Source organism: Toxotes jaculatrix, chromosome 1 (genome assembly GCF_017976425.1).
Source record: "Toxotes jaculatrix isolate fToxJac2 chromosome 1, fToxJac2.pri, whole genome shotgun sequence".
Classification (NCBI taxonomy): Eukaryota; Metazoa; Chordata; class Actinopteri; family Toxotidae; genus Toxotes; species Toxotes jaculatrix.
This window is the reverse complement of record NC_054394.1, coordinates 5,166,940-5,311,118: the sequence shown is the minus strand read 5'-3', so window position 1 is coordinate 5,311,118 and position 144,179 is coordinate 5,166,940. Positions and strand designations below refer to the sequence as shown.

The 144,179-nt window shown below is 38.2% G+C and overlaps 1 protein-coding gene across 1 annotated transcript; it reads right to left on the bottom strand.

The window, feature by feature from the left end:
- Positions 1–36,172: 36,172 nt before the first annotated feature.
- On the bottom strand, positions 36,173–123,671 carry cdh8 (cadherin 8). The gene is made up of 11 exons (XM_041041065.1): positions 123,395–123,671; positions 90,857–91,151; positions 67,138–67,257; positions 60,448–60,615; positions 59,992–60,179; positions 54,102–54,349; positions 46,201–46,337; positions 43,375–43,496; positions 42,548–42,665; positions 38,386–38,637; positions 36,173–38,205 (listed from the first exon to the last, which is right to left on the bottom strand). The coding sequence occupies exons 1-11, from the start codon at positions 123,650–123,652 to the stop codon at positions 37,712–37,714; spliced, it is 2,400 nt and encodes a 799-aa protein (XP_040896999.1). The 5' UTR covers positions 123,653–123,671; the 3' UTR covers positions 36,173–37,711.
- Positions 123,672–144,179: the final 20,508 nt, after the last annotated feature.

Genomic DNA, 144,179 nt, shown 5'->3' with positions numbered 1-144,179 from the left:
AGTAAGGCGTTTTTTTCGGCCAAAAAAAGTCAAAATTTTTTTTGACATCAAAATGTCATAAAAAATGTCATAGTGTAGTAAGGCTTTTTTTTTTCCGGCCAAAAAAAGTCATACTTTAGTATGACCTCAAAATGTCATAAAAACGTCATAGTATAGTAAGGCGTTTTTTTCGGCAAAAAAAAGTCAAAAATTTTTTTGACCTCAAAATGTCATAAAAAACGTCATAGTATAGTAAGGCGTCAAAATCGGCCAAAAACAATCAAAATTTTTTTTGACCTCAAAATGTCATAAAAAACGTCATACTATAGTAAGGCTTTTTTTTCGGCCAAAAAAAGTCAAATTTTTTTTTGACCTCAAAATGTCATAAGAAACGTCATAGTATAGTAAGACTTTTTTTCGGCCAAAAAAAGTCATACTTTAGTATGACCTCAAAATGTCATAAAAAACGTCATAGTATAGTAAAGCGTCAAAATCGGCCAAAAAAAGTCATACTTTAGTATGACCTCAAAATGTCATAAAAAACGTAATAGTATAGTAAGGCGTTTTTTTCGGCCAAAAAAAGTCATACTTTAGTAAGACCTCAAAATGTCATAAAAAACGTCATAGTATAGTAAGGCGTTTTTTTCGGCCAAAAAAAGTCAAAAATTTTTTTGACCTCAAAATGTCATAAGAAACGTCATAGTATAGTAAGGCGTTTTTTTCGGCCAAAAAAAGTCATACTTTAGTATGACCTCAAAATGTCATAAAAAACGTCATAGTATAGTAAAGCGTCAAAATCGGCCAAAAAAAGTCATACTTTAGTATGACCTCAACATGTCATAAAAAACGTCATAGTATAGTAAGGCGTTTTTTTCGGCCAAAAAAAGTCATACTTTAGTAAGACTTCAAAATGTCATAAAAAACGTCATAGTATAGTAAGGCGTTTTTTTCGGCCAAAAAAAGTCAAAAATTTTTTTGACCTCAAAATGTCATAAAAAACGTCATAGTATAGTAAGGCGTTTTTTTCGGCCAAAAAAAGTCAAAATTTTTTTTGACCTCAAAATGTCATAAAAAACGTCATAGTATAGTAAGGCTTTTTTTTCGGCCAAAAAAAGTCATACTTTAGTATGACCTCAAAATGTCATAAAAAACGTCATAGTATAGTAAGGCTTTTTTTTCGGCCAAAAAAAGTCATACTTTAGTATGACCTCAAAATGTCATAAAAAACGTCATAGTATAGTAAGGCGTTTTTTTCGGCCAAAAAAAGTCATACTTTAGTATGACCTCAAAATGTCATAAAAAACGTCATAGTATAGTAAGGCGTCAAAAATCGGCCAAAAAAAGTCATACTTTAGTATGACCTCAAAATGTCATAAAAAACGTCATAGTATAGTAAGGCGTCAAAATCGGCCAAAAAAAGTCATACTTTAGTATGACCTCAAAATGTCATAAAAAACGTCAAAGTATAGTAAGGCGTCAAAAATCGGCCAAAAAAGTCATACCTTAGTATGACCTCAAAATGTCATAAAAAACGTCATAGTATAGTAAGGCGTTTTTTTTCGGCCAAAAAAAGTCAAAATTTTTTTTGACCTCAAAATGTCATAAAAAACGTCATAGTATAGTAAGGCGTTTTTTTTCGGCCAAAAAAAGTCAAAATTTTTTTTGATCTCAAAATGTCATAAAAAACGTCATAGTATAGTAAGGCGTTTTTTTCGGCCAAAAAAAGTCAAAATTTTTTTGACCTCAAAATGTCATAAAAAACGTCATAGTATAGTAAGGCGTTTTTTTCGGCCAAAAAAAGTCATAATTTTTTTTGACCTCAAAATGTCATAAAAAACGTCATAGTATAGTAAGGCTTTTTTTTCGGCCAAAAAAAGTCATACTTTAGTATGACCTCAAAATGTCATAAAAAACGTCATAGTATAGTAAGGCGTCAAAATCGGCCAAAAAAAGTCATACTTTAGTATGACCTCAAAATGTCATAAAAAACGTCATAGTATAGTAAGGCGTTTTTTTCGGCCAAAAAAATTCATACTTTAGTATGACCTCAAAATGTCATAAAAAACGTCATAGTATAGTAAGGCGTTTTTTTCGGCCAAAAAAAGTCATACTTTAGTATGACCTCAAAATGTCATAAAAAACGTCATAGTATAGTAAGGCGTTTTTTTCGGCCAAAAAAAGTCCAAATTTTTTTTGACCTCAAAATGTCATAAAAAATGTCATAGTATAGTAAGGCGTCAAAATCGGCCAAAAAAAGTCAAAATTTTTTTTGATCTCAAAATGTCATAAAAAACGTCATAGTATAGTAAGGCGTCAAAATCGGCCAAAAAAAGTCAAAATTTTTTTTGACCTCAAAATGTCATAAAAAACGTCATAGTATAGTAAGGCTTTTTTTTCGGCCAAAAAAAGTCATACTTTAGTATGACCTCAAAATGTCATAAAAAACGTCATAGTATAGTAAGGCGTTTTTTTCGGCCAAAAAAAGTCAAAAATTTTTTTGACCTCAAAATGTCATAAAAAACGTCATAGTATAGTAAGGCGTTTTTTTCGGCCAAAAACAATCAAAATTTTTTTTGACCTCAAAATGTCATAAAAAACGTCATAGTATAGTAAGGCGTCAAAATCGGCCAAAAAAAGTCATACTTTAGTATGACCTCAAAATGTCATAAAAAACGTCATAGTATAGTAAGGCTTTTTTTTCGGACAAAAAAAGTCATACTTTAGTATGACCTCAAAACGTCATAAAAAACGTCATAGTATAGTAAGGCTTTTTTTTCGGCCAAAAAAAGTCATACTTTAGTATGACCTCAAAATGTCATAAAAAACGTCATAGTATAGTAAGGCGTTTTTTTCGACCAAAAAAAGTCATACTTTAGTATGACCTCAAAATGTCATAAAAAACGTCATAGTATAGTAAGGCGTTTTTTTCGGACAAAAAAAGTCAAAATTTTTTTTGACCTCAAAATGTCATAAAAAACGTCATAGTATAGTAAGGCTTCAAAATCGGCCAAAAAAAGTCATACTTTAGTATGACCTCAAAATGTCATAAAAAACGTCATAGTATAGTAAGGCTTTGTTTTCGGCCAAAAAAAGTCATACTTTAGTATGACCTCAAAATGTCATAAAAAACGTCATAGTATAGTAAGGCGTCAAAATCGGCCAAAAAAAGTCATACTTTAGTATGACCTCAAAATGTCATAAAAAACGTCATAGTATAGTAAGGCGTTTTTTTCGGCCAAAAAAAGTCAAAATTTTTTTTGACCTCAAAATGTCATAAAAAACGTCATAGTATAGTAAGGCTTTTTTTTTTTCGGCCAAAAAAAGTCATACTATAGTATGACCTCAAAATGTCATAAAAAACGTCATAGTATAGTAAGGCTTTTTTTTTCGGCCAAAAAAAGTCATACTTTAGTATGACCTCAAAATGTCATAAAAAACGTCATAGTATAGTAAGGCGTCAAAATCGGCTAAAAAAAGTCAAAATTTTTTTTGACCTCAAAATGTCATAAAAAACGTCATAGTATAGTAAGGCGTTTTTTTCGGCCAAAAAAAGTCAAAAAAATTTTTGACCTCAAAATGTCATAAAAAACGTCATAGTATAGTAAGGCGTCAAAATCGGCCAAAAAAAGTCATACTTTAGTATGACCTCAAAATGTCATAAAAAACGTCATAGTATAGTAAGGCGTCAAAAATCGGCCAAAAAAGTCATACCTTAGTATGACCTCAAAATGTCATAAAAAACGTCATAGTATAGTAAGGCGTTTTTTTCGGCCAAAAAAAGTCAAAATTTTTTTTGACCTCAAAATGTCATAAAAAACGTCATAGTATAGTAAGGCGTTTTTTTCGGCCAAAAAAAGTCAAAATTTTTTTTGATCTCAAAATGTCATAAAAAACGTCATAGTATAGTAAGGCGTTTTTTTCGGCCAAAAAAAGTCAAAATTTTTTTGACCTCAAAATGTCATAAAAAACGTCATAGTATAGTAAGGCGTTTTTTTCGGCCAAAAAAAGTCATAATTTTTTTTGACCTCAAAATGTCATAAAAAACGTCATAGTATAGTAAGGCTTTTTTTTCGGCCAAAAAAAGTCATACTTTAGTATGACCTCAAAATGTCATAAAAAACGTCATAGTATAGTAAGGCTTTTTTTCGGCCAAAAAAAGTCATACTTTAGTATGACCTCAAAATGTCATAAAAAACGTCATAGTATAGTAAGGCGTTTTTTTCGGCCAAAAAAAGTCATACTTTAGTATGACCTCAAAATGTCATAAAAAACGTCATAGTATAGTAAGGCGTTTTTTTCGGCCAAAAAAAGTCAAAAATTTTTTTGACCTCAAAATGTCATAAAAAACGTCATAGTATAGTAAGGCGTTTTTTTCGGCCAAAAACAATCAAAATTTTTTTTGACCTCAAAATGTCATAAAAAACGTCATAGTATAGTAAGGCGTCAAAATCGGCCAAAAAAAGTCATACTTTAGTATGACCTCAAAATGTCATAAAAAACGTCATAGTATAGTAAGGCTTTTTTTTCGGACAAAAAAAGTCATACTTTAGTATGACCTCAAAATGTCATAAAAAACGTCATAGTATAGTAAGGCGTTTTTTTCGGCCAAAAAAAGTCATACTTTAGTATGACCTCAAAATGTCATAAAAAACGTCATAGTATAGTAAGGCGTTTTTTTCGGCCAAAAAAAGTCCAAATTTTTTTTGACCTCAAAATGTCATAAAAAATGTCATAGTATAGTAAGCCGTCAAAATCGGCCAAAAAAAGTCCAAATTTTTTTTGATCTCAAAATGTCATAAAAAACGTCATAGTATAGTAAGGCGTTTTTTTCGGCCAAAAAAAGTCAAAATTTTTTTTGACCTCAAAATGTCATAAAAAACGTCATAGTATAGTAAGGCTTTTTTTTCGGCCAAAAAAAGTCATACTTTAGTATGACCTCAAAATGTCATAAAAAACGTCATAGTATAGTAAGGCGTTTTTTTTCGGCCAAAAAAAGTCAAAAATTTTTTTGACCTCAAAATGTCATAAAAAACGTCATAGTATAGTAAGGCGTTTTTTTCGGCCAAAAACAATCAAAATTTTTTTTGACCTCAAAATGTCATAAAAAACGTCATAGTATAGTAAGGCGTCAAAATCGGCCAAAAAAAGTCATACTTTAGTATGACCTCAAAATGTCATAAAAAACGTCATAGTATAGTAAGGCTTTGTTTTCGGCCAAAAAAAGTCATACTTTAGTATGACCTCAAAATGTCATAGAAAACGTCATAGTATAGTAAGGCTTTTTTTTCGGACAAAAAAAGTCATACTTTAGTATGACCTCAAAATGTCATAAAAAACGTCATAGTATAGTAAGGCTTTTTTTTTTCGGCCAAAAAAAGTCATACTATAGTATGACCTCAAAATGTCATAAAAAACGTCATAGTATAGTAAGGCTTTTTTTTTCGGCCAAAAAAAAGTCATACTTTAGTATGACCTCAAAATGTCATAAAAAACGTCATAGTATAGTAAGGCGTCAAAATCGGCCAAAAAAAGTCAAAATTTTTTTTGACCTCAAAATGTCATAAAAAACGTCATAGTATAGTAAGGCGTTTTTTTCGGCCAAAAAAAGTCAAAATTTTTTTTGACCTCAAAATGTCATAAAAAACGTCATAGTATAGTAAGGCGTCAAAATCGGCCAAAAAAAGTCCAAATTTTTTTTGATCTCAAAATGTCATAAAAAACGTCATAGTATAGTAAGGCGTTTTTTTCGGCCAAAAAAAGTCAAAATTTTTTTTGACCTCAAAATGTCATAAAAAACGTCATAGTATAGTAAGGCGTCAAAATCGGCCAAAAAAAGTCATACTTTAGTATGACCTCAAAATGTCATAAAAAACGTCATAGTATAGTAAGGCTTTTTTTTCGGACAAAAAAAGTCATACTTTAGTATGACCTCAAAATGTCATAAAAAACGTCATAGTATAGTAAGGCGTTTTTTTCGGCAAAAAAAAGTCATACTTTAGTATGACCTCAAAATGTCATAAAAAACGTCATAGTATAGTAAGGCTTTTTTTTTGGCCAAAAAAAGTCAAAAATTTTTTTGACCTCAAAATGTCATAAAAAACGTCATAGTATAGTAAGGCGTTTTTTTCGGACAAAAAAAGTCAAAAAAATTTTTGACCTCAAAATGTCATAAAAAACGTCATAGTATAGTAAGGCGTCAAAATCGGCCAAAAAAAGTCATACTTTAGTATGACCTCAAAATGTCATAAAAAACGTCATAGTATAGTAAGGCGTTTTTTTCGGCCAAAAAAAGTCAAAATTTTTTTTGACCTCAAAATGTCATAAAAAATGTCATAGTATAGTAAGCCGTCAAAATCGGCCAAAAAAAGTCCAAATTTTTTTTGATCTCAAAATGTCATAAAAAACGTCATAGTATAGTAAGGCGTTTTTTTCGGCCAAAAAAAGTCAAAATTTTTTTTGACCTCAAAATGTCATAAAAAATGTCATAGTATAGTAAGGCTTTTTTTTCGGCCAAAAAAAGTCATACTTTAGTATGACCTCAAAATGTCATAAAAAACGTCATAGTATAGTAAGGCGTTTTTTTCGGCCAAAAAAAGTCAAAAATTTTTTTGACCTCAAAATGTCATAAAAAACGTCATAGTATAGTAAGGCGTTTTTTTCGGCCAAAAACAATCAAAATTTTTTTTGACCTCAAAATGTCATAAAAAACGTCATAGTATAGTAAGGCGTCAAAATCGGCCAAAAAAAGTCATACTTTAGTATGACCTCAAAATGTCATAAAAAACGTCATAGTATAGTAAGGCTTTTTTTTCGGACAAAAAAAGTCATACTTTAGTATGACCTCAAAATGTCATAAAAAACGTCATAGTATAGTAAGGCTTTTTTTTCGGCCAAAAAAAGTCATACTTTAGTATGACCTCAAAATGTCATAAAAAACGTCATAGTATAGTAAGGCGTTTTTTTCGGCCAAAAAAAGTCATACTTTAGTATGACCTCAAAATGTCATAAAAAACGTCATAGTATAGTAAGGCGTTTTTTTCGGCCAAAAAAAGTCCAAATTTTTTTTGACCTCAAAATGTCATAAAAAATGTCATAGTATAGTAAGCCGTCAAAATCGGCCAAAAAAAGTCCAAATTTTTTTTGATCTCAAAATGTCATAAAAAACGTCATAGTATAGTAAGGCGTCAAAATCGGCCAAAAAAAGTCAAAATTTTTTTTGACCTCAAAATGTCATAAAAAACGTCATAGTATAGTAAGGCTTTTTTTTCGGCCAAAAAAAGTCATACTTTAGTATGACCTCAAAATGTCATAAAAAACGTCATAGTATAGTAAGGCGTTTTTTTCGGCCAAAAAAAGTCAAAAATTTTTTTGACCTCAAAATGTCATAAAAAACGTCATAGTATAGTAAGGCGTTTTTTTCGGCCAAAAACAATCAAAATTTTTTTTGACCTCAAAATGTCATAAAAAACGTCATAGTATAGTAAGGCGTCAAAATCGGCCAAAAAAAGTCATACTTTAGTATGACCTCAAAATGTCATAAAAAACGTCATAGTATAGTAAGGCTTTTTTTTCGGACAAAAAAAGTCATACTTTAGTATGACCTCAAAATGTCATAAAAAACGTCATAGTATAGTAAGGCTTTTTTTTCGGCCAAAAAAAGTCATACTTTAGTATGACCTCAAAATGTCATAAAAAACGTCATAGTATAGTAAGGCGTTTTTTTCGGCCAAAAAAAGTCAAAATTTTTTTTGACCTCAAAATGTCATAAAAAACGTCATAGTATAGTAAGGCGTTTTTTTCGGCCAAAAAAAGTCAAAATTTTTTTTGATCTCAAAATGTCATAAAAAACGTCATAGTATAGTAAGGCTTTTTTTTCGGCCAAAAAAAGTCATACTTTAGGATGACCTCAAAATGTCATAAAAAACGTCATAGTATAGTAAGGCGTTTTTTTCGGCCAAAAAAAGTCATACTTTAGTATGACCTCAAAATGTCATAAAAAACGTCATAGTATAGTAAGGCGTTTTTTTCGGCCAAAAAAAGTCAAAATTTTTTTTGACCTCAAAATGTCATAAAAAACGTCAAAGTATAGTAAGGCGTCAAAATCGGCAAAAAAAAGTCAAAATTTTTTTTGATCTCAAAATGTCATAAAAAACGTCATAGTATAGTAAGGCGTCAAAATCGGCCAAAAAAAGTCAAAATTTTTTTTGACCTCAAAATGTCATAAAAAACGTCATAGTATAGTAAGGCTTTTTTTTCGGCCAAAAAAAGTCATACTTTAGTATGACCTCAAAATGTCATAAAAAACGTCATAGTATAGTAAGGCGTTTTTTTCGGCCAAAAAAAGTCAAAAATTTTTTTGACCTCAAAATGTCATAAAAAACGTCATAGTATAGTAAGGCGTTTTTTTCGGCCAAAAACAATCAAAATTTTTTTTGACCTCAAAATGTCATAAAAAACGTCATAGTATAGTAAGGCGTCAAAATCGGCCAAAAAAAGTCATACTTTAGTATGACCTCAAAATGTCATAAAAAACGTCATAGTATAGTAAGGCTTTTTTTTCGGACAAAAAAAGTCATACTTTAGTATGACCTCAAAATGTCATAAAAAACGTCATAGTATAGTAAGGCTTTTTTTTCAGCCAAAAAAAGTCATACTTTAGTATGACCTCAAAATGTCATAAAAAACGTCATAGTATAGTAAGGCTTTTTTTTCGGCCAAAAAAAGTCATACTTTAGTATGACCTCAAAATGTCATAAAAAACGTCATAGTATAGTAAGGCGTTTTTTTCGGACAAAAAAAGTCAAAATTTTTTTTGACCTCAAAATGTCATAAAAAACGTCATAGTATAGTAAGGCTTCAAAATCGGCCAAAAAAAGTCATACTTTAGTATGACCTCAAAATGTCATAAAAAACGTCATAGTATAGTAAGGCTTTGTTTTCGGCCAAAAAAAGTCATACTTTAGTATGACCTCAAAATGTCATAGAAAACGTCATAGTATAGTAAGGCTTTTTTTTCGGACAAAAAAAGTCATACTTTAGTATGACCTCAAAATGTCATAAAAAACGTCATAGTATAGTAAGGCGTTTTTTTTCGACCAAAAAAAGTCATACTTTAGTATGACCTCAAAATGTCATAAAAAATGTCATAGTATAGTAAGGCGTCAAAATCGGCCAAAAAAAGTCATACTTTAGTATGACCTCAAAATGTCATAAAAAACGTCATAGTATAGTAAGGCTTTGTTTTCGGCCAAAAAAAGTCATACTTTAGTATGACCTCAAAATGTCATAGAAAACGTCATAGTATAGTAAGGCTTTTTTTTCGGACAAAAAAAGTCATACTTTAGTATGACCTCAAAATGTCATAAAAAACGTCATAGTATAGTAAGGCTTTTTTTTCGGACAAAAAAAGTCATACTTTAGTATGACCTCAAAATGTCATAAAAAACGTCATAGTATAGTAAGGCTTTTTTTTCGGCCAAAAAAAGTCATACTTTAGTATGACCTCAAAATGTCATAAAAAACGTCATAGTATAGTAAGGCGTTTTTTTCGACCAAAAAAAGTCATACTTTAGTATGACCTCAAAATGTCATAAAAAACGTCATAGTATAGTAAGGCGTCAAAATCGGCCAAAAAAAGTCATACTTTAGTATGACCTCAAAATGTCATAAAAAACGTCATAGTATAGTAAGGCGTTTTTTTCGGCCAAAAAAAGTCAAAATTTTTTTTGACCTCAAAATGTCATAAAAAACGTCATAGTATAGTAAGGCTTTTTTTTTTCGGCCAAAAAAAGTCATACTATAGTATGACCTCAAAATGTCATAAAAAACGTCATAGTATAGTAAGGCTTTTTTTTTCGGCCAAAAAAAGTCATACTTTAGTATGACCTCAAAATGTCATAAAAAACGTCATAGTATAGTAAGGCGTCAAAATCGGCCAAAAAAAGTCAAAATTTTTTTTGACCTCAAAATGTCATAAAAAACGTCATAGTATAGTAAGGCGTTTTTTTCGGCCAAAAAAAGTCAAAATTTTTTTTGACCTCAAAATGTCATAAAAAACGTCATAGTATAGTAAGGCGTCAAAATCGGCCAAAAAAAGTCATACTTTAGTATGACCTCAAAATGTCATAAAAAACGTCATAGTATAGTAAGGCGTTTTTTTCGGCAAAAAAAAGTCATACTTTAGTATGACCTCAAAATGTCATAAAAAACGTCATAGTATAGTAAGGCTTTTTTTTTGGCCAAAAAAAGTCAAAAATTTTTTTGACCTCAAAATGTCATAAAAAACGTCATAGTATAGTAAGGCGTTTTTTTCGGACAAAAAAAGTCAAAAAAATTTTTGACCTCAAAATGTCATAAAAAACGTCATAGTATAGTAAGGCGTCAAAATCGGCCAAAAAAAGTCATACTTTAGTATGACCTCAAAATGTCATAAAAAACGTCATAGTATAGTAAGGCGTCAAAAATCGGCCAAAAAAGTCATACCTTAGTATGACCTCAAAATGTCATAAAAAACGTCATAGTGTAGTAAGGCGTTTTTTTCGGCCAAAAAAAGTCAAAATTTTTTTTGACCTCAAAATGTCATAAAAAACGTCATAGTATAGTAAGGCGTTTTTTTCGGCCAAAAAAAGTCAAAATTTTTTTTGATCTCAAAATGTCATAAAAAACGTCATAGTATAGTAAGGCTTTTTTTTCGGCCAAAAAAAGTCATACTTTAGTATGACCTCAAAATGTCATAAAAAACGTCATAGTATAGTAAGGCGTTTTTTTCGGCCAAAAAAAGTCATACTTTAGTATGACCTCAAAATGTCATAAAAAACGTCATAGTATAGTAAGGCGTTTTTTTCGGCCAAAAAAAGTCAAAATTTTTTTTGACCTCAAAATGTCATAAAAAATGTCATAGTATAGTAAGGCGTCAAAATCGGCCAAAAAAAGTCAAAATTTTTTTTGATCTCAAAATGTCATAAAAAACGTCATAGTATAGTAAGGCGTCAAAATCGGCCAAAAAAAGTCAAAATTTTTTTTGACCTCAAAATGTCATAAAAAACGTCATAGTATAGTAAGGCTTTTTTTTCGGCCAAAAAAAGTCATACTTTAGTATGACCTCAAAATGTCATAAAAAACGTCATAGTATATTATAGTAAGGCGTTTTTTTCGGCCAAAAAAAGTCAAAAAATTTTTTGACCTCAAAATGTCATAAAAAACGTCATAGTATAGTAAGGCGTTTTTTTCGGCCAAAAACAATCAAAATTTTTTTTGACCTCAAAATGTCATAAAAAACGTCATAGTATAGTAAGGCGTCAAAATCGGCCAAAAAAAGTCATACTTTAGTATGACCTCAAAATGTCATAAAAAACGTCATAGTATAGTAAGGCTTTTTTTTCGGACAAAAAAAGTCATACTTTAGTATGACCTCAAAACGTCATAAAAAACGTCATAGTATAGTAAGGCTTTTTTTTCGGCCAAAAAAAGTCATACTTTAGTATGACCTCAAAATGTCATAAAAAACGTCATAGTATAGTAAGGCGTCAAAATCGGCCAAAAAAAGTCATACTTTAGTATGACCTCAAAATGTCATAAAAAACGTCATAGTATAGTAAGGCGTCAAAAATCGGCCAAAAAAGTCATACCTTAGTATGACCTCAAAATGTCATAAAAAACGTCATAGTATAGTAAGGCGTTTTTTTCGGCCAAAAAAAGTCAAAATTTTTTTTGACCTCAAAATGTCATAAAAAATGTCATAGTATAGTAAGGCGTCAAAATCGGCCAAAAAAAGTCAAAATTTTTTTTGATCTCAAAATGTCATAAAAAACGTCATAGTATAGTAAGGCGTCAAAATCGGCCAAAAAAAGTCAAAATTTTTTTTGACCTCAAAATGTCATAAAAAACGTCATAGTATAGTAAGGCTTTTTTTTCGGCCAAAAAAAGTCATACTTTAGTATGACCTCAAAATGTCATAAAAAACGTCATAGTATAGTAAGGCGTTTTTTTCGGCCAAAAAAAGTCAAAAATTTTTTTGACCTCAAAATGTCATAAAAAACGTCATAGTATAGTAAGGCGTTTTTTTCGGCCAAAAACAATCAAAATTTTTTTTTACCTCAAAATGTCATAAAAAACGTCATAGTATAGTAAGGCGTCAAAATCGGCCAAAAAAAGTCATACTTTAGTATGACCTCAAAATGTCATAAAAAACGTCATAGTATAGTAAGGCTTTTTTTTCGGACAAAAAAAGTCATACTTTAGTATGACCTCAAAACGTCATAAAAAACGTCATAGTATAGTAAGGCTTTTTTTTCGGCCAAAAAAAGTCATACTTTAGTATGACCTCAAAATGTCATAAAAAACGTCATAGTATAGTAAGGCGTTTTTTTCGGCCAAAAAAAGTCAAAAATTTTTTTGACCTCAAAATGTCATAAAAAACGTCATAGTATAGTAAGGCGTTTTTTTCGGCAAAAAAAAGTCATACTTTAGTATGACCTCAAAATGTCATAAAAAACGTCATAGTATAGTAAGGCTTTTTTTTTGGCCAAAAAAAGTCAAAAATTTTTTTGACCTCAAAATGTCATAAAAAACGTCATAGTATAGTAAGGCGTTTTTTTCGGACAAAAAAAGTCAAAAAAATTTTTGACCTCAAAATGTCATAAAAAACGTCATAGTATAGTAAGGCGTCAAAATCGGCCAAAAAAAGTCATACTTTAGTATGACCTCAAAATGTCATAAAAAACGTCATAGTATAGTAAGGCGTCAAAAATCGGCCAAAAAAGTCATACCTTAGTATGACCTCAAAATGTCATAAAAAACGTCATAGTGTAGTAAGGCGTTTTTTTCGGCCAAAAAAAGTCAAAATTTTTTTTGACCTCAAAATGTCATAAAAAACGTCATAGTATAGTAAGGCTTTTTTTTCGGACAAAAAAAGTCAAAATTTTTTTTGATCTCAAAATGTCATAAAAAACGTCATAGTATAGTAAGGCTTTTTTTTCGGCCAAAAAAAGTCATACTTTAGTATGACCTCAAAATGTCATAAAAAACGTCATAGTATAGTAAGGCGTTTTTTTCGGCCAAAAAAAGTCATACTTTAGTATGACCTCAAAATGTCATAAAAAACGTCATAGTATAGTAAGGCGTTTTTTTCGGCCAAAAAAAGTCAAAATTTTTTTTGACCTCAAAATGTCATAAAAAATGTCATAGTATAGTAAGGCGTCAAAATCGGCCAAAAAAAGTCAAAATTTTTTTTGATCTCAAAATGTCATAAAAAACGTCATAGTATAGTAAGGCGTCAAAATCGGCCAAAAAAAGTCAAAATTTTTTTTGACCTCAAAATGTCATAAAAAACGTCATAGTATAGTAAGGCTTTTTTTTCGGCCAAAAAAAGTCATACTTTAGTATGACCTCAAAATGTCATAAAAAACGTCATAGTATATTATAGTAAGGCGTTTTTTTCGGCCAAAAAAAGTCAAAAAATTTTTTGACCTCAAAATGTCATAAAAAACGTCATAGTATAGTAAGGCGTTTTTTTCGGCCAAAAACAATCAAAATTTTTTTTGACCTCAAAATGTCATAAAAAACGTCATAGTATAGTAAGGCGTCAAAATCGGCCAAAAAAAGTCATACTTTAGTATGACCTCAAAATGTCATAAAAAACGTCATAGTATAGTAAGGCGTCAAAAATCGGCCAAAAAAGTCATACCTTAGTATGACCTCAAAATGTCATAAAAAACGTCATAGTATAGTAAGGCGTTTTTTTCGGCCAAAAAAAGTCAAAATTTTTTTTGACCTCAAAATGTCATAAAAAATGTCATAGTATAGTAAGGCGTCAAAATCGGCCAAAAAAAGTCAAAATTTTTTTTGATCTCAAAATGTCATAAAAAACGTCATAGTATAGTAAGGCGTCAAAATCGGCCAAAAAAAGTCAAAATTTTTTTTGACCTCAAAATGTCATAAAAAACGTCATAGTATAGTAAGGCTTTTTTTTCGGCCAAAAAAAGTCATACTTTAGTATGACCTCAAAATGTCATAAAAAACGTCATAGTATAGTAAGGCGTCAAAATCGGCCAAAAAAAGTCATACTTTAGTATGACCTCAAAATGTCATAAAAAACGTCATAGTATAGTAAGGCGTCAAAAATCGGCCAAAAAAGTCATACCTTAGTATGACCTCAAAATGTCATAAAAAACGTCATAGTATAGTAAGGCGTTTTTTTCGGCCAAAAAAAGTCAAAATTTTTTTTGACCTCAAAATGTCATAAAAAATGTCATAGTATAGTAAGGCGTCAAAATCGGCCAAAAAAAGTCAAAATTTTTTTTGATCTCAAAATGTCATAAAAAACGTCATAGTATAGTAAGGCGTCAAAATCGGCCAAAAAAAGTCAAAATTTTTTTTGACCTCAAAATGTCATAAAAAACGTCATAGTATAGTAAGGCTTTTTTTTCGGCCAAAAAAAGTCATACTTTAGTATGACCTCAAAATGTCATAAAAAACGTCATAGTATAGTAAGGCGTTTTTTTCGGCCAAAAAAAGTCAAAAATTTTTTTGACCTCAAAATGTCATAAAAAACGTCATAGTATAGTAAGGCGTTTTTTTCGGCCAAAAACAATCAAAATTTTTTTTTACCTCAAAATGTCATAAAAAACGTCATAGTATAGTAAGGCGTCAAAATCGGCCAAAAAAAGTCATACTTTAGTATGACCTCAAAATGTCATAAAAAACGTCATAGTATAGTAAGGCTTTTTTTTCGGACAAAAAAAGTCATACTTTAGTATGACCTCAAAACGTCATAAAAAACGTCATAGTATAGTAAGGCTTTTTTTTCGGCCAAAAAAAGTCATACTTTAGTATGACCTCAAAATGTCATAAAAAACGTCATAGTATAGTAAGGCGTTTTTTTCGACCAAAAAAAGTCATACTTTAGTATGACCTCAAAATGTCATAAAAAACGTCATAGTATAGTAAGGCGTTTTTTTCGGACAAAAAAAGTCAAAATTTTTTTTGACCTCAAAATGTCATAAAAAACGTCATAGTATAGTAAGGCGTCAAAATCGGCCAAAAAAAGTCATACTTTAGTATGACCTCAAAATGTCATAAAAAACGTCATAGTATAGTAAGGCGTTTTTTTCGGCAAAAAAAAGTCATACTTTAGTATGACCTCAAAATGTCATAAAAAACGTCATAGTATAGTAAGGCTTTTTTTTTGGCCAAAAAAAGTCAAAAATTTTTTTGACCTCAAAATGTCATAAAAAACGTCATAGTATAGTAAGGCGTTTTTTTTCGGACAAAAAAAGTCAAAAAAATTTTTGACCTCAAAATGTCATAAAAAACGTCATAGTATAGTAAGGCGTCAAAATCGGCCAAAAAAAGTCATACTTTAGTATGACCTCAAAATGTCATAAAAAACGTCATAGTATAGTAAGGCGTCAAAAATCGGCCAAAAAAGTCATACCTTAGTATGACCTCAAAATGTCATAAAAAACGTCATAGTGTAGTAAGGCGTTTTTTTCGGCCAAAAAAAGTCAAAATTTTTTTTGACCTCAAAATGTCATAAAAAACGTCATAGTATAGTAAGGCGTTTTTTTCGGCCAAAAAAAGTCAAAATTTTTTTTGATCTCAAAATGTCATAAAAAACGTCATAGTATAGTAAGGCTTTTTTTTCGGCCAAAAAAAGTCATACTTTAGTATGACCTCAAAATGTCATAAAAAACGTCATAGTATAGTAAGGCGTTTTTTTCGGCCAAAAAAAGTCATACTTTAGTATGACCTCAAAATGTCATAAAAAACGTCATAGTATAGTAAGGCGTTTTTTTCGGCCAAAAAAAGTCAAAATTTTTTTTGACCTCAAAATGTCATAAAAAACGTCATAGTATAGTAAGGCGTCAAAATCGGCCAAAAAAAGTCAAAATTTTTTTTGATCTCAAAATGTCATAAAAAACGTCATAGTATAGTAAGGCGTCAAAATCGGCCAAAAAAAGTCAAAATTTTTTTTGACCTCAAAATGTCATAAAAAACGTCATAGTATAGTAAGGCTTTTTTTTCGGCCAAAAAAAGTCATACTTTAGTATGACCTCAAAATGTCATAAAAAACGTCATAGTATATTATAGTAAGGCGTTTTTTTCGGCCAAAAAAAGTCAAAAAATTTTTTGACCTCAAAATGTCATAAAAAACGTCATAGTATAGTAAGGCGTTTTTTTCGGCCAAAAACAATCAAAATTTTTTTTGACCTCAAAATGTCATAAAAAACGTCATAGTATAGTAAGGCGTCAAAATCGGCCAAAAAAAGTCATACTTTAGTATGACCTCAAAATGTCATAAAAAACGTCATAGTATAGTAAGGCTTTTTTTTCGGACAAAAAAAGTCATACTTTAGTATGACCTCAAAACGTCATAAAAAACGTCATAGTATAGTAAGGCTTTTTTTTCGGCCAAAAAAAGTCATACTTTAGTATGACCTCAAAATGTCATAAAAAACGTCATAGTATAGTAAGGCGTTTTTTTCGACCAAAAAAAGTCATACTTTAGTATGACCTCAAAATGTCATAAAAAACGTTATAGTATAGTAAGGCGTTTTTTTCGGACAAAAAAAGTCAAAATTTTTTTTGACCTCAAAATGTCATAAAAAACGTCATAGTATAGTAAGGCTTCAAAATCGGCCAAAAAAAGTCATACTTTAGTATGACCTCAAAATGTCATAAAAAACGTCATAGTATAGTAAGGCTTTGTTTTCGGCCAAAAAAAGTCATACTTTAGTATGACCTCAAAATGTCATAAAAAACGTCATAGTATAGTAAGGCTTTTTTTTCGGACAAAAAAAGTCATACTTTAGTATGACCTCAAAATGTCATAAAAAACGTCATAGTATAGTAAGGCGTTTTTTTCGACCAAAAAAAGTCATACTTTAGTATGACCTCAAAATGTCATAAAAAACGTCATAGTATAGTAAGGCGTCAAAATCGGCCAAAAAAAGTCATACTTTAGTATGACCTCAAAATGTCATAAAAAACGTCATAGTATAGTAAGGCGTTTTTTTCGGACAAAAAAAGTCAAAATTTTTTTTGACCTCAAAATGTCATAAAAAACGTCATAGTATAGTAAGGCTTTTTTTTTCGGCCAAAAAAAGTCATACTATAGTATGACCTCAAAATGTCATAAAAAACGTCATAGTATAGTAAGGCTTTTTTTTTCGGCCAAAAAAAGTCATACTTTAGTATGACCTCAAAATGTCATAAAAAACGTCATAGTATAGTAAGGCGTCAAAATCGGCTAAAAAAAGTCAAAAATTTTTTTGACCTCAAAATGTCATAAAAAACGTCATAGTATAGTAAGGCGTTTTTTTCGGACAAAAAAAGTCAAAAAAATTTTTGACCTCAAAATGTCATAAAAAACGTCATAGTATAGTAAGGCGTCAAAATCGGCCAAAAAAAGTCATACTTTAGTATGACCTCAAAATGTCATAAAAAACGTCATAGTATAGTAAGGCGTCAAAAATCGGCCAAAAAAGTCATACCTTAGTATGACCTCAAAATGTCATAAAAAACGTCATAGTATAGTAAGGCGTTTTTTTCGGCCAAAAAAAGTCAAAATTTTTTTTGACCTCAAAATGTCATAAAAAACGTCATAGTATAGTAAGGCGTTTTTTTCGGCCAAAAAAAGTCAAAATTTTTTTTGATCTCAAAATGTCATAAAAAACGTCATAGTATAGTAAGGCGTTTTTTTCGGCCAAAAAAAGTCAAAATTTTTTTGACCTCAAAATGTCATAAAAAACGTCATAGTATAGTAAGGCGTTTTTTTCGGCCAAAAAAAGTCATAATTTTTTTTGACCTCAAAATGTCATAAAAAACGTCATAGTATAGTAAGGCTTTTTTTTCGGCCAAAAAAAGTCATACTTTAGTATGACCTCAAAATGTCATAAAAAACGTCATAGTATAGTAAGGCTTTTTTTTCGGCCAAAAAAAGTCATACTTTAGTATGACCTCAAAATGTCATAAAAAACGTCATAGTATAGTAAGGCTTTTTTTTTCGGCCAAAAAAAGTCATACTTTAGTATGACCTCAAAATGTCATAAAAAACGTCATAGTATAGTAAGGCGTTTTTTTCGGCCAAAAAAAGTCCAAATTTTTTTTGACCTCAAAATGTCATAAAAAATGTCATAGTATAGTAAGCCGTCAAAATCGGCCAAAAAAAGTCCAAATTTTTTTTTATCTCAAAATGTCATAAAAAACGTCATAGTATAGTAAGGCGTTTTTTTCGGCCAAAAAAAGTCAAAATTTTTTTTGACCTCAAAATGTCATAAAAAACGTCATAGTATAGTAAGGCTTTTTTTTCGGCCAAAAAAAGTCATACTTTAGTATGACCTCAAAATGTCATAAAAAACGTCATAGTATAGTAAGGCGTTTTTTTCGGCCAAAAAAAGTCAAAAATTTTTTTGACCTCAAAATGTCATAAAAAACGTCATAGTATAGTAAGGCGTCAAAATCGGCCAAAAAAAGTCATACTTTAGTATGACCTCAAAATGTCATAAAAAACGTCATAGTATAGTAAGGCTTTTTTTTCGGACAAAAAAAGTCATACTTTAGTATGACCTCAAAATGTCATAAAAAACGTCATAGTATAGTAAGGCTTTTTTTTCGGCCAAAAAAAGTCATACTTTAGTATGACCTCAAAATGTCATAAAAAACGTCATAGTATAGTAAGGCGTTTTTTTCGGCCAAAAAAAGTCAAAAATTTTTTTGACCTCAAAATGTCATAAAAAACGTCATAGTATAGTAAGGCGTTTTTTTCGGCCAAAAAAAGTCAAAATTTTTTTTGATCTCAAAATGTCATAAAAAACGTCATAGTATAGTAAGGCTTTTTTTTCGGCCAAAAAAAGTCATACTTTAGTATGACCTCAAAATGTCATAAAAAACGTCATAGTATAGTAAGGCGTTTTTTTCGGCCAAAAAAAGTCATACTTTAGTATGACCTCAAAATGTCATAAAAAACGTCATAGTATAGTAAGGCGTTTTTTTCGGCCAAAAAAAGTCAAAATTTTTTTGACCTCAAAATGTCATAAAAAACGTCATAGTATAGTAAGGCGTTTTTTTCGGCCAAAAAAAGTCATAATTTTTTTTGACCTCAAAATGTCATAAAATACGTCATAGTATAGTAAGGCGTTTTTTTCGGCCAAAAAAAGTCATAATTTTTTTTGACCTCAAAATGTCATAAAAAACGTCATAGTATAGTAAGGCTTTTTTTTCGGCCAAAAAAAGTCATACTTTAGTATGACCTCAAAATGTCATAAAAAACGTCATAGTATAGTAAGGCTTTTTTTTCGGCCAAAAAAAGTCATACTTTAGTATGACCTCAAAATGTCATAAAAAACGTCATAGTATAGTAAGGCGTTTTTTTCGGCCAAAAAAAGTCATACTTTAGTATGACCTCAAAATGTCATAAAAAACGTCATAGTATAGTAAGGCGTTTTTTTCGGCCAAAAAAAGTCAAAATTTTTTTTGACCTCAAAATGTCATAAAAAATGTCATAGTATAGTAAGCCGTCAAAATCGGCCAAAAAAAGTCCAAATTTTTTTTGATCTCAAAATGTCATAAAAAACGTCATAGTATAGTAAGGCGTCAAAATCGGCCAAAAAAAGTCAAAATTTTTTTTGACCTCAAAATGTCATAAAAAACGTCATAGTATAGTAAGGCTTTTTTTTTGGCCAAAAAAAGTCATACTTTAGTATGACCTCAAAATGTCATAAAAAACGTCATAGTATAGTAAGGCGTTTTTTTCGGCCAAAAAAAGTCAAAAATTTTTTTGACCTCAAAATGTCATAAAAAACGTCATAGTATAGTAAGGCGTTTTTTTCGGCCAAAAACAATCAAAATTTTTTTTGACCTCAAAATGTCATAAAAAACGTCATAGTATAGTAAGGCGTCAAAATCGGCCAAAAAAAGTCATACTTTAGTATGACCTCAAAATGTCATAAAAAACGTCATAGTATAGTAAGGCTTTTTTTTCGGCCAAAAAAAGTCATACTTTAGTATGACCTCAAAATGTCATAAAAAACGTCATAGTATAGTAAGGCGTTTTTTTCGACCAAAAAAAGTCATACTTTAGTATGACCTCAAAATGTCATAAAAAACGTCATAGTATAGTAAGGCGTTTTTTTCGGACAAAAAAAGTCAAAATTTTTTTTGACCTCAAAATGTCATAAAAAACGTCATAGTATAGTAAGGCTTCAAAATCGGCCAAAAAAAGTCATACTTTAGTATGACCTCAAAATGTCATAAAAAACGTCATAGTATAGTAAGGCTTTGTTTTCGGACAAAAAAAGTCATACTTTAGTATGACCTCAAAATGTCATAAAAAACGTCATAGTATAGTAAGGCGTTTTTTTCGGCCAAAAAAAGTCAAAAATTTTTTTGACCTCAAAATGTCATAAAAAACGTCATAGTATAGTAAGGCGTTTTTTTCGGCCAAAAACAATCAAAATTTTTTTTGACCTCAAAATGTCATAAAAAACGTCATAGTATAGTAAGGCGTCAAAATCGGCCAAAAAAAGTCATACTTTAGTATGACCTCAAAATGTCATAAAAAACGTCATAGTATAGTAAGGCTTTTTTTTCGGCCAAAAAAAGTCATACTTTAGTATGACCTCAAAATGTCATAAAAAACGTCATAGTATAGTAAGGCGTTTTTTTCGGCCAAAAAAAGTCATACTTTAGTATGACCTCAAAATGTCATAAAAAACGTCATAGTATAGTAAGGCGTTTTTTTCGGACAAAAAAAGTCAAAATTTTTTTGACCTCAAAATGTCATAAAAAACGTCATAGTATAGTAAGGCGTTTTTTTCGGCCAAAAAAAGTCATAATTTTTTTTGACCTCAAAATGTCATAAAAAACGTCATAGTATAGTAAGGCTTTTTTTTCGGCCAAAAAAAGTCATACTTTAGTATGACCTCAAAATGTCATAAAAAACGTCATAGTATAGTAAGGCTTTTTTTTCGGCCAAAAAAAGTCATACTTTAGTATGACCTCAAAATGTCATAAAAAACGTCATAGTATAGTAAGGCGTTTTTTTCGGCCAAAAAAAGTCATACTTTAGTATGACCTCAAAATGTCATAAAAAACGTCATAGTATAGTAAGGCGTTTTTTTCGGCCAAAAAAAGTCCAAATTTTTTTTGACCTCAAAATGTCATAAAAAATGTCATAGTATAGTAAGCCGTCAAAATCGGCCAAAAAAAGTCCAAATTTTTTTTGATCTCAAAATGTCATAAAAAACGTCATAGTATAGTAAGGCGTCAAAATCGGCCAAAAAAAGTCAAAATTTTTTTTGACCTCAAAATGTCATAAAAAACGTCATAGTATAGTAAGGCTTTTTTTTTGGCCAAAAAAAGTCATACTTTAGTATGACCTCAAAATGTCATAAAAAACGTCATAGTATAGTAAGGCGTTTTTTTCGGCCAAAAAAAGTCAAAAATTTTTTTGACCTCAAAATGTCATAAAAAACGTCATAGTATAGTAAGGCGTTTTTTTCTGCCAAAAACAATCAAAATTTTTTTTGACCTCAAAATGTCATAAAAAACGTCATAGTATAGTAAGGCGTCAAAATCGGCCAAAAAAAGTCATACTTTAGTATGACCTCAAAATGTCATAAAAAACGTCATAGTATAGTAAGGCTTTTTTTTCGGACAAAAAAAGTCATACTTTAGTATGACCTCAAAATGTCATAAAAAACGTCATAGTATAGTAAGGCTTTTTTTTCGGCCAAAAAAAGTCATACTTTAGTATGACCTCAAAATGTCATAAAAAACGTCATAGTATAGTAAGGCGTTTTTTTCGGCCAAAAAAAGTCATACTTTAGTATGACCTCAAAATGTCATAAAAAACGTCAAAGTATAGTAAGGCGTTTTTTTCGGCCAAAAAAAGTCCAAATTTTTTTTGACCTCAAAATGTCATAAAAAATGTCATAGTATAGTAAGCCGTCAAAATCGGCCAAAAAAAGTCCAAATTTTTTTTGATCTCAAAATGTCATAAAAAACGTCATAGTATAGTAAGGCGTCAAAATCGGCCAAAAAAAGTCAAAATTTTTTTTGACCTCAAAATGTCATAAAAAACGTCATAGTATAGTAAGGCTTTTTTTTTGGCCAAAAAAAGTCATACTTTAGTATGACCTCAAAATGTCATAAAAAACGTCATAGTATAGTAAGGCGTTTTTTTCGGCCAAAAAAAGTCAAAAATTTTTTTGACCTCAAAATGTCATAAAAAACGTCATAGTATAGTAAGGCGTCAAAATCGGCCAAAAAAAGTCATACTTTAGTATGACCTCAAAATGTCATAAAAAACGTCATAGTATAGTAAGGCGTCAAAAATCGGCCAAAAAAGTCATACCTTAGTATGACCTCAAAATGTCATAAAAAACGTCATAGTATAGTAAGGCGTTTTTTTCGGCCAAAAAAAGTCAAAAATTTTTTTGACCTCAAAATGTCATAAAAAACGTCATAGTATAGTAAGGCGTTTTTTTCGGCCAAAAAAAGTCAAAAATTTTTTTGATCTCAAAATGTCATAAAAAATGTCATAGTATAGTAAGGCGTTTTTTTCGGACAAAAAAAGTCAAAATTTTTTTGACCTCAAAATGTCATAAAAAACGTCATAGTATAGTAAGGCGTTTTTTTCGGCCAAAAAAAGTCATAATTTTTTTTGACCTCAAAATGTCATAAAAAACGTCATAGTATAGTAAGGCTTTTTTTTCGGCCAAAAAAAGTCATACTTTAGTATGACCTCAAAATGTCATAAAAAACGTCATAGTATAGTAAGGCTTTTTTTTCGGACAAAAAAAGTCATACTTTAGTATGACCTCAAAATGTCATAAAAAACGTCATAGTATAGTAAGGCGTTTTTTTCGGCCAAAAAAAGTCATACTTTAGTATGACCTCAAAATGTCATAAAAAACGTCATAGTATAGTAAGCCGTCAAAATCGGCCAAAAAAAGTCCAAATTTTTTTTGATCTCAAAATGTCATAAAAAACGTCATAGTATAGTAAGGCGTCAAAATCGGCCAAAAAAAGTCAAAATTTTTTTTGACCTCAAAATGTCATAAAAAACGTCATAGTATAGTAAGGCTTTTTTTTCGGCCAAAAAAAGTCATACTTTAGTATGACCTCAAAATGTCATAAAAAACGCCATAGTATAGTAAGGCGTTTTTTTCGGCCAAAAAAAGTCAAAAATTTTTTTGACCTCAAAATGTCATAAAAAACGTCATAGTATAGTAAGGCGTCAAAATCGGCCAAAAACAATCAAAATTTTTTTTGACCTCAAAATGTCATAAAAAACGTCATAGTATAGTAAGGCGTCAAAATCGGCCAAAAAAAGTCATACTTTAGTATGACCTCAAAATGTCATAAAAAACGTCATAGTATAGTAAGGCTTTTTTTTCGGACAAAAAAAGTCATACTTTAGTATGACCTCAAAATGTCATAAAAAACGTCATAGTATAGTAAGGCTTTTTTTTCGGCCAAAAAAAGTCATACTTTAGTATGACCTCAAAATGTCATAAAAAACGTCATAGTATAGTAAGGCGTTTTTTTCGGCCAAAAAAAGTCATACTTTAGTATGACCTCAAAATGTCATAAAAAACGTCATAGTATAGTAAGGCTTTTTTTTCGGCCAAAAAAAGTCATACTTTAGTATGACCTCAAAATGTCATAAAAAACGTCATAGTATAGTAAGGCGTTTTTTTCGGCCAAAAAAAGTCATACTTTAGTATGACCTCAAAATGTCATAAAAAACGTCATAGTATAGTAAGGCGTTTTTTTCGGCCAAAAAAAGTCAAAATTTTTTTTGACCTCAAAATGTCATAAAAAACGTCATAGTATAGTAAGGCGTCAAAATCGGCAAAAAAAAGTCAAAATTTTTTTTGATCTCAAAATGTCATAAAAAACGTCATAGTATAGTAAGGCGTCAAAATCGGCCAAAAAAAGTCAAAATTTTTTTTGACCTCAAAATGTCATAAAAAACGTCATAGTATAGTAAGGCTTTTTTTTCGGCCAAAAAAAGTCATACTTTAGTATGACCTCAAAATGTCATAAAAAACGTCATAGTATAGTAAGGCTTTGTTTTCGGCCAAAAAAAGTCATACTTTAGTATGACCTCAAAATGTCATAAAAAACGTCATAGTATAGTAAGGCGTTTTTTTCGACCAAAAAAAGTCATACTTTAGTATGACCTCAAAATGTCATAAAAAACGTCATAGTATAGTAAGGCGTTTTTTTCGGACAAAAAAAGTCAAAATTTTTTTTGACCTCAAAATGTCATAAAAAACGTCATAGTATAGTAAGGCTTCAAAATCGGCCAAAAAAAGTCATACTTTAGTATGACCTCAAAATGTCATAAAAAACGTCATAGTATAGTAAGGCTTTGTTTTCGGCCAAAAAAAGTCATACTTTAGTATGACCTCAAAATGTCATAAAAAACGTCATAGTATAGTAAGGCTTTTTTTTCGGACAAAAAAAGTCATACTTTAGTATGACCTCAAAATGTCATAAAAAACGTCATAGTATAGTAAGGCGTTTTTTTCGACCAAAAAAAGTCATACTTTAGTATGACCTCAAAATGTCATAAAAAACGTCATAGTATAGTAAGGCGTCAAAATCGGCCAAAAAAAGTCATACTTTAGTATGACCTCAAAATGTCATAAAAAACGTCATAGTATAGTAAGGCGTTTTTTTCGGCCAAAAAAAGTCAAAAATTTTTTTGACCTCAAAATGTCATAAAAAACGTCATAGTATAGTAAGGCTTTTTTTTTTTCGGCCAAAAAAAGTCATACTATAGTATGACCTCAAAATGTCATAAAAAACGTCATAGTATAGTAAGGCTTTTTTTTTCGGCCAAAAAAAGTCATACTTTAGTATGACCTCAAAATGTCATAAAAAACGTCATAGTATAGTAAGGCGTCAAAATCGGCCAAAAAAAGTCAAAAATTTTTTTGACCTCAAAATGTCATAAAAAACGTCATAGTATAGTAAGGCGTTTTTTTCGGCCAAAAAAAGTCAAATTTTTTTTTGACCTCAAAATGTCATAAAAAACGTCATAGTATAGTAAGGCGTCAAAATCGGCCAAAAAAAGTCATACTTTAGTATGACCTCAAAATGTCATAAAAAACGTCATAGTATAGTAAGGCGTCAAAATCGGCCAAAAAAAGTCATACTTTAGTATGACCTCAAAATGTCATAAAAAACGTCATAGTATAGTAAGGCTTTTTTTTCGGCCAAAAAAAGTCATACTTTAGTATGACCTCAAAATGTCATAAAAAACGTCATAGTATAGTAAGGCGTTTTTTTCGGCAAAAAAAAGTCATACTTTAGTATGACCTCAAAATGTCATAAAAAACGTCATAGTATAGTAAGGCTTTTTTTTTGGCCAAAAAAAGTCAAAAATTTTTTTGACCTCAAAATGTCATAAAAAACGTCATAGTATAGTAAGGCGTTTTTTTCGGCCAAAAAAAGTCAAAAAAATTTTTGACCTCAAAATGTCATAAAAAACGTCATAGTATAGTAAGGCGTCAAAATCGGCCAAAAAAAGTCATACTTTAGTATGACCTCAAAATGTCATAAAAAACGTCATAGTATAGTAAGGCGTCAAAAATCGGCCAAAAAAGTCATACCTTAGTATGACCTCAAAATGTCATAAAAAACGTCATAGTATAGTAAGGCGTTTTTTTCGGCCAAAAAAAGTCAAAATTTTTTTTGACCTCAAAATGTCATAAAAAACGTCATAGTATAGTAAGGCGTTTTTTTCGGCCAAAAAAAGTCAAAATTTTTTTTGATCTCAAAATGTCATAAAAAACGTCATAGTATAGTAAGGCGTCAAAATCGGCCAAAAAAAGTCAAAATTTTTTTTGACCTCAAAATGTCATAAAAAACGTCATAGTATAGTAAGGCGTTTTTTTCGGCCAAAAAAAGTCAAAAATTTTTTTGACCTCAAAATGTCATAAAAAACGTCATAGTATAGTAAGGCGTCAAAATCGGCCAAAAAAAGTCATACTTTAGTATGACCTCAAAATGTCATAAAAAACGTCATAGTATAGTAAGGCTTTTTTTTCGGACAAAAAAAGTCATACTTTAGTATGACCTCAAAATGTCATAAAAAACGTCATAGTATAGTAAGGCGTTTTTTTCGGCAAAAAAAAGTCATACTTTAGTATGACCTCAAAATGTCATAAAAAACGTCATAGTATAGTAAGGCTTTTTTTTTGGCCAAAAAAAGTCAAAAATTTTTTTGACCTCAAAATGTCATAAAAAACGTCATAGTATAGTAAGGCGTTTTTTTCGGACAAAAAAAGTCAAAAAAATTTTTGACCTCAAAATGTCATAAAAAACGTCATAGTATAGTAAGGCGTCAAAATCGGCCAAAAAAAGTCATACTTTAGTATGACCTCAAAATGTCATAAAAAACGTCATAGTATAGTAAGGCGTCAAAAATCGGCCAAAAAAGTCATACCTTAGTATGACCTCAAAATGTCATAAAAAACGTCATAGTATAGTAAGGCGTTTTTTTCGGCCAAAAAAAGTCAAAATTTTTTTTGACCTCAAAATGTCATAAAAAACGTCATAGTATAGTAAGGCGTTTTTTTCGGCCAAAAAAAGTCATACTTTAGTATGACCTCAAAATGTCATAAAAAACGTCATAGTATAGTAAGGCTTTTTTTTCGGCCAAAAAAAGTCATACTTTAGTATGACCTCAAAATGTCATAAAAAACGTCATAGTATAGTAAGGCGTTTTTTTCGGCCAAAAAAAGTCATACTTTAGTATGACCTCAAAATGTCATAAAAAACGTCATAGTATAGTAAGGCGTTTTTTTCGGCCAAAAAAAGTCCAAATTTTTTTTTACCTCAAAATGTCATAAAAAATGTCATAGTATAGTAAGCCGTCAAAATCGGCCAAAAAAAGTCCAAATTTTTTTTGATCTCAAAATGTCATAAAAAACGTCATAGTATAGTAAGGCGTCAAAATCGGCCAAAAAAAGTCAAAATTTTTTTTGACCTCAAAATGTCATAAAAAACGTCATAGTATAGTAAGGCTTTTTTTTCGGCCAAAAAAAGTCATACTTTAGTATGACCTCAAAATGTCATAAAAAACGTCATAGTATAGTAAGGCGTTTTTTTCGGCCAAAAAAAGTCAAAAATTTTTTTGACCTCAAAATGTCATAAAAAACGTCATAGTATAGTAAGGCGTTTTTTTCGGCCAAAAACAATCAAAATTTTTTTTGACCTCAAAATGTCATAAAAAACGTCATAGTATAGTAAGGCGTCAAAATCGGCCAAAAAAAGTCATACTTTAGTATGACCTCAAAACGTCATAAAAAACGTCATAGTATAGTAAGGCTTTTTTTTCGGACAAAAAAAGTCATACTTTAGTATGACCTCAAAATGTCATAAAAAACGTCATAGTATAGTAAGGCTTTTTTTTCGGCCAAAAAAAGTCATACTTTAGTATGACCTCAAAATGTCATAAAAAACGTCATAGTATAGTAAGGCGTTTTTTTCGACCAAAAAAAGTCATACTTTAGTATGACCTCAAAATGTCATAAAAAACGTCATAGTATAGTAAGGCGTTTTTTTCGGACAAAAAAAGTCAAAATTTTTTTTGACCTCAAAATGTCATAAAAAACGTCATAGTATAGTAAGGCTTCAAAATCGGCCAAAAAAAGTCATACTTTAGTATGACCTCAAAATGTCATAAAAAACGTCATAGTATAGTAAGGCGTCAAAAATGGGCCAAAAAAAACTCATACTTTAGTATGACCTCAAAATGTCATAAAAAACGTCATAGTATAGTAAGGCTTTTTTTTCGGACAAAAAAAGTCATACTTTAGTATGACCTCAAAATGTCATAAAAAACGTCATAGTATAGTAAGGCGTTTTTTTCGGCAAAAAAAAGTCATACTTTAGTATGACCTCAAAATGTCATAAAAAACGTCATAGTATAGTAAGGCGTTTTTTTCGGCAAAAAAAAGTCATACTTTAGTATGACCTCAAAATGTCATAAAAAACGTCATAGTATAGTAAGGCTTTCTTTTTGGCCAAAAAAAGTCAAAAATTTTTTTGACCTCAAAATGTCATAAAAAACGTCATAGTATAGTAAGGCGTTTTTTTCGGACAAAAAAAGTCAAAAAAATTTTTGACCTCAAAATGTCATAAAAAACGTCATAGTATAGTAAGGCGTCAAAATCGGCCAAAAAAAGTCATACTTTAGTATGACCTCAAAATGTCATAAAAAACGTCATAGTATAGTAAGGCGTCAAAAATCGGCCAAAAAAGTCATACCTTAGTATGACCTCAAAATGTCATAAAAAACGTCATAGTATAGTAAGGCGTTTTTTTCGGCCAAAAAAAGTCAAAATTTTTTTTGACCTCAAAATGTCATAAAAAACGTCATAGTATAGTAAGGCGTTTTTTTCGGCCAAAAAAAGTCAAAAATTTTTTTGATCTCAAAATGTCATAAAAAACGTCATAGTATAGTAAGGCGTTTTTTTCGGACAAAAAAAGTCAAAATTTTTTTGACCTCAAAATGTCATAAAAAACGTCATAGTATAGTAAGGCGTTTTTTTCGGCCAAAAAAAGTCATAATTTTTTTTGACCTCAAAATGTCATAAAAAACATCATAGTATAGTAAGGCTTTTTTTTCGGCCAAAAAAAGTCATACTTTAGTATGACCTCAAAATGTCATAAAAAACGTCATAGTATAGTAAGGCTTTTTTTTCGGCCAAAAAAAGTCATACTTTAGTATGACCTCAAAATGTCATAAAAAACGTCATAGTATAGTAAGGCGTTTTTTTCGGCCAAAAAAAGTCATACTTTAGTATGACCTCAAAATGTCATAAAAAACGTCATAGTATAGTAAGGCGTTTTTTTCGGCCAAAAAAAGTCAAAATTTTTTTTGACCTCAAAATGTCATAAAAAATGTCATAGTATAGTAAGGCGTCAAAATCGGCCAAAAAAAGTCCAAATTTTTTTTGATCTCAAAATGTCATAAAAAACGTCATAGTATAGTAAGGCGTCAAAATCGGCCAAAAAAAGTCAAAATTTTTTTTGACCTCAAAATGTCATAAAAAACGTCATAGTATAGTAAGGCTTTTTTTTCGGCCAAAAAAAGTCATACTTTAGTATGACCTCAAAATGTCATAAAAAACGTCATAGTATAGTAAGGCGTTTTTTTCGGCCAAAAAAAGTCAAAAATTTTTTTGACCTCAAAATGTCATAAAAAACGTCATAGTATAGTAAGGCGTTTTTTTCGGCCAAAAACAATCAAAATTTTTTTTGACCTCAAAATGTCATAAAAAACGTCATAGTATAGTAAGGCGTCAAAATCGGCCAAAAAAAGTCATACTTTAGTATGACCTCAAAATGTCATAAAAAACGTCATAGTATAGTAAGGCTTTTTTTTCGGACAAAAAAAGTCATACTTTAGTATGACCTCAAAATGTCATAAAAAACGTCATAGTATAGTAAGGCTTTTTTTTCGGCCAAAAAAAGTCATACTTTAGTATGACCTCAAAATGTCATAAAAAACGTCATAGTATAGTAAGGCGTTTTTTTCGACCAAAAAAAGTCATACTTTAGTATGACCTCAAAATGTCATAAAAAACGTCATAGTATAGTAAGGCGTTTTTTTCGGACAAAAAAAGTCAAAATTTTTTTGACCTCAAAATGTCATAAAAAACGTCATAGTATAGTAAGGCGTTTTTTTCGGCCAAAAACAATCAAAATTTTTTTTGACCTCAAAATGTCATAAAAAACGTCATAGTATAGTAAGGCGTCAAAATCGGCCAAAAAAAGTCATACTTTAGTATGACCTCAAAATGTCATAAAAAACGTCATAGTATAGTAAGGCTTTTTTTTCGGACAAAAAAAGTCATACTTTAGTATGACCTCAAAATGTCATAAAAAACGTCATAGTATAGTAAGGCTTTTTTTTCGGCCAAAAAAAGTCATACTTTAGTATGACCTCAAAATGTCATAAAAAACGTCATAGTATAGTAAGGCGTTTTTTTCGACCAAAAAAAGTCATACTTTAGTATGACCTCAAAATGTCATAAAAAACGTCATAGTATAGTAAGGCGTTTTTTTCGGACAAAAAAAGTCAAAATTTTTTTTGACCTCAAAATGTCATAAAAAACGTCATAGTATAGTAAGGCTTCAAAATCGGCCAAAAAAAGTCATACTTTAGTATGACCTCAAAATGTCATAAAAAACGTCATAGTATAGTAAGGCTTTGTTTTCGGCCAAAAAAAGTCATACTTTAGTATGACCTCAAAATGTCATAAAAAACGTCATAGTATAGTAAGGCTTTTTTTTCGGCCAAAAAAAGTCATACTTTAGTATGACCTCAAAATGTCATAAAAAACGTCATAGTATAGTAAGGCGTTTTTTTCGACCAAAAAAAGTCATACTTTAGTATGACCTCAAAATGTCATAAAAAACGTCATAGTATAGTAAGGCGTCAAAATCGGCCAAAAAAAGTCATACTTTAGTATGACCTCAAAATGTCATAAAAAACGTCATAGTATAGTAAGGCGTTTTTTTCGGCCAAAAAAAGTCAAAATTTTTTTTGACCTCAAAATGTCATAAAAAACGTCATAGTATAGTAAGGCGTTTTTTTCGGCCAAAAAAAGTCAAAATTTTTTTTGACCTCAAAATGTCATAAAAAACGTCATAGTATAGTAAGGCGTCAAAATCGGCCAAAAAAAGTCATACTTTAGTATGACCTCAAAATGTCATAAAAAACGTCATAGTATAGTAAGGCTTTTTTTTCGGACAAAAAAAGTCATACTTTAGTATGACCTCAAAATGTCATAAAAAACGTCATAGTATAGTAAGGCGTTTTTTTCGGCAAAAAAAAGTCATACTTTAGTATGACCTCAAAATGTCATAAAAAACGTCATAGTATAGTAAGGCTTTTTTTTTGGCCAAAAAAAGTCAAAAATTTTTTTGACCTCAAAATGTCATAAAAAACGTCATAGTATAGTAAGGCGTTTTTTTCGGACAAAAAAAGTCAAAAAAATTTTTGACCTCAAAATGTCATAAAAAACGTCATAGTATAGTAAGGCGTCAAAATCGGCCAAAAAAAGTCATACTTTAGTATGACCTCAAAATGTCATAAAAAACGTCATAGTATAGTAAGGCGTCAAAAATCGGCCAAAAAAGTCATACCTTAGTATGACCTCAAAATGTCATAAAAAACGTCATAGTATAGTAAGGCGTTTTTTTCGGCCAAAAAAAGTCAAAATTTTTTTTGACCTCAAAATGTCATAAAAAACGTCATAGTATAGTAAGGCGTTTTTTTCGGCCAAAAAAAGTCAAAATTTTTTTTGATCTCAAAATGTCATAAAAAACATCATAGTATAGTAAGGCGTCAAAATCGGCAAAAAAAAGTCAAAATTTTTTTTGACCTCAAAATGTCATAAAAAACGTCATAGTATAGTAAGGCGTTTTTTTCGGCCAAAAAAAGTCAAAATTTTTTTTGACCTCAAAATGTCATAAAAAACGTCATAGTATAGTAAGGCGTCAAAATCGGCCAAAAAAAGTCATACTTTAGTATGACCTCAAAATGTCATAAAAAACGTCATAGTATAGTAAGGCTTTTTTTTCGGACAAAAAAAGTCATACTTTAGTATGACCTCAAAATGTCATAAAAAACGTCATAGTATAGTAAGGCGTTTTTTTCGGCAAAAAAAAGTCATACTTTAGTATGACCTCAAAATGTCATAAAAAACGTCATAGTATAGTAAGGCTTTTTTTTTGGCCAAAAAAAGTCAAAAATTTTTTTGACCTCAAAATGTCATAAAAAACGTCATAGTATAGTAAGGCGTTTTTTTCGGACAAAAAAAGTCAAAAAAATTTTTGACCTCAAAATGTCATAAAAAACGTCATAGTATAGTAAGGCGTCAAAATCGGCCAAAAAAAGTCATACTTTAGTATGACCTCAAAATGTCATAAAAAACGTCATAGTATAGTAAGGCGTCAAAAATCGGCCAAAAAAGTCATACCTTAGTATGACCTCAAAATGTCATAAAAAACGTCATAGTATAGTAAGGCGTTTTTTTCGGACAAAAAAAGTCAAAATTTTTTTTGACCTCAAAATGTCATAAAAAACGTCATAGTATAGTAAGGCGTTTTTTTCGGCCAAAAAAAGTCCAAATTTTTTTTGATCTCAAAATGTCATAAAAAACGTCATAGTATAGTAAGGCGTTTTTTTCGGCCAAAAAAAGTCAACATTTTTTTTGACCTCAAAATGTCATGAAAAACGTCATAGTATAGTAATGCGTCAAAATCGGCCAAAAAAAGTCATACTTTAGTATGACCTCAAAATGTCATAAAAAACGTCATAGTATAGTAAGGCGTCAAAATCGGCCAAAAAAGTCATACCTTAGTATGACCTCAAAATGTCATAAAAAACGTCATAGTATAGCAAGGCGTCAAAATCGGCCAAAAAAAGTCATACTTTAGTATGACCTCAAAATGTCATAAAAAACGTCATAGTATAGTAAGGCGTCAAAATCGGCCAAAAAAAGTCAAAATTTTTTCTGGCTTCAAAATGTCTTAAAAAACATCATAGTATAGTAAGGCGTCAAAATCGGCCAAAAAAAGTCATACTTTAGTATGACCTCAAAATGTCATAAAAACATCATAGTATAGTAAGGCGTCAAAATCAGCCAAAAAAAGTCATACTTTAGTATGGCCTCAAAATGTCATAAAAAACGTCTGGCTGTATGATGTATCATCATACATCATATTATGTATCATATTATGTCCTCTCCTTTCTCCTACTCTTCTCCCCAGAGAAACATCAGTACAGAGCAACAGAAAAGACATGGGCCCGTCCCAACAGGGGGCGATATGAATGTATCATCAAATGAGCACATAAATCCGTTGAGAGTTTGAAGGTCATCCTGACTGTAAAGTTTGTTCAACATTGGATGAAGTATGTGGGAGATACAGGCAGAAATACATCCATTTCCTGTCTGTTGGCGAAGGGTCAATTTCGTGGAGGCGCCACAGCCACACTGTGCAACTTTCATGAAAGGTTTTGATAACTTTTACTTATCAATGTCTTCTGAACCATGAGGCAACATTTAAAATGTATCAGATTATGTCCCTAAGATGACTTCATTAAAATACAATGTGTGGAATGTGGAAAATAGGGCTAAAAATAATGCATACAGCCAGTAGGTAGAGCTATGACTAGCATATCAATCTGTTCAGAATCACATGGTCTGTGTACCGATTTTCAAGTCATAGGTCTTAAGGTGAATATTTTCATACTCTAGGGGGCTCTGCAGAGCCGTTTTGCCTCGCCCAGTTGCATGGACAGTGTCAAACAAAAATTTTTGTCTGGGGACAATTTAGGGCAAAGTTTGGTTACTTTTTGAACACATTCAGGGGTCAACTTAGCCGACAAAGCGGTGGAAGAAAAATAAAAGAGGAGAATAATGATAATCCCTTCAGTTACAACAGGGCTTCGCACAAATCTCATGCCCGGGCCCTAAATATAAAAAAAGATGAAAAAATATTGGGTGGGACATATCAACCCATGATATTCATATCTCAAAATCCAGAACAGAAAGCAGCTCTCTTAATTTGTATGCATCAAAGTTTGTTTATAATTGAGGGCATCTCTGCCAGGCAACAGTAATTACAGTTTCTACGCCACGAGAGCCCTAGCCACAGGCCTGCCTTATAAAATCTGGCACATATCAGCAGGGAACAACAAGTACAAGGTTGTCACCCGAGGGACACTTCCATTACGTGACAAAAGTGAGAAGATAATTTGATTTACTGTTTAGTTAGGCAACCTCTGTCAGACCTGCAGCCATACACAGCAGTGGGGGAGCATGAAGATTGACTACAAATGAGTCTGCTGACCTGCTGGGGTCACACATTCCAGAAAACAATTTGTGCTATCATTTAGCAGGAGATATCAGTGGGTAAAATGTGTTCCATGGCTGATTTTTGACTAATGGATCAGGTGCATAAAGATAGCAGCTTCCAGGTTTGACATAACTTCCAATCCCAGAGGGCAAAGGCATCTGAAATGCAAAAACACCACACTGGCAAGTTTGGAAAAAGGTATATGTGCAGTGCAATGTGGAATCAGATGATAAGATTTATAACATTTCTGATTTCTGACATCAAATCTGTTTAATCTTTTCATCTTAGTGACAAGTAGCCATATTGTTTTCATGACAAGAACATTATTCCTGCCTTCACTGTGCGTGTGTGCACGTATGTTTGTGTGTAATGCAAGCTCTATATATAGGCACAGTTGATTATGTGATTTTGCACCTTTGAGTTCACTGAGGCACAGTCTGTAATTGATACATTCAAAAGCTTTTGTTATTTGTGAGAATCCTCAATATCAGATAAAGTTGAACAACAGCCTAATCTTTAAAGATTAACAAAGAAGGGACAATGCTCTAAAAGGATTTAAAAAAAGGAAATAAGGATAAAAAGGCATGAAAATGTAGGGGTAAATGAGTATTACGGTAGCGGAACATTGCAATTTACATCCCAAACTAAATAATAACAACCTCTCATGCAATATTTGTCTCTGACAAACAACATACATACAGCTGTTTCTGTAAGATTGGAATAACAATCCAGGAGTAATACACAACGATTCCCAAACCTTATTTTTCCCATAGATAAAACACACAACAGATTAAGTTGCATCAAAATATAATACGACTGTATTAAATATTTAAATAATCGTAAAAATGATGAATGAACTGTCTTGAATGGTGACAAATTGACAAGACTACACATTTGTAGTGCTTGTTGTTTTCATCCTTGCTTCCTTCAGATTCATTATGATCACATGACTATGTTTCAATCAGTGTGACAGAGCCACACAACCAGTCCTACAAGTTATTTGAACAGCACTGTTGGCTATATCCTTATAAAAGTTGAATTGTCCCAGCTTCATAATGTCAAACTGATAAAGCACATCCTTAAGGCAATATATTTTCTGAGCAAGCAAAACAGAAACTTTAAGGGATGAAAGGTTGCCTTCAACATCAGAGACATTTTCAAGCCAAGGAAAAGCTGCTGGAAGGGGAAAATGATAAGCATTTGACATTTTTTTCCTCCCTGTTTTTCCTATCTTGTTGCTGTTTTTAGGGTGCAGGTTCAATCTAAAGCTCTAATAATAGAATGTTGAGTCAAGTGGGTTAAAAGTCCATTTTTGCTTTCCACAGCATCAGAAAAGACAGTGAGATTGACTTTTATAGCATTCAAGGGAGTGCAGGGCTAGAATATGCTAGGTGACTAAGTGAAGTGAACAGTATGGGGAATATAATGCTACAGGGCTGCTTTTGTCTTCATCACACTGTTTTATGATGCATAAGCTGGCCAGAAGCATTTTGAGAGATTCAGCACAGCCATCCTGCTGTTTTGAGGATGGGTCCTGCTCTTAGACTCTGTTGTTGTGTATTATTTTGTGATGTTAAAGGCTTTTCAGGAGCTATTTTGTAATGAAATGTTGCAATTTACTTTTTTGGTGAATCCACTTTCAGTGAAACTGCTCTCTTGTCTCTTGAGAAAGGAAAGCCCATCAAACACCAGAGTATACCCAGAAATTTATTGCAGGGTACACTCCCAGTAGTTTTTAAGAGGGGGTACTCCTGGGGCCATTTGCAGTAGAATTGTTCTTCTATAAAGTTGGGGGTGTTACGAGATGACAAATTTAAAAAAAGGAGTGGTTAAAAGCAAAACAGCAGAGGCCGAGGCAGAGGTAGCCTGAAGTCTTGTCCTTAGTGTAGGTCAAGCTCCAAAAGCACTGGATCCTACTTTTCCTATTATGCAACCAATAGGATCTTTTGTTAGACCCTTCAATACCTGGTAAACTCCGGGCTTTCAAACTCTACACACTGGCTTTCTATTATAAATTTGTAGTCTCTATGCCCAAGTGCAGATAACCCTGATGATATCCCTATGACATCATTAAGGTACTTAAGCTCCCTCCAGAGCCACAAAAGACAAATCTGAATGTCTCTAATGTTCTATCCGCAATTTCGTATCGTCAGTGACATCTCAGTTGTATAAGAAAACCACACCCATTCAGCAATATTTATAAAAATATATTTCACAAAGTAGGAAACAATACAGGGTATCTTAGATTACAGTACAGGGAGTAAATAATTGAACATACACATTTATAAGCATTAAAGCACAGTAGAAAATATGATCTGCATGTAGGACTATTCCATATATATTGTTTAGTCTACCGAGAACTGCCATAATACTGTATCAAACTGAGTATGCACGCAGCTGTAGTGCCATTGAGATTCTCATTATGTGCAAGAGCTAACGTGCAGAGACAAAACCTACCACCTCATTGAAAGCTAATGACGTTAGCAGTAACTCTATGTACAGTACAAGTCTTTTTTATTGATATCATACAGTGTAAGCACAATATGCACATGGTCTGGATTGGTGTCTTCATTTTTCTTGGGCTAATGCAATCTTTCCTAAATGAGATTTGATGTTTGGAGGGAGTCACGTACTCAGGTATCAATTGGACTATTGTGCTCAGACGCTCACTGGCTGTACCCCAGAATATATTATGAGATATATTTTACATGGAATTAGCATGTGTCAGAAAGATCCCATTCCTGTAGTCCCAATTAATTAAATCATCTGTATTGTTACAGTAACTTAGAGCTCTTGTTGCCTGCTTACAACTAGTCTATGTCATCAACAGCAGTAAATTCATGATAAGGTTTGGCTGTTATGAAATAGTGTTCAAGTGGTTGAAAAAACAGCTTAATGTGAAATAATCTAAACACACGCACTTTAAATTGTCAGCACAGAAAAAATGATTTAAGAACAGATATACAAAAACTCAGAACAATAATGAAGAATCAACACGTCTCTTGTCAAAAAACAGTAGATTACAATTGTATTTAATGTTGCTTCTGTAAAAAGAAGGCCTCAGATTTTCTACATTTCTCTTTTTTGTCTTCACTTCAGTCTTTTATAGGCTAGTAACACTTGCGACCCACACCTGTAGCATGTAAATACAAAGAGTTGTATAAAGCAAGCCTTTCTGGGCTTTAGTTTATAAATGTGGCCACCAGAGAACATATCAAATGATAACAAATTCACCTTAAAGCCAATACTGGTTTGTCTTTTTGCTTTTTTCAAATCATACATACATTCATCATTGTAATGTAGACCATATATTGCTTTTACTTCGTCATTTTGTTTCAGATCACCGATCAGCTGGGTGGCTTAGGCAGCCATGAAACAAGAGTCCTTCTGCAGCTTCTGTAGCCCAGCTTGCTGTCCATGGAGCATGGAGTATGGTGTCCACTCAAGCTTCAGAGAACCCAGCAATATCCATTATCATTGGGCAACTACCAGCAAACCCAGGGTTTTTCTGCTACTGGCAGTCACAGCAAATGACTAACACCCAAAATACTGCTTGACACTCCACAACGGAATCTAAGTTACACTCCACAAGAATCATAGATCTCCTAATAAAGACATTGTTTGGCTTAACAATTACAATGCGCTTGACGTAGTGGATGACGACTGCTATACCTCACTCTAAGAAGAATACAAAAAGGTGGCCTCCCTTTCTTATTAACTGTTTTTTTTTTTTCTTTTTAAACACCTGTTTCTAAAAGCCAGCAAACCCCCTAGCGTTTAACACACAAGTATGTGGACAGAAAAAAAATCTGAAAGGTCTTTTTTTCTAATAAACCAAAGGTCAGGTCTCGCGGTCGCTCTCACCCACAGAGTAGAGCTCCCCAAGTCTTCTGAAGCGTGGGCCCCACTCTCTGAGATAGTCATAGTTCTGGTCTGAGTCTGATGATGCAGTCTCCAGTGAGCTGAGCGAACCTGCAATGGATCCACGGCCCTCGTATCCATAGATCTGTATGGAGTCATAAGGCGGCGCTGTGGGATCATTGTCTGCCTCATGGAGCCGTACATTGATGAATTCGTCCACGTCCACGCCATTGGGGCCCGAGTGCTGGCCCGCCCGGGGCATAAACTGCAGGTCGGGCTTGATGTCTTTGCGTGGTAAGTAACCGTTGATGCCGTCAGGGTTCTGTAGGGTGGCAATGTCAAATGCCTCCGTGTCCTCCTCGCCACCTCCTTCGTCATCGTAACGGATTATATTCTCTCTAACATCTTCGTCATCCTTGATAATCAGGGGCTCATTCTTGTGTCTCCTCAGGGTAACAAATAGAACTACTATTACTGTCAGAAAGAAAGACAGAGAAAAAGGAAGGAAGACAGAAGGAAACAAAGAAAGAAAAAGTCTAGGTCAAGCTTTGACAAGTAGATTTTCTGTCAGTACAAGTAAATCATTTATCAAGGTCAGATTATGCAACTTTTTAAACCACTTCATAGTAATGTTACGATTCAAAAATACCTCACCTAACAGTAGTATAATGCAGGCCAGGATGGCAATGAGAGCTCCCATACTAAGGCCGATTGGTAAGACGTAGGCCTCCACGTTGCAGGACTGGACAATGCCATCCTTGCTGCACCCGCAGACTCTGATGGTCAGGGTGTTGGTGCTGCTCATCGGTGGATTCCCATTGTCCGTCACAATGATTGGCAGGAAGTACATCTCCTGTTTTTGTCGTCGGAAGGTATCATGCTTGGCTAGAACACTGATTGAATTGTCTATCAGAGAGAGGTAAAGCCAGAGATGAATTTTTTGAGGATGTGTGAAAAAGCCATTATTATTCATGGTGGCGAGTGACTGAAGTTCTATTATTAAACTGTGTGAAGATCAGTGCAGCATGAGGGTAAACTAATTTCACATCAATCGTCACTAGGCTTTGTAGCATTCTCACATTCCAATGCTGTAGATGGATATCAGCCGCCTTCCTTTTTCTCGACAGTCCAATTTGGGAATTCTGAAGGAAGGCGAGCCGAGTTTGCTGTGTCCTTTGAAAGCTGAAGAAATGAAGGGACCACGACAGGCGACACTGACTTAGAAGATGGCACATGTCGACCCAGAAAGGTGCCAGCTGCTCTTTGATGACACTTCTGTGAAGCTGTCTGCTCATTAGCTGGCTCTCCTTACCCTGCTCACATTATCAAACACTTGCATTCCCATAAGAATCTACTCCTGCTGATCTTATGGAAAACGTACAAGATTTCTAATAGTCTAACCTTTGCCTCTCTGCTAGAGGGTGCACTGACGAGAGCGGGAAAATAGATCTGGTGATATGCGCTATAGAAGGGTCATGTTGAAACATCCGCATTGACAGAGCAAACTTAATCAAAAGATGGAATGCTTCGTGATAGAATTATTTGCTGTAATTGATGTGAACATATGCTCAGATTTATTTTCTTACGAGTGCTGCCACAAAGTGATACGCTCTGCTTTGTGAGCACCGACATGTCCTATTTCATTTGGATCACTCAGCAATGCACAGCAAGTGTGCAAGTATCTACTATACTGTAATAACCCATCAGGGCTTGTCCTTGTATACAGGTCATTTACATTCACTTAAAAATAGAATTAAACATTTCCTGCTACTCAAAGAGAAAACAGCTATGTAGATAACCTTCAAACAGACTGAAATCACTGGAATTACAAGAATGTTTTTTTAAATTATCTTTTATATATCAGGGCACATTAACAGTGTTTCATCTATCGACTAAAGGATTCTGATGAAAACACAGTGTACATTCAAATATTAATCGTCTCCATAAGAGAAGCAAACGCTCATTTGAATATTTTTTTTGCTATGAATAACTTAATATGTGGGAGGCTCCACATGACAGTAGTGACAGGAGAAGTGACACTAACAGTCTGCTAACTTTCTGACTTCTAAAGTCTCTTAAGATTATGTGAGCAACTACACACAGTGCATTCATGAATGCCAACCCAGCAGGACTTAAATGCTTTTTTATGGCATAATACCAAAGGATTGGAAGAAGCAAAAGAGGTAATGTTGGTAGGTCTGATTTAGTCTTGACAGAAATATTCACTATTGTTAAAGTGACAGTTTGTATCACGTCTTCCCTACTGGTGGAGGAACACTCCAACCACTTACCATATTATGTGTGTCTGATTTCTCTACAATACTGAATAGATATGTTAATATGTACAGCCTGAAAGTTGCAAAGTATTCCATGTGTATGCATACAAAATGAACATGAAATGACTGGTCTCATACATACTTATTTATAGCACATTCAAATTGCTATAAGGTATATGCTAATACATTAGTCATATATTCAAAGAAAATCATTCCTATTCGCAATCAAAAATAATTATTGGTGAATTGTTATTGTTATTGTTATTATTATTATTTTGCTGTATCGCTAAAAGGGAAAAAACAGTGTTTTGAAATACACAGAAATCCTCCTTTGGCTTCCAAGGCTCTGCCTGGGAGGGCTGGGGTACATGTTTGATTGGCAGCTCTTTATTTTTTCAGGACACCAACACAATAAAAGCAAACTTGTACCAGTAAATCCAGTTTAAAAACTAAGGACAGTTTTACAGAATAAGAGCTACACCAATTAAAATCTGAACTAACTGATGTTGACATTTGCAAGTGAGTCTTTAAGCTGTTCGGCATACTATGGTTGACTAGCTAGCCTACAAAATTAGATTAACAAGCACCTTTTCTTTAGTATGTGTTTGGCCCCAGACTTTTGGTTCAAAGTCTGTGGCTGCTGACTGGCTGACTCAGTGACTGGTTTACAGTGTGCACAGCAAGGTGCCGTCACAAAACCAAGAAATGTAAAACATTAATTTCTCCCTGTTTTGTGAAGTTTTAAATGCTGTAAAAGAAATAAAAATTAACTCCAGGTGGACTTCAAAACTATTCTATTTAGCTTTTACTAAAAAGCAGCAACTGTGGCCACAAATGAAAATTACAGGGTTATGCTGAAGGCTAAAACATGGTACAACATTAGCATAAGTAGAGAGGAGTCATAAATTTGCTAACATTAGCCACCACAATGTACTGGTCATACCAGGACAAGTTAGGCTATAGCTGCAAAACCCTTGAGTATACTGAACCGAGCAAGGGTGCAATTTATTGATAATGAGTTTAACTTTACATTTTGTACAAGGAAGATTTTGTTATTGTTCCTTCAATGCTTAAGCAATTCGGAAATTAGTTTCTAACAGCAGAATTTCATTTTTGGCATTATAGTCAGTATGTTGTCTCAATTACTGAGAACTGAACGCTCTGCTCTGTTGCAGCCCCGCCTCCTGAACACAGACTTGTCAGAGTGCTCAATATCTTATATACAGCTGGTCAGAACCTTAGCCATTTTCCCCACTGCAGGCAACCCCTAACCTCTTCTCTGTGCAATCCCTACAATTAGACTCATCATTGCAAACAAAAGCAGCACACAGAGGCTCACAGGAGCCTGACACTCTTCAATGAAGTGTCTCCCACAGCTGTCGATTCAGATAGAAATAGTCACTGAAGTGCTGGGGGATATGGTGAGATGGGCTTCTTTTCTCTGTTCGGAATTAGCAATACCATAGACAAGTGGTCGGTATGGTATGTAATATATAGAGCTGAAACACAACACATATTTACTTTGGTTTCAGGCAAGCGAGAAAAAGTGCAGACTTTTTTTTTTGCTGTTTGGACTAATGCAGAGCTGTGCTATATGAGTAAAACATTTCTAGTGGGGGTTTTAACTGTTCATCTTAAGAAACCATTAAATCTCCTTTTAACAAAAGAGCAAGGTTCAGGAACCTACATGTATTTTGACGCTGATTCACAGCTAAGACTGAGCATTATGCAGCAAATCTATGCCTGTTAAAACCGCCCCGACAGGGTTTTTGCACATATGTGACAAGAAAATATGTTTTTTTCTGTTTAAATATTGCTTAATGTGTCAGAATGGCTATGACTATGCTTAGCCAAGGTTATTTTTGCATTGCCTGTGATTATTACACTGGCATCTCATCCCTTCCTGCCTGCTAATGTACCTCAAAAGTAAAAGGTTTTTATTTTTGTGAAAAGATGGATAGTCCATTTGATGACCTGATTTTTATGGACTCTTTCCTCCATCAGAGACAGGCTGCTGTAAGTTAGCCTGCAGGCTCTGCATCGAAACAGAAGGCTAGTACCATATGAAGATTTTTTTGCCCCAAGCTGAAAACATTACACAATGTCATCATGAACACAGTTCTGTTCAGAGCCGGGTATGGAGGGAATTGCAGGAGAAGAGAAATTGAATAAAGACGAGAAAAAAAACAGCAAATAAACCAATCAGAGTATTTAGCAAATAAATTTAGTACCATCTGCCATGCTGCAACAGCTCCTAGGAAGTCATCCTACATTGAGCTGCAAGACTACCAGGAAAAGCCATTTGGATCCCATTCATTTAGTTTCCCTCAAAACGCACTGGGGAGTAAAAAGAAGCTGGTGTCCAGACAATTTCACATCTGCTAATTGTGAGCTACACTGATCCACCAGATTTCATCTCCAGTGCGGCTAACATGCCGCGGGTTAGAGATTAGACTGGAAAGCCATTGGAGAAATTCACAGAAACTTCAGTCATTCTGCCACAAAAGAGTTACTGCTTTGTGTTTTCTTTTGTCTATCACCTTGGTTGTTTTTGATGGTAAAATTGGGGTTGTTGAGCATCTCTGGGACTAGGCGATAGTCAAAGTAGTGGCCCTGGATTGGGTCGTCTTTGTCCACTGCGCTGACAGTCTGGATCACCTGTGTTGAAAACAGAGAGACAAGAAGATATACAGAGGAGGGCTGAAAGCCATTAGAGGAGGCAGCCTATTCATTACGCTGTTTTTGCCACCCAAGATTGCCTCAGTGTAATACTGGCTGGATCACACCTGATGAAATATATGCTCTATTCATTCCTGGAGTTTGAGATTATTATCAATGAGGTCCTGTCTAGTCTGGCACACTTTCAGGCTCCTGGCTCTATCTGTTAATCTGTCATCATAGGTCTTATCGTGCTGTATGTCTTTATGATTGATTGGAAATTAGAATTCAGGCCCTGCGGGACAGTTTCCCTTTTTCTCCCCCTTTCAATAAAGCTCCCTATTGTACATACACAGGTCCCCTGAATGAGGTCGATTGATGAGAAGGAGAATGCTAAGTACTTGTCCAGGATTTTTGGCGGGGGGAAGCATTGTGCCATCTGGAGGACATGAAAGACAGTCTTGAATTATGATCCACTCTGATCAATCCTGACTGCTCTCATTTCCCCTTTGCTCTGCGCACACTGTGTCAAGGGAGGACTGTTGCAGGGAAAAAGGACCGTACTCCCACCTCTGTAGTTTCCCCGTGAAATAAATAGGCTATAATTCACTGTGGCCAATCATTAGAGGGGAGGAAAGAGAGGGAAAGAAAGGGAGAGAAAGAAAGTGATAGATCACTGGTTTGATGAATGGGGCACCGCTTTCCTTACCTGTCCGGGTTTTCCATTTTCACACAGAAAAGCCTCGTATTCGGTGGCAAATTCAGGGGCATTGTCGTTTATGTCCATTACTCTGATGGCCACAATTGCCCTTGATATCTGACTGTGATTTCCTAATATACAGACACACAGAAAGACAGAAAGAAAAAAAGAAATAAAGATAGATAGATAGATAGATAGATAGATAGATAGATAGATAGATAGATAGATAGATAGATAGAATGAGGATATCAAAACAGAGGAGACAAAACAAGACAAAGATGAAAAGAGTGAGCAAAATATAAAACTGGGTGACAAACAAAAAAAACAAGGTTACACATGAAATCCCAGGTAAATTCTGTGACCTAGTTTTAATTTCCTTTATTTTCCATCTTTATTTCTCCCTTCATTTCCTGAGCTGATGGGAGGACAGATGATAAGCCACATCAATCTACGTTTCAGCTGGTATCAGCGATGCAAAACAGGATTCTAGGCAACAGAGAAGAAAAAAAATCCTATTCAAAGTGCTTTTGAAAATCCCCTGTACACTGTAATGTTTAAAACATGAGGGTTAAAACATGCATATTAATGAGTCATTGGTAACTGAAGTCTAAAAAGACAATAAAAGGCATTTTAATTAGATTAGATTTTGATTGGAATTATTCATCACTGGTAATTGACAGTCCCTTCCGAGGGTCCACGTAAACTGTTGTATTTATTAATCAGTGGTGCAAATGCCATCTTTTAAAGCAATTATCTGTTAATGTGGCTCCAAGAAGGCCGTGTCACAGTGGCCTGTGACACCGGTGTGTTTTTATTTTTTATTTCATCGATTCATTTATTTATTTGGGGCCGTGCAGCCACTTTATGACAAGAATGATGACTTGTGGATGACAGCAAATGCCCTGTCTTGATGTTTTAGACATAAAACTAATATTTCCTGAACAGTGAGGTTTTCTCTTACAGTGGCCACTGTGGTAATTACAGGATGATGGAAAATTGAATTTGCCCTGATTTCAGTTAATTCTCGAGTCAGCTACGTTAAAGAAATCATGTGCATCTGTGATATCCTAAAATGGAGTGTAAGAGGAGCATCAGCAGAGAAAGAGTCACAGTGTCAGCAAAGGTACTCACTGATGTGAGTTACACAACATCCACCTAAAGTTTGCTAACATTAGTTAATGTGAGCTACCATAAGCTACAGGTTGTACTAGACCAGGTGAGGCTGTGGAAGCCAAAATTCTGTGTGTAATCAAATGAGATAGGTTGGGTTATATTGTTTATGAATTTAACTTTTAATTTTCTTCTTTCATATGTTATAGTGTACATTAACTGGTACATACTGATGGTACAGTATTATTATAAGAGGGAATAGATAAAATTTTATTTGCATGAAAATTTCACTGATTACTGTTTTTTTTTATAAACAAATTTTTATGTTTAAATTTCCTTTTCTTTATTTTCTTCTTCCTTTTAACAGAAACAAAAGATGGAGCCGTGAAAAGGATGCCCCAGAAATTCAAGGCCTCTGGTGTTCTGGGAGACGAGTTGAAAAAGAGGTAAGCAGTGAGGAGAGTGGAAATTGACAGTCTGATAGACAGCATAGATGGATTAGGGCAAAGGGAGAGCGGGAGACAGAGTCCTCCCTCCTATAAAAGTGACTTTCCCCCAGCAGCAGACAGGGAATAGAATCTGATTAGTCAGATGTCAACTGGTGCGAGGCGGCAGAACGCGTCTCCGTTTGGGTGGCAAATGGCATCGGGATAGAACTGGGAACACATCTATTCCTCTTCACGCCAGAGAAGACACTGGCTTCCCCTCCCCATCCGTGAAGAATAGCAAAACTGCCATATTTATTTTGGCAAATTCCTATTAGGTGTTCTCAGAGATGCCACTATCTCCAGCCACAGTTACTTTGCCAAGAGGCATGAAAACGCACTTTAAATGTATGGGTGCAAGACATGACAAGGCAACCAGCTTATCAAATGAGACACATTCAATTCCTCCAACGGGCTGCTACGGTGGTGGGATTTGTCTGTACTGCACAGCCAAAACATTATGACAGTGTTTGGGCTTTCATTTATTCTGACAATTAATGTGTGTTTCCTTTGATTAAGGAAAGAAAGGGACAGATAGAGGATGAGACACAGAGAGAAGGGGAGAGATAGAGTGGAAGAGGACAGGGAAAAAAGTTACAAGCTGTGTAAATTTCTATTCCAATAGCCTTAAGGGGTACATTAAGCTTTATCACAACATACAGCCCCCCTGAAACAATCTGTATGCAAATAAAGCCTTACATATGGTTTGAGCTGTTTGTAGCTCTGCCGGCAAGATTTTCTACGTAGTCAGTGAGTTTCGCGGTTCGCAGATGTTCTTTAATCTGTAATGGATGCTGGCATTGGAGCAATCCACTCTGGAGCATGTCTTTAAAACTGTTTATTTGATACGTCTTAATGTTCTTGCACTTCCACAAATTGACTACTGAGCTGTTTAATTCAATCAAAACTCAGCAAATTAACGTATTTAATGCCTCTGTGGATTCAAATGCTAATTGTTTGTGCCATACTCTCGAAGCGATTAAAAGGGCTGGTTTACAAAGCGCTATACTGTGGAACAGGGGATTGTGCGCAGCAGGTCAGTGACTCCTTTGACTGAGACAAACCATGAATTAACTCAAAGGAAGAAGATGTTGTACATGTGCTCCTGCAGGTCTCCGTTTTTAAAACTTGCGTGCCAATGAATGACTATTAGAACGGTCATTTTGAAAATAGGACATTACAATTCATGAGGATCCATGTGCACAGCAGGGGAGAACAGAGTCAGTCAGAGGTTACTTACTGACTTCCGTGGCAGTTACTGTGATGTTGTGCCACATGTCCGTCTCTCGGTCCAGTGGTTTGGCTAGAGTGATCTTCCCATCGTCTACGTTGATGTTGAACTGCCTCTCCAGATCTGTGTGCCGATCAATGAAGTATCTGCAAAGACAACAACTCATCAGAAATTTGAGACAAAACTCTTAAGCGACTGCACCAACCAAAGCATCCTTAGCAGTCCTTTGGGTGTTGTGGCTAACAGGACCTTATCCATCAAGAGAAACCTGTAGATTAATGCACATTGAAAACAGTAGGAAATCAATAATTATCATCTGAGGAATAATTACAGGCTTTACATGAGCAGCAGGGGGCATTAAGGCCTGACCAAGAAGCCCTCCCCCTGATCATAGTGACGCCCCTCTCCTGCGAAAAAGACCATTACTCTTGTTGTAAGAGATGGGGTGTTGTTAACCCTGTTTGCGTTCTGTCAACATTCAATGGCTCCCAGAGGCTTTGCGTTAATGAGTTAGGACAGCACTGTGTCACACAGGAGCTCAAACTAATGGAAATGAATGAGTGACCGGTCTGTTATGTGTGACCTTGTCTAATCTCAGGTGAAATGATTTTGTTTTCTTTTTAAATCACTAGTGACTTTTTGGTTCTTGTCAATAAAGCAGCTCATGTTAAAATGAATCAAACACTTTTTCAAAGGACACATCTGAACGACTTCGCTTTTCCTTATTCTATTTCTCTGTGACCCTGCCTGTGACACACTGACTTTTTGAGACTTGTGCAGTCTTAAAAATTACAGTGGCAAGACATGAAACTCTCCAGAAAAAAAAAAAAAAAAAAACTCCAGCAGCGGGTATCAAATTGGAATGCACATAAAAGAGAATTTTCCGATGCCACTTGAAGCTGTGAAATCGCTCTTTCATGTTGCAACACGCGCAGCGCCAATTCTTGGGACGAGCCCACACAAAACTGACTAAAAAAGAATCTGTCATTATGGGTCATCTTTGGTTTCACACATTTCATTAGCCATTATGTGTGACTGTCATAAACATCCTACTCACCCAAAACACAAGGCCGCGGTGATTCACGTGAGCTAATTACACCGTGTACCGCACAAGTGTTTCCATACCTCCAGGACAAACTGTCCCTGTTCCTTTCTCTCTCTCTTTCTCTTTCTCTCTCTCCCTGGCTCACTCTCACATCCTCCCTCACAATCTCTTCTCCCTCTTACTCACTAACAGAAAGTTTTTTTTTTCTTCTTCTTTTCCATCCAGCTGGGTCTCAAGCTCTTCCTAATCCAATCCCCCTATCCAATTTTTTTTTTCAGACCTTCTTCCCCACACAGACATCCCTCAGCCACCAGGCGCCCTGCTCACCCTGTCTCCCTTCCTTCCTAACCCTGGGTCTCATACCATCTCGCAGTGGAACCGCTCATCCCTATCAGTGCAGACCTGTTGGCAGGAACCCTGCAGTATTTATATGAGAGAAAGGAGAGAGAGGGAGGAAGAAAGGGATGCAGAGAGATGAAAAGAAAAATAGAGAAAGAGCACCAGAAAAAGCCAAAGACAAAGTCACAACAACAACAATTTATATGAAGGAGAATGCTGCTTATACAAGAATGGGAGGAAATGAAATAAATAAACCACTGGCCCAGATTCCAATTGTTGGGGAGATGTACCGAGCCGTGACATTTCCATTTTTGAGATGAAATGGTGTAAAATCCTCTAGACGCCGGGCTGGGAGAGGTCCATGAGGACTGTTCCCCACCTCCCCCCCCTTCTCTTTCTCTCTTGCCCTGCAGACGCAGAGCACTTTCAAGACAGGCAGACAGCAGCAAACCACCTGGGAGCAGCCTCTCTCCTGCAGACAGAGTGGATCCCAGTCAAACTCTGACAGCCTCACGTGGAAGCGAGGAGACAGACCCTGAAATGTTCTGCCACCTGTCACTCAAACTGACAACGTGATGTGAAAAGAATTAAAAGCAAATAAAAATGATATCCAGCGTTATGAGGATGTGTGCAAATGTGTGCGTGCGTCTGTGTGCGTGCATCGTCTTGTTTCAGCTTTGCTTTACTTTTCACAAGCCTTTAAACGGCATTGGACTGACCTCAGTCTAATAGTTAAACATCACGTAGAGGATGTTTGTGCCAAATATATTACAGCAGAATAGCTCTCTCACAACTGACGCAGCAGACATCCAGAAATATTCATCCTCAGTATAAAACAAACATAAAGTGCTAACTGAAATGCATCTGTGTGACAGAAGCTGTGTTTGGAGCTTTAAAAAGATAAGTATAAGCTGTAATAAGTGAGATTGTTTGTCCTTTTTTCCATTCATTTATGGTTCTTTATGATTTTGCATTGATGTGGCGTCTGTTCGCTCCATTAGTCACAGATCACCTGTCAATCAAACAACATGCCCAGGAAATTTTCTGTTTGAGTTTCTGTGGCAGTCTTTTGTCCCTTTAGCCACGGTGGCTATCATTGCTCGCCACATAATGAGAGTCAAACGATTTTCTCCACGGAAGATGTATAAGACACATTGCAGCAAGTGCAAAAGCGTTTCTGAACTAAATGTACAAGAACTGCAAGAGCACTAGAGCCATTTTGAGGCCAATATTGATATATGAAAGTTTTTAAAGATCCAGACAATGATGTATAAGTGAACATTATTTTTTAAAATAAATTTCCCTCAAATCCCTTAAAGTGAAACTGAGAGATTAACATCAACCACTGTGGCCACAAGTGTTGTCAATAAATGCAAAATGTTGTATACCAGTAACACTCTGTTACAGAAGAGTTAAGTTAAAAAACTGCACACGAAATTGCACAGCAATTTCTATGTAAAGCCAGACCACAACAGCAAAACTCCTGAGCATATTAAATTGATTAATAGTGTGTTTTATAGCTTGTGCATTCAAAATTTAATTTGTTAAAGGAGGAATGCAGTTTTTCTTCTTTTATGTATGTAAGTATTTAAGCTTAAAAAATTAACTAAAATTATTTTAAAAATGTGAAGAAATAACAGTTTTTATATGTGAAAAGCATCTATGCATTGTTGTGCATGCTAGCCAGCTTGCCCCGTCCCTTCTTACAATACCACTGAGTACCTCAAGAGGCAATGGTGAGTTATTGCAGTGTCCAGTCTGCCCTCAGTCTAACATGAGAGGATGAAGAAGTAGTAACTGTGAGTAGGCTATAAACCTGTGTTGCAGTCGTCCCCTCTCTGCAATATTCCTTGACTCTTTCCTCAAGCTCAGCTACTGATAATGCTGCTCTAGCTGCTCTCCCTCACTTTCCTCGACTTCTCGTGGCTCGTCTCCTACTCCCTCCACCACTACATCTTCCCTGTCTGTCTGACTGGATGTGAAATCGTCATTGTCAGTCTAAAAATAACCGAAGAAAACATAATTAGTTACATAATTAGCAAGGTAAACCTGTGTGGAAAACATTATTTTCCAATCCGTGAAGGTTTGGCAACATGTCGACAATTGCCCTATGCTGAGGTTAGATTTATTTAAACTAACGTTAGCTCAACATGAAGGTGAGGGTTGTAACTTGGTGGCCAGTGAGCCCAGCCTCGGAACACGCATGCAGCTAGCTCTCATGCACACTCTGAATGACAGGCACAGAGAGGGCCGGTAAAGAGGCTGACAGGGCCAGTAAAAACTTTATTGACTTTTCATTGGTCCACTGGCCCACAGATGTGGCAGCCAACCAGGATTTGTCCCAGTATTTATGATGGCTCGTCTGACTATGGTAACAAGGGAAAGAGAGGGAAGAGGAGGGACCAAAGAGTGTATTTTCCTGTTTCTTACAATAGGTGTAGACAACCCAACTTTCTGGTAATATGTTTGCTTGGAGTATGAATTCAACAATTCGCCTATTCTTATACATTAAGCTTTTAAAGAACTATCCCCACCTTAGCGAGACATTGTAGAGTCGAGGAATAAACCAGTTAGGGCTCTCTAGTGGCCAAATGATGTAATGACACCATTGCCTCTGAATTGACAAAAATGTTGTGGGTTTTTTTGTCATTTCACTACTTCAGTTTGTTACTTTCTGGTCAGCACCTGCACTCCCAAATATCAGCCATGCTAATGTGTGGGTCAGGCTATAATTAGTACTGTTGCAAAGTATAAAGGTTAAGCTGCTTTGGAAAGGTTTATGTGTGCATTTGTGTTTATGCTTTTTTGCATCTGTGTATGTGTGACAGTGGGTGCTGGGTTTTATCTCTGTTGTAAATGTGTGTGAATGTGTGCATCAGAGTGACTGAGTGCCTGTGCAAGTTTGGGAAAGAAGAGGTGAAAAGATCAAGAACAAATGCTTTTTTTCCCCCGCAGAGAACAAAATGCCTCTGTGACATTCCTGCTTGTTATTAGGTCAGTAATTCCACTGGGAGGATCACAGATGTAGAACTAATTTTCGCCGTCCCCCTGAATGCTGACCAGTTGAGTTTTAACACTACTTTTTATTCAGGTTGGATCTCAGGCCATTCTTTTTTACCAGGATGGTGATTTTCCTCAAGAGTCAGAAGTAAAATATAAATAACAAAATATCAAAAACAAAAAAAATCAGTACAGCAGAATAGATGGCCTTTGCTTTCCTGACACTAAATTTCCTTTCATTTCAAAGCCTTCTCCTTTACATGACTGCATGTTTTACCGTATGCATGTGAGCTGTCAGCTGTGCTACAATAACATAAGAAAGCCTGCAGAAAGAAAGATTTCCACTACATCTATGTAATTACACTCAACCATAAAAAAAGAAAAAAATATAATAAAGACAAAGATGTAAAGCAAACACGTTTAAGATCCAAAGCAGATTCTGGCAATGCTTGTCACAATATCAATATTTTGGAATAAAATACAGTCACAGCTATGCCATGAAATCCAGCAGTTCGTGTCAGACAGCTGTAGTGACTGCCAGATGTCACATCGCTTTTTATTTGTGATCAGTCAGGTAGAAAACGACAGAGCACAGGCTCCAGAGAGAAGCAATACTGAGGGAGTATTTCATGGAGTGCACCTGAAATGTTGTTGGTTGGATGCATTAAGTACAGCTAAGGGGTTGTTTTTCTCCTGAGTGCAGAGGACATGGCAGCCCACCAGAGCACTCGCCCCGAGTGGTTTAGACTCAGACTGGTTTGGTCTGGTCCAGCTGGAGGGGAGATTGAGACGGAGAGTGATTCTAATCAGAGCGGTCGACTTGAGAGCTCTTTCAGAGGGTGATCAGATGAACGTTCACAGTTATGCTGCTATTACTGCTGCCACTCTTCCAATATACGTCCACCTTTCTTTCTGGGAGCCCCGTCTCTTACCAGTTTTTAAAACACTAATTTGGAGAATAAAAGACTCGGAGTGAGAGAAAAACAGACAGAAGGAGGGAGGAGGACAATAGTAGGCTGATAAGTGTAATTTATGACTATTCCAAGTGTAAAGACCAACGAGCTGCATGTGTTGCAACTGCTACATTCACTATTCTTTTCGCAAGAATACTTGTTTTTCACCTTTTTTCAGTTTCCTTGATAAATCTTGAAAAATAGAGAGCTATGAGCTAATAAGTTAACTGTTCAAGAATTTGGTCTCACAGCCAAAAAACAAAGTTTTTATACAATAACAGCTCGTTTGTTTCTTTCACCACTTTTTAGTAGGTCATCTGAATAAATACCAAAACACTATGTTATATGTATATATAAAATATTATGTATTTAGAGCTGCAATGACTGGTAGATTAACTGGTGAGTTGATGGTCAGAAAAATAACATGCATTTATAAATAATTAACCATTTAATTTAATTCATTAAAAAAAGAAAAAAAAATTAATAGCAATATACACTGTATACACTGCAAACAAACTAAATCTGTAAAGTCCAAATATTTTGCTGATCAACTGGTGAAGCTTTTGTCCACATTCTCCTTTACTTAGAACATATTTCTGTTCTTGTAAGATGCATTATTGAAGCTACAGCCTTCTGTCAGCCAGTACTGTGTATGTAGAGGATTAAAACCTTCCAGTCCATAATCATATTATCAGCCAAAAGCTCAGAGTTATAGGCTAAAACAAACCATGGCTAAAAGTAAAATGAAATGGTCTTTGTTAAGGGTGATGCATCATATGAAGCCCTCCATGACAATAGCGTGTTTCATCTCATCCCCTCACAAAGCAAACACTTGACATAGGTGATAGATCACACTCATCTTGAGGATTTGCACATGGGTAAAAATGTTCATTTGGACTTCAGAGAAAATCACAGAGACAAAACAATGTGCTGTGACAAAATTCAAACTGGCAAGTAAATGTGTGGTTGTGTGTGTATTCTTTCAGCAGTTATTTTCCCTGTTGATCAGTGGTTTTACAGGAATTGTCAGATGATTAATGCAGCACTCTATTAGCCAGTTCTCCTTCTTCTTTCTCTTACAGAATAAAATCTGAAAGTTTGAGACTGATCTTTTTTAAGAAAAAAAAAAGAACATTTTTCAAAAGACTCTATTCTGTTTCTCTGACTGCAGTGGATTTTTTTTTTTTTTTTTGGCCTGACAGTCACACAAAGCCCTTGAGCAACAATCCATTCTGAAAATAACAACTTCTCCACAAAATTATAAAATTAAATTAAAAGTATAATGAACACAGTGAGTGTAAGTGAATGACCTTAGGCAAAATAAAAAATATAGATAGAGAGAGAAAGAAATAGACTATAAAAAGGCAAATAACCTGGTTCAGTAAGATGCAGCCAATGGCTCAGTCTTCTCTGCACCATGCTCAAAACATTTAACAAGTGCCAAGACAGGATGTTGATATCTGGACAGTTTCATAGCAGCAAATGTGTGAAGAGATCATGTCAGCAGGGTGCTGCCATCTGCATGCACACTCATTCATTATTTAGTCACTTTTTCTTTCAATAATGATGCACTGGAGGAGGCGAATAACAAGAAAGGCAAACATAACTAGCTGTTAATACTGCACATCATTCAGAGGAAAATGCTATTTTTAGATTATTAAATTTAATGATACACAGGACTTTTATACACTTGATTTCTCACGCTGGCTTCCTTAACTTTGTCTGTCTATCTCCCTCTAAAACACAGGCATGCACCAACAAATGCGGGAGCACTATGACATGAAATAAGGACAGAGAGAGGCAAAAGATGTTATTATACATGAAATATACTTCTCTTTTTACCAGGGGAGGAACATCATGCAACCTCAGGGCTCAATTCCTCCTGGCAATCTCATCACTAAACATGAGGATGCCACCAGAAAAGGAAAGAAAAAAAAAAGAAAACGTAGAATGAACCGGCTCTGCTCTATAGCCTCAGCCAATCTATGAAACCCAGCCTGCTCTCTGCTCGCCATGCAATTACACACAACCTGTTGAGTGTTGTCCCGGGAATGCGGTCAGCAAGTCGCTGGAGAATTAATGAAATGCCAAGATGGAGGGAGAGAAATTGCCTGTATAACCTATCCTCAAGGTGCCCTTGTGGTATTTCCAAGAATAAGTCACACAAGAGGAGAATATAGCAGTGCTGGTAACACAGTGAAAGAAAAAGTTGTGCTGCCTTCAACTCATAATCTCCCTTTATTTTTTATTTTTTTTTGGTACATCTGTGGAAATGAGAGCAATCATTGAGTCGCTTCGTCACTGCCAAAGACACTACCACGGTCTCCAAAGGTCACAGGCTGGCATGAAGAGATTTAATTGCATGCCTCAGTGTCATCCCTTTTATTAAAACAACTTCTTATGTCCTGAAAAGACTCATTTGTTAACCTATTCTCTCCATTGCTTCTTGAAGTTAAACTAAAGAGCTTTTTCTTTTTCAAGTTTTGTATTGCTCTGGTCAGTCAATAGCAAGGTTAAGTAGTGAAGCTGAAGTTTTTTCAGTAGCTCATTGTTAACTGCATTCATTCTCGTACCTGACAAGGCTCCCAGAAGAGTCCGGATCCCTGGCGGTGACTGTCCCTATAACCGTGTTGATGGGGGCATTCTCGTTCACTTCCAGTAAGTACACGGGTTTGGAGAAAACAGGAGGTTCATCTGAGTCTTCAACCACAATCTTCACTGTGGCCGTATCCTTGAAGGGCCCGCTGCTGCTGGGTTCAGGGCGGATGTTGGTGGCCTCGACTTTTAGAGTGTAGGCTCTCTTGCTCTCGTAGTCTAAAGGCTGCAGGAGGGGAAAAAAGAGAAATGATCAAAAACGGCTTCAGCAGGGGTGTCATCCTGCCTTTCTATTCAAATCACACATGTAAAATCCACTGGTGGAAAGTATATCACACACACGTAATGTAACTATGTACGGTTTTGAGAAGCCTTATACACAGTAGTATCACAAAATGTACTTATATTCCACAGCATTTATCCGATAGCTGCACCTTTCCAATAAAAAAATCATATTTTTACAGAAAAACATGATCAGCTCATGAAATATGATCCATTGTTATAGATTAATGGGACACTCCATGAATTTCATGTATTACATTCAGTTTACTAATGACATTATTACTGATTCTGTCATCAAGGTAACCTCGACTTGTGCAAAGACAACAAAAAAAACTTGCTTTACAAACTAGGTGAGAGATCTGGATTTTCACTAGGCAGGAAGGATGTAATGAAGGACACTGTCAGATTTCATTATAGGGAATACAGAATCCAGTGAAGAATAGTAGTAGTACTACTACAGAAGTATGTAAATACTTTTACTTTTGATACTGTTGCTGAAAATGCTTCTCTGTTAAATAAAAGTGCTTTTCCTGTAAATAAGAATTTCTGTGGCATCCAACTATTTTCTTTTTTTTTAAAGTTCTCCACCAAAAAAAAAATCATGCCATCAAAATAATTTAAAGGAGCTATAATCACACACAAAAATAACAATAAAAAAATATATACACACAGGGGACCTTGATCTGAAGAGAGAGAGTTTGTGAAAGACTGTGATCTTGTCTATGGTATCAGCAAACAGAATTTATTTGATCATCATTTTGATTTAAATCAGTCGCAATAATCGTAATTTCCAGAGCTGCACAACCTGAAAAATATTTTCCAGCCTTTATCTGCATGAAAGAACACAAATCTCCCTGCTAGTGCTCTCTGTGACAGCAGATTATTAGAGCTTTCATATTGCTATCACAACCAGCTCACATAAAATAAATGAGAACAGGTGCTTATTCAAGATGATCAAAAAAATGTGTAATTTTTCAAAGAGAAATAAAAACAATTTTGTACAGGACATGCCACTGTGTGACTGACATATCTGTTTAATCCCTGTTTTCAGTTGCTATACAGTATTTCTTTTACAGATGGCTCTTCATTAATATTTAAGAGAAAGAGGAAAGTCACAATTTTACTCTCTTGGCATCTCCGAGGACACCCCAGACTGTCACAATTTCATTCTGAATCACCTCTGGTCGCTCTCATACTACTGGAATAATGGGATCAAGTCACTTCCACGCTCCATAACCAGGATTTATAGGGAAATCAAAACTGGGCCTTGCCGCTTGAGGGGATAGGAGCTGGCTTGGGGAAAGAGGAGGACTAAGAGGAGGGAGATGAACAAAACGAGAAATGTATTCAGTCATAGGAAGAGGGAGGGAGCAAGAGGAATTGTCCCTGAGGTCAGACAGGGCCAGTGCTGAGAGCTCCAGGGACAGAGGGGGCAGGTGGGTGGAGGGGTGTCTAGGGGTCCAGCTGTGAGACAGTAGCAGCAGCCGGGGGGACGGAAGAGGCGACCCAGGGCTTTGACTTCCACCCTCCTACACTCCTGGCATCAGGACACTAGTAGACAGACCTAAGCCCCTGAAGCCTCTCCAAGCCCCACTCCTCCACGGTCGGAGAAGCTATTTGGAACACTTTCATTATTAACCCCCCCCCCCCCCCGCCTCACTCCTGACACCAAGCTCCCCCCCCTCCATTCCTTCCTTTTCTCTCTCTCTCTCTGATCGTGCCGTCTGTGCTGAGAAAGTGCAGAGTGTGGCTGGACCTCGAGCCAATGGATTGCACTATTCAGAGGGTAGTGGAGAGTAAGAGCCTGTAAGGTTGTTGGTGGAAAGTCAAAATGATTATATGGAAATGGAGAGAGGGGAGAGACCTAAGTTCTAATTTAAATTATTATTTATTATATTATAAGTCACTTTTCTTTTTCTTTCTTTCTTTCATTTGCTCTTTCTTTCTTTTCTTGTCAGTAGTTACAAATTTTACTGCTTGTTTGTTTTTTGTTGTTTTTTTTGCAAAAAACACATCAGAGCACAACAGAAATACTCTCATAAAGCTGTTAGCAAACAGTTGGCTATACATTCAGCAGACATGGCACAAAACATTTGGATTTTTGTTGTGGCCACATGATTAATGTTTAGCATTCACTCTCCTTTTAGCTCTGTTTTGTTCTCCACTGAGAATTATTTTATTCTCTTTAGCTAAATCAACAGTTGTGAGCTGTAAAACCAAAACAATGAGCTAATGAACATTGAAACAACCCATAGCTGAACTGGGTGATAAATCCCTGTGGGTTTTGTGCTTTCAATTGACCAATTTCACACTGTACAGAGTAATATGATCTTTTTTTTAAAATATAAAAATATTAGTATTTTCAAATTAACAATTTTATATGAGAATAGTAAGTAGTTTATGTGAGCTGCTTTTCACCTTTAAATAAGTAATATACCAAAGTACTCCACATTAAATTCAGGAAAATAGACTCACATTACTTCACCTCCTCTTATCAAAATATTTCAGTGTTATTCCCTCTTGACAGCATGTAGAAACAACTCATTATATTAGTTCTCAACGTCCTAACAAAGAGCTGAAAGGGAAGGGGGGAGGGCTGTCACTGTTCCTGGCATATTTAATTACACCAAATCCACTTAAATGGTTTGAGGAAAACATAATGGTAAACAGCTTCTTTGATTAGCCTAGTAAAGTTTGATGAAAATGATTTTCAATATCAATTACAAAATCAAATAAAGCATCTATGCAAGCCGCTCTTTTAAACGCTGTATATTATCCAGGCCATGGAATCAGAATGCAAGTTATATTTTGACCCATTCAAATTATTAATTCAATAAATGCACACAGCGCTTTGAATGAGTAATCCAGAGAGAACCTCTTTGATTTTTATTAGTATGCATAGTGCTACTGTTGTACAGCTACTGTTGATTATTAAGAGATTCATAAGTGTAAAAAGAAAATGGCAGAGATATGTACCAGGCATTTTGGAATCAAGGTTGCATAGCCAGTTTACATTCTTGTATGTTCCTGGTAAACAACATGGTTTAACTGAGCTGACTTCTAAACAGGGATAGCATACTTACTCTAAGCAACAAAGAGACATTCTTGTTTCTCCTGTGTTACACCCCCTCGCCGTCGTGTTCCACACCACAACCCTGCTGTGTCATTCTTCGGTCTCTCTCAAGCGTTAGCATCAAATCAGTATGTACACGGACCATTTAGAGACTTCAAAGTTCAGCGCTGGCTGCAGGGGTGAAAGCTCAGCATCCCACTAACATCCCTCGACAGGCCTGGGGGCTGGCAGATAAAAAGCTTAAAACCCAAACAGCAAAGAATCTCTGGCCTGGTTTGTGCTTCTCCAGCCTCAGTTAGATCAATATGTTTTAACCTTGCCGCAAAGGATCTTTAATAATTTGAATTCTGCATTAGATGACACTTTATAGACCTGTACAGCTGTAGACAGGAACAGGGTGTGTTGGAGAAAGAGTTACACTGAATCTTTTCTTCTGTCACCCTGGTTGAAGGATAACACTGGTGAGGATATAGAACAAAAGAGCAAAAGCAAAGCAACTGCTTCTTTTAACTCATCTAAACTTGAGACGCTGCTGTCTGGAGGGATGCAAAAACACTAAGTGTGCATATGCTTTGCTACTTTCCCAACACATTATCATCTATCTTGCATTAGTGATGTAGGCAACCAACTCAGGGCCGCAGAGAGAAAGCTGAGCAGACATGGGAAGAGTGAGGCTCTCTGCGGGACATGGAAGTGGAGGTTGCCTAAAAGACTAACACATTTGACATTTGCTTTGTCAACAGTTTGAGATTTTATGACTTTGTGTCGAGTTCGTTCTCCAACACTGATGTTTTCTTTAGTGGCAGTGAATTGTAGTCCCGGCAGATTGCCTTAGCTCTTATACATTCCACCTCCCACACAGTTCATTGTTCACACTTTGACAAAGTCACACCACATGTCCTTGGGGTAATGTCATTTTACATCACAACACAATGGCATTCTGTATTTGAGTGATGTATGGCTGTTCTCTCCAGACACTGAACCAACCATGACTCAAGACTTGGGAACGCCCATCCATCAATCATGTGTATGATTCAATATATGCAAACATCCTCTACCAAGCAGAGCGTCTATAGACTTAGAATACAGAATACATACATATATAAATAGCATGTGCTTTGGTATCTTTGATACCATGTGTTCAAATCTCAGTTTGATTTTCCACAGATGTCCTTGAGATGCAGCTTTGTCTAAACTAGCTTGCAGGTCACAGTGTTATTAAAATGCATTGCGGTTTTCAAATGTAAATTTCAAATACTTTGGTATTGAGGAACATACAAGATTGCGCGCACTACATGTCTGCAGGCGAGCACTGATATCCAGGCTCAAACTTCTACTTCTGCTTTTATCCTGGAGGAAATATTCATACTGCATTTGAACTGTATATACAGAAACTTATTATATCGTGTGAAATTGTGAGAAAATGACTGAGAGCCTGGCACACATATTCTATCAGCAGCAAATCAGGTGTCTTAGTCTCTGCAATACTTTTATCTGATGAATACAAGGCTACTAATTCCAATACTAGCTTCACCAATATCACATGTATCATGTCATCCTGCGCTAATGTGTTTGCCTTGAGGTAAAACAAAATCAGGTTTTATGACAGGAGTGTTGCTGTGATCATACACCTGGGAATATCATGATGAACAAATTTAATGTGTATTGTCCTTTCTTCCTGTAACAACTACTGCCAGTGCACCCTTGAGCAAGCCAATTTTCCAGCAACTGCTCTGATGAAGTTTCTTTGCGGACACAGTTAAAAATCAGCTTTATTCACATAGAAGAACAACAGTCAGCTTTAGGTTCAGTCCATCTGCTCTTATGGTGACGGTGATGTGGGCATCAGCAAAACAATCCCACAGCCAAAACAAGATTGCAAAACTGTGATGTGAACATAAGAGTGTATTGTAACAGAAAAACTACTTCATACCTCTTATTTTTCACATATTTGCCATATTTGTTTGAATGTCCACACAGAGAAAGTCCAGCAAGAAAATTCACCCAAAAACATGTGAAAGTGATGTTTGAATTTACTGTGACCACTTTTTTTTTCTGTCACAGATTGGAATAGACAAAAAGAGGTTTTAGCAATATATCCAGAAAAGCAAATGCTCCTTTAGCCTCCAAGCTACTCAGGGGGAAAGTGTTTTAATATTTAATGCTATACTTTTGAGTGAAGCCTTCTCCAAAATGCTAAGGCACAGAATTTCACTAGAAGTGGCACTGAACAGGCAGAACACTCTGCCCTTATGCTAGCATGCCATTTAGCATTAAAAACATTATTTTTTCATACAGCATTTGCTTATGTCTTAAAATCATTAGCTGTAGTAGTTTGATGCAGCTGCTGTAGCTATCTAAAGACCTTTCTAGCAGATATTAGTGAATGCACCTTGTAGCTCCTGCACCCTGAAACCCATGGCACTGCTGTGTTTGACAGTCAGTCAGTGACTTTCAAAGACAGAGGGCATAAGGAGGTGACTTTAGCCATTTTCAACTGTTTTAGGCCTTACCTTTTTCAGGCGGAGAATGCCCTCTTGTGTCTGCGTGTCCGTAACAATCTCAAACATGCCTTGGTCGTCTCCCTCGATGATGCTGTATGTTGACTTCGCATTCTCGCCGATGTCTCGATCGTTTGCCTTCACCTTGCCGCCCATTTTCCCTATCGGTAGGTCTTCGGGGATTACAAACTCATACAAACCTGGGGAGGAAGAGACATAGCTCTTTGGTTTCTAGAAATGTTGATGAAATTAAACAAAATTGTGGAAGCATATTACAGTACTGCATCATCATTAGACACTACAGCGGTTAGAGGAGTTAGCTTCTGAGGAGCCTGTTTGATGAAATTTACAAAGTAACATTTATTTTTCCCAATTATGACCAATCAGAGAAATACTCATTTAGAGCAGCAGTAATTTGTTTCTCCTCACAATTCAATTTGGGACGTTTACAGTCATGGAGTTACTTACTTTTAGAGAACTTTGGTGGATTGTCGTTGATGTCCGTTAGCGTGACGGTGACCGTCGTAGTTCCAGACAAGCCCCCCATGTGACCTCCCATGTCCTTAGCCTGAATGACCACCAGGTACTCCTCTCTCATTTCCCGATCCATCCCATGGAGAGCAATTTTTATGGTCGCTGGTGGTGGAAACAGTTCATAACACATTAATGCAATTATAAACATGACTGATATACTCTGCACATCATTTTAATGAGGCTCATGCGATTATGCACAAGCAAGAACACGAAAAAGCAAGACATACACTAACCTTCATGCCACCTTACTCTCTGGGTTATAAGGTGCATTATTTTGGACCACGACTTTACAAAACAAGGACTCCATACCAAGCAGAGGTAAAGAACTCCCTGCAGGTTTACTCTCTGAAAAAGCACAGTGTGTGTGAGCATAGCAAGGCGGTCATGACTGAGCCAGTTCCAGCACTGAGAATCAGCTGTGTTTGTTTTCAAATGCGTTGTTTCGCTGTCTGTAGTCATTTGTATTCTGATTGAGTGTGAATTATGCTGTCTGTCTTGTATAATCTTGAATATTGTATGCAGAATGGACCTTATTGACTCTGTCACAGTGCTGAATATAAAAAGGGCTCAGCACCGGCATATACGGATAATCCACTCAGGAAACAGAGGCCCGCAGGATCATCAAATGAATATAAAACCCCTCATAAAAGCCAAGCTTTGGCATGACACCCTGCCTTGGTCCTGAGCTGCCTCAGACAATGAGAATATGCTTGGGTATGATGAAAAACATGGGAGGGTTTAGGATGTTGTCTGTGCCTCCATTTTCTATTCTTGAGATAGATTTTCCTTAGAGATGTAACACAATTTCAGGGTCAGTTTTCCTTTCGGAGGTCACACACAACTCTGATGATCTAACAACTATGGAACAGAGAAGGAGAAGAGATGGATATTTTAAATAAAATAACTACCTAGCCTCATCAGCAAAGATTGGGGGAGGGAGCAACAGCCTTGTTGTTAAGAAAATTAAAAATAAATAAATAGGTATCTTATCAAATACAACAAACATTTTTACCATTGTTTCACTGGAGTTGGGGCATTTTTTCCTCCACCACAAGCATTACATATTGCTATTACTATCATTCCCTAAGCTCTGTAAATTATTAACGTCTGCCCAGTAATAACCAAACAAGCAATTTTCTTGACAAAAAAATGTTGCATTTTGTGACCATGGGATCAGCTCAACTGAGCAGCTGGTCACACTGGTACCATAGACCACTACGCCCAGACACAAGACCATACGTTTACTTTCACACATTACTTCTCAACCTGTATTTTATGGATGTTTCTGTCCACTGGGTGTGATGTTGGTTTTATTTCTTTGGGGCCACATTGACAGAACACCACACAAAAATAATAGTAATGCTAATTGCAAAATTAAGTTTTTTTCTCCCAAAATACCTGTTTATGCTTAACTTCTGAACTTATGCAAACCCAGTATGAAAGAAGAAAAATGCAGTGGCAACCATTTCAACTTTACTTTAAGATGAAAAACAAACATAGAAGTGACCTGGAAAGCACTGACATTCCAACAAAACATTTGATGTTTTATATGTTATATGGGCTATCCATGAGCAAATGTATATTCTTTTGTTTGCCTATTCATTAACAAAGAAAAATAGTAAGTATGTAATATATAGATGTTCACATTTTGGGTCAGTTAGACCCTATTAGACTTCTTATGAACAAACTCCAACTTTCAACCAGCAACTTACAACACCTGTCACTGTACAACATACACTCAGCAAGCACTTTATTGGGAACATCATACTAAGACTGGGTAGTTCCTCCCTTTGCTCTCATTGATTCCACAAGATGTTGGAAACTTCCCTTTGAGATTCTGCTCCATGTTGACATGATTAACATCATTTCTGAAGATTTGTCAGCTGCACATTCAAGCTGCTTCCCCAATCTCCTGTTCTATCACATCCCAAAGGTGTTCTACTGGATTCAGACCTGGAGACTGGGGAGGACACTGAAGTTCACTGAACTCACTGTTACGTTCTTGAAACCAGTTTGAGACAACGTTAGCTTTCTGACATGTAGCATTATCCTGCTGGAAGCAGCCATTAGAGGATGGTAAACTGTGACCATAAAGGGATGAACATGGTCAGCAACAATACTCAGAGATGGGTTCGTGGATTCATGCTGTTGACGCCAGATTCTGACCCTACCATCTGCAGCCTCAGCAAAAATCCACATCCATCAGACCAGACTATGCTTTTTTCAGTCTTTAACTGTCTGGTTCTGGTGAGCCTGTGTCCACTGCAGCCTCAGATTTGTGTTCTTGGCTGACAGGACTGGAACCTGACGTGGTCTCTGCTGTTGTAGTCCATCCACCTCAAGGTTGGACATGTTGTTCATTCTGAGATGATTTTCTGCTCAGCACAGCTGTAAAGAGTGGTTATCTGAGTTACTGTAGCTTTTCTGTCAGCTCCAACCAGTGTGGTCATTCTCCTTTAACCTCACCCATCAACAAGACATTTCAGTCTGCAGAGCTGCTGCTCACTGGATGTTTTTGTTTTTGGCTCCACTCAGATTAAACTCCAGAGACTGTTGTGTGTGAAAATCTCAGGAGATCAGCAGTTTCAGAAATACTCAGACCAGCCCATCTCACTGAGATCACATTTTTTTCTCATTCTGATGTTTGATGTGAACATTAACTGAAGCTCCTGACCTGTACCTGCAAGACTGCACTGCTGCCACATGATTGGATAATTGCATGACTACGCAGGTGTGCAAGATTTTAGTGCGAGTTCTGACTCGCATCAACAAGGTACCTCCCTTTCACTCTCACAAACAAATGAATCCATAAATAAAAAGAGCAACACAAACAAGTCACTCGTACTCCCTCTTCCGCACACACACACACATAAACATACTTCAGTTATCCTGCTAGAAGCAACACTCTCATCTCTGTTGATCATCGTTAATTATTCAAATTAATTCCTAATCACTGAAAAGGGAGGATAGACAAACACTCATTTCCATAGATATTCGACTCAACATTTTTTTTTTTTTTCACCGACCATTAACCAAGTGATGAATTGGGGCATGGTGTTTATTTATTTATTGAATGCTTTTCATTTCCAATGTAGCGTTGTAAGTGTCAAATGCATTCTAATGGTTGTTTTCCCCTTACCTTTTATTTTTCATTAACATTCATTAAAACATCTGGCTCACTTGAATGAGCCATCTGCATGTGCTCCACAATCACACAAAGCATGAATGCTAATCCTTAAACTGTCCGTTCAGTGCGTTTTTCATAGCCACGTTCCGGTTGCAGATGCTTTGAGATCATGACGCCTATAGCAGTGAGGACGAGCCCAATTTCTATGAGCTGAACTGAGTGTTCATCCTAATTATGTACATACATTTTGAGACTGCCTTTCTTCCTGCTTGTTTATTGTGTGCTGTTTTCCAAATTGTGAGCAGTCGATTTCCATCTCATTTCTTATTAATGTAATTTCACCATTATTTAATCATATTGCTTACAGACACATGTTAAAAAGTCAGCTGAAAAAGCAATTAAAGATTCAATCTGGAATCTGCTTTGAGATAACTTTATGCACGATGACGCTGCTGAAGAGTTTGCCTTCTGAAAAGAAGAACTAATTATGATTATTATTATTATTATTTTGAATTCATAACCCATTGATGTTACACAGCAGCATATGAGTACTGGCCCATTTAGCATTTAGGGCGACCAATCAGCTGATGGAAACACAACTCATGATGCAAAGCTCAGCTTATATGAGTCTTGTAATTTTGCAGTTTTAATAATGAATTTCATGTAGCCCATTGTTGAATCATGGTGATATTGAGTATATCACAATCAGGCTGTGGGATTCAAAGATCAGATGACCAAGGTAAACCAGGACAAACATAATAGAGAAACCATTGTATTTGTCTTGATGTATTCCAGTGATAGAGGCATACTTTTATTCTGTGTAGCCCACGTGTATCGGTCTCACTCAGCACCATCTCGGCTGTTTAAGTATAAATTTTATCATGTAGATTCCAATCACCTGTGAATAATATTGTGTGTATATATAACACTTTTCCATTTGTGGTGCCATTAACTGTTGCCTGATGAAGCCTGACAAAGATCTCTGTGAGATCAAATGTTACCTTATTAAGTTTATTGCAAGCCACTGACACAGCATATGGGTCTTGTTTCTAATTCACTCAGCATATCAGCTGTGTGGGTGCTTTTTTTTTCTTATTTAATACATTAACATTTTTTTCTTACCATGTAGCAGCATTATTTCACATTTTAATTAAAGCTATTCACTCCTCAATTTGGTTATAGTGCCCCAAGTAATACACATTTATGCTCCAGTGTACTGTTTATGTTTTGAAAAATAAGCGAGTGTGTTGCTGTAGAGAGAAGGGGTAGAGAAGGGAGTGAGCCTGATGGGAGTCTGACTTAACAGCAGCCTCATGCAGCGATAATCTACAAGCTTTTCAAAAAACAGATGGGCTGCGTTACCTGCAGTCCTGTTGTTGTCACACAACTTTTTAAGCTATAACCAACATTGTCAGCTCCCTTTTAGTGTACATTTGGTGATGTTGTCCCTTACGGGCTTGCTGAAAAGGGGTGAGGTTACATAATAGCATCGACATATACACAGCGGTTAACAACACTCATTAACAGAGTTGCCGTGTGGTCTCCTGATTAGTGCTTTTGTAACTATAAATCCCTTTTTTGTCCTTTCAGAAAATATATGCATTTCAAACCTAATGCACCGCAACAGAGCGAGATTACTTCAGGTGGGCCAGCAGGTGGGGAAGCTGTTGCGTCTCCACCTGCTGGAACCTGTGCAACTTGTAGCACCTGCAGGCAGAGCACATGCACATTAGAAAGCCACCCTCTCACTCACTGCTGTCACCTCCGTCTTTCTTTTTCATTGAAATTCACAGAATTGGCAGCACAGAGACCTATGCTGCCAAAACTCAGGCAACATTGGGAGTGAATGTAAACTAATGTGAACCCAAACTATGAATATTAATGAAATGTTATTGACTCATAATGAATTTGTTGGTTAAAAGGTACTGTAAGTAGGATGACCCTCCACTCTAAATGCCAGCGTAGACACTTTCTGTTGATACACAGCAGAAGGTTCATGTAATGGTATATTGATGTAATCAGGATTTAGATGTCCTGTTAATGTTTCATCTCATGTTTAGATGTTTAGCAAGTAGCTTAGACGTCTCAGCCAAAAAGCAAAACTGATTTCCTCATTGATCATCCCTCTCTCCTAGAAATCCTGTTTATATAGTACTAAATTGTTTTACCAACTGTGGTTTGGAGGTAACATAATTGTTGCCTTGATTATGTTCAGAGGCAACATCATTTTTGAATGAATGACGCGTTGCATTTTTTACTGGCAACTGAGACACCAGGAGGTGGTTGGGGTGGGTGACAGGCATACAGAGCGCTCCACTGTCACACCAGAGACTGGGCTCACCAGGGAAGGGTGGTTTTAATTAAATGTAAATAAACATGTTGTCTCGCTATAGACTTTTTCTGTGTTAAACCAGACCACAACCTATAATGCTGCCAGTGCCTAAACATAACCAAGTGGATATTTTGCACTGCAAGATCTGCTATTCTGATAGAAAAATGTGTTGCCTGTGAACATTTTACTGATATGTTCAGTATGAAGATATTTGTGACTTCCCAGATATGTTAATTATCAGCTTTTCCTCATGTCAGTCAGCAGTATGTTTCCTTTTAACCATGTTTGCTGTTGCAAATTAGTTGCATAAGCGACTAACAAAAGTTTAGAAGTTGTTTGCACATTGGGCATTTAAAGTGTTACCACCATGCCAATAATATTAAGAGGTTCTTTATTAAGAACAAAGTTACAAATATTTTTGTTATTTATATTGTTGCTGGGGGTCTGGTACACAGTTGAGGTAGGACCTTATACTATAAATTTGCATCTATGTACATGAAGTTAGACCCTTCTGAGGTAAAGTTATTCATAGCTGTCATTTGGACATACTTACCTGGAGACTCAGTCAAACAGTGATAGCCCACTACTTGACCTAAGGCGACTCTGTAAGCTCATTTATCTAAGTTGAAGCAGGTAATGAATAAGGACAATGTTTAAATACTAAAAGGTTGTGGCCTAATGCGCCTGGCCCTGTCTGGAAGAAAAAAGACTATTGAAATAATCCTTAGATGTAATCACTGTCTCACTGTAAAGCCTATTTCTTTCCTTTTTGTCCCATTATGGGCGTGGTGTTCATTCATTACATTTTGTAATACATTATGCTCTCCATTGGTTAGAAACAGACAAAGGATTTGCACACTGTATTAATAGCTCCCATTAAATTTAATGAAGCAACGTTTCGATGTCACAGAGATCTTCTTCAGGCTTTGTCAGGCAAACAATGACTAACAGCACAAAGAGCTCCGTTGGTTAGCCTGCTCCACAGAGGTGTCACCCTTTTGTGTCTCCTCATAGAGATTATATTGGTCCTGTCTGTTATTGTGTGTGTCGCATTTAGCATGCTACGGCTTCTAATTTAATTTTAGTTCAAGGAATGCAACACGCAAAAGTCTAAAATACCCCAAAAAATACCAATACAAGCAGACCAGACAACTACTGTGCTCACCTGAATTAGGGTCCACAGAAAAGTATGGCTGCCCCTCCAATATACTGTAGACCAGTTTAGCGCTGTTCCCATATACTGGATCATCGGCATCTGTAGCTGTTACCCGGGTAACTGGTGTACCTGTAGGGCAGAGAGAAAGAGTTATGAACTGTAATTCTATAGGTTATCATCTCTACATCGCTGTGAATTGAAATTTGGAAGTGCTGAGCCAATCAGGATGAGATTATTTGACCCTGTGTAAGTTTTAATTGTTCAAAAGTCCTGCCTCATATGTGTCAGACTTGTTGATATTTACCCTGCCTTGCCAATTGTGCTTCTCCGAAATGGTGCCAGTTTACGTGAAATGTGAGTTTCTAAGCGCTTTATGTGTATATTGGTAATTTCATAAGTGAGGGACTGTATGCAAATTACTGAGTTCACTTTTAAAAAGCAATACATTGAGCAATTATCCACTGGACCCTCATCCTGATATGCAAAAACCTCAGCACCCTCCGCCATATAATATCAAAATAATATAACAGTGTTAAAATGGTACTGCTCATTGAATTAAAAAAAAATATATATATACATATATACACCTTTCTCTGCTTTCTCAACCTCTTCCCCAATATTTTTGCACAGTCCCTAATCAAAACAAAAGAGAAGGCAATTCAATGTTTCAGTCTTTTTCAGTCTGAACTAAAAACAACATGATATTTGAACCAGCATGTGCACCCATAAACAAACTGAAACTGGTAATGTGCCTCCCCATGCCCTTAATTTGTCTTCCAATCATGTGTGTACAGTTCTGGCGTCAAAGTGTCAATTACTTGTGGCAAATGTGACATGACTTCAGATGAAATATGTTATAATGGGTGTCTGGCCTGACTGAGCAAACCAGTCATGTCAGTGCTGATTAGTCATCTAGCCTCTTGTAATGCTAGCTTCTACTGGATATGTTAGCTACTGTGCAAATCAACATGACAGTGATGGATTTGTCACATACTTATTATAACACAGCAGGGAAAAGGAACCATATCTACTAATGGCCAAATCATACTTTATCATGCTTTTCACAGCTGTTGGCCTTAAACAACTGCAAAACGTGGATATGCACACCAACAGGTGTATTTCGGCCCTGGAAAACACCACTTGAGGTTGTAAGATAATCAAAAATACAGTATGTCATTAAGTCCTATCACTTAAAGCAAACCTCAAGCCTTGGCACAAACAAAACACTTCACCTTCTGTAAATAGTTTGCCCAATTAAAAACTTGGCTACAATATGTTAATGAAAGTGTTGGCACATGTGTTCTTAAAATGTAATATCACTATTAGGTTAATACTAGAGCAATCAGCCATTACCTTCACAGCAACAACACTCAGTGTAGCAAAAATGAGGTTCTTTATTAAACCTACTCTGTGAGGTTTGCAGGAAATGTATGCAGGGACCTTCATCAATATACCAAGTCTGCCAAACCCTCAAGGCAAATCAGAAAATAGATTAGTGACAATTCAATACGCCATTGACAGCTCCATTATAAGGTCTCAGGAAAAAAAAAACGAATATAAAGTGACTATTAACGCAATTAAATGTATCCATTTTAATTCACAGTGACCCAGCTTCACATCGGTCTCAGTGTGAGGGAGTTAGAGGGAGAGGGAAAAAGAAGGAGAAAAAAGATGCTGACATGCTGACAGTGAGCAACACACTAGCAGATGGTATGGTAATTGTTTCTGTGAAAGATGTTTAGAGGTGTTCTGACAACAAAGGGAGATGTCCCTTGTCGCAGACAGCGCAGGTCCTGCCACAGACGCCTAAGTCTGTCCACTGCAGACAAAAAAAAAAAAAGGCTTGTAGTAAAGACCTGTGCCAAATGCAAGTTTTGGCTCTGACTTTGTGATTCAAAGGTTCCAGTCATGAATTAAAACATGAAAAGGTGTGATGAACATGCCAGACGTGATGAAAACACAGTCCTTGAAAAGTTTACAGTGTGTAAACCCACAAATCAGACATCTGTATTCTGCTGGCATATTGGCTTTTGCTGGCCCTACAAGCACTGAAACAACCCCCAGCTGACCTGCTGACCAGTGTGCAGCACAGTGATGACCTAAGATACATCTAACATACAAGGAGTTCAAAACAAATTCCTGGAACATTATCTCAAAGAAAAGAAAGAATACTTCAACACAAACAACCACTGTAAAACAGAAAGGGTCTTTCATAAACAGCACTTCAGTGGAGATGTTTTTCCAGTTCACATGGTAGAGTTTTTGAACTTATCTCCCCCTTTATGCCGTCAGCTACACGTGTCCACCATTGATTAATAGTCACCGCTGTGTCTGTGGTCTTGTAACAGCAAAACAAAGCAAAAGCCACCTTTACACTCTAACTGGAGTAGGAGTTTCACTGTTGCAACCCAATTATTTCACAGTGAAAGAGCCTCAAGTGGTCCTCTGAGACAGAGGCGCTCTAGTAATTCAAAGTCTTATGATGACCTATGCTGTTGTGTTGCCAAAGCTTACCTTGTAAATTTCCTGCTGCTTGTTATACCCCATGCCTTTTGCAGTGTTTAGATCACAGCAGATCAATGATCTCTTTTTGTTTCTGTGTTTCTGCTGTGTTTCAGCAAAAACAGAACATTATAACTTGATGTCAGCTGCTGATAGATTTGGAATTTTCTCTGCTTAAATCCACTGATCTGCCACTTGGATTACTCATGAAATAAACTGTGAGCATGATCTTCCAGTTCATATTTCATAGTAGGTACTAATACTGCACATGATTGCATTGACTGTACTCACCATAAGCTACATGTGTTTTGTTGACAGTCTCACATTACTTTACATCTACACACCATATATATTAATACCTCAATACGAGGTTAACCAAGTCTGCTAATCACAGTTCTATCCAAAAACCTGGCAGTATGGCGAAATTTCCCACAAATGTGTTAGCTAAGTAAATAAAATATCAAATAAACTGGTTGAAAGAATGTAAGGAAACATAATTATATGAATCATATCCCACAGATGTGTTCAATAATCCAAATTGGTGAACTCATGCAGTAATGCTGGGAAGCAAATTATATCCTGTGTGCCATAGGTGTTTGCCAATTGTCAAATGAATAAAATGAGAGACAGCTAAGGAAATTGCACCTCTTTTGTCAGAGATACAGAGCCTTATCTGCCTTAAAGTTAAATTACTACCACTACAGAGGGAGAAGGCAGCCATCTACACATCCCTAATTATGAAAAGTACCTTCGTACTTCTAAAAGGTGTCTGACTATTGCAAACAGGCTTTATAAATTCAGTTACACTATGGATTGAAGCGGGGGTAGTAGAGGGTAGGAAAAAATCTTCATAAAAACAGTGGAACCGGTGAAGCATGAAATAGCTCCCTCTTTCTTTCCCTCCCACAGGGGTAAAATGCTCCTCACCACCCCTGATAAAAAAATGAGGGATTAGGAAAGCCAGTGTTTTGGTCCTGTTTCAAATCACTGCAGATTAGTTCATCCTTCCCCTTGATAATGCACAGAAATTTCAGGGACACTTCAGAAGTGGATGCAGCTGTAGGCCAGGCAATGGGTAGAGAAACTCAATTGTAGGAGGAATATTGTCTCTGGCTTTTATTTGAAGCCTGTAGCATTGTGGCAATTACAATAATAGCAACACAACACCTATAAACTTCCAGGAATGAAAAAGCTGAATGGTTTCTAAAAACAAAAGCCGTGCATGGAGGAATTAGGTTTGTAAAAAGCCTACAATGGAAAGCCTGTGCGCTCTCCTGCTTGGCAAGTTTTCTACCTGAATAGTGTTACTTACACACCATTCTGGGTGAAACCTGTTATAGATGAGGAAGTAGGTGCAATCATGCTATTTCCGGTATAAATGGATTTGTCTCACTTTTCTCCTGCCGTCTAGCAGATGCCCAGACACTGAGAGATTGCATGTAACCTTCTCCTGGGAAAGCAAATCTCCCTCTGTTGGGTTGGGCAGTAACCCACAGGGTGACACACATTAAGCATGTATGAAAATACAGCCTGCATTTGTTGTTGTTGTCGTTGTTTGTTGTTTTCCCACACTGAGAGTAATCTCATTAATCACGTCCTGAAGTACACAGGATTTAATACCATGCCGATAATTTAAACACATCATTTTCGAAGGTGCCATTACTGTATATGAGGCATTTACACCAAATTTACAGCTATTGTTTTTTTGGTTGAAGGGGCTGTGGTTCCTTAACAGGCCTCAGAATAAAGACATGGGGGTCTAGCCTTCTGTTTTATCAACCGACACAAATAATAGGGCACACACTTCCTATTTACCTTGTGCGCTGGCTCTGTGATAGGAAATCAATAGGAATCTCCCTTGAACCAGAGAGGGGATAAATGGGGGGATGCAGCTCGATGTGACACACAATGGCTGTGGAAGGACATTGCAGCTTATTTCTGTAACACATTATCCCGCAACACAGCTTCATTTGCTTATTTCCATTAAAGTATTGCAAGGATGATCAAAGAGTGGAAGGTCATGAAGATGTAGGTTTGAGCCATCCCATGATGCTCATTTGCAGACAGTGTACACTGCAGGGTGGCAGGAGAAGGAAGTCAAGGAAATTAATACAGCTTTATTTACAAATATGTTACATTTGATAAGATATTTTTGGACTTGTCAGGAGTATCAGAAAGATAAAGTAAGATTTCAGCTGACATACAAGAAATATATAAGCATGATTAAGTATCCAAAATGTTAAAAGTACAGACGCTCCTTTGCGGCAGCTACTGGAATCAAAAATGCTGCTGGATGATGAAAGGAAAATGAGGAATACTTTCTTGTCAACATAACATTATTGGACATGATATGGACTCCACCACAATTAAGTGTGTTAAAAAACAGAATGAAATAAAACATCTATCTACTGTATAAAAATGATTCTGCAAAGATGCAACTCACTTCATGAGATATTCTGCAAAAGGCAAAACACTGCATTGCACAAAACTATTACAAAGTCTTCATTACAATATTTACATGCACACAGGTTCTGTTTTCCAGTTGATCTAACAAGAACATGAGCTACTTTTTCCCCCATTGCCCAGAATTCACCCTCAGCATGCTTAGTACAACTCAGCAAACTGCACCATGGGGAAGTACTCTCATCTCAAGTACCATCATACCTATAATCACTCAAAAGAATGTGTCATTACAGTTCATTTACTATTGCTGGAATGCTAGATTCGCCACAATATCCCTACATCCAACAAGCATGGCAGCTGTGTAACATCCCAGCTCTGCTCAGCTCCGACCAGCTCAGAAGCGTGAAGGGTAGAAGACAGGGGGCATTCATATGTATGCAGGCACTGAGCCATAGAGAAGGGATATCACTGAGGCATGGGGAGAGCTGTGGGCTGCATGAGGCGTGGGGCTAACAGTGCCCTGCTGTGAGCCCTACCCGGGTAAAACAATACTGTTTATGTCTGACTGGCTTTACACTGCAGGGGTTGAAAAAGAGAGCGAGAACCACTGGGATAAATAGAGAAAGGGGCAGAGGGGCAGAAGTGTGCATAACAGCACAGAATTGTGGATGGTTTATTTCTACAGTAAGGTATGCACAAAGCAGACATTAGATATTGCAATTGAATAGTTAAAGCTTTTAACATGTTTACATTATTAAAGGGTCAGATGATTTTCTGTTGTGTGAAAGAAGTAACTTATACTGACAAGGCAACTACCTGGCCGGCAGAAAATGTCTGTGAGACATATTTAGCTTCTAGTTAGTGCACACAGTGGAACATTTCTAAGTTGAAAATATTTAATTTAAAGAAATTTTATTCAGGAGATGGTGGAGACCAAAACAGATACACAAAAGAAATTAAAAAATGTATTTATTTTTTTGGAGAGCCATTTTAATAACCCTCATTTGAATGATGTACCAAACAAACCCTATTCACAAAATAATGGGTCAGTAACTTGACTCATTGTGAATGAGTCAAGTTATTGACCCACTCCCACCCCAGTTGTTCATAAAAGGTCAGGCCACGGTCTACATACCACAGCCAAGACAAACTACAAATAGCTTGACACCAAACAAGCATGAGATCTTTGTGAACCTGTTCAGCATGTAAGGGATAAAAACCATGAAATTATGATGCACCATACCTGTGCCAAATATGACGTCAGTGCTGTGGCAATATCAGTATTGTTCACTCCTCTTTCCTCTTGAGTACTCTGTTGTGGTTTTCTAAATGTCTATTTCACTGTGTTGGCCCTACATATCCAGCAATTCCTAAATCTGTTTTAAGTAAGCAGTCTGAAATGCAGAAAGACTGCTGAGCCTCACATTGGCATTATAATGTTTACACTCAGGTAAATTTAACATTGTATTGGAAAAATCTTTCACAGTTGATTACTTTTTCCCTACTTGCTGTCAGCGATAATTTGATTACTAACAACAAAAATAGCCTTCTTGGCTATGGAGTGACATGATTCAATGTGAAGAAGCAGCCTATTATTCAGAACTTGCAAACCTCAGAAAGCATTCCTCGACCAATAATGGACAATTGTTCAATGAAGCCATGTAACAAATATATGTTAAATACATGCTTACTCTGGCTGTTCCCTTGTCATTTAGTATTAGACAGGGGTTAGTCTGTCTGATGGTCAGTAAATATTTTTTTCTCTAGTCTCATAGATATCAGTCTTCTTCCAACAGCACATAGCAAACTAATGTAATGAACCCAAGCATAGTAAAAATGTAATAATGCATCCCATGGCAATGACTGTTTAAATGAGTCCAGCCTTCACTTAGCCACAGTTCACCCTCCCTCCTGCTTTCTAGGTCAGAAAGATGGCGTGCCAAACCCTTTTTCTAAAATGGCTGGTCTGTGGGGCTGGACTGTCCCCTGATAGCGCCATTGCGGTGACAGGAAAGTGATTATGTATTGATCATGATCACATAGACACTGGTGTAGCTCTCTCTCCTGTCTGTGGGCAAAGAGGATAATAGCTCATGATCAGACAGGGAGACTGACAGCCCATCTCTTCAGGCAGTGCCGCCAGCACTATTTTTGGACAGTACCACCTATTTGATTGAAATGCATGTGCACGGATGGGGACTAACGCAAGAATTAAGAGGCGATTAGCACTGTGAGGCAGAGTATTGTCAAATACAAAGTGTAGTTCTGTGCTGTAGTGTGGCAGGCCAAAGCTCTTGATAACACAGAAATGGTTGTAACGAGGTGGAGAAAACAAGCGTGTCGAGGCATCCTTTCATCCATCCATCCATCCCCGTCCGTCTATTCTCTCAGAGGAGAAGATGACATACTTGGAGGACAGCCAGTTGATTTTCCTACAGTAGTCAAAGCCAGTTTTAGATTCCTGGGCTGCAGATGGGCATTTATGGCAACACTGCAGATGGGCATTAAGGGAAACCCTTAAACAAATAAGCGTGCTCATAAACAACTGGCATGTGCAAACTTTTTGTTACTTGCCAGTGTAGCCTTCCCACCCCTTCATTTGTCACCATTTCCACCAAACGCTACTGATCTACATCCCGGGCTGTGACTAAAAGTGGAGACTCTCCTGTGCCATGATGTTTTATATTTATATCAGCAAGACGTAAGTATTGCAGATTACTGAGAGGCACAGTAAATAATTGCAAGGCAGGAAAAAACATGGTCTCCCTTAGCCCATCAGTCTTCATAAGAGGACTAATGCATACTCATGCTAAACTGCGTGTTTCAGCAGGGCCGCGGAATGCAGCTGAGGAACAGGGGAAATGAATGAAGAACACCCTGCGGAGGCTGAAAAGATCAGGATATATGTGTTTATATCAGGCCGTAACACACTTTTCAAAATTAGACTTGGCCAAATACAACATGGGCCAGAGGAGGGCTTACAAAAGGAAAAAAATATCTTGAAGATAAGATATGGTTGTCAGCATCCAAGAAATTGTTCCCCAGAGCCAATGATGGATAAGGGATGCTGCGCTTTTGAAGAGCAAGGGGACCGTCACACTTAAGCACTTACATTGTCATTGTTGTAGTACAATTACTAGTCTTTCATAAGACAGAGAGGGAGCCATCACAGAGAAACAGGGGACGGTGTGTGTGTCTGTGCTTGTGTGCTTGTCTATACATGTGTGTGTGTATAATACGTGTCTGTGCGTGTACATGACATCCTTTTTTCAAGGAGTCGGCTTCTGAATCTGCTGCCTTGACAAGCCATTTACAGGAACGGCAGGAACAAAATAATTAAGAGGGTCCTTTGTTCCCCACTGATGGCCTTGACATATGCCGCCATTTTAAAGGGTTGTGTCATTGATTCACTTTAATTAGTTCATAGGAAATGTGTGCAACATGCAGATAGAGTTCAGGACTGGAAGTCGAGGACGGAAAATTGGGCACTTCACATGTTTAATTGCTCCCAAAGCATTTACAATGGCAAGGTAATAACAAAGAATAAGGCAAAGTATATTTTCTAATGAACAACTTTATCATGGGTAAATGAACAAAATGTTGCTTAATTTGAGAACTCTGCCACAGGGGCAAGGGTGTTTAATGTGAATTATGCTTCCTCAATAAAAAAAAAAAAAAAAAAGAAAAAAAAGAAGTTTCAGCATAATGCAAAACTGTGGTGGGAAATTAACTTGCGGTTAATATTTACTACATCAGCACTAGCTCCTGAGAGTTGAAACCAGAGATCAAAGTTATTATGAATGAATTACTTATGTATACACTGTTGCCAAAACGCCCTTAACGAGGCATGTAGCCCAGTGCTGTTCCAGCTGAGCTGCTCAGTGGCCAACAGTAGACAACCCCCAGTGTGTGTGTTTGTATATTCCTGTGTGTGTTTGTGTGTTGTGTTTGTTTTTTTTTTTGTTAAATGTAGAACAAAATCTGTAAAATTAATCAGACAAAATCATGACAGGAAAAAACACCATGGGATGACACAACTAAACAAAATAATAAAATGCCATAATAAAATGAATGAATAGACTCATATCAGTAAAAACTACTGTCCTGCCCACTTAAACTTCCTATTTGAGGATTCTTGTTTAACCACAAACTGCACAGTTTGCCTGCTGGTCTATCAAGTTCCCACAGCAAGTTAGCAGCAAATGTCCTCAGAAACAAATCCTGCTGCCAAACATTAGCCAACATCAGTAGGAGAAAAAGAACACATGATGTCTCAGCTAGAAACTCCCCTCGAAACCTAGACAAAAAGAAAAATGGACAGCACTGTGCAGACATGGAGGGAGCTTTGCCAGTCTGAGATGGTGAGGAACAATTCCAAATTATCGACTAAGGGGTATTTTTGCCACAGTGAGTTAAGTCAATTATTTTTCAATTACAAAGTTCATCTTTGAATGTTATTATTTTTCAGTAACGAGCTATGGTCCTTGATGAACACAAAATAATCTGGAAAACTTTTGGTTCGCATGACAGATTTTAGAATTTGAGTTTTTGTCTGTCCGCTTCTTGCTGGTTTGAAGTGGGTGTGGTTCTGTTCTGAAAAGGTGATGTTCTCTTCTATGCACAAATAAGAATTATTAGTGATATCGTAATCTGATTCTGATGAATGGTGGATTGTTTGCTTATGTTAAAAGGCCACTGTCAGTCAAATCTGAACAAACTACACTCACACAGTCCCAATGAAGCAGATTAAGCGTTACACTTAACTAAGGATGGTTTTTTTTTCAGACATGAAACATGAATTTAGACATGAGTAATTCATATTACTGAGAAAAACTTAAGTACTCAATAACTAATACACTTAAGAAACATAAGGTAATCTCAGATCTGATTGATCTGAAATAATTGTGGAGGATTTTATATCAGTTATATATATAATAGAAAAAGTCAATTTGCTTTAGATGCAAGCGTGACCGTTCACATTCTTTCAGAGTGTGTTATTTTCACATTCTGGGGGTGGCTGCAGCACTAAGGATGACGTTTCATTAAAAACAACGGACAGCGTTAGAGGGAAGTGTTGCTGTCCCTCCTTCAGTGACGACTCCCCCAGGCTGCTGCAGTGCAAGATGTTCTCAGTCAATTACATGTTTTCTATTCTTGCAGCCTGCAGAAGTAAAATAAAACCTCAAGCCTCTCAATGACAGTGGTAGCACACAGTCTGTGGCCCATAACTCCAGCAATTGGCCCATCTAAAAGCAACGCGTGACAGAGGTCCTTCACCTCCCACACAACTGCATTAAGATACTGAACTCCATTGAATCCAGCCACACTGCGGGTTTTAGCGGCGAGCACCTTCTAAGTAATACACTCTGTCATCTGACAGCCGTCCTGGAGCGAGAAGGGTTAAAGCGTTTTCCCAGAGGAATGCTGAAACGTAGCACGTATACGTGACTGGTGACTTAATGTCTCCGTCAGCCGGTGAGAGCGGTGCTATGCTGCTGTCTGACAAGCAATCCATCACAGGGAACACACAGATAGAAAGCTGCATGCCGCCACATAAAGTGTCCGCTCGACAGACATGCTAAAATACACGCCTGCACCACGCACACATGCACCTATGTGCAAGACGGAGGTAGACACACATTCATGCTCTTGTTAACATGGAAACAGTCACAAAGCACAGGAAGACAGACATGTACAATCACACTCCATATATTGAGCAAACACCGTACACACCCCTAAAGTTTAAAAGTAGGTGGCCAACAGAAAAAAAAAAAGAGGGGGAAAAAAACTGACAGAAGTGGAGAGCCACAGAAATGGTGGAATGTGGATTTACACCCCTAGTAATCCCAAGGTTTGTTTACACCAGAAGTGAAGTGAAATTTTAAAGGGCTATCTCTGTAGCGTGCTGGAGAGCAGATTCACCCAATTACACAGCAGCCCCCAGTGTGACATAGTAAACCTGCTGTAGGATTGACTGTGTTTGTGTTCCCGCGTGTGGCTTTATGTGTGTGAGTAAGTGTGTGTGTGTGTGTGTGCGTGTGTGTGTGTGTGTGTGTGGACACCAGACTGTGACTGTGGTAAAACCACAAACTGACTAAATCCATACTGCAGTGTTGAGAGCAATACAGCTGCCAGTGCTCCAATACACAAACAGTGAGAGCAGAGGAAGTCTGCGTGATGCCACAAATCAGCCGTCTGTATGACAGCAAGACAGGAGGGTAAAACACAGAGCAACCACACCTGAATTAGGTTTCAGTCCACTATAAAAAATAAAAACATAGAACATTTAAAGTAATACCTGAACATGAAATTAAAAAAAAGAGGAAAGGTTAAAAACTAAATTACAAGCAAGGCTATAAATGATGACAAAATAAAAGCAGTAAAAACATGGCAGACGAATCATATTTTTCTCTCTCCCTTTTTCTTCCCTTTAACTTCCCCTTCATTGTATCAGACAACTGAGGCGTGGCAGCAACTGTACAAGCCAGGCGAGGGCTTTAGTTAATGGGGACAGACATCAAGAGGAGGGCCTCGCCCTTACTGGAGATTTGATCCTTTCGTCTTATCAGCTTCTTTTTCAAATGACCTTGCTGTACGGACTTTTATGCCTCTCCCCTTTATTCTCTGCTGGTGATTGGATGGGCTTCTCTAGTCTCAAATCTCTGCCACCTTGATGAATGTGTTCCAACCCCATTTATGTTGCATTGACCAATCCCCTCCACTATCAGCTACAGTATGCCACATGAATCTTGGCTGTAGCCACTTGAAGGTGTACTCACATTCACACAATCACACACACACACAAAAAAGCCCAGCAACTAAAGGTATTGCTAAGCCCCTTTTTAGTTTTATCTTCATGTCATTTTTTTCTTTGTTTCTCTTACTGTTAAATTAAGTCTATACACTTTCTTGTGGGAACAAAATGTAACTTTAAAAAGTGTTATTATCTCTTTCAATGGGATGCAATTGCTGCTTTTAATTTTAGGTACTGAGTGCCAGGTGCCTGCAGGGTCCAAATAGCTATGGCTGGTACCTCAAATAATTAATAATTCAGACATGGAGGGATGAGAGTACAGGGGATCCTGTTCGTGCTGCTCAACGCTCTAAAATCACCTGAAGCATGACAAGGGTGCACAGCCTCCAACACACACCCCCACATTCACGCTGACTTTTGGCTGCAGAGCCACAGAGAAAAAGTTTTTTTTTTTTGAAAGAAAGCAAGAGTAAGTGGGAATGACATTCTGCACAATACAAGATACAGCAGGAAAGAGACGCAAAGGAGCAAAGAGGGATGAATGCAGAGCAGGAAAAGTGTATCAAAAAAAAAAGCCCTGCAACACAACATTAAATATCCACAACTCTCCTCTTGAATAATTAATAGGTGAGCCACGGCTGCGAACTGAAGAATGTGTATGAGAAAGCATCCTGGCATCTTAGCAGATATGAGTAAGCATTTGCCAAGTCGGAGGTGCGAACTGGAGCCCTCCTCATTTTGCCTGCTATAGCGATGATGCAGAGCGGACCTCCCACTCACCAGCATGACTTCAAACCATCCCTTGTCACTTCTGGCTGATATGTAACACAGCTGATAAGGACACACACATACACATACACATGCACATGCACACACACACACACAGAGACTCACACACAGGAAAGTTAGATTACTTCCACAAACCATGGAAAGAGAACTTTTCAAGTGTCATATTTGAGGAATCACAGACAGAATTTCATACAGTCCATAAATTATGTTCCGTCCTAATCATCAGAAATGATTACTTCCTCCCAAAGTTAATAACTAAAGCAAAACAATTGTAGAGATGTGTTGTGTACCCATATGGAAACGAAGGAACACCAACAACAATATTTCTAAAAATGTCCTCTGTCTAACATTGCAAACAAGAACATGTTGTACAGTTCAGCAGCATTGCAGAGAGAAGATGCAGTGAAAGATCCCAGCTCAGTGTGTCATCTGTAGAACAGGGGGCAGGTAGGCAATTAGTGGATAAGTGTATGACTGAGTGAGTGAGAAAATGACTGTTTCAGCTGAGCTGCACCAGATCTATGACCAGGAAGATGTGATATGTGCAGTGAGGACACTTCTCCTTCTGGATTCCACCGAGAGAGAATCTGGTGGGTTTGAACAGACCTCTTCAGGAACTTTCAGGGCCACAAAATATCCGTCATACCTCTCACAGAAAAGGTGTCAGAATTAACATTGGTCAGACAAGGAACCACCCTTCTCAAACCCAGAGAGGCCGATGCTCTGACATGATAACAAAATTAACAGCAGGATGTGAACCCACCTTCTGGGGTCATTCCTATCAGATCCCTGGAGAAGGACAAGACAAGGTAAAAATGCTCCTGGACTGGAACAGAGACTGATGAAATGTACTACACAAAGGAAAATCATCAGAACTTAACACATAATGATTGGCAGTCTCTCTTTCTCTCTCTCTACTATTACATTACAGTTGTGTACAGTTTGTGTTTAGATTCACTGTTGATTGACCACAGTGATGAGTTGACGTGTGTGATCTTTGTGAAAAAAACACCTCAGTTAAATTAATCTCCCTGGAGTAAGAAAAGCTCTAAATCAATTCCTTGTCTCATTCCTTGAAAGAAAGAAGTCGATGCTCATTGGATGCGAGTTGCAATTTGGAGGCGAAAGGCCGGGTTGTCCGCCCACAGTTCATGCCTAGACCTGCCGGTTTATAAAAAAGCTGACTGTTTAAATCAGTTTAACTTTTGGCACTTTATCTGTCCTCTTTTTGTATTCCTCTTTTTTTAAACTCTTCTTCTGACTTTTACTTTTTCAGTTTCTGTCTTTTCAGATTTTTCCTTTGTTGCTTTTTGTCCTTCAACATTTTGTTGTAACTGCTCATCAAGCCTCTTTTCCAGTATTTTCACCTCTTCTAAGACTGGTATTCTGGCAATATAGTTTTTTTTTCTCTTCATTAAGCTATGTGCTATTTTGATATTCAGCTGAAACAAGCCTCGGTTTGTAACTCAGAACCAAGCTGAATGAGCTTTTTCAAAATATTGTTCTGCCTCAGTTAGTCCGGCTTTGATAGTTTTTGGAAATGTTGTCGCCTGGCCAACAAAATTACTTTCAAGATTGTTCAACATGTCTAGTTAGGGATAGTGAACATATCAGAGTTCCAGCCGACTACAACGATGACAGATTAAGAAGCTGGCACCAATAGCCCACCAACTTCTGCTTGCTTGCAAAAGTCCTCATCAGCCTTGAAAATTTGTTCCAACAATCCTGGAGTGAGATCGCCAGATCAGCTGAGAAGCCCCATTATCTGACCATGGTTGCTTGGCAACTGCTGCGTCCTGGGGAGCATCACCTCGCTGGGAGAGTGGTGAGTGAAACCAGTCCTGAAGCCATCACTTTGGATCCAACTGAAAGGGGTTCAGCACCGAGACGACGCTGCAAAAGTAGACAAAACTTCCTTTCTGGTAAGAGCTGATTCTGGATAGTGCTTTGAATTCTTATTTTTAAATCCTAGAGAAATAGATCGTCCCCTTAGCATTTTGCCATTCTCTGGTAACTTTGAACCGTATCAGTTCACTTCATCATTCAAAGATCAGCTTTATTCATCTGTTTAATTCTGACCTCTTTGTCATATGTTCCATCTTAAAGCCTCATTTATTAATTTGCTTATGGACATTTAGTTATAAATAAATCCTCCTTTATTGCCAAGTTGTGGTCTTGCGTTTTCCTTCAAAGCAGAAACAGAGGTTCCTGTATCGAGAGTTTACTATTTCTGATTATAAGACCGATTAATTTGGTTTGTCCATTTTCCTCAAAGGTGGCGTCCCAGTTTTCAATAAGAACAAACTTAAATTCAAATGTAGTAGCCTCGATGTATTTGGCCTACTACATGCAGCCGGTGGCGTTCTCATTCACAGGTAAGGTTGAGTGAGCTCAGCTTCTCAGTCACATAAATACTTGACATACTCATCACAGATACAGCAATGATTTTATAATCAACAGACACAGGTACCAAGTAAGCCACCAGGTAAGCAGGGGTAACAAAAGGCTCTAATTGTAAGATCCAGTGTTAGAACCACAGTTGTTAGAACTGCAGCAAATTAGGGACTAAAAACTGGGATATCTTGGTCTACCCTGCATTGATTTTCACCATTTTTTTTTCTTTTGTCTCTTGCAAGACCTCAGCTTTATGGAAGTGCATCAGTACATCGCAGCAGTAGTCTTTTAAAATGTAACGTATTCATCATAATAAGCTGAAGGTCTCAGTGTGAAATTATTCTTTCATTGTGCACAAGCTTCCTCTAATACTGCCATCAGTGGCTGATCAGAAGTGTGCAGATTCAATTTCAAAGCCAACAGATAACAGAGGCTTTACCTCCCATTTTGTCCCAGTAGAAGACCAGTTAGGACTGTGTTTTAGGATTATTTTAGTTACTGATCAGTCTGCTGTTTATTTGCTCAGATAATCCAATAATGCCTGAATCACTTGGTCAAAATAAAGTTGTGAAAAATGCCTTACAGAATTTATGAAAGAACAAGGTGACATCTTTACACTGGGTTTTGGACTGTATTATATTATGTTTGATATTTTGCTTAAAAATGACTAAAACAATGAGCTGATTATTAGTTGCAAATTAATTTTCTGTCAATTGACAAATCAATTAATCATTTTAGCCTTACAGTACAAGTCCATCCTACATTCAGAGACAACATGAGGCAGTCTCTCCAAAAGACTGCAACACTGTGATTTATTTTCAGAAGACAGTCAAATATTAATTCACTCATTCATTCACTCATTCACTCACAATTAGCTACCTGCCCACCAGTGGCCATTAGAGGACACTGCAGTGTCTTCAGATGACACACTGAAACAGGATCAGTTCCTCTCCTCCTCTGCAGTCCTGCTGAAGTGAGGATGCAGTGTCCTTGTTTTCACTCACAAATTGATTAAGTGACCTTGATACAATGATTAGCAGTGTGTGACAGCATGGCTGCACAAGATGAGACTTACATGCGTTTTAAGGCTGTAAAAACTTTCACGACAGACACTTAATTAAACAGGACAGTGACCTAGGAAGGGACGGGTTATGTGCTTTTGACAAAAGGTCTTTTTCTTGTATTAATTTGAACACTGCAGCTGTTACTATTAAAACATCGCATTCATCCAAACAAATTTCATTTTTAACCTTTGCTTTTTTTCACATTCATTGTACCGCTGCTGACCCTGTTACATGAAATCAATTTAATCACAGCCGCTCAGCACAGCAACACAGAGGGTGGCATCTGTGACAGCCTCAGCTATTCGCATCCTTCTCATCATTGCAAAAACAGGCACACAACAGCTTGTGCACATACTCTAACACACACATACACACACTTTCCCTCATTTACCTTCCCTTTCATGAACTTTGTTTGTTATTTACCTCTTTCCTTTTCATTTCTCTGCTCTTTCTACTTCATGGGCAAAAAAAAAAAGCCAACTTCGTTTGAGGAACGACACTGTGGCTACAGAAAAGGCTGCTTTTTGTCCTTAGTCTCATTGAGAGTCTTTTGCTATTCATCGGGGCAAGGCAGCTAGGCCAGCAAGGGAGGCAATCTTATGCAGATCACATTGAAGGGCTTCATTACCTAGAAGCCAGCTACTTTTTGTTCTCCCTCAAGGGAAGAGTGAGAGAGAGCATTAGCTTAGCAAAAAGAGAGCGATGGCGAGCAAAAGAGAGGGAGAGAAAGGCAGGGAGAAGTATAGAGGAGGAGAAAAAAGTGTGTGCAAGAGAGAAAGAAAGAGAGAGAGAGAGAGGGAGTGAGTTACAAAGAGAGTGCGTCTCTGCGGGCTACGCAGGAGAGCAGGGACAAATTACACCTGAAGAACTGCATCTTTACAACTGCGTGGTGGCTTTATGCTAACACAGAGAAGGTATGTGTTTTAGCACACATGTGTACTTACATGCACTTGTGCATGTGTGACCTGTGTCTATACATGAGATACGCATGCAATCATGTGTACAGTGTGTGCATGTATTTTCTCTGCATGCATTGTCTAGAAAAAAAAATGCCCCAGGAGGCTCTAAAGGGCTTATATTACTGCATCTGGACCAATGACTGATGATGTTACATACATAATTCAGAGGTACATTGGATAATAAATAACATTTGATGAATTAGTAATACAGATTTGTATGTGGTATTGAACAGCTGTGATCGTGCGTGTTGCTAGTTTCGTTTTGTTTTTTTCACTCCTGAACAACATATGTTTTGAGGGAATACCTGACTTGCCCTTTTTTCCTATATAGGCTATGTAATGGCTGAGTGTGGAACAAAGAGATGCTGAATTAGCAATGACTCTCTATCAGGTGCTGGATGCAGCCACAGGCAAGAGCAGTGGAGAAGAATGGATATACACAAAGAAAAGGGAGTAACTGGGTTATTGACAGGTGACAAGTATCACCGACACAAACAGAAGTGGATAAAAACAAGCCCACAAATACACCCACTTGCACAGGATCATGCATGTACGCACAGATACACAAGTGCAGATGCTGTTGCCAAATGAGGTGCGATAGATAGGAGTAGCAGGTTATTTACAGAGAAACTCCAGCATGTCAGTTAAATCCTTTCTGCCTCGGAGGCCTGTCCTATCCCCATTTAGCACGGCCACCGAAAAGGGCAGGCTGGCATGCACGCTGCCTGGCAGTTAGACAGGCCTGAGAGAGTCAGAGCCTTGGCCAGGTTCACTGCTCTGACCCCCTCTCACCCCAGCTCTGCCTGTGAGCCGCCCACCACCATCACCACAGCCCCGGTCTGCAGCGTCCCTGCCCAGCCCAGGAGCCTGCTCGTCAGATGTGCCCCGGCCCGGCACTGGCCCAGCTCTGGCCCAGCTGCCCACTATGTTAAAGGGCCAAGGGCCCCCTGCCACTCAGTCCATCTGCCAAGCTGCAGACCAGAGTCTAGGATCAGAGAACAGAGAGACAGAAACACCAGACACTCTCACTCTTAGCTCTCTGCTCAAAGCTCAACAGAGAAATGCCAGATAAAAGATGCACTATAAATGTGCTTCTTTTACTTATGTGGGTTGCTGTGACCCTGAAATACTGCTAGGGTTTATACAAATTAAACTGCGTTTAATGCATTCAGACTCAGACTTTCTAAGGCCAAGATATGTTCAAGCTTTACCGCAAGATCAGCAAAGTACAATAATATTTTTAGGTATATCTAGGAGGGGGATTTTTATAGAACATCTGGCCCAAGTGGAGCATGAAATGCTCTCAAAATAGCTCAGCTTTCCTTGTATTGATCTGAAAGATGGCAATAGAAACATAAGTGAAGCTAGATAGATAGATAGATAGATAGATAGATAGATAGATAGATAGATAGATAGATAGATAGATCCTTCATGCAGGTTTACGTTTCAGCATATCACTTATAAAACTGCATGGGTATTAAATCATCTGCGTTCACAGTGATCTCTCTGCTGTTGGAATGGTGTAAGCATGAGACGATCAGCTCTGACAAAGGTCTGCATCTTCCTCATTTCCATACGTCTCCCCTTGATCAAGTCTGCTCATTTATCGTCTAAATCTGTGATGACAAGCTTTTACTTATTTTCCCAGCTGCCGGTGGTGATGAGAGCGTAATCAGAAACATCATTAAGGCCCTACATAGACGGCTGTGCCTGTTAGTCCTGTTACCCACACCCATAATAACTCTGAAAATGCAAATCAACTCCAGGTAATCTATTAATGTCACTTCAATTTTATGTCTGCACTCCAATTTAGCGGATCTTGACACATTTGGCGAGGATCTGTGCTTCCATACAGGTATTCATTTTGGTGGGGTTTCAGAGAGCACAGTCCATGCGAAGAGGAGATGGGCCATCTGTCTACGCGCCCGTTTATTAATCGCCCTGATAATGAAGCACACGCTCAGCCCAACACTCCTGGGGCATCACTCGCTTGTGTTCTATCTGGCAACACAACTTTCAGCAAGTTTGTTTTGCAGTGTAGCAATTATTGTCATTTGCACCCCTCTTAGTGCTGGGAGGAGGGTCTAGCGACCTCCTCCTAATTACCTGAAGCGTCACTTCAAGACTTTGTAATTTCCAACTACATCCCAACCCCCTTGTTAGCTGCAGAAGGGTAACAGAGCCTCATAATTCCAGCATATGGTCGACAGACATATGGGGGAGAATTTGTCAGCTTGTACTGGCCTTAAAGTCGAAGACCCCATTAACAGGAAAACAGGATCTACTAATCCTGTGAGATCTGTGCAATCTATGCAAATGAATTAGAATTCTAATCATGGCCAGGCTTGCTCAAATAAGCAACAAACTCACTTTTAATTGAAGTGACAGTGAAACATAATTATCTAATGAATATACTTATGAAATGCAGAACACAGGAGAGATGTGGAGCGGGAGAGTATATCAAATATTCATTTTATTAATTGGATTGATAATGGTTTGAATTTTTATCCTTCAATTAAAAGACAGATCACATGGTCCTCTATTTGTCTCAAGATTAAAATGAGAAGAAATTACACAACCTCTGGATTTGTAAAACACATAAAACATCTAATAGATAATCTAAAAAACTCTGCATATTATTAAATCTGCACTAATTAATATTTTTATATTGAGCGTGTAAAATGTGCAAAGGGCTGCTCACAGTGATGAACCAGCAGAGAGCCAACTCTCTGTGGTTCTCCACAACACTACACAACTCCATTTCCTTGGAATTACATTTATATACTAGTAATTTGCTACAGTAAATGCATTTTGGAGGGAAACTAATGCTGCCTGAATTATGTTTTATATTAACATTTCATTTGTTCTCCACCAAAATATGAGACAATTCACATGTAACAGCTAACCCAGGACCCAGGGAGAAAAAGCCCTGATCTCTGCTGTCAAAGTCCTGCACTTACGCCAACTGCCCTCCCACTTTTGTGTGGTACATAAATGTAGACCCTAATTCATTTGAAAATTATGTTTCAAGGAAACAACTTAGTTGTTATAAGTTATAGATGTAGTTTCTAGGAGACGGGGTTCCACTACAACCAGGGCCTGTAGTACAGCCAGCGTACTTTTTTCCCCAAGGAGCACATGTGCTCCTAAGTTGAAAAATTTAGGAGCGCATTAAGAATTTTAGGGGTGCAATGAAAATGTATCAAATAATGTTTTTCCTTGATAAATGAGACATTTACAAGCAAAATGATTTAATTTATCCGAACAAAAAAATTGCACTCGTTTTTATAATTTCTGCGTCAAACTGTATTAATTTAATAATTATGTAATTAATTATACTTTAAACTGTTTTAAACAGTATGAACAGTATGAACACCATAAACGGTGTGAACATTACATAATAAAATAGTTCTTTTTCATTCTAAACACCTAAAGAAGTCTTCTCAGTCCGTTTAGACACAAAGGATATCACTGGTTCAGCAGCTTTTGTAAGCAGTTCGTCAGGTCAGCTTTGAGCTCAGCCAGTGGTCCACAGCAGGACTGGGATCAAATTGCACTACTGAAGGCGCTCCTCAAGTCTTCAGATGTGGACATTCCAAGTCAGCTTCTTGTTGAATTCTTGATGCAGACAAGAATCCAACAAGAAGAACAAACAGACAACAATGGTTCGGCCCAGATTCTGCACCTAGAAATCTTTTTGTTGAAAAAAAAAAAGTAATATTTGCTCTGTGTCTGCTGAATAAGTAAATATGAAGCTGGTTGTTAACATATTCATCATAATAACTTTATAATCTTAATGTTCAAGCAAAGCGGTCAGAAAATCTCTACTTACAAAAGACTTATCCTGGATCCTTACACTAATGAGCTCAAACTCTGTTCTGACTGGCCGTCTCTCAGCCACCACCTTTGCTCTCCACTTCCTCTCATTGTTGCACTGTACTCTGAGAGACAATCCACTAAACAATTAAAATGGTAGTCACCTCCATTTTCAGCCATTCAGGAAAATGAAAGTCAGAGAAAAGTCACTGAAAGCCACACGTCTTATCCGACTGGCCCCTTTATAGGAAGAACAAAAGGTCTTTCTCCTTCATTTCCCATTAACCTCTCTGCTCCTCCGCACACAGGAAACATGGTGACCTCAGTGGCCCATGTGACATATCTCATCCGACTGTGGGGACCGCTTCCTATGGGGGATGGTGACATTCAATGAGGGGGTTTTCTATCTAGCCGTAGTCCTTGACAGATAAAAGGTGGGTGTTGATATTTGTCCCTGGTCTCACTGATACCGTGCGGATACACTCTTGATAAGCGAGGAGCTGGTAAGACATTGATGAAGTCTGGAGTGGAACTGACAAGCTTTGTAAGTGGATAACATCGTCAGGTGAACCAGCCTGTTACGGTCGGGATTAGATTTTTGATTATTCAATGCAGGTGGGTTCACGCTAAGCAGAAATACATTAGCACACTCAGCACTGTCTGAACTCAACAGCAGATGTAATGCAGCATCTCTTAGCATGTGCCATAATTACATTTTAATGCTTCCCAGTTTCTCATCGCTGTGGAGATTTGCTCATATGCAGCCAACTTCAACAACATCCGTTTATTTTATGCTCCATTTCCTGTGGACTTTATTAGTTATCCATTGCTCAGCACACTCCCAGTAATCCACTGAGTCCTACACAAATTCTCATTTCAGTGCGATAAAGATGAAACACCACTGTAAAGAAACCGGTGATTTATGAATATGAGGCGAGAGAGATGAATGACTTATTGTGGGTTTGTCCACAGCCTCTAATTCTTCCCATAATGCTGCAGCATGTGAAAACTTAACAAGAGCAAAACTAGTTGCTGAAAGAAAAGCCTTTCAAGCAAACAACTGAGCATTCGTGAATGTTTAATTAATCAGTAGTGACAAAAGGGAACAACAGTCAACAAAGAGATGCTGATTTCCATTTCTTATGCATTATTCCCACTGGCAAATCACAGAGTGCTGTCAACTATCACTTTCCTCTCTACCCCATCACTATGGCTGTCCCTGCTCTGCACTGACAAAACCCTTAGAGAGCTATAGTACATTTCAACTGAGATCCAAAACCATGAGCAGCAGGGATCCAGTGACAAAGTTCAGGCAGCAAGAGTTCACTGTTATTCTGTGTTTACATGGATAATTTTGCATTGTGTTTTGTTCCTTTTTGCCTCCGCAGCCGCAGCAGCAGCCGCCGCAGCCGCAGCAGCTAATAAGAATCAGCCACAATGATCATGAGAATCTGAGGCAAAATCACCATTACGTCAAAGAACTGAATCAAAGGCTGCAACCTACAGATGGGATTTACGATTTATGAGATTCCATTACATACCTAACACCACCTGCCCTAGCATGTTATGTCAGCTTCATGACAGGTAACAAGAGGAAGCTCAATGAGAAAACACAATAACAAGTGCATACTGCCCAACAACAGACCTCAGCACCCTCTGTGAACTCCTCCAATGTCAAAACGGCATAAAGACACACTCTGATCTCCTTCCTGCTACTGATGGAAACATCTTCTACAAGACTCCTGCTGCTCTGGGTCAGTAGCAAAGCTCCCCTGAAGAAAAAACACACAGTGTACTGATCCACTTACAGGCCTCTGCCTATACTAGATGAGCTAAACATTTGAATTATGTGATCATCACACAGTGGTCATTTAAATGCATAGATGCAATAAGAATGAGAATATATGAATACATTAGCACACAGTGAAATGGAAAGTGTTTGCTGTGGCTTGTGTACCAGTTTGTGGGGGCTTGTAGAATGGTAGCTCATGGCAATTAGCATCAGTCAGTGCTGTCACGCTAAGTGACAGTGCGGTCCTAACAATTTGTGAGTGTAAATGCAAACCCTTTATGTGCCTATATTTGGCTTTTCCCGCTTCCTCTACGATTAAAGTGAAGTGCTTGAGTCTGGAATTAAAAAAATACCCTTGTTCAGACTTTTCTACCATGAGGTTTGTTAAGCTGTGTTTGGAAGAAAGGTGAAATAGGTTAAATGTCCAATTCGATATGAGGGAGGGTAGTCCACAGTGGTTCCTACTGCTGGTCCCTTGTATACAGTTTTTGTCGTCTATAAAATACTGCAGTCTGAGCCTTCTAATCTTTCCATAAATATTTGATCATATTGGTCACCAGCTTGTATCACATAACTGACTACACATATGGAAATGTTAAAGAATGCAATAAAAATTCCATATATTCCCAAATGGTCCACATCATAAGACAGCATGGCCCTTGACCTATACAAAGTGGAAAATAGCATTTTTATTTTGCTTGCCAGGAGAGCAAATGATTCATCTGCATATGCTGATGTTGCTGTAGCATGTGTGGAATGTGCTAATGGTGCTTTTTCACCTCATGTAGATGGACTACTTATGTAGAACTCAGATTATGAGTTTTAGTATAGTATTTCTTGCTTTCCCAGTGTTATGGATATTTTAATTCTACAACATAAGATTATTCGGTTCGTGTTTTGCATATTGTTAGTTGGACTTCTTTGTGAGTGGGCTGTTTGTAGAAGACGTAACATTCACATTAGGCGCCCTTGCTAAGAGTGTGCTGACATTGACACCAGTTGTTCAGTTGCAGCACTGAGCCATGGGTGAAGTTCTAGTGATTTGATTTGATTTATCATTCTTGTATTTTCATTTGCCGAGATATTCATAGCGGGCAAGCTTGTAAATATGCATACTCATTTCCTCTTGTTCTTATTCACTCATTATTTTTATGCAATAGCCCATTAGAGATCAGCCATCTCAGAAATCTCACACACTGATTAGGCTGCTGTGTACGACGGAGACCAGAAATGAAGTCTGTGTATTGTGACTCACCAACAGCAGACATTTCTGGAACAGAGGCTCGGTACGGGCCTTCAATGAACTGCGGTGGATTGTCGTTTATGTCCTGGACTTTGATGATGAACTCAGACGGTGGCTCCAAGGGCTCGTCTGTATCAGCATTAATGACCTGGGCTGTTAGTGTGTACTCGGCCTTCTCCTCTCGGTCCAGCCTCTTCATGGCATGGATGTCGCCTGTTAACTCGTTGATGGCGAAGATGGTACCTGCCCCCTCACCCGCTAGGACGTACTTGATGTTCTTGTTGCCCACATCCAAGTCTGTGTGTAGCTGCAATCAAAAGGCAAAGAAAGATAATAAAGTTAGAAGGTGCAGCAGAGACCTCAGTTTGATTCCACTGTGTAAACAGAGATGGGGGGGGCTTTAATGAATGCAAGTTGATAAGCTCATTCTTGTAGTTCTCACCATGTAAATGCAGATAAGTGTGCAGTATGACTGGAATGTGTTGTTTTTGCTGCCGTGCTTGGTGGCAACTAGTGTAGCAGGGATACTAAACGTGGTTCAACATAGCCTACACTTTGCTAAATGAGGCCCGCTGGGGACAATAACTTCATAAGTAGCACAGGAAATGGACCTTAGCCTACACTGTTCCTCGTTATATATCGCAAATACATCATATAAACACACGTTGAGGGGGATATTGCTCCCTTCAGTCTGAAGTTCACAGAAAGAAGAAGCTAGAGGGGCTCTGAATGGGCATTCCATAACACTGCAAGACCAGAAAAGTATCAGAATCCATAAAAAATTAAAGAGGGAACTCACTGCACACAATGATTCATGCTCAGAAATAACTGGCCCCAAAGTTACTGGACAATACTGCATGTTCCTCATTATATTTGTAATTACAGTTTCATTAGTTGACTAAAGCTGCATAACATGCTAGGCTGAGTGGTTCGCTCCCACTCGCCACATGGGCTGAATATAACTAATGAGTCTGACAATGCTATAAAAGGCCATTCAAACATCTGTGGACAGAAGAAGACACAAAACCTTCTGCTGTATTAAGTTAAACAGGTAAATTGGAAGAACAGCAGACACAACAGTGTGGAAAGAAAGAGGTCAGAGAAGAAGAGAAACACCAGGGCTTTGACACAAAGGAAGCAGATAACTGTGCTTTCTATTCACATAAACAGAGAGAGCACTTCTTTTACTGTAAGTCACCTTTCATAAAAGAATTTTGATCCCCAAGGTGAGTGACTTTCAGAGGGGAGGAGAGAAGCACCGAGTAGGACATTTACAAATCCAACAGTGTTCACTGTGGATGTGACACAACTCCTCTTTCATGTTGTATTTTTAGTTAATATACATACCTCTCAAAAACACACAAACACACACACATGCATGCCCACAACCTAGGACAGAGGCATTCATCAAAACATCTGTATTCAGCAGCTTTAATTTCATTTTCTGCCACACTGTTTCAACAGAGATTCCTGTGGGAACGTGGTTAGGGTGCAGAATAGCAAGGTAAAAATCTGTCGGTGAAAATCCCGACCTCTAAACCCCCCGCAATGTTTTTATAAGCCGGCTTTTATGCATATACCGTCTCCGAGGTGTTGTTTGCAGACACTGACAAAGCACATTCACTTAAATTGTCACACCTTGCACTTTTGTTTTCCTAATTGTGCCATCATTTCACATGAATGATGTAGCTCATTAACACAAATGCCTCACAACATCCTGCACACTGAGAAACTCTTTAAATGAGCTCAAATTAATGATGGTCTGTCATTGAGTTTTTTTATCCGATGCGTGACTTCCTGTGTGTAGCTGTATGCCTGCAGCTCAGCATATATGACTCCATGTGCGTATGTTTCCCTCGTAAGGTGGCAACTTGACTACTTTAGTTTGCATATTGGTTTTGGTTGTGCCATATATCATACGGTACATATTTTTTTGGTGTGCATGGCACTGACAGTACTTCACTTGGCACTAACATTGTCAGGTGAGGCCACCCTATAATGTCAAAATCTTACAACATGTCAAATTTCTGAATATGTTCATTCTGGATTTTTTTTCCAAGGTCAGAATGAACTGACAAGCTCTTATTTTACATCAGTTGTTGAATGTTTGAACACTTTTGTGTTCCACAGTTCCATGGCAACTGACCACACTAAGTCTGCAAATGAGGACTATGTAACACAATCAAAAGCTCCATAGCAAGTGAGTAAGTGGACTTTGAGTTGAGAATGCTTTATCACCTGTTTCCAAGGTCAAGTGTGAACTGCACATTAGTGCTGATTAAGATGAATAATCACGTAAAGGCGAATGAATAATAGTGCACTTTCTACAATGAATCGCTACCCATATCCGTTGTGCTTGGTCGAGGGATCAAACCAGCGACCCTCTGATCTCAGGCCGGTCCAAAGTCCAAAGCTGCCCCCCGTGGCGCTGTGGTGCCATATATCACAGTTTTTACTGGTTTGTGCAATTTAAAATGCCTAATAGGTAACTCACAATTTGATAATAAAATAATACAAATATAAACTGTAAGCACCCTAACTGAGGACTGAAGACACAAAAGATAAAAATGATAAAAGTGAACTAACGAAAGCAATGAAACATCATATCAACATTTTCAGCTGCTTTTTTGTGCTTGGAGCATTTTTGGGTGCTTCTTCTATGCAAAGTTAGGATGTAAAGTCCTGAAATCATCGATGAAATTGTAAAAAAAAACAAACAAAAGGTCAGGAAGTGCCTTCTGGATCCGACAGTGATGTAACACAAAGCTGCTATCATGATGCCTACAACCTACCAACATGAGGATGCTGCACAAATGGCTCTCACACTATGTTTATTTTTTAAGTATTGATTCCTCTTCTTGAGGACAGTTGTAACATTTAACATTAATTAAGTAACCACATTGTACAGCTGTCTCTGTAGCCAAGGCATAGTGCATTCTGGCTGACAGGTTAACAAAAATTGTAGGTGGCTGAATATATCCTCTACTTTAAAAAAAAAAAAAAAAAGCACACTGTGTGCTTTCTTTTAAAAAAAAAAAAAAGTCATGCATTCAATCATCACTTTGCTTTAAAATGCCACTTTAACTCCACATTCCCTGAAAGTTGAAGAGAGCTGGCTGTAACCAGCTGCAGATCTCAACCCTAATGTCGCCTCAAAATGCCCTGGTCACCCACGTCTTAGACAGCCTTCGCACTGGAGTGCACAAATGGTCATCAAAGAGTACAATTACTGAAGGAGAAAAAATCTCACAGGTCACAGGCTCCTGTCATTAATTGAGTTGCCTGGGCAACTAAAACATCACCAACAATCAGTGACATTGACAGCGGCATTCAGGAAATGGGCAGATAATGGATAGCAACATACTGTAGTTATGATGAGGATGTGCTACAACACAGAATGGAGTCACAAAACACCAATACGGTATTCTGAGCACAGAGTGAAGGCTGTTCAGACACATGGATCGCTGCCCAGCCTGTCTCTATTTTGAATTTGAGTGGTAACAGTGGTAATAGAGTGACGCTTTGAATAATACCAAAATGTACGACCGTTGTCATGTGTAGCTTCATTCTTCTTTTAACCAACGTAAACAGCGCTTGCATTATTGTATGAATGTAAACAGAATCTATCATAAAGAAGTAATAATGCCATCAGTGAGCGGAGCGTGTGTAAACAGGCTGGGGAAGTTATTACGACTCTTGCCTTAGTCGCTGTGCTCTGGCTGTTGAAAAGAAAGACATCCATATATTTTTAGGCTGCAGTTCAGGATGATGAAGAAAGCCTTGGCTGACTGAAGAAATTATCCCATGGCAGTACTTTGCAGTGCTCTCTGCTTTGTGCCAGTAGTTGTGTGTATGGCTACCCTGCGCACATACGCATATACACGTGCACACCTCCATTTGCCAACCACAACTCGCAGTCAGGGGCTGCATGGGACTGCTTATCCTGTCAGCAGAGGAGGAAATATGTCAGTCCCTGCTGAAGATTAGCTTTTACAGCAATCACTTGAACAATCACTGTGTCCTAATGAGGAAGATTGTACATATTCTACTCCCACCACCACCCACCGGCCCCCCACCTCTCCATCAGGTCTGGGTTCCACATGCTTAAGTGTAGCCCTACAGAGGCAACTAATGATTTTGCTCCTTGTCAGGGGCAAATGCTAGATGGAACATGTGCTCCTCCTATGTATGTACCAGTAGGAGTGGAGAAAGAGAGGGAGACTGCAGCGAGGCGCGAGAGGGAGGAGATGCTGTCACTGTGATGCAGCTTGTCAGCGACTGTCTGCTAGAACAGACTGCACACAGTACGTTGGACTTCCTTCTCCAAAATCTGCCTCAGTTAGTCCTTGATAAGGGTCAGGGATGAGTTCTATTTCTAAATGTAATCAGTTTAGAAAATACAGTTACATCTGGATTTGTATACTATGTCAGTGGTAGAAAAAGTACTAACATTCTTTACTTGACTCAACGGGCCAGTACTACAGGGTAAAATACACCATTACAGGTTCTGCATTCAGTTCTGTCAGTACAGAAGTGTCAGCAAAATGTATTTAAACCTTTAAAAGTAAATGTACTCGTTCGGCAGAGAAATGGCCACCGTGACTGATATGTTATTATATATGACAGTGTTAGATTGTTTATACTGACGCAACAGTGTGTAAGCAGGGTTGCATTGTTGTAGCTGGTTGAGCTGTGGCTTGTCAACCTCGAAAGTAACTAGTACTGGTGTGGAGTGAACAATACACAGAAAGTGACCTGCCTGGGTTACTTTCCACCACTGTTATTAATAATAATAATAACACAGTAGGTAACATTTGATGACATTTAATGTAGAAAATGATGTAAATTGGCAAAGACACTGAGCAGCATGAAAATGTGCTGTATAATGCATCACTATGTTGACTCTAAATGTCATGTTTAGTGCAATCCTGATGTGTTAGAGATGACAGGCTTGTTTAACCAAGGTTGTGTGAACAGACCAGGCGATCGTACTTGGGGGAAATGTCATGTTAACCATTAAATATGCAGTAGATTGCATGTTGTTATGTAAAATGTATGGGAAGCCCAAGGCCATGCACTGTGCGGACTAGTTTACATAGCACCTTTTGTAACAGCCAGATGTTGACCTTTTTCTACTCTGTTCAGTCAGTTATTATGGCCCAGTTCTCCTCATCTGGTCCATGTGACCCAGTCTCACTGCGCAAATCCAAAGAATTCATTCAAGAGGGCTTCGTACTGCAATGAAGGATCAAAAGGGGGTAATTCATTGCCAAAACTGGTAAAATTAGAGTCACCATTTTTTTTTCCATCTGTACACCCTCAGACCTAAATACTCTGGATAGATTCTGCTCAAACATGTCTGAAAATGAATTGTAGTTTCCTACCATTTGTTGGATTTCAACTCTGTTAATTACACCTACATGAATAATCTGTAATTCTAAATATTGCAATAACATTTTGAATGTACAGAACAGATGGTACGATGCATGATATATGATACACTTAGCTATTCTTGGGAACATTTTCCCTCCAGTCTGTCTCATGGCACGTAGCTTTTTATCAAATTGGACAGAAAAGTTCCCTTCTGGTGTGAACCACAACACACTTTGCTGGAGAAAACCATATAGTGAACATCCGTGGTGCTGGAATATTGGAAATAAAAAGTTTCAATCAGAAATATCGTAGCCTCAGTTTTTTATAATACAAATAAGGTCATAGTTTCTTTTCAGTAAGAGCAAAAGTTTTTAAATTTGAGGTGATCTATTATAGTTCTCTTGCACTGGTCACAAAGGAATTAAATCCATGGGGGGGCATTTGTGGGCATCTGTTGCAACAGAACACTAATCAATATTGTTCTCCTGAGAGGTCAGACATGGCATTCATGGAGGCCAGAAAGGGGAAAGAGTGTCTCGCATGTTCATTTATTATCACTGCAGACACTGGGAAAGAGATGGTGTCATGACCCAAATACAAGCAAAGGTGATGGTTTGTAATTGAAGCCAAGGCCACTCGGAAAAAAATACAGTAATTACAATCAGCACAGAGACTGCCCGGTGTTGTACCTTCTCTACACCGCATTTTTAGTTATTTATTTATTTATTGCAGAGAACTGAATCATCTGCAAGCTTTCACCTTCTGCTTTCATTCTGTTTTATTTTCCTCTTGGACAATCATAAATTAATGAGACAAAAAACCGAGACAATTTGTACTGGATTTGTGTGCTATCTGTACCAAGGTCAATCAGGGTTAATGTGTTCTATGTCCATCCCTGCACTTTGAGCAATGGCACATGTGTTGCATTCACAGCCACCGGCGCATTATTGCTTCAGGAGAATAAGTCAAAGCAGCTACCTTTAGTACAAGAGGGCAACACAATTAGATTTAGCCACCCATGAAAAGCCTTTTGTTTGTGAGTGTGGATGCATAAGAGGATGCATTTTAATCATAGGAGGGTACAGTGTCACTGCAGAGAGAGAATGGGAAATAGGAAAATAAAACAATTCAGCATAATACATCCAGGCTGTGGGCTACATCAGCTCTCACTTCAAGAATGACCTATTGTATGCAAGCAATCTTCAGTATAGATTTTTTCCGCCTGCTCATTACATCCTGTTGTTAGAACAAGAGAGCATTAGACATTCAGCCTGTTCACTGGTGTGTGCCCAATACAACCCTCAACTCCAAAAAACAAATGTAAATTAAAAAAAAAAAAAAAAAAAGACTTATAACAGAACATATGTTTCCAATTTATGGCAGCTCTGCATGAATCTTCTGCAGAGCTCTGCAGCCAGAATTAAGTCTTTGGTAGAAAAACCTGTGATTTGAGCAAAACAAACAAAACAAAACAAAAAAAACCCCCAAAAAAACAATAAAGAGACAGCCGTGAAAAAGTGTAAATGAGCTCAGCTACAGGGGCTGTGGCGCACATGCTGCGTGTTAAATAGAGGGAGATTTTTTAGCATTAACCTCGACTACTGTCATTACCCTACCTGTGGGCCTGAAACTCATCGGTACACACAGCGTGCCGAAGGTGGGTGGGTGTGGAGGGGCGCAAAACAAAACAAGCTTAATCAAGGAGCACAACAGTTTTCTCTTTCTTCTGTGCGGCTGACCTAATCAAATCAAGGAATGAGATTGATTTCACGAGGTGCAGATGGATCCCGTAGCAAGTCTAATTCAGTGTGCCGGCTTTCCACTATGATGTGTGTTTTCTCGGTCCAGATGGTGCTGCTCGGGTTTGTAATTCATATTTCAACATTTTACTCGCCCCCCCCCTCCTCCACTCCCTCCCTTCCTCCCGCCCTCTTTCTTTCACTCTCTTGCAGGATCTTTTTTCTTTTCCCTTTTTTCTTTCCTTTTTTTTTTTTTTTTGCTCCTAGTTTAACCACCGACTGAATGAGTGTTGATGTGGGTAAGTATCACAAACTCATCTGTCAAACATGTGATCCTGTGATCTTGTTAAATGTCACAAACAACACATGCTGACGGGTGAGTTTCGTGGTCGAGGTGTTGGAGCTCATGTTTGGGAAAGTAAAGCAGAAAGAGAAGAGTCCTAGCTGGTACAGAAAATGATCACTACAATATTTGAAAGTAGTGTTGCTGGAAGCAGTGCCCAGATCCTTTACTTTAGTAATGGAAATGAAAACTTATATTTTATTTGCACTTTGCCAGAGGACAGAGGACACCAGTTCTGTCTCTGTATGAGAGCTTCATTAACGTGTACATTGGTGGTGCACATTAAAAGCCCCATTAAGACATTAAGGTTTAAATTGCGGTAAACGATTAAACAAGTTGCACACCTACAACACTGTCATACAATATTATTATTGTTATATATTATTTCGACATGCTGTGGCCCAACAAATTATTTAATTTTAATAGCAGTTTAATATGAATCATATTTTAAAAGCTAATCATTCATTTTGTGTTTACAATTTGTGTTAACTACTACTCTAATTAATGAGATGGCAATAGGTAGGTACAATTATTATAGAAACGTAATTAGTTACTTTGCACCTTTAAAAACTGTCCCGGCCAAAGAGAAAGAACATGTTTTATGTTAAATCCCGTTCATACTGCGCCGTGTGTAAAAAAAAAGAATTTTAACATCTACTGTGAATCTGTGATAAATTAAACTTGAATAATAATCATTGAAAAAAAATAGTGAACAAACCTGCAGGGGACAAGAATCAATTCTGATTTTTTTTACATTCCAATCAGTATGTTTGAAGAGGTGTTTCATAGTATATATAGACGTGCACCAATTTCCATAATTGGAAGACAAGCAGTGTTGGAGCCATTATTTGGGGCTTATTCCTGTGGAAAAAATGCAGATGTGCTCCACAGTGCCTGTTCGAGCTGTCAAAGTCATTGTTCTCAACCTGAGAAGCCTTGCAAATTAGCCAGTTTCAATGCCAACTGCCACTGCTGGAAAGGCATGCATTGTTGCTGCTGAATATTCCTGCAGGTATACACTAAGTTTTCTGTATGGGGTCTTGAATAATGGGCCCTGACGGCTTTGGCTAAGCACTTTTGTTTGTCTTATAGCAAGCTTCCACTGCAGGTCTTTTCTTAGGGAACTGCAGGTTATAGCACTATTATATTAATTGTTAATGTTCAATACATGCAAGCGATTAGTTAGATGTTTGTAACCTTGAATGCCAGAGTCTGCTCCATCACGTAAAGACGGCTAGAGTCAGACTGTCAGATTTATGAGCAGGTTATGGAGTGAGACCAATGGCTGCCAAAAAAAAGGAAAGGATCATGACCTGTATGTGTAAGACATCTAAGAATAGGAGTACTGATCTCATCTGCAGTAGGATCAATATCCCAGCAACATTATTTTGACTAAGTATCTTTTTTGTACATCAGCAGCTTATGCCAGCATCCGAACTGACAAAGAGAGACACACAAAGACTTTGCGCGTATCTACTGTAGTTTTTTTCCACATTCAAAGCCAACATATCTCTCTATGGGGATACAGCTTTTAATAGGCAGGTATTGGAAAGCAATATTTGCCCAGACCTAAGAACAAAAGGCAGTATAAATGAGGGCTTCATTGACTATATTAATAATCATCTGTGCCTTCTCCTTTGAGGGGCCTGTGATATCGAGTATCATTAGACATGCAAATAACAGCTCCATTTTCCCGTCCCTGGGATTAGGAAGGAAAGAGAGAAAAATGAAGAAGAGGCATGGCTGTGGCAGAAACAATTAAGCCATCCTCTTCGCGGAAGCATTTGGCAGCCGGCTTCAGACGGGTAAGGGGGGACAGGAGGGGTCCTTTGGCTAGGCAGCGACGTCAACACGCTTGTCTGAGTGAATGTGCAATTGCGCAGAGCATCGCTTTAAGATGTCAGATCACCTTGGAGTGGACGGCTGCTACAAGAACAAGCACTCCTTCTGTGTGTCATGATGCCACTATACGTGTTTCACACTCTGTCTGGAACATAGGCCTGGAGACGGAGGGGGGGGGGGGGGGGGCGGCGGCGGGGGGGGGGGGAGAACAAAGGAACAAGTAGCAGAGAAAAAGTAGGAAAGGGAGAGGAAACAGAGTCATCTCTGTTGTTTTACGCGGCGGACAGCGATGACATGCTCCTTTTATCCCTTCCCTCACCCGACACGGACGAGCATCGAGTGCATTACCTCGTTGCTCAGAAACAAAATCCCCCAGTCTTCCTCTGCCATATTAGACAAATAACCAAGGACTCTCTCACTTACATAATCATATCCTTTGGCTAAAAATGGTCAACTTTTACAGCCCGTTGCACCACTCCAATAGTACAAAATGAAGAAACGGCAAGATAAATGATATCAAAGCCCTCATGGACTGCCACACATGAGATGAAGAACAACTAAATATTTTCATACACTAAAGTAAAAGTCATTTACTCTTCCCTTTGGTGCTTGAAAAGGGGGAGTGGGCATGGAAATTGCATCTCATAACCCATTTCCCTGATTCCCTTGTCACCCTCACTTCATTTCCAAGTTATCCTCATCTTTCCACTTCTTGCTATCACATAACAAAGCTACCAGAGCTGGAACAGAAAAATCAATCTTTGTCTGTTAAAAGGTTACCTAAAGAAAAGTAAGAAAACAGGTTAGGTCTAGGGGGTATTAGAACTGTAAGAACCAGCGCCTGAATTAAAGTGTTTTTTTTTTTTTTTTAAACTAACAAAAACAGGTAGTTTCTCTGTGCCGTTTATAAAAGCAGGAGAAAAAAAATCATTAAACATGCCAAATCTCAATGAGAGGCTGGGGATGAAAGCATGCAGCCCACTGTGTTCAGTCCATCAACCTGGAGATAAAGACAAGTGAGTCAAAAAGCGATGGAGTCAAAAGTGACTCCCGTCAAAATGCTCACGTCTCTCTCTCTGTCTTTCGCTCCCTTTCCTTCTTTATCACTCTGTTCCTCCTCTCCTGCTCTCGCTCTGTGTCTTTTTCTGGAATCGCCCGTCGGTAATGTCAACAGAGATTTCACGGCACAGTGCTGGTGCATCGGCCGCGCTCACATTTCCCCTACCTGTGATTTACATCAGAGAAGAGGCTCATGGGGGATTTTCCATGCCAACGAAGGGAGGGGAGCGCTAACGGTGATGGTGGTGGTGGTGGAGGTGATCATGGGTGCATGGGGGGCGGGGGGGTAGGGGTATGGAGCCACTACCCTGGGGCTTGACACAGTGAGGCACTCTAACAATGGTGGCGTAGACCACATGGCTGAGAGATGCTTTTACTGCAAAGAGAACCTGCATGACTGCATTCAGGCCCTGCTCCTTAAATGTCACCATCCGCCTTACACAGCACACAAGCCTGGCTGAGTTATTTCCAGCATAGCTTGGAACAGGAGTGCATGCATTTGTGGAGGCCAGCCTTTATGTTCACATGTATGTAAAATGTGTCAAAGTTGAGACATGGGATGATTTTGAAAGCTTGGATTGCTTTTTTAACCCTGGTGTGCTGTTCATATTTTTATTATTCAGCCAGTGTTCCTGTGTCTGGTGGACCCGCTGCATTTTTGGGTTTTCAAATCAACACAATCAAACAATTCTATGTTAAAATTCTATGTTAAAATACTCAACAGACCCGAACAAGGGTTAAGCTTATATTTTGATCATATATACAGATTTTAGTGTTTTATATTCATTTTGTTATGGTAAAAACTTTCAGAAACACTATCTATACAATCATGTGGCATCAAAAATCAAGGTCACCCAGCCTGGTCTCTATTGCCTAAAATTAACTTGCCAATTTCCTTAAATGATTTCACGTGTTTTCAGTGCTCATTTCTTGCTTTTCACGTGCCATACATACTAACCCCTGACTTACCCCTCCCCACCCCCTGACCCCAACCAAAATGGAGTTAAATAACACGTGAAAAGCATGTGAAATGTTCTGAAGGTGGCCTGCTATTTAACCGCAATCTCATCATGTTAGATCACAAGCTCAGACAATGGTTGCTCATTGCAACAGAAGCTACTTTCCTTTTTCCAGATAAAAATCTGGCAACTCCGCCCCCAAACCACGATGTGATGTCACCCCTTCCTAAAATGAGATGTTAAGAGTTGCTCTTAAAAAATAGTATGCATGCCGCCTTATACGCTGGTATTAAAAGACAAGCTGGGCTTAAATTCAGCTCAGGGTTTTTTTTTTTCTAAATGCCTAAACACAAACAGTGATTCATGGAGCACTATCTCTGAAACTATTAATGTTGCCAATGCATTTACCAAGTGTGCCAAACTGAATGCACGTTCTCTGCTTTACACTCACTTTGTAATTTTATAACACACCTGTAGTAAAACTGTAAACATTGGTCTCTACGTCGCTTTACTGTTTTGCCAACTGCATTTCAACACTGATACAGTTTTAGATAATGAGTTCACCTAACCAATCAGAGGCCAAGCACTATAAATAGGCCACAGGTAAAGATTTGGTTTGCACAACAATGGAAGCCAATATTGGACAGAGAGTAAGAAGGGTGAGATCTCAAGGAAGATAAGGATGAGGATGAGGAGGACAAGGAGATGAAGAAGTAAGATGTGAAGGAGGAGGAGGAGAAAGTAGAGGTGATGTAGGACAGGGAGGTAGAAGAGGAAGGGGAGTCAGGGACATAATAAATGATGAAATCAGAGCAATCGTGATTAACCATGTTGTCAACCACAGGATGAGTACGATAGAGACTTGGTCAAATCTGAGCCACAATACTGTGGCATCGTTACATTTGAAATATTTGAAAGTATAGTATCAGTTTTAGACAATGAACATAGGCTTGGACTGGTCTAAGGAGGTGCTGAGAATACTAACTTATGGCAACCAGTCACAGACAGTGTGAACCCCTCCTGACTGGAGCTAAGTGTGTGTAACAGTGTCATGTCTGTTGTGTTTTTGTCTTGTATTTGTCTGTGTATCTCCGGCTAGATGGATATATACTGATTGTTAAATCTCAAAACCTTAATAAAAACAAGAGACAGATAAAAGATATATTTTGTCATATCTGCAGTCACATTCATCCATGCAGATGGTGTTTGTTTGATTTGTTCAGGTTTGTAGATTCATCTATCTCTGAGATTTGGAAAGAGAATGGAATTTTTTTTTTTTTTTTGTGATGAATACTGTAATGAAAACAATTCCATTTCAAAAAACAGTACTAATAATAACAATTCAGTTGCTTCTGTCCAGAAAAGAATATACCACTTTTTTTTTTTTAATTAATCCACGGAAAATCCTGTCACCAGTTTGGTAAAAAGTTAAACCACTGAGAACTATTGACAAATGAACCACAGTAAAAAGGACACTGTTTCTGTACAGGAATGTTGCTGAGTTGTTTTTTTTTTTTTTTTTGTAATGTGAATTCTCAATGCTGAAAGAGTCACGATTTTTGTGTTGATAAAATCTCAGACACAGATGTGTCAAAATCTGAGGATTCCTGAGGAAATTTCTGGATTAGTGTTAAACATTACATATAAAAACATTAATTAATAAATAGCTTTCTGTAAGAATTGTCATGGATTTTTTTTTCTGATGTACTTATGGTCAGAGATGTCCATCACAGTGACACTAGCTGTTATTTAACTAAAATCCCAGAATCAGCCTCACACGTCCATGATTAAATGCATGTGTGCTCTGAGGGAGTACCACATGTCTAACCAACAGACGAGGACACAGTGAAGTGAAAACGTGCTGCGATGGTTGTCATGTCCGGAGCTAACAACTCGGGACACGGCGTTGGTGGGACATGCCATTTGTCTCCTATAATAAGACATGAGCGCTCGCAGACATTTGAAGGAAGTCAGCATTGCAAAAGGACTCCTTCCTGGAAAGCCACACAGTGAAGCTTGCCAGGAAGGCAGTAAGTATGTGTGTCTCTGTGTGTGTATGTGCCTGAATTAATGTGTGCATACTTGCCTCGCTTGCCGGCTTGTTTGTGTGTGTGTGTGTGTGCGCGTCCTTGTTTGTTAAATGTGTGGAGAACACAGGCTGTAGTGTGCGTACATTTTTGCGTGTTGTGTTCCTCCTTGTGTGTGTGTGCGTGTCCCTGTACAAATGCCACCTCCCTATTACAGCTGACTAGTAGATGGATGCTGGCTGTCACACCTGCCTGACTTTGTTCCTGCCAGATGCGGTGGGGTCACAGGGAAAGCGCCCAAACACTCATCAATCTCAACCATTGTCCAACATTCTTTCGGCTCCAGCAACAGCTTCCAATATCCATTTAGTCGCTCCAGATGCTGGCAAAAATGCTTACATACACAGAAACGGGGTGGCCAAACCTATTGACCTGCACTGTTGGTACGGGTGGGTGAAAAAACAAAGGACCTCACAGGATCAGGAATGATGTGTAAGAGATGGTGACAAATAAAAGTTTAACTTTGCATTTACTCTGTGAGGTCGTCATCGTCATTAGGCTGGCAGTAAAAGAAATTGAATTTGGTGTGTTCCCAAAGGTAGCTGTGGAGTATGATGCTGTGAGCAAATGCCAGTATACTCCCTGCAATCGGAAGACTTTTCATTTAATAACATCAAAGCTAAATGGAGGAGCTTTGGAGTGAGTTTTAAGGATGGAGGGGGGATGGATTTTAAAGGACGCAGGTACAAAACAAAACCATTCACCTGATTGCCGACCACTTGCAGGTGAATTCTGGAAGGTTAAAAGTTTGGTTGCATGTCCAGAAGCAAAATAATGTGCATCATTTTGGTCACGAACACATCATTTTGCCTTTGTGAACGTACCAAACTCAATTACATTTGAAATACACTCCTGGCCTCATACGAGTGCCACACAGAGAAGCCAGAAAAGTAATTTCCATCATTCTGGCTCGTGCAGAGTTTTGCAGTTCCCTTGACAGGAAACAGCACTTGAGTAGCCAATCCGCTAATGGGAGGCAGAGATGAAGATAGAAAGCATAAACCTGACAAATAAATTTTATCCTGCTGGAGGTTTTTGCTTCCTACCCCTCCAAAAAAATGTTTTTGATGAGTTTCTAGTGCTTGAAATATTTATGGCAAAATATGTAATAGCGGAGAAACAGACACAGAGGAAAAGTTTAGTGCCTGAGCAAAGACAAGCTACTGTAATATCTGTGAGCATGGGAAATCATTCAAGCTGTGTTTATAGTTTGGTGGTCAGCTGGTATTGCTGTGGGTCATACTGCGTTTTCCAGAAAGATGTTTTCATGCAGCAGCACATCATTTTTTTTGACGTAGCACAGTTACTCAAGGTGCTAAAACTCTCTAAAACAGTAATAGTGTGAAAATACTGCTCTCCCACACGCTCCCCACTCTGTCTGCCTCTCTCTCTCTCCGTCTTCCTCTCAGCAGCGTTCCTCTTAGTGTCTTTTCTACATTTTCACCCCTCAGCTCTTTCTCTCCCGTTTTTTAATTCTGCCTCCCCTCCTCCGGGCCTCCTAAGGGTTTGGAAATAATGTACACAAACATAACAGGCAAACGGGAGAAGCGCTCATGTTGTTTACGGGAAGAAAGAGGGAAAGGAGAGAGAGAAAATATAGAGAGGAGGAAGAAATTATCACAGCGTGTGTCTCCATTCTCGCACCCATTCTGTGAAGAAATCAGAAAGCTGGGAGAATTCCCCTCAGTATGCAGATGCACTTTGATGCTGTCACTCACACGGTGTGGGGCTTTTGGTTAGGCCTTGTCTGTGCACTGGAGGCTCGTGACCACACTTGGCAACCATGAGCCATTAAAATCCCAGGAACTCTAACCCCCCCCAACCCCACACCCACCCTGAGTCTCTCTGTCTCTCTTTGTCTTTCTCACTCTTCCAACTGGGTCACCCACTGCGAGAGACTTGAATTTGAAGGTAACACCACTGATAACTAGTACTTGTATTGGAGGAAGGGAGGATTAGTGGTGAGGATGGGTGTGAAAAAAATGTACGAATGATTTATCCTCTGAACCCAGCTGATCATTCACACGCATACTGACAGAACCAGCATGGCATACACTTTCCAGTGATAGCAAACGTCTGATTAGGTGGAAAGTAACTACATACACTTACTCAAGAATAGTAATTCAGTATATATTTTTTTATATTGAGCATTTTCAATTTATTCCACTTTATACTTGCACTCCACTACAATTCAGTGCAAAGCAGTAAAGTAGTAAAGTATCATTAGTACTTTTTTTATTCAGCTACATTTATTAGACTTGACCTGACTTTACAAATTAAGATTTGACATCTGAAACATAGGGTCATTTTATAAAATATGGTGCACTACTACAGATTAAACTACCCAAAAGTATATCAAAGTATATCATTCAGTTAAAATGGGCTGCACCTCACCCACATTAAAATGTTGTTGCATTAATAATAATATTACAATAATTTAATATTTATACTAATATCACATTCTGAAAGGGGCCATTCTGCAAAGAGAGTACTTTCACTTTTCAGACTGTCAGTGCATATTACTACCAAAAAAAAAAAAAAAAAGTTATAATCATCCTCAATTCACATAATCAATATTGACATTTTCTTCAGTCTCAGAAGTAACTGATGTCTGTATATCCACAGTTATAATGGAAAACAGATGATGGGAACTGGTTGCAAATTTTCAATGTAATACAAAAAGGAAAGACTTTTTAATTAATTAATTAATTAATTAATTTTTTAACACTATGAATCCACATTATTTGGCAGCACTAATGCTCTGAATGTCAACATGGTTCTTATATCCCTGACACAAGGGCACTTTCACCCATCCATTCACGTACTGTAAATATTTGCCTTGTGCTTAAAACCTGTGGACATAGAGGAAACTCAGCTATTTCAAATTGTGTAATACTTTTTCCACCCATAAACAGTATTCTCTGGGTAGCCTAGCAAATGAGATACATTACACATTACTGCAATATCCCGAGTTCTATTCTGGCCGGGGAGCTATGTTGCATGTCATCGCTCTCTTACTCTTCCAGTGTTCCCCACCTGTGTCGTCCGGCTAAAAAATATGATCTATGAACAAGTCTTTCATTGTACCTCTTCAATAGATGGGTTGGCCTTCATGGGATTGTTTTTATAGTGTTTACTGCTACCCAAGGCCTCACAGCATGGTGGTACACTGTCTTCAAAACATTTACTCTATTACATTAGAAAAACTGTTCTGGTTGTTCACTTTTGCACATACCAGTGCTAGTTTATGCTGGAGATACTGTACTGTTATTAATGTAAGGCAATGTAACAGTGTATGCTGTTGTGAGTCCTTGGTAGGCAGAAATTCCCAATTGCAGTTTTGGACTCGGCACCTAGACAAGACAAATGAATGCGTTTTGCAAACTGAATTTTTAGAAGCATTTTTAGTTTTCACAGCAAAGAAAAAGCAGTGGTGGTGGTGGAAGGTTTGTACCTGCACAAGTAAATCCACACAAGACATATTGATTGTGTGGAACTTTTAGTGTTTAGGCTCTTTTTTTCAGTAGTTTTGATCATTTCATTTGTACTTCTTTCACTTGGAGTGGCCAAAGCTGGAGCCCTCTCTCTCTCTCTCTCTCTCTCTCGCAACAATAGGTGTTAAGGTGTTAAAACAGGTTATAAAAACGTTTGTGTGACCGGACATTTGGAAAACGGCAGCAAGCGCGAAGCGAGGATACAGCGTCCATGTGCGACAGACAGACAAGGAACCAGAGACAGAGTGACACTTACAGAGAGGATGACACTTCCAATCTGCCGCCCACTCCTCTGCACGACCACACTTCCTCTCTGCCTTGCCGAGTCCCGGGGACATCTTCCATGCACGCTGGGTGTCACAGCAGACGGATGACTAGCTTCAGTAGCACCATGCCATTTCCCCTTCTCACACTAAACTGTCACACCCCCCTCCTCCACGCCTTCCTGGCCTGCCGGGCCTTACTGCTTCTTGGCCTGAGATTCATACGCATGCACACACATGCACACACATGCACACACACACACAGACACATACGCAGACATCAAGAACACACACATATTCATACATGCACACTCACACTCACACAAACATCCATGCCTTTCTCTTTCTTTCTGTGATTTACACTCAGCAGGACACTGCACTAGTCACAATCATCCAACTAGCTGTCTCCAGGAGCCTCTTCTCCTGAGCTAAGTGAGTAACTCCACCAGATTGGAATCACACTGTAAAGGTAAAGGTCACTGCACTAGATCTTACCCCACAGCCCATATGGCTCAATAGCAGAGACTTTAGCTGTCACCATTTCTTTGTAAACTTTTTTTTGCTTAAAAATAACAGACTGTTATTTCACATAATGTGGCCAAAAATCTGGAAACACTCTCTAAACTTCCAGTTTGTTCTGCAGACTGAACGCTTTTGACCCCACATGACTGTTACAATAGTCTATGAAATATAAATGACAGGCGATTTGAAAAGCGCTCGCTGAAAAGCGACGAGTTCTGTATGCACTCACACCCTTGAGCTGTGTGCCCGAGCAGCCTTCCACTACCAGTAATTATTGGGACAGTTGCAACCACTGCCAGGAAATTATCATAAGCAGCCTATTGCTGTTTTCTCTGCATTCCAATGATTGGAGAAGAAACTGGAGAAGAAACAAAATCAGGCATAAAACAAATACTACCCCCATGACAACACACAACAAATGGAATATTCAAGAGAGGAAAAGACTGTGGATAGGGATAAAAATGTCTTGTCCAAAGAATACAGGATTTGCCAGTTTGAAAGCAGCACACTTTTACTAATCAAAATTTGCCACCAATTTGCTCTTGTGTAGATTTCTGGAGGGGATGGTGGCTTGTTTGTGCCCCCCCACCGCCCCCACCGAGTCTGGAGGGTTCTGAAATTAAGCCTGTGGCAAAAGATACACAGTTACTGTACTGGAAAGACAGGCTCTGCCAGCACTGCAGAGCACCATTTATTCTTATCAATACTCATGTATTAGAGTTCATTTGCAAAACCGCATTAACGCCTCTGGTAAAATCTACCCCTCCTCTGTCTCCCCCTTAAATCTCTCATAAATCTCAGAGCGTCCCTCCTTCTACCAGTGTCACTGCAGAGAGCCACACTTTTCAATTTCTGGAGTGAGAAAAGGACAGGGGGTAAAAAGCCTCTTCCAGTATTACATCTTTTCTACTTTATTACCAGTCTTCTGGGAAAATGGGGGCAGCTTTGCAGCCTGGCTATCTGTTTACATTTTCTTTACAAGACTATATTGGAATTATAATTGTGTTCTATGGCGCCTTCTTTTGGTGCCTTGCTCTGTTTAAAGGTCCTGTGGACCTGGGGAGATGAAGAAAAATGGACCCCTTTTGAGGGATTCGATTACTGAGGAAGAAAATGCAGCTGCACACTGGCCTTCTTTTCTTTTCCCTTTTCTGCTTTCCTCCAGGTGCCAATCTCTCGGGATGCTCGATATTAGAGCTGGAATGGCGCTGACGCAAACACACCAGCATCAACGTGCTGGGAAATAATTTCCTTCTGCAATTAAGGTGGAAACAGACAAAAAAGGAAACATAACTATGAGATAAATCATTACGAATTAGTTCATTAAAAATGAGTGTGATCTTTCTGCCACTGACCACAGATCCTGCTAGAGTGATATTTTTTTCTTCACTGACTTGAATGGCTAGTTTCATTCATCATTTTTTTTTCCTCAAGGTTACTAGAGGTCAAAGTTTTGAAGTGCTGCATCTTTTTGGTTACTTTGATGTTGCCTTAGAGTTGAAATAGCACGGTGCTCAAAACTGGCCTGAAAAAAAAAAGTAAAATCAAATAAAATAAATGCATTTACACAGTTTTTGAATCCAGCCTTTGATTTATAATTCAACAGAGGGAATCTGGTGTTGAAACAAACGGAGCACGGGTGTACTGTAACTACAACATGATGTCCATCTAAACACACTAGTGTTGAGAGGTCGCCTTCTCACTTGAACACATAGTGCAAGTGCAGGAACTGATGCTGCGCGAACTATTTGAGAAATTAATTTGTTTTGTAAATAATTTCCAACTCTTCAGTTTCGCCATGTTAAGAGTAAAAAAAAAAAAAAAAAAAAGTTTTATCAGTAGTCACAACACAGTGTGACATGCAGGTTACACAAACACAGCATAAATATTCCATCACAATATGGATAATTGCTGATATTCCTACAGCTCAACTACATTGCGTAGTGCAGTGGAGTGAGACAGTGAATTTGTATCCTTAATAATGTTTGGAATTAATTAAAATGCAAAGCCACAGGCCCAGAGTGCAACCACAGGTGGTGGTGAAGAGAGTGCAGTGAGAACAGCCGTGATGAGTGCAAGCCACCATAACTCATGTCCATTTAACTGATGATTTCTAATTTTATTATTGTTATTCATATTATTTTAGCCACCATTTCAATGAGATGAGTTTGCCATTTTGTGCAACAATTTCCTGTGTAATATCATTCTGTCAATAAGTAATTACTTGCTTGGCAAATTGCTGTGCAAAATGTTCATCGGAGGGGAGAAGATCCATATCAATTGTTCATTTGCATAATGCAAATGAATCCACGGAGAGGAAAAAACAACTTTGCTGCCATCGCTGACAGTTGGATACCAGCACTGCTGCTGGATAAGCATGTCTACAGCATTTTGCTGTAAACCTTTGTGCTGCTCTGTGGTAAAGACACTTATTATTTTCCTGCTCCTAACAGGATCAAGAAAATAAACGGAACCCCCAGACTGATCTCACAATTTTTTTGTTTTGTTTTGTTTTTTAGCTGATGGGAGAAAAAAATGCCCCCAATATTTGACAACTGAAGCAGAGGGTTGTGAGCAGTTGTCCATTTGTTGCAGCTCAGGCATTAACAGAGGATGAGCTCCCCGCCACTCCATTAGGCTTTCCCCTGATAGAGTAACACCATTTTAGCCCCCTGTTTACTTAATATGCAGGATCCGGCCCCGTCTATTTGCTTCTAATCAACTGATAAGACGAAAGGCCTTTTCTACGGCCCCTGGAGGATGAAAACCAAACTCCTAATGGTCATTAGTAGCAATTATGTTCCGTAACTGGCACACCCCTCTCTGCTTTTGCTGCGTTGGCTGCTCAGGCGCATGTGGACCCGATGTGGACGCAGGGGACCCTGAATGCAGCTCCAGAGTGTTTCAGGATACACTTTCATATGCTGAGCCTGACAATGGCTTCTATTTGGATAAGTTTAGTTTCCTGTCTGATTGCCTGCTGGGATTGGGATAAGTTGCTATTTGGGCTCACATGTACACAGTATTGAGTGTGTGTGTGTGTGTGTGTGTGTGTGTGTGTGTGTGTGTGTGTTTGCTGGATTGAAAGCATGGTTACAGTGCATCAATTTCTCCATGACTCAAAACCCCCTTCTATTCTCCTCCACTCTGAAAGCATCATTAACACAGCACTCTGACTTTACTGTAATTGCAGCGTTGTCAAAGGCATCTTAAGGACACTATATGAAGCTACAGTGTAAGTCCAAGCATTCGGCAGAACCTCCCAATTAGCTAACTCAGCTTCTTTGCTACAGGATTCAGGAGACTTGTGATTTTTATGCAAAACCACAGAGATCAAACGGCCTCTGCCCTAATCCCTGGAGTCGAACCTGGGGAGTGTGATCCTTATCGACAAACGCTGAGCCTGTGCAGAGCACGATCCAATTACGTATGCACAGAGACCTTTTTGACATGCATTCTCCCTCTGCACCAGTGATGCAACAAAGGCAGGAATCCCGCTCCTATTTTTGCATTGTAAATGTTAGCACACATATTGTTTGCAGAAATCCTGCTCGAGACATCTGATCCGAATTCTGCCTCAATCTGATGTGGTATTTGTTGAAGTAATACAGTGTACTCAGGTATCTGCTCAGCTAAATCCCTCCATCCTAATTTCATCAATGTGTTGGACTGGATATGATCCTTTTATGAATCCCTGGAGATCATTTCTAAGAAGCTGCTGTGGATGAATGACTGGATAAGAAATGGGATATTATGGATATTATAACTATTGTTGAGCTAAAGTGACATATAAATAGAAGCAGCATCACATACTCAATCCATTCTCTTTATCAGATGTGTGTGAGCAGCAGCATGATGACTGTTAGTGTACTATAGGATTCAGCTGTGTAAACAGGACAACAGAAGAGCTTCACACACACCCAAAAAACAAAAAAAACAAAAAGAAAACAGCACACACACACACACACACACCCACAGCACTCAGTGGTGACGAGGAAGGCCATTGTCAGAAAACTAATAAAGAGGTAGCGTGTTGCTTTGGTGCAGTAATTACACATCCCAGGATATCAGCATGGTATTTATAAAAACACCGGGCATCAACAAATAAGAAAAAGGTCATCAAGACAGATATGACATTAGCATTTTTACTGCAAACACAAATGTGCAACACACATGCACTAAAAGAAATGCAATAGTGTCTGTGCACGCACAGGTACACAGACACACCAAAAAGATAATGTCATGTTTTCTTATCTGGCCACTCAATGAGACACATAGACAATGTGTGTTTGTGTTTGCATGTGCATCTGTGTTTATGTGCCTGCGTGTTACTGTGTGCGGAGAGAGGCACTGATAAACATGCCACATCTTGGCAAGTGGTGATTCAAGCGGGCGCCGGCTTCTGTAAACACTGGGAGTGCTGCACAGATTGAGATGGAGGGAAATGAGGACCTGTGTGACTGCTTCCATCCAGATGGAGGCTACAATGGTTCTGGGGTTGGCCCAGGTCGTTTCCCCCCGATGACAAACCATTCAAAGATCTGTGAAGCCATTAAAATATTGCTGCCTCACCACAGCTGCTCCTCGTCGTCATGCGCTAACAGCAACAACGTGGCTTCGTGATTCAGATAAAGCACAGAAAGTAACATAAAAGGGCACTGTGCCATTTGGCAGAGTGTTCCTCTTCTTAGAGGCAAGGAGAGTCATCTCATGAGATTCAGAGGGGGTTTCCCTCCAAGACACAGCTCCTTGTTTTTGTGAAATTTAAAGCGTCTTTACACTTCTTGTTTTCACTGCTCAGTATTTAAAGAGAATTTCCTCAAAGGATAATATTGTTGACAACGTTGTATTTTTGGATTTTCTGTTCAAGGCGCTCCTCAAACGGCATTCTTAATTATATTCACTTAAAAATTACTAACAAATCAAGCTTTTATTTTTATTCTAACTGTTATTTAGCAGCTTCTTTATTTAAAAAAAATATTGCCAAAAAAAAAATACTGACAAAATACTGTGGGGATTTTGCATGAGTTCTCTATGTCTGCTCCGGTTTCCGCCCACAGACATGCAGGTTAGGTGAACTGGAAACTCTAAATTGCCTGTAGGTGTGAATGCGAGTGTGAATGTGTTGTCTGTATGTGTGTGAGCCCTGTGATAGATTGGCAGCCTGTGAGGGTGTACCCTGCCTCTTGCCCAATGCATACTGGGACAGGCTCCAAACCCCCTGTGACCCTGAACAGGATAAGCTTAGAAAATGGATAGCTGTATTTATGATAAAGTCACTAATGCATTCCTACATGTAATTCTTGAAATGCTTTCTAACACTTAAAGCTGAAGTGAACTTAAAGTCATTTTACCTATCAGTATGTCTTCAGTGTTTGCTTTTGACTTATGTAGTTATTTGGAAAACACTGTAACAACCAAAAGGAGGTCTTATTTATTCTTCTGCAGTGACAGTGCCTTTTACACTAGTTCTCTCCAGTAGATGTGAATTTCTGGTTCTGACTGTCAGTTTCATTGGTGCCAGTGACTCAGCAGGCGTTCATGTACCATGACCAGAAAGTACCCTGTAGTGGGAGTGCACGCTAACATTAGTAAAGTAAACTTCCACTTTCTGAGAGGGATCCAAACTTCAGTACAGGCACTTTAAGTTGCAAATGGAACATAAACATAAAAGTGTGCTTGTTGAAAAAATGAAAAAAAAACACAACATGTACATACTATGACGTTCTCTAGTGAGCGTGGTAGGGTCTCCTTGCAATGCTGGCTCTCAGGTATATATATTGCATTGTATATAGTATAACTGCTGCCATAGGAGCTTATGATTTAGGTGCTATTTGAAAAAAATTAATACTGAAATGAAAAACTGATAATAATAATAATAATAATAATAATAACAACAATAATAATAATAGTACATGTGTGTATACACATGTACATATATATGTATATATATGTAAAGCAACACGAACTTCATTTTGACTTTCAGTTTTGCTAAAGATCATTTCCTCGTTTATAATTTTTAATGAAGTACTTCAAAGGGTTTCATCTTCTCTGACGTCATCATCAAGTCTTAAGCAATCAACCTACACAACACTGCTCCAACACAGATAACTAAATGTTCACACTCCTCCAGCATTACACCAGTCCAGCCTTTCATCAAACTCATCTGTGATGATGTTACACTAATTGGATGTTCTATTATTCATAATAGCAGAAGTTTTTCTTGAAACTCTGCATTTCATTAAAACACAATAGAGAAGACCGGGTGTTAGCAAAGATTTGTTAATATTTCATCAGATAGACCATCAGTGCATGTCCAATCCACAAGCAGGACAACAGGCAGTTCGCAGCTAGAATAAAGGCAATTAGCCAGACTTCGATAACAGACGGCCTCTAGCCCCTAAAAGCTTTTCACATGTTTCTGGCATCCTCTATTCAGTGTCCCTGAACACCTCATTTCGCTGCCATCGAGAGAGGAGAGAGCAGCTGAGAGAGGCGACGTAACATGCTGTGTCCCTCGTTGTGCACGCGGCGCTGGCAGACAGCGCACATACACCAGGATTCTTTGAGAACAATTTCAACATCCTGCACGCTTTGCCCTGATTCCCATTAAGCATTCATGATTCATCTGGATTTTATATTATAACGTTTTGAATTTTTCATGCATCTGCCCCCCCCCCACCACCACACTTCCCCGGCTCCTCTCCACATCCCACCCCCTTTTCTGATCCGACAGGGGGAAAAAAAGAAGAATTAATCAAACACTGGAGGAGTAAAGAAAAAAAATCCAAAGTGTCACTTCCACATACACAAAGAAGCACGTGTTTCCATCATCACCACCTGCTTGTTACATTCAGCGGATTTTTCCTTGAAGTCAGTACGTTTATAAGGCTCAAGCTACATGTATCACACACACCTCGGAGACACAAACTCAAAGTTTATTAGCATTGTTAGAGGGATACAGGTGTCTTCACAGGCTGAGTGTAAGTAAGGTTGGAGAATAAAGTATGGGGGGTGTGTGGGTGCTGCCCTTTTACACCCCCTCCCCTTCTCCCCTGGCTATTATTTCAGCTATCTTTTTGTTCTTCCTGCAGAAGGGATCATTAAACCGAAATAATTCATTTGTGAGAAAGGTCAAAGCCACAGTCTGTTGGCACCCAGATACCAGAGTTAGGAGTGGTTGCATTGAGAGAGAGAAGAGAGCATTGGATAGAGCCATCGATTCGTCTTGTGTGTTTTTTTTTTTTTTTTTCATTGTCAACTCAGTGATTGAGGTGAGCAACCCTCTGCCTTCTGCTTGGCAGTGATGATAATCATCATCTTTAATACCTGTTATAGGTGAAGACACTGATCTTCAAGTAAATGTCACATCCACTGTTTACTGAGGCCGCTTTGTTGTTATTATGTTGTACGAGGAGGGTGAGGAAGGTAGAGAGGATGTAGGGAAGGAGAGAGTAGGGAAGTAAAGAGGCGGAGGAAGAGGATTGAGGACTGTCATCTTTTAAGTGCCAGAAATAGGCACTCACCCCCCCCGCCATCCAAACTCCCTCCCCATTGTCTCTCTCGCTCCAGCCCACGTGTGCTCTCAGCTAACCATGAAGCCAAATGCACATCCAGTCGCACAATAACAACATCCATTCTTAACAAGATTACTCCGGCAGTCCCAGTTTGGCTGATGGGACGTGTATGGGAGCAGAGGCGCAGGGATAAGCCGCCTGCAGCCGCCTGCAGCATCTCACATACGCTGGGCTCTATCCATAGGAGAGGAGCTGCCTGGGGAGTTGAGCCAAACATCGAGCCCACAAGAGCACACTGGCAGAGGGAGCAGGAATCTTTAGCTGGTACTGCCGCTGCTGCTGCTGCTGCTGCGGCTTGTGCCCACAACCACTATGTCAGAGGCAAGGGCCAATTAGCAGGTTTCAGATAATCATAATCTTTTGATTTGAATAATCAGATTTGAATAATTGTAACCTCATTTACTGCTACTGATGCTTGGCCAGTGTTTTGACTGGAAAACACAGTCCAGATTCATAAGTAAGCAGAATGTCCAACATCAGGCTCTTTAATTTTGCCTTAATTTAGTCTTCTATGGCTGCCTGTTTAAAATATGATTATACACGGGCCGGTGTTTTGTCTAAGAAATAAACAATCATTTAAATGTCAGCACAACACAAAAGCCAAGATGTTTAAGCCTGTTAAATTGCAAATGCTTCTCTTGATGCTTTGAAAAAGATATAATCCAAACAAAGAAAATTCTCCTATTATGAAAAGAAACTAGACTAATTTAGCCAAAGCAGCGCCCAAGCCAAGCATCTGAGGTGAACTGCTTTAATTCCTATAAATTAGTTAGAGCAAAGTTCAAGGCAGAGTGCCAGATGATTTAGCCTGCTAAGCGCTCCACCTCCGCACAGCCAGCCCAGGCCAAGCCCCGGTGATCCAGGCAGAGGAGATGAGAGGAGAGGGGAGGGAAAGCAGTTAAAAGGGGTGGGTTGGGGCGGGGGCTGGAGTTGGGGGGAGAGTTCGACTTAATGAGAGGAGGGGGCTTTTCTGGATTTCTACTCAAAGAGGCTGACAGCATTGACTGACAAACACCGACATGGGAGAGAACTAATCGTGACGACGCAGTTCAAGGTGAAACCACAAAAGGGCCATTTGCTAAGAATTAGCACTGATGTAGAAGCTGAGGAAAGTGGCCCCCGCGTGAGCTACTCACTGTACAACATGGATTTAATGATTCTGAGCCACAGATGTGAGTGATAGCAGCAAGCTTGTTATTTTGCTCAGGGACTCTGAAGCCGTGTGAATGGATGTGCTTTCCTGTTAAATTATTATTGCAGCTGATGCATGTACACAAGAGAGCTTCCAGGGAGGGATCGCGGACAAGGCGCGTCATGCGCCTCCTTATGATACACTGAACACTGAACTGAAACATGATTTCATCTCCCTTATGAAAATACACAGGGAGGAAATACAGTACGTGATTTAATGCACAGCAGTCGCTCGGCACGTGTGAGAGGAAAGACGGGACATTGTGAGCCGTGTAAGCTCCATGTTTATAGGCGTGGGCGTGTGTTTAGAAAGACATAAAGAGGGAAACAGAATGAGTGATATTTCAAAAATGACACATGTGCCGACGGTAAACTGTGAACGCACACCACAATACTTCTATTAAATGATCACTGACAGGCTGGTAAAAACAAAATTACTTGGCAATAACGTTGAAGATACAAGCAACGCCACTGCGTTTGCTGGAGAAGTGATAATGTCAGTGAGAATGAGGTCACCTGTAAATATGAACTACAAAAGATTTCAGGCTGCAATTTCAGCTTAAAGCACATATAGAGCAGTTTAGTGAGAAATCTTTCATAAATATGGCCACGCTGACACCCCTGCAAATGTTTGCAAAGATACACCAGCTATAAAGCTTCATGGACACACCGTATTTACTGTTGCACGCAAAACGCTCACGTCTAAATATGCTCCATCCAGGCCTGTGTCTGCTCATCTCATTCTGGTCTATAACACTCACAAATGGACTACTGCACCACACACACACAGACACACAAACACACACACGCGCATACACGTACACAGCTTGTTAATGGGAACCAGGATGACAACACACAGCCATAGACAACCTGTCAAGCTCTTCAAGGGCTGCACTCATGTGATCCCACAGCTCTATCAGAGCCACCGCTGGGCCCAGTGTTTTATTACAGACCGGGAGGGACAGACAGAGGGAGAGATTGCAAAGGAAGAGGGAGACTGTGACCATGGCCCATTGATATAATGGTCCTGCCGGCATTAGTGATATACTGTACAGGTGAGCCTTGGGGAAAGAGAGGAGCGCGGTAACAGAGCAGGGAAGGGAGGAAGAAGTGGAGGACAGAGGGATGTTAGCAAGTTTTTTTCTAAATTACACAAGAGGAGGGAATGGAGATCTAAGGGCTGAGAGACAGAGGAGCTGCTGCTAGACTGCAGCTCAATATGGATCTTTGTGGTGCTGCCTGAAGAGAGATTACAGAGCTGTATTCCAGGAGCTGCTGTGGGTGTGAGAAACCAAATGGAATGAAATTAAGTCCGGCAAACATTGATGGGCTTTCCTTTCCTGAATTTAATGATGGCTTTTTTTCAACCCTCTCACTATGGCACTGGGACCTGTGTCTAATTTGGGGTATATTTGAGAATTTATTATATCTGAGCCAATGCTTATAATTTGTGTGTCATAATGGCTATCAATCACTGGCAATAATTCGACTAATATTCTCATTAACTCCCACTCCTCATCCATCAATCAAAGGCCAAGTCTTACATCCGCTCGATTGGTGGAGCCAGAGTGTATGCAGATTAAGGGGGGGGATCCTCGCTAATCAGAGGCTACGTTGGCATGACTCAGTCAAGAAGGGGCGATCAACCTTTGATCTGTCGTAAACCAGCAACAGTAGGGCCTCTGGCAGGACTACGGAGTCTCAGGCTGCTGTGGCAGCTGCATTCGGGACTCAATCTCGCCTTAGCTTTGCCTCGCTGCCTCCCATCGCCAAAGCCAAACACTTGGAGAAATTTTAACAATGTCATTGTACCACACCCCATCGGCCCTGGAGGCAAGCTTACTTGGGCTCAAGAGTAGCTCTCTCCATAATCACCCCATCACAGACAGAGAGAGACAGACAGAGAGAGCCGAGAGAGAGAGAAAGGGAGAGGCGGAGGTGGAGGTAGGGGACAGAGACAGAGAAAGGCAATCCAGCCGAGCAGAAGTAGCTCGCATCAGTATTTATAGACTGATGTCCCACATCTTGTACTAGCAGTCCAAAGTGCAGAAAGCAACAAAAGCAACAAAAAGGTCTGAATTGAATTTGGAAAACTATCTCGGATAAAGATGGTGTACTCAGATCCAGACCAAGGTAGTAAACGGACAGATAAAAAAAAAAGAAAAAGAAAAAACTCCAGTCCCTACTTACATCATAGTGAGCCATGATAATTTCACTGTATCAGATACACCACTCAGTAAATAAATGAATACATACTTGGGGTACTGGCTTTTTTTTTCTGAGAACCACACTGAATTAATGAATCCAAGCCGTGGTCTCTTTCACTTTCACCTGAATACACCTCTAAAGCCTGAAAACAAGAAAGACTGAATGAACCATTTCAGACAAGTCCGTACTAGAAAAAGGTCTTCAATTTTTGGGGGGGAAACATCACCTATATTACAGAAAATCACCTCTGCTTGAAGGAAAACACCCTGCGGACTTACATTACACCACCAATCTGATACTACTGTGGCTCTTCTTGTTGGGAATCCTGTCAAACAGCTTGTTTGGAAGAGGAATGAAGCTTGTGCTTCCTTCCCCCAGCACGTACACGAAGAAAGACTTTTTTTTTTTTATTTCCTGGGACATATCCATTGTCTTTGCTGAATCAATAATCAAAGCCTTTTTTTTTTTCTTTCTGTATCTCTGTCAGTCCTTGCAATTTTGCAGTTCAGCCTGAACTGATGAATATTAATGGTTGATTATCAATTCTCTTTGTGGAAAAACACACATACAATGCTGTGGTGGATAAAAGTGTTGGACAAAGGGATGAAGGATCAGTCAATTTACCACATCTGCACTACAATTCAGCAGATGTCAGTCCATCATTATTAATCCTCACACACCATATGCTAAATGATTGCCAGGAAGGAAAGGAGCCTGGAAAAGTTATGTCCGAAGCTGTGAGATATTCCAGCGCTAACTGCCATCAATCTGCCTCACACTACAAAGAAAACACACTCTGCTTTCTCTTTGGTGCAAACACAGCAATTTGTTCACTGTTTGTCTTTTGTTCTGAGGCAATGTTTTGCCTTTAATGGCTGGATGTAAATGAGTTGCTTCTTTGTATGTTTGAATAATTGAAATAGCTTTGATTTAAGAGGCAAACTTTTGGGGAAACGGGGCTGACAGCGCAGGAGGTTTGGCTAGGCCTCATGCCAAAATGAAGAAGAGTCTTCAGCAAGATCACAACCACCTTATTTAATACAGAACTCATTTTATTTTAAAACCCAGGCTACATTTTCACATTTTGGTTGTGCAATGGTAACTCAAGAGCTGCTTTGCCTAAAATTACCCTCTCCTTCCCTTCCAGTGGTCTACATGAGAGTCTTCACTCGCTCAAGTGGTATCTCCCACTCGTCGTCAACAACGAGCAAACGTGCGTCCCCCTGATTAGTCCGAATGAGCGATATGTTCAAGCCTATCTACCTTCACACTCCATTTGCCTATTTCTATTCTTAATGACAGGTTATTTCTGAACCGTCCCTGGCTCATGATGAGTAATCCTAAAATCCCTTCCAACACCGTGTTCGCTTTAAGCTACAGCCGAGCAACAAGCTTTCACAGCTGTCTCCCCTGCTTCACTTTAACAGGTACTGCATGTCTGCCTCCCCGACGCCAACGGGACTGACGGGGGCTGACGAACGCGCCGCTCAGTGAATCACAATGTCACGAAACGATGCGCTGAAGAAGAACAGCAAAAGGGAAGGGTGCTGTCACGCCTTGTGGCCGTCCTTCTTACTCTTCCACACCTCTGTTTCCCCTCACCCCTCCTCCCCTCCTCGCTTTCCTGCATTTATGCTAATAGTCTCTGCCGAGAGAGAACACAGAGAATGACACACCGTTAAAAATCGATGGCACAATCTCTCTCTGTCCCTCTCACAAACACTATCTCTCACTTTCAGCGCCAGTGCTGGTGTAGTTGAGGGGAGCCCCGTTCACTGGCAAAGATTGGGGATGCAAGTGTAATTAAACCTCAGAGTGCACCAGCAAAAAAAAAAAAAAAAAGAAAAAAAAAAGAAAAACAAAAAACGATGGGATGGAAAGTGTCCAGTCTTGGCCTGGACTTCCTTGACAATCAGCCCACAACCATAGACACAGGCAGCCTCACACACACACAGCGCAGGAAATTGTGCAAAACACACAGAGAGCTGTATGACCCATTTGAATCACACCTCCCACCCATTTGATTCATTTTTTAATTAAGTGTGAGAAACACAGAGAAAGGGGAAGAGAGAGGGAGAGAGATTTATACTCTTTAACCAATACGGTGCCATCTTGGTTTAACATAGGACTTATCTTAGCTCTGCCAGGCATACTCATGAGCACTTAACCTTGCAGTGAATGCAACCCATCATCATCGCCTCACAAAAGGCAAGCCACGTTCCTCTTCGCCCAGAGCTGCCCCCCTACCCTGTGTTCAATCCTTGCACTGTCCTTCAGCAGGAAGATGCTTCTACCTATGACTAACCTATCCTACAGTCAAGTTTGTTGCAGAACATTAGATGAGACCTTGAGAGAAAGCATCCCTCATAACTGGGAACAGCTTGATTTTGTGCCACCAATCCTAACCCTAACCCCTGTTGACAATCTGCAGAACATTTTACACTCAGGCCAGAGGCACACAGCACAGCATTCAACGCAAGAGTGCATGTGAGCTTGGAATTATGAATGGAATCTCTGTTCTGGGACTTGTGTAGTTTCCATTTTTTGTGTAGTTTTCGTTTTTTGGAAACTTAACTATCTGACTTAACTATTGGAAAATATCTAACAGTTTGCCAGGTGATCTGTCAAATCTTTGATGCTCAGTGTCTCACAGCTGCGGTCTAACCTTTAAATTCCAAGCTCACGTATGGTCACTGTGGCCCCGGTGAGTGTTTGTTTGTTTCAGCATTCTGATGAGCAGCCATTGTCAAATCCAGCAGAGGCTGCCTAATTGACTCGCTTGAAAAATTAATGCATCACTTAACAGCATTTTTGTGTTCGTATGGTATTTAGAAACCCCGCATGGTGGCAAATGTTTTATTGATGCAGCCATATGACAATGCTCGAGATAGAAAAAAGAAAAAAGAAAACAAGAGGAAGTGAAATTAAAAATATTTAGAGGGATCACAAGTGACTTTTTTTTTTCTTGTGTAACAAAAACACAACCAGCTTTTCTGCTTTACTACTGTCAGGTGTCATGTCTGAGGGGTTGGAAAAATATATCAGTGTATCACAATGGCAATATGTCATAAACAAGATAGGCACAGCCACCAATTATCAAATATTAGGCACCAAAACACTGTGTGCAAAAGCTATTACTGAACGAGATCAAATATTATGCTTGATGGCCTGCGTTCATGCCCATGCCAGAGTGGCTGGGTGATATTCTGGGGGAGGGAGGTGAACGTGGCTGCCAGGCTGACTCTCCCCAGGTGAGTCCCAGCAATGAGCTGTGAACAAGCTGCTTTGGCCGGGCTGGCCAGAAGCCTTTCGCTCCCCTGAAACCGGCCTGATACCTCCACACAGGCCAGGGAGCAGGTGGCCCTTAGCCGCAGGATTAGCCCACAGTTCTGTTCATTACAGAGGCGCAATGGAAAAACTAACCATAACTAAAATAGCCCTCTCTTATCTATGCCATGCACAAATTTGTAAATCATGCCTTTGCAGGAAAAAAATGGACAAATGGGCAAATATGAAAAAAAAAAGGAAAGGCATTTGTTCTCATGCATCTGTATTTTGTGTGAAAGAGGAAAAAAAACCTAACATAACAATCTGTGTGACTGCTATACAGTATGCTGGATTTCAAGGACATCCAAAACAGCGAACAATGTTTCCACCATTATTTAAAGGGAGTTTAATTATTTCCAAAAGCCTTTTGTGACACCCCCACCCATTACCCCCCTACCCCCACCCCACCCCCTCTTGTCCCCATATCTCTGCTTCCCCTTGACAACCAAAAACCCTCCCACTGCCCATGGGAAGAAAAAAAAAATGGAGGGAGCATTCAAATGGCCGAATTAATGTTTCCACACGATAAGAGAGTTTAATATAATACTGACAATCACAGCACTCACCCTGCCAACTAGAATTGGATCGGGTCCAGAAAATTCCTCCAGCACAAACATTTGATTCCAAACCCATCCTCTCTTGGCGCGGCTCAGTAATCTTTGTCCTTCGCCAAGACCGCTCGCCACTGCTGCAGACCCACCAGTTTGTGTACTTTTGGACTGGCCTATGATTGGAGTCATAGACACGCAGGGAACACAAGTAATCCACACCAGCAGCAAGGACATCCACAGATCCATGAGCATCTCCTCAGACCGCTTTGGCATCCTGTCGCTGTGTGTTTTGTTTGTTTGTTGGTTTGTTTTACGAGACTCTTCTCTCTCTGTGTCTTGTTCCCCCCTTCTCTCTTCAGCTCAACAGCTCCTTAGATAAAAAGAAAAGGTTACTTGTGTCCTCTTTGAACGGCAGAGCTTGCATTCATGGTGTGATAAAGGTCACTTGCATGGTATGCCTCCATAGCAGTTGGCGAGGGGCTGAGGCGCTCAGCACAGCATCCATTTGGCGTTATTCCGAGGGGGAGACCTATAAGGGAGCAATCACAGTTTGTTAGCTGTCTTTTAGTTTTGTGAGGAGTTGTCAGGAGGCGGGGAAGAAAGAGGGAGGCAGGAATAAGAAAGCAGAATCAAATAAAGATTTGAACAAATCAGACGAGACAGCCAGAATAACAGAGGGAAGAAAAATATGTGTTTCTAAGGTAAGCAAAAAGATACACAGGGATTAAAAAAATAATAATAATAAATTTAAAAATAAATAAATAAATAAAACAGGAAGGATATCCTCCTTTTAGGACAACAAGTCAAGATGTTACTTCATCATCACAAATGATCTATCTGTAGCAGCCATGACCCTTTATTCCAATATTGTTTTCATATTATCCTGCTACAGTTGAACAACAAATGGGTATGTCTGTACTCTGAGGCTATTCAGCCCACAACATCAGATTGCCTTGCTTTAATCTGTTGTTCTGGGGATTATCCTGGAAAAGATTGTGAGCAATTACATGTTCCTTATGATTAATGTTGAGACAATACATTTTGGGTGAAATATCCTTTCCTGCTACAGTCAAATTCCTTAGACATCCGCGCGTGCATGCAAGGATGCAGTAGTGTCAGGTTTAAATGGAGAGACCGGTTGCAGGTGAGCTCTACAATGTCAACAGCGCTGCAGCTCACTGATACCATAGTAATCCAGATAATTGCGAAGGCATTAAGACGCATGTTTCATCATTGAATCAAATATGTAATGTTACACTGGAATGGCTGTTTTCTGGTAAGCACGGACAAACTTTTTTCCAACACTGTAATCAATCAAAAATAATCCTATTCAATACTGTAACTGTACTGTAACATAAGATCAAAGGGATGCAACCTGATGGAAATTTGGTCCTTTCAAATCAAAGACAGTTTTAGCTTTAACATCCATTTCACCTGCACAATCGCTTCAGCGTAGAACACACTGATGTGCATCGTTCACCAGAATGCAAAACCAGAGGCAAAAAGCACAGACACAAAGGGTTGGCTTTGACTTGTCCTCAGCTAAAACTGATGCAGGTGGACATGCTATCAGAGCACAGAATGACTTGCTTTCAGCACAGTGTCAGTGTTAGTTCTGATAACTTTTACTACACACAGTATGTCACTGTGGTCATATGCAGTGTGTAGTAATACATGGTTCCAGCAGTGCAGTTCCAAGGACAATAAGCTGTATCGTATTCCACCTGAAGGCAACTGAAACATCATAAACTGTGGAGAGATCCGAGTTAATGTGACATTCTCCAACTATAGACACCGACCTGGGGACTAAAAGGACCAGGTTAATAAAAAAAACGGGAGGACACATAAGGGAAATGATTAAGAGGAGAATATAAACCTGTTAAAATGCAAAAATTATAGCCCGTATAAAATTGAACTATAAATGACTGACATTAAATTCTGATTTTTTCTTTTTTTTTAGTGCATTACCAAGTCACGGTGGTGCGTGACTAAGCAAGCGGTTTCAGCACCACGGGGGTAGGACAGCTCCGCGCCAGAAAGCAGCCGGTCCAGACGGCTCTGCAGAAAACTGAACGCCGGCAGCTCAGGAGCTGTCCAAGGTAGGAGAACCACACACGGGAGCAACTCTTTTTTTTTTTTTTTTTTTTTAATTTATAGTCACCCGATCAGAAATTAAACCACGAATTAATCCATAAAGTTTGAGGCTGCCACTTGCTTTTTACACCTCTGCAATAGTCTGCAGCACATCCCCCGATTACCCAAATTCGCTCTCTCTCTCTGAAGTTTTTACCCTTTGAGGAGACAGTGTTTCCAATCAGTCCGTCAAATGTGGAACTGGAACGCATGTAAAACCGTCTGTAGGCTGACTGTGTGCGGTTTACACCGCGACAGAGGTAAGTGAAATGTGAATAAAGAAGGCAGAAGTTGCAGACCTTTCTATGTACTCTGTCTCTCCGTGCCATCTCGCTCCTGTAAATGCGCCCGGGGAAAAAAAAAATGTACTTTAGCCCCGCGATGGAGCGAGTGGAAGTCCTGTTAAACCTCTCCACAAACCACCAATATACATCAGGAGTACCTGTTAGGTTTATATATCGTGGTGGCGGGCTATACTTACTAATGAGACTTGCATCCTTCTCCGCTGCTGCATCATTTCACCGTCTTCCCCCCCCCCCCCCCCTATACAATACGCAAAAAAAGTCCAATGCGTTTCATTCGAGGCGGTGGGAAAATGGGCAAAATGCGAAGAGGCGAGAGGCTAGAAATCCTTCCTGCAGTTTGTCAAGGCGGAGTGACAGTGTTGGGGTTGTAGTTAAGAGCTCCGACAGGCTTGCTGGCCGACTGGAAAAGTGAGGAGGAGAAGGAGGAGAGATGCACGGTGGCGAAGAGAGCCTCCCCTCCACGGCGCTCATTGGGTTGATGAGGAGCCGGGTCAACAGGCGCACAAATGAATGCATGCCGCTCTGCACAGGCACGGACGCGCAGAGGTTATCGTCTCACATTGCTATAACTGAAGATATTACATAGGTGTGTGCGGGTACGGTCCTCTCATCTGAGTATTTTTTTTTTTCTTCCTCCATATTTGAACACTTCTCTTTGTTGAGGTAACGACGCATGAGTTGGCCCTCACTTCTCTCGGTTATTAGTGAAATGAAATAGGCCAGGCGATCAGTGAAACGAAACCGAGGCTGCTCATGTACGCTGTCATTTGATAGGGTTAAGCATTGAACAGATGGACACACACACTGTGGCCCTGCTGGCACAATGGAAAGTAAAGAAGTCCTCTATCCGTTCAGCCTTACTTCGTGTCCCCAGCACTGACTGTTCTGTGGTTTAGCGGATTTGAATTCTTGACACACGAATGTACACGGGAGGAAATCCTGTGCATAAAATAACTAAAGGCCAGACTATTAAAAGACAAGGAGCAGGGAAAGTGTTACACAGGTCTTATTAAGACAGTAAGTGAAAAGGTCATGCTCATCATTGCATAGCTGAATGTGAGTGTTTGTGTGTGAGCGCAGAGGAGTGTATGAGTGACAGCGGATGGAAGGGGGGAGGGGGGGGGGCCGCGCTGCTGTCCACGGAGAGAGCCCTCTAGTGTTTGTGTGGCTACTTGGCAGCAGACAGGCAGGCCTTTGGGGGGGGCAGCCGTTATTAGTGCATCAGGAGTGGATGGTCAGTGCACTGGCTGACTCACATGACTTTTCCTCAGCTGTGAGAATCTCTGCATGAAACTCCTCTGAGCATTAAACGCTGCCTCAACATTCACAGTCCCACCACCTCGACCGAGTGTACACAGCATGCAAATTCAGTGATGAGAACTCACAGCTGAAGACTGAGAGCACAACATGTTATTGTACCTTACCACCTTATAACACAACAGGACCGTTTCTCTTAGGCTTTGCCTGGTGGAGGCCTTTTGACCCAAGCGCCAGAGGTCCCAATTAAGCAAGACATCAAGTCTACAATTATTTATTTCTGTACCATTTAATTTTCCTCCCGCTCCTGCTTTGATGTTGCAGCTGCGGTTCAGATGGGAATTCTCCAATCATCTTTTGTAAAAGCTTCTGCTGCACATTAGCCTGTAAACGTTGAGCCGTGTTTCTCTTGCTCGATATGAATGAAGATTTCACTGACAGACATTGTGAGCGTCTCGGGCATGTGTGGATAGAACTGAATGTATAAAAAGGACTGCTCAGGGGGGAGTGTTCATTTCAAATCACTTTACATTAAAGTAAATAAACACCCAAAGAGCACATGACAGTAACTGAAGCTGCTGGCATGGTGTAATTATCTTTTAGAGGCAGTCTAATCTTGCTCTCGCTCCATCACACACACACACACACTGCCTAACACAACACAGTAAAAGTGTCAAACTTCAAAGCACAAAGCCAAAATTCATGCTTAATACAAGAATATATACTATATCATATATGTATATATATATATATATATATATATATATATATATATATAAATGTGGCAGAATCAATGTTACTCATGGCACTCTCTTTAAAAGGCAGGATAAAAGCTGCACTGACATCAGGTGAATGTGAAACCATCTAATAATTCAAAGTCTCCTTCTGTGAGTGGAGATTTGTGCAAATAAGAAGGTTCCAGCTTTAAATTAGTGATTAATTCCACTGACATGGCCCCTGCCAGTGATCAAAATATCAGATGGCTTTGAAAAAGGCAAAGTAAGTGAAGGGGAAATGGTCTTTAGAACCCAAGCATCCTCAATCGATCATTAGTTACTGCTTTGTCAGTGGTATTAATCACAGAGCTGTTGCAGTGTGCGCCACAGACTTCCACAGCTGAAACTCCACACAACAAGTCACCACCACAGGCTCTGTTACTATATGGAGATTTTGCTGCTTGATTTGGATTTTCTTGCATGTTGTTTGCTGACCAATCATTTAAAAGCCTGCCCCACACGTAAAGATATTCTCACCGGGATACTCTCAGTAGCAAGTATATCAGCCTGTTAAAGCAGGTGTAAACATCCTCAAAGACACCCCCCCCCCCCCCCCCCCGCCCAACACACACACACCACTACCACCACCCCCGCAACCTAATTTGGCCAAGTTTCCAACTCAACACGCATCACTCATGTTGATGAGGTAGATGAGCAGTCTACCTTGAAACAGCATCTAGCCTGAGGTCATGATAACCAGCAACTGTAAACTATGAATTCAGCTTGATGTTCCTTCTTTAGTTTGCTTTGCTTATCCTTCGTTGCTTTTAGATTGCTTTTAAATAGCTTAAACACAATACTTGTGTTTGAGCTAAAAAATAAAATTAAAAAAGTGATACCACATCTACAATTAGTTTAAAATGACTAAAACTATAGTGTCTCATTACCCCTGTGTCATATGACAGCATCTTATTAGCCATATTACGTAGTGCTGGCTTTGTTATACTGGCTTCCTGTCAAATTTAGATTGAATTCAATCTAATCCTTCTAATTATTTAGAAGCACATTTGGCTCTGCTGTGTATTAGTGTGTTCATGGTCCCATATAGCTCCAGTTTATGAAAATATGCATTCAAACACTTGAAATTAGGGCCGCAACTAACAATTATTTTCATCATCCATTAATTTTCGTTTTCTTAATTTAGCAAAAAAGAAGAAAATCATTGTTTTTAGAAAGAAATGCCTGAAAACAATTAACTGATTATCAGATTTGTTGCCAGTTAATCATCTGTCAGTCTATTAATTATTAATTAATTTATGAATCAGCTATTCGGTGCAGCTCTAACACAGTTTTACTTAATCATCCTCTTAGAAGTAAAGATGTAAGTAGCATGATGTTGTTTTAGTGCAGCAAAATCTGTGTGTGAGTGACCATGTCAGAGACTGTGGTCTGCATCGCCTCACCTGCCAAAACTCCACACTGGTTTCTTTTAATCATGACCACAATCTGTCCTCATACAGGTATTTTTAACTGCCTTAACTTAATCAGTCCTTAAGCCGTAGAGACGGCAAATCAGTTCAGTCTCTGAGGCATGAACATGCAAGATTGTGTGCACATCTAGACTGAAAGTGTGTAATATATCTGACCCATCTGGTGCCATTTCATTGCTAAGAAGAAAATCTTACACTGCAGCTCTGAAGGAAGTGGGGCCGTGGGGAGCAGCGCTCCTAGGATTTCCCAGGTGATCAAGAGATTGAAACTACTGTAGTTTCCCTCCAGTCACAAACGTGTCTCACTAATGTTTGGGCCACTGCCACAATCATTAGGGCAAAGGAAAGGTTACAATGATAATGTCAGTGAGTTACAGTGCAGTTTAGGTGTTACGGTGGTGTGGGAGATGAAGGTGGGGGCAAGACTTATGTGTCTAAAATGACCAAATTCTCTTCCTCCTCTTCTTATTCTGCCTTGTCTTCACCTTGTCCCCCTGTCTTGGTCAATACAACATTAAAATAGCATATCAGAAAAAGTGCTCTACTCAATATGCCTGTGGCTGGTGGACATGAAAGGCTTGGAAATACTCATTGTTCTTCATTGTCAAGTGCTGTCCTCTCCATTTGACAGTGTAATATTAACAGCACAATTGAGTACCCAGGCTGGTTCCTTCCATTCGGCTCCTTCAAAACTGCTGTAGCTGATTTCAGGCAGGTTTTTAAAATCCCTTTTTTTTTTGAGCTGCTGCGAATTGTTTAAAATGTCAAAATATGCAAATCACTTCTGACCTCTATTGAATCATAAAACGCAGAATAAAATCAAACTTAAATTCAAGTGGAGTATGAGAAAAATATGAAACAATATCCCTCCTGCTTAAACACTTCCAAAGTGCACAACCAATCCCCCACACTGGAAGTTGCTGAGAAATTTTGGGTCACGTCTGTGTTTGAGCAGGCCGAGGTGTAAGTACAGCACGTGGCACATTAGCATTCCTAAAAGTCACACTTTAATTGGTTGCAGATTAAAGTTAATTGATTTAGCTGATAGTTTTAAAACTCCTGAAGATAATTAAGTGCAGTGTTGAGAATTCTGATATGTTGACATTTTGAGAATGAACAACCTGTAACGTGTGGGTACAACATAACGTTAACTAACATCTTAATCATGCAAATTGAAAAACACGGCAGATTTAATTATCACCGGTCGAATCATTGGTCCTCATTAATTACATTTGGCTTATTTATTCACATTCACATATCTATTCCACTTACTTCCCAATTATGCAGGACAGTCCTCAGACCCCTGCTGATATAACAAACAATAATTCCATTTCTGCTTCATTAGGGGATGCATGTAATAAGACACTGAGGGAATGGAGGGAGAAATGAGTATCCAAGGTTGAAGAGCTGCAGCAACAAGAATGCAGAGCATCAGACTTATAGTCACATATTTATATATATGTTGAAATACTAAAAAAAAAAAAAGAAAAGAAAAACATACCCAGTGAACTTAAGATAACAAGGTGGATAAGCAGATGTTGAATTAGGCTATTTGGAGCATTAATTAACTGAACTAATTAGTGAACAATATTCAAATTATATTTGTTTCTTTAGTTGAGAACAGATAACAGCTGCTGGAAACTAAAGATTTTCTCAAATTTGCCTGTAGCGTTGGAGGGTCAGGATTGAATTAGAACTTTTCCTTTGAGCACAGTTGAAAATATTTTATTTCTATCAAACAAACACCTATAATTCCCATAACATGTTTTTATAACAAATAACCCCATGCTTTCATAACATTGCAAATTATTCAGAACTGTAAATTACAATACAGAAAAATTTTGCTAATAAGGTCACAGAGTTTCTTATTCAACTGCTGTAGTAAACACAGGCGGTGAATTTATTTTTTCTTGGGTGGTGCTCGATGTAGCTGTGGGAGGAACCTGTGCCACCCAGTGTTGTAAATCACGTTGCCTGCACCATAACAGTACGTTATACAAATAAAAGGTCAATGAAAGTCAATGAAAACAGCACTGTTAGAAAGCTGTTACTGTTCAGGATGGTCACTCTGACATAGCATAGTCATCACTCCTGACAGCGCCACGCTTCTGAAGTGCTGTTGCTGGTTGAGAACTGCATTTAAGCTTTGGTGTTTTGTCCATGCTGGAGAAGCTGTCTACATCCTGCCCAAACTCCTTATCACAGCATATCAACACAGACAAAATACTACGTCTGAAAATATCAGAGGGAAACAACAGGAGAGCTCGCTATTCAAGATCATTTTTACAAAAAGGATATTGTGTGTGACAAAGACCATGAGGGATGGAGTACAGCACATCACAGTGGTGGTCCTGGATGTTTTGAAGCCACAGTGGAATTCAGCTTATTTTTTTTTTGCAAGTAAAATGTTTGCCATTTTCACAGTCTTAATTTAGCATGCTGACAATTTGATAATAGCACTAAACACAAAGTAAAAATACGACTGCTGGGAATGTCATTGGATTTAAAAGTATTGGACAATGTCAAATTTTGACCTGATGGTGGAGGTAAAGGAAAAGTCAGGGGATTACCAAAGTCAACAGGATCCATCCTCCGGGGACATGATCATCTGTACAAAATTACTTGGAAATCCATCCAATAGTTGTTGAGATATTTCAAACTGGATCAGAGTATACCAGTCCAACAGCATCTCTGACCCTCCCATCCTTGGAGCCTCTAGCACAGGAAGAGGCTGTTAAAAAGTCTAATGGATGGGATGTGTCATACTTGTTACAACAGCCTCTGTTTGAAAGTTGCTGTGCACTTGTTAGGGCCAGTTGGGTCAGATGATGCAAAATGACACACTTTTTAATCACTGTATGAAACTAGAGTCAAAATCCACAGAGGACTGTCGGGACACCGATAAAGTTAAATACAGTATAAGACAAGGTTTTACTCGCAGTTGAGACTCTACTTTGACAGTGTTTCCAGTCTTCATTGAACAACTGTCCAGTCTTCTGATATAGTTACCTCAAACTATGATTTGGTGCTCACAATTCCCCAGACATCTATGACGATGAATGTTTGGCAATACTGTGTATTCATTCTACTCAGAATTACAAGCCACCAACTCAAGATTTAAAGTTCTGAAGTAGATGTTCAGACAGCAACTGTAAGTTGAAATTGACAAACCCATTTGTACACATTGATTTGATTGTAGCGAACCCCGGCAAGACAATGGCGAAGCTTACTGATGTTTCAGAGGTTTTTTATTCATGTTCAGTTCTTAGCCCTTTTTAAGAACATAATTGCCTAAATCATCTTTGTCTGTAGCAGCAAAAATGCCTAAATCAAAGAGATGACTAAGGCAGACAGTGACTCTAACAAGCGTTCTGATGGGCTGAGGACATAAGTAATAAGGCAGGGTGATGCAGCGGTGCTAGGAGAGTAAAGTTAGGCAGGTATCACAATTTGGCCAAAAATGACAATTATGCTATTAGGCTAACGATTTCTTTCCTTTCAAGTCCTTCCCTCTGTGAACAGAGCTAAGAAACAGACAAATAACAAGAAATAAGCTCTTACAAACACAAACAACCACAAAAAGAAACCGCACACTGCGTAAATAATATAAATCAACATTAACAGGGGAACCGTTAATCTAAACTACTACTTAGCCACGACGCGCCGAAAATGCTAAAGCTAGCGAAAAAGGAAAGGAAGCTAACTCACAACGTAACTTTACAACAGAAATAAACTTAAACTTTCTCTTACAGTGATAATCACAAATTTCAAACAAATGAACACGACGATACAAAAATAAAATTACCTTGTTCATATTCCAGCCAGGTGTTTATAGTTTACCGAAAGGTCGGATATACCTGTTAACTGTCCTTAGATCGGTAAAAAAAGGTTAAAACAGGAAGTACCTTCAAAATAAAAGCCTTCAAACAAAATAGAATTTAAAAGAATAAAAGCACACAGAAACTGGCTGGAATTAAAAGCAGACCTTTTTAAAAGTCATTTACATTGATTACTGTTGAGTTTGTTTCATTAAACTGCATTGAGTTTTTAAGGTAGTTCTTCATGGAAACTCAGACTCAAGAACAAGTTACATCCGAACTTTATGTGAACCAGTTCTATTCATTGACATCAGGCTGTCGTCAGCTGACAGTTATGATGCTTTATAAGCGGGGGGATACAGCAGCCAAACTCGACGTGGCAAAAAGGAAGAAATTTGACATTAATCTGGTGTAATGTGAGAGGGAGGTTATAGATGAAGACAAGTGCTCACAGAAGAGTTCTATGATTAGATGAAGACAGACATCAATAGACACTGATGGTTGTAATGAATAGACAGAGTGCTGTGGTAATGACACTTTACCTTTAATAGTGCTCATTAAGAAGACTAGCCACTTGGTTAACGAGGATGAGAGATGAGCTCTGCCATTTGTCGTCAGGCCATAGACAGAGGAAGGGTCTTATAAATTTCCTTGCTGATAAGAGGTAAAAAAAAAAAAAAATAAAAAAATAAATAAAAAAAAAAATTATGGACGCTAGAAGGGCCTTATAGCTGCAGATGAGGCTGCACATTCAAAGAAGGGGGCCACGTTTGGAAGACCGGTACGAAAATGTTACACTCAAATTTAAAGCCCTGCGCATACACAGTAATAAACTGTACTTCATAAATAGTTAAATTGTTTATTCAGTGTAAGAAATGTCAGCTTTATATATTCTGAATTGAATGATTATTAATAAATAACATCATTTATGTCTCCAAAGAGCCATAAACTTTTTATTTTTATTTCTGGTTTCATTTATTGGGAGATATACGCCAACTTAACTGACAACTTAGCTGTAGAAATGAGAAACTAACCAACTAACCTCTGTCTTCTCATTTCTTCAGCTATCAACGAAATTGTCCTATACACAAACACTTTCATAAGGTCACAACTGATAATTGGTGATAGCCTTTAAAGTCTTTGTTGCATGCAATAAATGTAAATTAACAAGTGACTAGCTTTTGCACAAACTACAAATATACATCACACCTAAAATATTTTGACCTAAGGAATCACTGACACACAACAGTTTGAGCATAAGGACAGATACATGCATAGTGAGAAACCAACAACATTAACAATTACTTGAATTTGTGGCCTTATGCCTTTACTTAAGTAATAAGGATAGTCACATTCAGTTAGTCATAAAGTATGAACATGTTTCCTTGATTACAGTAATGCTCCTGTACAGTGATTATAACTTTGTATGAAAGCAGTCACACCTAAAATGCCCACAATTATTCCTCTTGTCAGGACAAAATATTTATTAACCAGAGGAAACTGTGTTAGGAGTTTAAATTCAGAATGCCCTCATAGCTCTGACAGACCACAGGATTCATGAGGATGGCTGCTATATTATGCCAAAAGATTTAAGTGTCACTAGGAACTCAGAGTTTGTGTATGATATCTTAACAGTCTACCATGGAAAAAGCACCAAAGACAGACTAAATGTCTCTATTTAAAGCCATAAAAAGGCATCTCAATCCTGATCGCAACCACAGCAAAGTCTACAAAACTGTAGAATAACAAAAATATGATTACACTAAATGTAAAGTGTCTGAAAGTTTTTTTTGTTTTTTTTTCAATATTACTGTATCAAATGAGGTATATCAAGCAGCAGGCAGCTGTTTAAAGCTAAAAAGCCCTTTAAAACCACTGCCTGCACAGCACTGAACAGCAGACAGGCAGAGTATTCCGCAGTTTAAGAGCCAGATAGTTCCGTCAGGAGTTGATAGAGACCAAAAACAGAGCCAAAAGGGACTTGAACTTACATTGACCAGGTGACCAGAACTCCAAATGTATGACAGTGTTTTTTCTTAACAGCTGGATGTGTAAATCTGAAATTGTTCACTAACAACTTCAGCAACTTAAAAGGTTATGATAGGCTACTATGTTTCCATGTTGTGCTCATGACTTGTCTCTGCTGCCCCCAAGTGGCAACAAAATGCAGCTTTAACCAAATGCTAAAAGATATATTACAATCTTTTTTTTTTCTGTTTCAAAAAAGGTCATTTCTTGTTGAGCTACATGTTCTTCATTCATTAATACTCCACTTTCCAACTTTAAAAAGAAATTGAATTGTACATTGAGGCAGAGACAGGCAGTTAAACAGCAGGTTAATGCCACTGTGAGTATATACACACTATATAATGTGAATAAAGATGTTTTGATTTATGTATCTATACATCTCTTGTGGATACTTGGCAGTACACCATGCATTTGAAGATGGACTTGAAATGGCTTGCAGCTTGGCAACTATGGGACAACATAATTCTTTTTTTCTTGCACCAAGACAAGATCTCAGAGGGATTTCCAGTTTGTAATTAATAATTGGTATATGTGGATGACGCTCTTTGAGATTATTTGAAGTCATTAGAAAACACCCCCTTCCACTGTATCTTAGGAGAGGAAGAAGGCGACCAGCAATCCTGCAGGGATTGCACAGCCATACCAAAAGTGTTTTGTTCAGGAAATTTAATTGCGGCATCTACAGACTTGCTCCTATGAGTAATACAAAATAATGACTCTGTTCTAACATGAAATTAGAAGTAAGAATTTTTTTTTTTCTCCAGGCTGGAATAATCTTAATGGAAAAATATTAATGCTCACAATATTAATGCACTCTAAGTCCTGATGTTCTCAGTGCCTTACTTCATTGTTTGATGATAAATTGCCACTTGTCCCGGCTCTCAATCAAATTCCCTCTGTGTTTGGTTTTCCATATCTTGTAGCTTTCACAGTCCAAAAAGGCTTCTCTCTTGGTGCTGCATACAGAAAGTTTCCTTTGTTCTCTATAAAATTAACCAAAACAGACAGCCAAGTGTGAAGTACTGTTTGATGACAAACACTGGGAAATACTGTGAAATACTGTATCATTGCAAATTAGCAGACGATGCAATTTGCAACAGCTTTTAGATCATGTCTAACAAATAAGCTTAAAAATAAGATGTAAAAGAAGAACAAAAGGACATGGATATCAAAGACAACGTGTTGAGAGTAGCAAAAGCAAAGAAAGGTATTTCAGACAGGAGCATATGGAAAGGGCTTGAGGAGAATGGAAAGCACTAGGACAAACACATCTAGGCTATTGATTTATTGGAGGGTATAGTCTTAGAGACGGGTGCAAGATTGATCAAATGGAAGGTTATCCTTACTCACAGAGGCAAGCTGTTTGCCAATATCCATCACTGGAAACTCAAAATGGCTCAAAGGATCCTTGACATTCTCCAACACTGCACAGCCAGCTGCTAGCCAGGTTAGGAGATTCTCCGTGTGAGGAGGGATTGCTTCAGACTCCACACTGACTGTCTGTAGATGTCTATAAGGCCGTACAGGATCCTTCACAGAGGTAGAACCAAGGCCATGTTCATGTCTTTTTAGCATCAGAGTAAAAGTAGAGATTTATTTATTTATTTATTTATTTTTGCTGGGGAAATACTGTGTTATATTTCATATACAAGTTAACTGCAACAACAAATGCATTTTGTATGATAATTGTGATAAGCCTATGTTGTCTGTTATCATAATGAGGATATGTTATTAATGTATGTATTTGGGAAGTCTCAAACACACTCATCCTGAATGTATCAGTAAATAATTCACAGACAACAGATATTTGTTTTCCACTAAAATATCTGATCTTGCAGTAAAACATCCACTTGTAGTGACACATTTTATTACATCACAGCACTTGGTTGAGGAAAGGCTGTGGTCTGGTTTAATGCAGAAAAAAAAAACTATGGATGTGAACCCCAGTCATGAGCTTTAGTCATCTACTCCAACCTCCTCCTTGCAATTCTGCTGCCATTAATAAATGTAGCTCTTCATTAATGTGAAAAATACGTTGCTGAACACAATTCAGCCAGTGATTACATTTCCTACAAATGTTTTTTGTGTTGCAGTTTAGCTGTATAGAAAAATAATTTCAACAGAGGTCAGTGAACAACAAAGAACTGGTGCCTTTTTCATCCAGTCCCAAAGGTAAAACAGAAAAACAGACAGGTATGTGAGACTACAGTGAACGAGTTAAACAGCCACACACGGGACCTGATATTATTCTCAATATTCATTTTTCTGGGATTCAAAGCTAATATTTAATGATTATACATGTTTTTAGTCACCCTGTGCGATCTTGTTTTTAATAACAATGTTAATAATAGTAATTATTGTACTCTGGTCTATTTTCAAAATCATTTGCATATAAAGAATTTCTGTTGTATTTATAGAGAAAATGTGGGAATGAATCATTGTGTATACTTTGTCTCAGTTATTTTGTGTCTGTTTTCAGTAGAGCAGCATATGTTTATGTTCACCTGGTGAAAATCCTTCAGGTGACATTTACCTGCTGCAGTTGACATGCACATTAAAAGAGAAGAATGGGGAAGACTGGTGGATCTGAACCACAACCATCCTGAGTCTGTGATGTTTCTGAGACAGACAGATTCAGAGCAGATTGTGTATGGATGCACCAATTAAAACTGACCAGGTTATAATAAGAACTAGGAACTGTATGTTGAGCTATCATGTATGAATGTAATTGTAGCCAAATAAAAAAAAGGTACAATTAGATTAACTCGTGTTTTTAGAGATAAGATAACAGAGTAATGTGAAGATACTTGTAAATTACTTCATAAACAAGGCACTTTTTTATGATCTCTCCTGTGGTGAAACAGCACAAACTAGAGGCTGGCAGTGAGACGATCACTTTTAAAGTTCATGTTCTGTATCAGAGAAGAAGAACTTTGGTCTGATTTGACTGCATTAGAGATGTTGTCTTCCCCGTTGAACAAATAAATGTAGATATGCTGTGAGTCCATAATGTCTGAATACAGTAAACACAGACTCATTAGCATTTAAATACATGATGGAGCATAACAGGGACAGATCTTCTGTGTGTTTGTGATGAAGAGACATGCTAGTGATGGAAATAAGTGATCTAAATAAATAATCATACAATGTCCCTTTGTTATTCAGTATTTTCTGCCTCTATTGTAATGGGTTTTGAGGTACTATGTAAACTAACATTACCAGCCTCTACAATGCATTGTGTTACTCCTATGTCCATATAATTTTAGTTTAAAACATTCAAGAAATTTGCTATCACTTACAGGATGGTGTTCTGTCCATTTAGTCCTGCTGGCTTAGTTTTTCTTTTTTTTTCTGTTTTAAAGATCCAGAAAAATATTCTCTACATTAGGCCCAGAAGTTACATGAGTACAGTGAAGTTTGTTGCAGTGTAGCAACTTTAGTTTTGTTTCTGTGGACAGGCATCTACCACACAAACATCACTGGATGCTACAGAGTGAGCCACCTTGGCTGCAGGGCTTCTCTCTCGGCTGCAGCTGTTATGAAGTTGTAGCAGCTGCTTCCTCCGCTCTACACAATGTTGGATCAAACTCCACAACATTCTGCATTGCAACAGCATCAACCAAATATCTGATTCTAACATTCTAACAACATCAACTTAAGACTGAACTAAACTTTAAGGATCTACTGCATAAGGAAGGGCATACTGTATATAGACAAAGACTAGCCTTAGTAAACAGACGGGGCATGAATACATATTTTACTTAACTAAATTAATCTTAATACAAATGAAGATAAAATGAGCAAGAACTGTATGAGCTGCAAACAGATAATGTATTTAAGTTAAGTTAATGGATTGTAGAAAAATCATATCATAGTAGTATAATAATAATAGTTTGTTATAAACGTGTGAAATGCTAATAAATTATGTTTATTAGTTCTGAAAAAATGGGCGGCTTTTTGCTCGTGATGCATTAAAATTGTATGTTTTGGTGGATGATAACCCTTCAGTGGATAAAATCTGTCTGTAGAATTTACAGTGCTGCATCAGCAATATGTTTTATGTCAGACTTTAAACCTGAGTCATTTTTTGGCCACGTGGGAGCAGTGAAAACCACACAACACTGGAGTATTAACACCTTTCAAGTTGATATGGCTGGCTTGTTGGCAAACATGACTCAGTTGGCAAACAGTTGCTTGTTTACACATCCAGCAGACATGGGGCAACATTTACTTTCATTTGGAGCATTTCTATCCACCTGATGATTGAAAGTCGAATATTCACTGTCCTTTTTGTTCTGTTTTGGTCCCCACCCTCTCCTCTGGGAAATTTTTGGCTCCATAGCTGGCTCAGTGCACAGTGTTCACCAGCAAATGGCTGACTTTGGCTGTGGTTTTGACGCTACTACCTCTTTTATTTACACTTAGTGATTTGACCCATTATTAATATAAAAATATTAATTGTAGCAGCTTTAAGTGACCTTCAAGTCACATTGGGACTGTCTGTTTCTGGCTGATCACACCACTGATCTTATCAGTGGTGTTATCTTCTTATCATCTCTTTTATCCACAACAGCTCTTTTAAGGTGGATGCGGAAGAAATAGCATATGTTGTTTTTAGCTAGCTCAATCAAACCTGCTGTGCCTGTTTTGGGAGGTGGACTGTCTCTTCATATAAGGCTGTCATAAAGAACTGGATGGAAATTGCTATTTTTCTGTGATGCTTTAATGATTGTTTACCATTTAGAGTATCTATCAGATTACTCAGCAGGAATCAAACATGATGCTTGTCTAGTCTTTTATTCTTTCGTGAACCAAACCCAGTTAATGCAACATAACAAGTACCAGTTACTTGTGCTGCAGTTTGGAAATGAAGTTTTATGCTTCAACACTAAATGCTATCACTTAAATGAAGAAGTTGCTCGGTAGAGGTTACAGAACATATTGAGACATTTGGCTGATGCATGCGCTGTACACAACACTTTGACCCTAACTGTGAGAACAAGTGAAGGAGAAAACCAACAAAACAATGTTTCAGTGCTGTAAAGCTCTGGGGGCTTTGTGCACATACACTATATCCTGAACTGGCCCAGACTGCTCCGGGAAGTTATGGCCTGTTGAGCATCTATTAATTTGCATCTACACTCATGTTGACAAGAATCACCATCAGGTTTACTGCCCTGATTGTTTCATCTGCTGGGGCATGGGAGTAAAATGAGACACAATTAATTCCTGTGAACCAAAATCCACCCTGTCCATTAATCTTGTAATTGTAACAGAACACAGCAGTGGAGGCAGCTTGTCAAGTGAGGAATGTGAGGTGAAGGAGATTGAGTCATCCTACAGACTGACCGCGAAAGCTTTAACACACCGGTGATCTTCCTGAACATGTTTTAGTTCATCACTTGTGTTTCCTAAGCGTTATGGAGCTATATAAAATATATGGATAATGTACATGATCTCTGTTGTATATCACATCCATTCTACAAATAACAGTACGTTCATATCCAGGGCTGCCTAAAAATAACTATTTTCATTCTCAGTAGTAATTTTATTGTTTTGTCTATAAAATGCTATACAACCAGTCCAAGACATCATCTGCCAGAGGCTTATTCTGGCTGCACAAAACTAGATCAAAACCTAGTATTTGGTTGGACTGTGTATGCTCAATGTGCCAAATTGTGGAAAGTATTTGAAAACTGTTGTGGAACTGCTGTAAACAACTACTTTTGACTAAAAGGATCACTCAGAGAGAAAAGTAGAAGCTCATTCGCACCGACGCACTTCTACAGAAAGTAGCTAAAGTTTGTCCAAAAAGTTGCTAGATTTGTTGCCAGGCACTTTTTTTTTTTTCACAAAAAGTTGCTGAAGGGGTCTGAAAATCTGCCAGTAGATGTGGCAATGTTGCACTAGGTTGGCAACACGGCCTGCAAATGACTCCATAATAGTTATTAACTATTCAAATAGTTGACTACTTATTTTCAGTCAACTAAATGATTAATCTGTTAATTGTGTCACAGTTCCATAGTCCTAATCCTAAGAAAGTTTTAGGTACCTGGCGTCAATACTGGAAAGGAGCCAAAATTTAGTATCATTACTATGCAAAACTGGATTTCTAATAGTGCTGCGGATGCACGTGATGGGTGTGCTGTTGACATGTCCCTGTTGTCAGAGAGATGCTCAGGCTTTTCAAAATTGTGAACTGTAACTTCAGAAAGATCTTGGAAAACAAACCAAAAACAGTATGAATTTTTTATAAATGCATTTTTCTTTCTCTTTGAAGTTTAATTGGCAGTGGCTTTCTAACGTCGTAGTTTGACATCTAACTCATATTGTATCATTTCCTGTTAGTATAAAATGTTTAAATGTGTTGATTTCTCATTAGCCAACTGCAACATCAGAATACTATAAAGACTGGTATGTGGTACATATTATATACAAAGAGTTTGTAAAATGTCCTATATGTATAGTATGTGCTCTATGTTGCCAGTGTAGATAAATCATTACGTTGTTGAATATGAAGATAGTTCAAAAGGATCGAGGGCTGTGAAAGGAACTGTTGCTCCAAGAGAAAGGTATGTCCAACTAAAGCTGTTGGCTGTGTCCTCTGTGGATCACCCACAGAAACTGGAACAACGTTTTGAGAAGGACACGCTGTTGTTGAGTCTTTCAAATGTAATTTTTTGATGCTTTGAGCACCACAAACAAAACTCCAGTCACCTTCGTTGTTTTGCAGTGGAGGCATAAATCTCAGACACAAAATCTCAGCTCACAAAAACAAAATTATCCGCATGGGCAGATTCCACAAACGGTAGGTGATAAATTATGTTTTCTGATTTGAGTGAAGTGACCCTTAAAATAGATAGTGTTGTTGTGACACATCTGGAACTTAAATTAACAGATTACAGCCAGGATCGAATTAGTCATATTGGAGGGTATTATGTGCATGAGCAACCAATACATTATACACAGTAGTCTCATGATTATTTTCAATATGAAAGGCTGCAACATTTTCTAGACTACAGTACATATAGAGTGTGTTGACATAAAGCTGCATCATTTTTAGTAATCTTGGAATTGTCATACTTTACCTGTGTATGCTGTATTTGATTAATTATTATTCCTCCTCTCAAAGAGAAGCGCCAGGTGTTTCACAGATAGTGTGATTTGTCATCTGGTATGTTGTGCTGGTGTGTAGGCCGCTATATCATAGGAAAAGTCCCACAGTTTCTACTGCAGGCGTTTGTGTCACGCTCATCACGTTTGACAGCTGTTCAAACTTCACCGCAGCTGCTTATTTGGAAGAAAAATCTGCTGCTATCATTAGCACATTCACAACATTGCCATATTGCCCCTTTTTGCATCTGTTCTCAGAAGTAAACTGTAACTGATGGTATTATCTAAAGCCGTGATTCAATAATCTGGCTAATCCTTTGGGACTTCTTAGAACTGGATGTTGTAGGACTGAACACTTGCTGTGCTCTTGGAAAAGTAAGGAGCCTTAGAGTCAAGAGTTGAAATTATGGTGTGCTGGATAAAACTATTTTTGGGATTAGGAATATTTCATTTAATGAACATACTCTGCAGAAACGGAGAAAACTTTTATGCATGCATAAAGATGCGAACACAATGTCAAAACTATGAATGATAAAGGACTGAAATAGGTGCTTTTATCAAAAAAACTTAAGACTATTCTCATTAAACACAAAGCGCAGCATAGCAGTGTGACAGTGATTAAAATGCATGCTTGTTTAGGGGATGCACTGGATTGGAAGGCTCCATTGTATTTGGAGTTGGGCTATGTTTAGACTGGAGGAACACTAAGGTCATAAGAAGCTTTGGGGTGAAAAAAAAAAACACATACCACCTCCTACCCTCCATCCCTTATTCCTTCACACTTTCCTGCAAACCCTGCCATTTCAGAGATTTATAAATAGTATTAAGCCTGTTCTTGGCTCTCTTGTCGTTATGGGCCGCTCAGTTTGAGTGGCGGTTGTCACAGACAATTTCTGTCATACTTTTATAGAAAAAGGCTGTTCACCGAGGAGTAGAAAATTCCCTTTGAGGAGGCAAAGTCTTAGTTGGAGGAAAATTGGGCAGAAACCAATGCTGATCTATTTTGGCAAGTAATTGTAAAAGGCATAAATATTCAAGTGTTGCCAAAGGTCTCCAAATCTTTCAGGTAAACACTCTGACTCCAAGAAAATGAAGCAAGTGTTAAGACAACAGAGAAGTGCGGTTTGATAACCTGCAGCCATTCTGACCTCTTTGATTCCTTTACATCTCATGATTTATGCATTTGCAGGTGGTTACTCCCACAAGGACAGCAGAAAAAAAAAAGTTTCCTGGATTATATAAAGCAACCTATGGCATCTATACCTCATTAGCTGCGAGTCTGTCTAAATATTTTTCCTTTTTTCACCTCTAATTGTGATCCATACTCAGCAGGAGTGAGAGGAATCAAGTCTGGGTGATGTTTCAATAAAACACTGTGGCCAGACGCATTGTGTGCCTAATTGCGGGGGCGGTAAAACAAATCCTAAACAAAGCTGTAATGTATATTTTAGTGCTCTGTTAGAAGGGCTTAGGCAGAGATTCAATGCACAATCTGACAGGCATCAGGGAATAGCAGCAAAAAACAGCAAATCCCTTTTAGACTGAGAACTGGGAGAAATAAATGATGTAATTGTCAGAAAATGTCTCGGGTCTGAAGCTTTGTGTTTTGGAGAAGTTCTCAGTCGTTCTGACAGAGGAGTAAAATTTATACACATACTGCAATAACTAAGAAATAGCCCTGTCTCTGGGAAGGTTGCATGAAGCTCTGCTCGGTTCGTGAAGCTCTTTGCCCTCTGGTCCATGAGATGCCCTGAGATCTGCCATCCTCTAAAGACACCTACTCTGCTTGTACACTTTTCAGCTCTGTTTGCCTCCTAGCTCAGTAACAACACACATTACTTCAGTGCTTACATAATTCAACATCTCACCCTTATTGTAAATGCTATATTTTAAAAGGTTTGACGTGATGTCACTGGAGACATTTTAGGCAGCAAGATGCA

Bases quoted from the DNA above. Each gene is read 5' to 3' on its own strand.
- cdh8 (XM_041041065.1), bottom strand. From the start codon at position 123,652: ATGCCAAAGCGGTCTGAGGAGATGCTCATGGATCTGTGGATGTCCTTG. The intron at 43,497-46,200 runs GTAAGTAACCTC...TCTGTATATTAG, and splicing joins AGTAACTGCCACGGAAGTCA to GAAATCACAGTCAGATATCA. The intron at 38,638-42,547 runs GTGATAGACAAA...TCTCTCTGATAG, and splicing joins TACCATCAAAAACAACCAAG to ACAATTCAATCAGTGTTCTA.